Raw genomic sequence first — 117,816 nt, 5'->3', positions numbered from 1 at the left:
AATTTTTATAAAATATCCAGATATATCTTCCTTCCCTGTACAGGCTGCGGTGGCGCTTCAGTAAAGGCACATTGCTCCCTACTGGCCGCAGTATGGAACTAAAACTGGGTCTCAGCTTCGCTGCTTAATCATTCAAAGAGGGTTCAAATACATTTTGACCTATAAAATTTAATGACTTTTCATGACTTTGAGGCAAGTTTTCAAGACAATACTTTCAGTGTTTTTTATCAGTTCTTTTTAATTGCAGATTATAAAAAAAATGTGGGTTTTTTTCTTTAAAACTTTTTTAGTAGTTTTGACAGAAAGGCAATCTTGGTGATTTTTTGGGGCTTTTTGAAAAAAATAAAATATTTTTAGAGGAAAAAAGTGGCTTTTATTTTCTTTTTGGTGATTTTTTTTTTAATTGGATTTTTTTTCTAAAAACAATTTAGGTGGTTTTTAAAGACAACATTTTGGCCTGGGGCTTAAATACACGCTGAAAGAAAAAAATCTTAATTTTTTTTTTTTTTTTTTAAAAATTCAGCTCTTTTTCTCTTTAAAAAATGTCTGGCAATTTTTATAGAAAAAATCTTGTTTTTTTTTCTTTAAAAACTTGGCTCTTTACTTTAAAACTTTTTTGTCAAGTTATAAAGAAAAAAATCTTGATTTCTTTATTTTGTTTTTTTTTTTCTTTAAACATTTTGGTGGTATTTTTTAAAAACATTTTTAAGAAAACATGTTGAAGATTTTTTTTTACCTTTAAACATTTTGTGAATATTTAAAGAAAAAAGTAGACTTTCTATATTCTGTTATTTTGTGCTACTAAAAAAAATAAGTTGAAGACATGAAAATGTTACTATTGGATAAAGATAATTTTCAATATATGAAAGATTTCTCAAAAGCTGAGACTAATAACACCCCAAATGTTCTGCTACTTTTTGTTTATTCCATGAAAGCTTACACATACAGCGTACTCTATTAAAAAGTCTTTAACCTGTTTAACTTCTCTCTTTAATAGCAGCGTGTATTTCAGGATTTAGTTAATGGTTAAATTAACGTGTAGTTGTTAGTAATTTGTTCAAATAGCACCATTAGTGTTACAAAACAACTGACAGACAATTAATATAAATAATCAATTGCTCTAAAAATTGTTATATTTCATGTAACCTCAGCTGATTTGTCTCTCCGTGAATCAAAGCTGTTTGAAAAACAGTGATTTTGTTACATATTAGTGAACTTTGAGATGAATAAACATATTTTAGTGTTTTTTCTACTGTGTATGTGCTCAGTGATTATGCCAACAATTAAGATTTTTTTAAAGATTTTAAAGAGTTTTTCTCTCTCTGACTCCCACCATCAGCGGCTGATCTGATAAACCACATCGCCGACCTGCAGGGTCCCCGTCTTCTTCACCTTGTGCAGCTGTCCAAACAACGGGGACGACTTGTAGATGTGCTTCTCGGACGGTTTGCATTGACGATAACTGTAAAAAAAAACCCCAAAAAAACCCCAAAAAAACGAACAACATATATATGTATATATCAGAAAGAATTTAACGTCATTTAGGTATAAAATCCGGAAGAAAAAAAGCAATGATGAATTTCATGTAAATATGTCTCCATTCCTAAAATTCGACTTTGTTAAGAGAAATGATCCACTGGGGTCTACTTGACTGATAAAACTGATTCAGTAGACGGACTTCAAAAGTAAAACAGTTTGTTTTTCAGAGAGGAAAAAACCTCTATAACACACTCTAATAATACCACTTTAGATACATTAAAAAAGCACACACCTCGTCTATTTTTGATGGAGGACATTTCTAGGATTTTATGATGTTTTTAAGACTTTGGGACATTTCTAAGATTTTAGGACATTTCTAAAATCTTTGGAAATTTCTGGGATTTTTTGCAGGATTTTAGGATGTTTCTAAGATTTATGATGGGTCTAGGATTTTAGGGCATTTCTCTCTGACTTTAGGAGGTTTCTCAGATTTTAGAGGGTTGTTCAGTTTATTGGACATTTTGGGGTTTTAGGATGTTCCTAGGACTTTCGGACATTCCTAGAATATTGGGATGGAGCTGCAGCACATTGCACAAGCACTGTGTGTGAACTATATACTATGTAATTATGAGGATGACTGTATTTTAATAACTAAAACACAGCCACAAATCTTTGATCTATGTCATTAAAAACTGGACTTTTAACACTGAAAACTTTGTCTGTGGGCTACGGCACAATCAGGGGTCCCACAGCTTTGGACACACTGTATTCCCACTTTTTAAGATGTTTTAATGCCACGCAAGACCAAATTGTAAAAAACAAAACTGAAAGAAAAAACACATGAACGGACCTTTTGACTCAAAGCAGATGTTTGTGCCAAATTTGAAGAAATTCCCTCAAGGTATTCCTGAGAAACCGTGTTCACGAGAATGAGATGGATGCAAGATCAGAGTGACCTTTGACCACCAAAATCAAATTAGTTCATTGCTGAGTTCAAGTGGACGTTTGTGCCATATTTAAAAAAATACCCTCAATGAATTCTTGAGATATCATGTACAGGGGAATGAGGCATGAGAGTTCACAGTGACCTTGACCTTTGACCACCAAAATCTAATCAATGCATAACTGACTGACTACATGGATGTTTGTGCCAAATTTGAAGAAAATACCTCAAATCCTTCTTGAGATATAGCCTTCATAAGAATAAGAAGGACGCAAAGTCACAGTGTCCTTTGACCATCGAGATCTAACCAGTTTATCCTGGAATCCAAGGGGATGTTTGTGCCAAATTTGATGACAGTCACAAAGTAGCTCTGGTTTTAGTTCTGAGGTAGAGAGGGTTTTTGTCTGTCCATTATTTGTATGTATGATCCAATAACTGTTCATTTTTAGGCTGAAGTCGAGCTGCTGATGTTTAACACTCGTTAAATAAAACAGTGTAAACTTTACCTCTTCAGTGTGTCCAGAGGCTCTTTTCTGCTGATTATACCAGTTTCAGGGTCGACGGTGGTGAAAACACATCTGGAAACAACAAAAGTCACAGGTGAGTTTGCATCCATCCTGTTAACCCTAAAACTCTGCAGTTAGAAAGACGAAATCAAGCATTTTAACATTAAATACACACTTAAATTAACTTGTGAATTTTACTGTTGTCCCGGGATTCAAACCCAAACCACATCAGCGACTGCTCTGGATTTACTGCTGTTGAAAAAACGAAGTGATTCTGACTAAAATCTGTGTGAAGCATCAGCTGTTACCGTCCACATGACATTACACGCTGCAGTCTCACGCTGCCAATCTGGACCTCTTCCCACGAATCCTGAAAAAAATCAAAGCAGTTGGTTTTTGGAGTCGGAGATAAAATTAGTCCACGCTGCTCACAGGGAAAAGGGCGAGCGATTAGTCAGAAGTAAAGCACCAAATTATCATTTTTCCACAAAACAAAACCTCACGGGCTGTGGAGTAGAGACACACGGGATCTGTTATTTTGGTTTTTTTGTGGTTCTGATCTAATGTTTACATAAGTGCCTTGAGATGTTTTTCATTGTTTATGCAGCTAATAATCCCAATCCTGAAGCCAAACAGAGGAATCAGCAGGAGAAAAAAACAGAGCTACAACTGCAGATTTAAACAATCACACATACTTTTATCAAAGAAGTTCAATGACTTTTCCAAGACTCTGAGGCAAATTTTTAAGACAATACGTTCCCAAAACAACCATTGATGCTCCTCATCAGCTTTTTCATTGCAGATTTTGAAGCAAAAAAAAAATCAGCTTTTTTTTTTTCTTTAAAACATTTTTGGCAATTTTTAAAGAAATTTCTTGGTGATTTTTAGAGAAAAAATGTTGGCAGTTTTTCTTTTTTTTTTAATTTCTGTGATTTTTTGGGGGGGGGCATTTTTTCTTTAAAAAATGTTGGCTTTTTTCTTTGTTAAATTTTGGTAATTTTTAAAGAATTAAAAATAAAAGTTTGTTTTTTCTCTAAAGATCAGTCTGGGTTTTAACTACACACTGAACACAGTGAAAATGGTGAGTAATTAGTCAGAAGTTAAGCACCAAATTATTGTTTTTCCAAACAGACGGGAAAACAAAACCTCATGGCTGTGGAGTCGAGACACAAATGATGTATGATTATGGTTTTTGTGGTAATATTTTAATGTTCCCATGACTGCCTCGGCATGTTTTTCATTGTTTACGTGTTTCTGATGGTGCAGACAGACGCAGGAATCAGCAGAGAAAAGAAATGAACACACACCTCTTCAAAGGCCTCACAGTCACTTATGACAATGTTTGGGCGGAAACGCTCCACCGTGACGTCGTTTTCTAACTTGCTGCTGAGATCTTTGACCGAAGACTCGGACAGCAGCATCACAGGTGCCACATCTGAGTACGCCACCTGTCGGATGAACAGGTGAAGTCAAATGAAACGATCGTCAACACTCCTTATATGCTCCTTTTCTTCACTATATGAAAGGTTTTTTAAAAATAAATATTATAAAAAATAATCAGTTAAGACCATGATTGGAGCTGAATGTTTAAATATGAGTTAGGGACTGTGTCAAATATTTTTTAAGGGCTGGGGGGGCTTTGGTTTTTATTTAGGCGTAGGGGAGCGGCATGCAGCTTTAAATGGCTGTATTCTTTTTATTTTTACCAGCATTTTTTTAAAGAAAACAGGTGCTCCATGGCATTTTTTTTAAATTTGCTATGTTTGTTTATCTTTGAACAACATTTTTGGTGATTTTTTAACAAAATTTTCTTAATTTAAAGAAAATGTTGCAGATTTTTAATGTGACTTTGTTTTCTTTAAATGTTTTTGGAGAAATAAAGGCAATTTATTTTCCTTCATTTTTTTGACAATCTTTAAGGAATATATATATATATATATATATATATATATATATAAATATTTTTTTTTTTTTTTTTTTTGGTGATTTTAAAAGGAAACATGCCTTTTAAACCCGTGAGCTCAGAGGTTTAAAAGGCGGGATTTCTTTAGAAATTCCCCGAAATTCAACCATTTATCATGGTCAGAATCGTTGGATTTTCAAATTTCCAACAATCCCTGAACACATTATGTGTTATTATACTGACATTTATGACACAAAATTCCCTGATTTCTCTAAACTTAAAGGGTTTATTTAGATTTCCAAGCCTGGAAATTGCTAGTTGCAAATTCCATGACTTTTCCAGGTTTTTCATGACCGTACAGCCTTCAGGTAAAGCTGACATAAAAGTGAAGAATATTATCTTTGTCCCGCTGACCTTGAACTGCGGTAACATGGGCTCGCTCTCCGCAGGCCTCCTCCCCCTCATCTGAGGTTCAAAGTGCACCAAGCGAAAAGTGTCCTCTTCGCCCAGATAACGAGTCAGCCAGCGAGACGCTTCGTCCCCGCAGTCTCGTCCCTGAATGTCATCTCCGAAAACTCTGCAGCACAAAAACAAAACAAGAAGCATTTATACGCGTTTTCTGTTTTTAATACGACTGTAAACTGAATATTTGGGGTCGAACACAACAAGATGTCACCCTGAACTTTAAAATTAAAACATTTATGGATTTTAGACGAAGCATTAACCCTTTGAAACCTGAGTACATTGGCTTGATTAATATTTTTGGGATTTCAAAAACTTTGCAAAACCCAGTTTCATCTCTTACATGTTTTTTATGTGATGCATTTCAGAATTTTAATTATTCTGTAACTCTATTCAGTTTTATTTTTATGATGGTAAATTGACTAATTGTTTTTCTACTATACAATTTAAACCAATCTTGTTACTAAAGTCATCATTATTTGTATTAGTTTTGTTTATTTTTTAATATTTATTTGGATTCTTTATTTGTTTATTGTATGAAGTTACTTTTATTATCTGATGTTTATTTAACATTGACAATTTGTTATTCAACATATATTTCAGACCAATTTTTTTTCTAGACAAACTTTTATTTTTATGTATTTATTGTTTTTTTATTATGTTTATAGCATGTAGTTACTTTTATTTTTGTTTGTTTTTCTGTTATATTAAATTGACTTTTACACTTTTTTAAAATGCATAATACTGGGAAACTTTTTTTTTAATAAATTGATGCATTTTGTTAACATACTCTATAGTCTATAATGTATAATTTTTTGCAAAGGCATTTGTGTGACTGTTAAAGGGTTAAAACCTTTAGTTAACTCTTGAATAAACCTAAGAAAATAAAAAAATAGTATTTTTTTCTCCTCCTCGCTGTCGACTTTTGAATAAAGTAAAAAATAATGCAAAAGAATAAACGGAGTAAAACAAACTGATCCAAACAGAAACGCTGATGCGAGACCTGCAGCCGATGACGCCGTTGTCGGACTGTCTGACGGGGAACCGCAGCTCCTCCATGTTCGGGCCGTTCAGACACGCGTGACCTCCCTCACAGGTCAGAGACACCAACACCAGACGAGGCTGCTGTCTGCCCGTCACCATGTGACCGTCCTCCGTCACCACCAGCCAGTGGCTGCGAGCACAACAGAAAACACGTTTAAAATCTTGTGCAACAAATTAAATACTAATATTTTTCAGACTTCAATCATAATTACAATATTGTGCCATATACAAGTTGACCATAAATATTTTGTGTATTTAACCAAAATTAGTCCTAATAATAAAAATCAAAAATCTTTTCAGAATTTGAACCTTTTAAATGCCATTTTTTTAATGATGCTAATATGTTATTAGATTAAAAAACACACACACACACAAAAAATAACCGTTAACAATGTACAACATGCTTAGTGCTTTTTTCTTTATCAAAGTCCTGGATATGTCAATGATTAGCAGCAACACTGATTTTTATACTTTATTTGTGCAGTGTCAAATATTAACAACTCAAACCTGCTCTGCATACAAAATGCGCTTTTCAAAACTAGGCAAAAAAAAAAAAAAAAAGATTAATATGATTTTCTATTTTCACTTAGTTATTTCTTTAACCATCAGTCCTATCATAAACATAAAATCATAATTAATTTTCAGAATTTTAACCGATTAAATGCCAGGTTTTGTCATGATACTAATATGTTTTTAGATATTAAAAATACACAAAAAATGTTTATTTTTTTTTTATTTTATTTTTTGTGATGACAGTCTGGGATATGTCCATGATTAGCAGGAATATTGATTGTGACAGTGATACTCTTATTTTCGCCATATCCCAAATATGGTAAAAAATAATAATAATAATAATAATAATAATTAACAAAAAAACCCACAGCAATGATGGAAAATAGTTTTAAAAAATTAAGGCAAAAGCCCATAATGACACCCAAAAATAAAACAATGCATGTTTTTAAAAATGTCAGTTTGAGTGTGTTTCAGCGGAGCATTTTTTCACCTGAACAGTCTGAATGTAACTATTTAGTTTCCACAGTGTATTTTAGACTTATTGTAGGAGCTGAGCTGCAAATTCACTGATTACACTCAGATACACAATCTTTCCAAAATGTAAGCCATATGCACGAACGGAGCCAAAATGATCAGAAAATGAAGAATAAAAAGCGCATAAAATGCGCCGAGCAGTCGCTAAAGGGTTAAATGGTGTTTGCGGAGTTAAACTCTCACCGATCCTGCAGCTCTCCAAACTTCAGTCCGATGTTGTGGCATTCAGCCTCAGACACGGACACCGCTTTGCCAGACTTCAGGGGGTGAACGAGGAGCTGCGACACTACGCCCACGCGGACACTTTTTCGGTCCTCCGCAGGTATTTATATCCGAGCGCGAGTCCCACAGCAGCGACGCCAGCTCCGAGCACGAGAGCGGCGCCTTTATTGTGCGCCAGCGCGCTCACAGCCGCCTGCTTCAGCTGCTTCAGCTCCATTTTGGCGTTTTTTGGACATTGAACTTCGGTTAAAGTGACAGGAGGCTGAGGCGTGATGCGTTCACTGACGCTCCGACAACGGAAACTCAACTCCGAGCTTCCGCGTGACAAACTGCCACTAACGCCGTTTGATTCAGCTTTTTCCGCCGTAGCCGCAAATTAAAGAAATCATTTACAAATATGTAACAAAAATCATAAAAAGAGAAATTAACTAGGCAGGACTAAACTCGGATTGTGATAAAACCTGAACACACCAAAGTGTCCCCGCGCTTCTTCTTCTCTGAAAAACAGCATCAGAGTCACTTTACCGCCTCCGTCCGGATCAGCTGTGACCACAAACACCGAGTTTTAGGATTAATGGGAATATACTGGGACAGATGGACAAAGACAAATAATACAGTTTAGCAACAATGGCAGAAATTATGTCACAAACAAAAGAAAACAAAACAATGTTTTCACTGTTCAATGTGAAATCTTTTTTAAAACACAGGGGAGGGACTTCTATTTTTCTATTTTTCTTTCAAAGCAGAAATCATCACGATTTTTTAAATTTCTGATGGTCCTTTGACACATCACCTGCAACAAAAACTTTTGCCAAAAACTAATCAGGATGCACAAAAATAGTAAAAACCTCAGTTTTTTCCCCTAAACTTCAGTATTATGGAGATTAAATTGATGTGATTTTTTTTCCTTTCAAGTCCTAGGAGAAAAAAAGAAAAACAAAAACATTTTTTATTTAATTATTATTATTTTTTGGAATTTTCTTCTTCGAATCATTTTGGCAATTTTCTTTTACTCTAAAATATTGACTTTTTTTTTTTTTTTTTAAGAAAATAAGTTGGCAAAATTAACCATTTATCATAAGCACAAAATGTAAAAAATAAAAAGTTATCCCGGATTTTCGAAGTAAAAATTTGAAACAACAGAAAAAAAGTCACACCCCCAGCCATCCCCTCCCCTAATAAATACTGAACAGTCCCTGACCCTTAATTTCTAAATAGAAATTCAAACATTGTAACACCATATAGACACTTCAACTGACAGTTAAAGGTGAATTTAATTTCTATCCCGGAAATCGGACCCCAAAACTGCAGCAGTGATCGCTTCACTATTGTTAATAAACGAAGTGATTCTGATTAAAATCTGTGTGAAGCATCAGCTGTTACCGTCCACATGACATTACACGCTGCAGTCTCACGCTGCCAAACTGGACCTCTTCCCACCAATCCTGAAAAAACCCCAAAGCAGTTGGTTTTTGGACTCGGAGATAAAATTAGTCCACGCTGCTTGTGATTTGTGAACAACAGAGACTGAGGACAGGACAGGAGAGCGGACTTTAACATCAACCAAAGTCAGAGACGTAAAAAATGTCTTTATGTGCATTAATGTCCCGCTACAGTGAAGTAAAGCACCAAATTATTGTTTTTCCACACAGGAGGGAAAAGAAAACCTCACAGTGTATTAATCTCTTAATACATTTCCATGACTTTGACAGGAAAAGACATGCTCTGAAGTGATAAGCCACACTCCTTATTGGTTCTTGTTCATTGCAGATTTTTAAAGAAAAAACCACGCATTTTTTCCATTCAATTTTTTTAAGAAAAAAAATGTTGATTTTTTATAATGTATTTATTTTGGGGTTTTTTTTTCTTTCAATTCTTTTAATTTTCAAAGAAATCATTTTGGTGATTTTTAAATTTTTTTTATTTTTAGGAAAAACCCTTAACTTAACTACACACTGAATACACTGAAAAGGGTGATGAATTAGTGAGTCGTGAAGCACTTAAGTATCATTTTTCCACACAGGAGGGAAAACAAAACCTGATGGACTGTGGAGTAGAGACACAAATTATTATTATTTTTTTGTGGTAATATTTTAATGTTCCCATGACTGCCTCGTTATGTTTTTCATTGTTTATGTGCTCAGTATTTCTGATGGTGCAGACAAACAGAGGAATCAGCAGAGAAAAGAAAAGCACACCTCTTCAAATGCCTCACAGTCACTTCTGACAGTGTTTGGGGCGGAAACAGCTGAAACACAAATAAAACTTCTCCTCTGTGTCACAGATTCTGTGCTGTAACTCTTTGACTGTGATGAACAAAACAAAAACAGAATAATCTTTTCTTGTCAAACAAGTTTTACAAATATAGTAACACACTGTGGTAAAGCTGACGCACTTCATGCCGACGCCAACGTGGTAAAGGTGCGGACGCCCTGATTTACTGCCTACGCTGCAAAGCTACTACATAAATAAAAAAATGTGCAACAAATTAAAAACTAGTATTTTTGGGACTGTAATCTATAAATTATTATAAATAAAAATATTAAAAAATATATAAATGCCAAAAATGTTATGGAATAAAAAGTATAATGTATGCCTACAAAACTATGAATATGAAGTGACACAAAATTATAGCACATCAAAATTGTAGTGTAAATTAATCAATAAATATGGCCTTGCAGCAGTAAAAATACATTTTGGCATAAAAATGGCTTTGAAAAAAGGAAAAAAATAAACCACAGAATCACTAAAATAATTTTTAATTATTATTATTAAAAGAATGACATTGAAAAAACCCATAGTGATAACCATGATTTTTTTTTTTTTTTTTTTTTTTTTTTTTTTACTGCATTTTAAATTTAAAAGCAAATAATAATCAGTCAATCAACCTTTTCAGTGAATTATTTCACTGGCAAGTTTATTTTAATTTTATTTTTTTCCAGTGCCAAATTATATTTTCTGAGACAAACCTTCATATCTCTGCTCTAACTCCATAAATAAAGAGCGTTGTTGTTAAATAATGTCTGCAGACAGCGTCGGCCGGCTCGAGCGATTTTGGTGCCCCAAAGGCGAGATTGGGATTGGATAATGAGAGCGGAGCGGACATCAACGGAGACACCTGCAGAGACTGAGAGCGGAGTGCACACTGGCGGAGACACCTGCAGAGACTGAGAGCGGAGTGGGCAGCAGAGACACTGGTGGAGACACCAAGGGAGAATGAGAGCGGAGGACCAGCGGAGCACCGGCAGAAGACCGGCGGAGGACAAGCGGAGACACCGGCGGAGAATGAGAGCAAAGCGAAGTGGACATTCGGAGACACTGGCAGAGATACTTGTGGAGACATCGGCGGAGGATGACAGTGGAGCGGTCACTCGGAGACACCAGCGGAGAATGAGAGCAGACACCGGTGGAGAGGGAGAGCGGATGTAAATGTGGTTAAAAAAAAAAAAGGGCGGAAAAAACAGCCCATGACATGTTTTTCTGCTTTGATGGCTGTGGGATCAAAAATGTCAGTTTGAATGGGTTTCAGTGGAGCTTTTTTTTCCACTGTGTATTTTAAACTTGTTGTGCAGGAGCTGAGCTGGAAATTCACTGATTAAACAAAATAAAAAATCTTGCCAAAATAATGCTATATGCATAAACTGAGCCAAAATTATATATATATATATAAAAAAATGAAGAATGAAAAGTGCGTAAAATGCGCCAAACAGTCCCTAAAGTTTGCGGAGTTAAACTCTCACCGATCCTGCAGCTCTCCAAACTTCAGTCCGATGTTATGGCATTCAGCCACAGACACGGACACCTGCCAGACTTTAGGGGGTGAACGAGGAGCTGCGACACTACGCCCACGCGGACTACTTTTTCTGGCTTCCGCAGGTATTTTTATCTGAGCGCGAGTCCCACAGCAGCGACGCCAGCTCCGAGCACGAGAGCCAGACCCTCCAGACCCCCCAGACCCCCAAGACCCATCCTCGAGGACATTAAATTTTGGTGAACAGGAGCCACCGCGTGAAACTTTACTGATGCTCCAGTGTCTCTCACAGTGAACCCGAGGACACGATGGACCGACATGTTCGCGGTTAAATTAACTGGTTAGGTGTGTTATAGGAGCGGCACCTGAGCGCAGTTTAAACTTTGATAAGGGACTGTATGTTACTTTTGAAATTGGTGCCACATGACGAAGCGAAAACAGAGAAAAACACTTTTTCACTCAAAAGGTAAAAAAAACTACAAATACCAGAATGCACTGCGCCACAACGGACCCTTCTGGGACAGTAGCACATTTCTAGGAATTTTTTCAAGGATTTTATGATGTTTCCATGATTTTAAGATGTTTCCATGATTTTAAGATGTTTCTATGATTGTAGGGAATTTCTATGATTTAAGAATATTTCTAGAATTTATTTCTAGCACATTTTAGGATTTTAGGATGTTTCCAAGATCTTAGGACATTTCTAGTATTCTAGCACAATTCTTGGATTTTGGGACGTTTCTAAGATTTTTGCATATTTCAAAGATTTTGTGACATTTCTAGGATTTTATGACTTTTCTAGCACTTTAGGACATTAGGGTTTTAGCTTGGACCTCTGTCGGGGGTGTAGGGGATCCTCCACTTACAGTATTTTTTTGATAAACAAGTCTTTTGTTGATGCTGTTTTATGCACTCTTGCCCCTCATGTATACTAAAAGTACAAAAACAGTCCCCAGTGTATTTTTTAATTTCACAGTAAGTTAAAAAAAAAAAAAAAAAAACTGGCATGGATATGTGACAGACACCTGCTCCGAATTTTTCTAAAAACAGAAAATAAACGGAGTGACGTAATGCCGTCTTTGACCTTCTCAGTGAACTATTCTGGTCTTTGACATAGATACTCAGGTCTACGGCCAAAGTAGAAAACAGCAGATGCTTCGTCCACAGGGGGTCCATACAGGGATTTGTCGAATGGATCCTCCTTCTGTTGCTTTTCTGTGCACATGTACCGGCTGAAGGAGACTCAGCGGCACAGGGCCAGCTCTTACAGGCTGCTTTGATGTTTCAGTCCTGACGGCTCACTGACACGCTGATGTTGTCAGTCTGTTCACGGCGCGCACGACCAGATTTTAACAACAGTTTCTTGATCTTGGGCTCATCGCTGATGCATTCGTTTCATATGGAGTCACATCAAGCTTTTCCTACTTGGGGATCAGATCCTCCTCAACATTTTATACACAGAACAAAAATCTAAAAGCAGCGCTTTTGTTTCCACTCACATCTTCCACAGATTTAAGTTAAATTAATTTTTAGTCTAAAATTTGTTAAAATCCATGTTAAGGCCCAGAAACAACAACCCAACTTCAGAGAATTAGCGGTGAAAAAAGCCCCCTGCTGTGCTGCCTCACGTCGACTGTGTCTAGCCCAAAAAGCTGCACATAAACACGCCACAAAGACTTCGACCGACGGCCAAGCGGCGTGTACGTTTTGCGTCTGCGTGAGAGGAAATAACCTTATATATGTTGTGGCTGGCAGCAGTAATAAACGTCTGTGTGCAGAAATGCATAAAGAAAGATTGTTTTTTTTTAACGGTGTCAGTGGCGGCTCCCCCGAACATCAACAGCTGGCGCAGAAGGACACCCAGAGCGTGATATGCAGACGCACAAGTCCACTGACAAAGCGGCTGCATGTGACGACTTGGAATGAGAACGTGTTGAATCGGCGTAAAAACGCCGACTAGCAGCGACGAGCGTCGGTGGTTCGGGACAAACCGAGCTTGGGTCAGGCCGCCAGTCGTCAGTCAATAGCTCAGTTTCCATTACAGATTTGCGCAAAACTTAAACGATATTTTCGAAATCTCGATAAAACACAATTGTTTCCATTGAGTGATGTTACGCAAATGTCCTCTCGCGATAACATTCCAGTAACCATGGCGACGGATGTCCAAAACATCGGCAGGTTTATTCCTATTGCAGCCACCCAATAAAGCCGATCTAATATCGCCGTAACTTATCTGTCTCTTGTCAAAGCGAAGAAGATCTCGGCCTCTTCCTCCGTCCACACATCGTGTTTTGTAAAATGTCGTGTGACTTTGTTTTACTTTTTCTTCTTCTTTGGGTTTAATGGCGGTTGGCATCAATAAAGTCATATTAACGCCACCCGGTGTTACACATCATATGATCTATAAAACCCAAAAAAGTGTTTCCATTGCAGTGCGATAAACAGATTTTTTTTCTAAATTGATGCCATTGATTTCCATTATTTTGTATTCACAATTTCAATTTGCACAATTTGAGGGTTAACGGAAACCCTCCTAATGTTGGGCGGTGTGTGTCGCCGTGATCACCGCGGGGCGTCCTGCACCTTTAGTCCTCGTCTCTGAGGTCCGTTTTGTGTGTCTGAGCCTTTAGAGGAGCTGCAGTTTTCGGCTCACGCTTCTGTGTCGCACATAAAATGTAGCTTTACGTCTGGTGCTTTCATTGAAACTTGACACTTTCAAAAACTTTTTCTGTCTAAATGCGAAGCGTTTCCGTTATTTTGTCCAGCCCCTGCTCTCAGATGATGAGCTGGATGTAACAAACATACATGCTGCTGCAAACCCTGACAAAATGGTACGGCGCCATACTTTCCCACTCGTGACTAACCTGCTGTAGGTTGTCCGGAACTGGACTTCAGTCAGCATTCCCAGGGGGACACCATCTGGACCGAGGAGACATTTCTATACATTCAGCAGGCTTTTCTCACACCGCACATGTTGATAAACAGCAGGGAGATAAGAAGAAATCACACGACTGCATCTTATACAGAAACTCAGAGATCTACTCTGTGGATTATTAGTCATGTAAAGTGCTTCAGGACATCCAGAAAAACAACATTAAACTCAAAAACAACCCGCTTTTGGTTCAAATATTCACATTTTTTAATATTTTCTATGGATGTTCTTTTCTGAGCAAAATAGTACAATGTTATTTTGACAAATTCGTATTCTCAACTTTCGCTTGGCAAGTCAAGATTTAGAAAAAGGTTTTACAACTATTTCAAGTACTCTGTGTGTGTTCAAGTACTACAGTACTACTTTGCCCCCTGACATCTTAAAAAGTGTTTTCCAAGCAAAGACACAGAGAAACTGTTCATGTCTGCGCAACATGACTTTCAGACTAATACAGTACTTGCATATAATATACAGCAGGCTGCTGTTTTCTGGGTCACTTACTGTTGAAAGCACAAAGCGTCATTTGTCCATTATCATGTGCAAACAGTACGTATGAATTTCTTTAACAAGTTCATCACAACCGTTTCATTTAACCAAGTTTCTCAGTAACCACCAGACCTGGATCAAATAGTACTCGTTTTTTATGTCACATGGGTGCTTTTTCTCCAAACATGGCGAAATAATGAACGAGTGAATGAGTCAAAAGAGGAAAAAATCCACCTTCAGATATTCAAAATGTCAATCTGTTACGTTTCTGCAAACCATGACGACATTACGTTTGCACTTTTCACACTTCTCATGTCATTGTTTGTCAATTCTTGCTGTAACAATACAGTGATCTCGTAGAGGATCCCAAACCTGCGGCTTCACGTGTCCCCCCCAATTTTGATATGAAACTTGAGCTGACATTGTCATAAGGAGACGATGGACGGCGTGACACCGATGTGAAACATCTGCTTAGCTACAGACCAACGAACAACAAAACCAGTCGTGATTTCACTAGTAATCACTGCATTTCCAGCAGCTTTTTCAGCCCATTTTCATTCTGAAATCGGCAGATACCGCCGCTTTTGCAGCAATTTCAGTGTCAGAATCCAGACTCCAAAAGCCACCTTTCGCGGCTGTATGATACGCCGCCGGTTGGCGTCAGCTGAGAACATGGCCAGATAGAACGGTTGGCAGTGTAGTGACACACTACTGGATAGCACCTGTCACGGTAGCATGATACGTGAACGGGGTGAACTCGAACCCGTGCATGTCCGTTTGTTCATGTTCTGGCATCGCAGAGACGCAGAAGCAGGATACCTAGAGCGTAATATGTAGACTCAGAAGTCGACTGCGAAGTCACAACATGTGACGACTTTGCATGAGAACGTGTTGCAAAAAATAATTATAATAAATATATTAAGCATTGATATATTATTAAGATTATTTATGAAATAAATATATTAAGCATAATGCAGAGCTGAAGTGGGAAAAAGCAGTGTCTAATTCAGGCCTTTTTTCACATTCACAAAGTGCTACTCGTCTTTTCTGATTTGACACCAAAACTGGTTAAAAATCTCGTGAGCAGCTGCCAGAAATAAACTGAAAAACGTGATTTGACGTCACGTCGCCTACAGAACAAATACACCACTGAACACCAAAAATAGGCTCCAAAATCAGAGGAATAGTATCTGAGGGTGGATTTTTTCCCCTCTTCCATCACTCGCAGAGACCGAGTCTACTGTGGCGTAATTATCTCTGATTGACAACCAGCTAATTATTCATTGTCCAAACACAGAAAACCGCCTCCCATCTGCCGCCCCAAACTGCTCCTAAAAATAATCCACTGTTTGATCCAGATGTGATTTAAAGAGCTCGGCACGCTTCACGTCTGTTTGAGTCTGTGAGGCTTCATCGTGCTTCAGGTCAAAAGAGCAAAGTGGAGACAAATAAAGATTTAAATCACAAACATTTACCGAGTTTATCTGTCTCAGACTTTAATGTTCGGTGTTTCCTGAAATTGTTGATAGTTTTCTAAAGGGTTAGGGTTAGGGTTGGAGTTTGTGTGGAGAGAATTATCTTTTTTAACAGAGAGGGGAAAATTGTATTTTTGTAAAACATAGTTTGTGTGGAGAGATTTTTTTTAATGGGGAAGGGAAACCTTTTTTTTTTGTAAAATGAAGTTTGTGTTCAGAGTTTTTTATTTAAAATGAAGAGGAGAAACATCAGGTTTTTTTTAACCGAGAGGGGTAATATCTTTTTTTTTTTTTAAGTATCCATATACGTATAGACAGGGCCTCAGCTACATATTTAGCATGAAGACTAACCTTTTTATTAAATAAATCAAACTCCGTGTGTTTATGAGTTTTTATGTTTTAACTTTGGACAGAGACAAACTGTTCAAATTCATCACTTCCTAGCTGCAGCTCCATGTGCATATCTTCCAAAAATGTTGAATTATTCCTGTAATAGTATCTGCACCTCTCAAGTATCTGGATGATTGGTGTTAATCTGCCCTCACGTCACACTGGAAACACCATGAAACAGAGCAGCTCCTGCTCTGGGCCGACTTCCGGACCCAGCAGAGCCAAACGATGACTACCGTAAGCGTCAAATATTCTCCCGCAGGCCGATCCAGCTGACCGTGTTCGGCTGAGACTGTCAGACATACTGATGCAGCTCGACGGCTTTTTTAGTGTCGTTAAGAAAGAAAAAAAACAGTTGAATGTGTTTCAGTCAGAGCTGCTGAGTGTCTACTTGTGACCGCCCGTAGTTTTTCTGCGTTGGGGATCTGTCATCATGATTATTTGAACTTTTCCACTTGTGGCGTTACGTAACGCAGCAGGTGTGCGACTGATGCAGCAGCAGTTTGAGCAGAGAGCTCTGAAAATCACAATAACAGAGGCAGGCACACAGAACATGAGTCATTTTGAGTGATCAGCGTGTGTCAGCTGCAGTGCAGATCTGACAATCACGATCTGTTTGGAGTAAGTTTTCAGGGCAACACGAGGCAACTTATGTAAAAAGCAGAAAGCTGCTGTTTGAGTCGGTGCTGCGTCGGCCACAAACACTGAGCAGTTTCTGTGTTTCTCTACAGCAACTTCTGAGGTCTTTCTTTTTTTTTTTCTTTTTGGAGCCCAAATTTCCTTTCTCGGGAAAAGACATGACACACTAAGGGGCTGTTTACTGTTCTTGCATGAAATGTTAGATTTTTGTTGCGTTTTGGCCTTTTGTTCACATGACAACTGCATTTTAGGGGCCTGAAAATGCAAAGATTTGAAACTGGATTTTAGAGTGTAACGTTTTGGAAACGAACCCCTTTTGTCGCTGTGTGAACTGGCACCGTGTGGATCCTGTGAGAGCGGTGATGTCGCACATGCACATGGTCTTCTTCTATGATGTGTCATTACAAATGTAAACCGCCAAATACTGACCTGGCATGCATACTGCAGCGCTTTCGGTTTTTTTTTTTTGCAGATCCGTTTTCACCAGAATCGTTCTCAATGTTATCATATGAACGCAGATGTTTTTTAAAACACAAAGTAAAGAATTTTCTGTTTTTAGTAGGCCCGTTCTCGTCTAAACGTGGCGTAATTTGGCGCACCAGCAGCATCACTCACTCAGATTTAGTGTCATGTCATTTTATGTCATGTCAGAGACGAGTCCGAGTGCAGGGGCGGACTAAACCACTTTGTGTATAAAAGCGATGGGACGGCCTCAGAGAACTTCCGCTTTTTTTAAACAAACGGACAATTTAAATTAGTTATTGCACTAATTACGAAACCATCTATTTGTTCCAGGCTTTTCAAGGGCCCCTCGTTCCATTAGGGCCCCAGGTAATCCTTCCCAGACCAGCATCCAAGACACACAGTGCCAGAAAACCCCCAAATATAGCGAGGCCAAATGCCAAACCAGAGTGAATATGGCGTTAACTTTCAGTTCTGCTGGCGAGCGTGTTAACAAACAGAAACCAAACGATCCTGCACCTTTAAGAAATTACTCTATGTTGAATCAGCACCTCTGAGATTATGATCAAAAAGACTAGAGTATGAATAGATTTTTGTCTGAAGTATTTTATCTCGACATTTTTATCGTGCCTTTGCTCACTTGACTCGACCTGAGCGTCCGCGTGTGCAGCAGCTGCTCTGCCGCTCTGCAGCCGTGCACACCTCGTGCACTGCAGCGTGTTCACATGTAGTGACCTGCATGACTTTCAATAAAATTTGTCAAAGCACACAAGACGCCTCCGGCACTTGCATGCTGCGCTCTCTCAAACACACATTTGTGTTAGACTGTTTACAGTACTGCATGTGCTTCACTGGGATTATAGCACCACAAACGTGCAGTCACGTCTCTGCTGCGAGGACTGCCGACTGGCCGCTGTCCGCCTGGCAGTGTAGACGCACTGAGCTGCAGCAAAATCTGCAGAACTGAAAGGCTAGACGGAGCTGCGTCGCTTAAACACCCTGAACGGAGAGAGAATGTGTAGGCCCGTTGTGATGGAGCTGATGCTGGAGCACTGGCGTGGACTGCAGACGCAGCCGGTGGATCCGGGCTCCATGTAGTGCGGACAGTTACTGTTCTGCTGCAGGTACGGGTCCGAGAAGTCCTGCGGGATCATGGCTGGGATGGAGCCCTGCAGCTTCTCTTTGCTCCTGTACCACAAACAGGAGCAGATAGTTTGGAAGTGCAGCACCTCGGTGTAGACGCCTTTTAAATCTTTCGCCTTTGTGGCGTCGTCCACTACAGGCGTGGAGGCGGCGGAGGCTGTGATTGGTAGAAGATGAGCCACCTCTCCTCTGGGTTTACTGACGGACATCAGGGCCCTCTGCTTGGCGTCCCTGCGCTCGTCCTCCGTGTTCATGGTCAGAAAGCGAAGCACCACCAGGTTCAGGAACGCTCCGATCACCGTCAGCCCCATGAGGATGTAGACGAAGCAGAACGCCACGTAGCGGGGGTCGTTCTGCAGCGCGTCGTCCCTCTGCAGAGCCACGTAGTCCCCGAAACCGATGGTGGTGAGCGTGATGAAGCAGTAGTAGAAGGCGTGCAGGAAGCTCCATCCCTCGCAGTGGGAGAACGCCACGGCCCCCACACAGAGGGTGCTCATGCAGGAGAAGAAGCCCACCGTCACCATGTTCGCCATGGAGACCTCGGTGTGACGCATCCCCAGGCACTTCTTGGCTTGGTGCAGCAGGTACCGTACGAACGTGTTGATGCGCTCGCCAAGGCTCTGGAACATGACCAGGGTGAGCGGGATCCCCAGGAGGGCGTAGAACATGCAGAACACTTTCCCTGAGTCGGTGCTGGGCGCCGCATGGCCGTAACCTGAGGGAGAGGACGTCACAGGTTCAGACAGGGGCGTGGAGGCCTGGGTACCTGTGGCTGCAGCCCTGAACCTTTTAGAAATAAACCTGGATCGTTTGATCGATGTTTTAAAAATAATACGAATAATAAGAAATAATAAGAATCAAAATTCATAATAATTGTGGAAATAAAATAAAGGTTTAAAAGAATGCATTAGGTGTGAAAGTGCATTTTTTTAAATAAAAAAAAAATAAAAAAGACATCAAAATAGAACTTGTTAGTTAAAAAGTTAAAAAAATAGCATACAAGCATTTTGTAATCAAAGCACAAAAATAACAGTAGTAATAAAAAGTGGGAATAAAGGAAACGCTTCCTAAAGTGAGGAAATATCAGCAATGATAATAATAATAATAACAAATAAAATTATTTATTAATGACTATAAATAGTAGATAAAAATGTAAATGTCAGGGATAAATAAAAATGTTGAAAATGATAAAATTATATACCATCTGGTAACATGACGTTATATGTTTGTATGCAGTTTGACTTGAAGTTCCGATAATAAAATGACTATTTCAGAGTTGTTGTTTGACTTCAATCCACAGGAAACCGACACACACTCCCACTAATCCTCTTATTAATGGAAACTCAATCACACTCTTCAGCTCGGCCTTAATGTTGTGAATTAATGTATTTATAACTCAGCTGGGATGTTGTAAATGCTGGAAATGAATCACCTTCTTTAACTAAACCACCCTGAAGCGGTCTGCTCATAAAACAGACACAGAGCCTCGAGGTGTTTCTGTTTTACAACTACACACAACTTACACCTTTTCTTCAATAGTCACAGCATCATGTGACCCAACAAAAGCCCCCAAAAGTGTTTCTATTGCAGTTTTGTGAAATATGGCTTTTTCAAATCACATGAAATACCACCTCATGTGAGCGTAAATACTTCTTTTTTTCCATTAGGCGTATTTATAATACCAATTTTTTAATTTGCACAATTTAAAAGTTCATGGAAACCAGTCTATTGTTACAGCTGACTGAAGCAGAACAAGCAGGTAGGACCCAAAGCTGGACAGCAGGGAGGTGGATTAAAGAAGAAAAAGATGCCTTAACCCTGTTAAACCTGCTTCATCATCAGTTTTCTTTTGCTGCATTCAAACGTCTTTCACAAGCTTTTTAACCCTCAAAAACACATCCTAAAAGACAAAAAGCAACTTGGCAAGAAATGCTCCACAAATTTCAAGAAATTAGCAGGTAACTGAGAAAATGCAATAATGAAAGTAAGTTTTTAAAAGGGAGGTAGAAAATCTGCAAAAACTAGAAAAAATGTTCAGAAAACTGTATTCATAATTTTAAATATGTAATTAAATGATTAAGTTACAGAAAAAAATATACATGCACTTTTTAATTTTCTGCCCCTTATTTCAAATCGCTTATTTTCAGGTAGTTTTCTATCTTTTATGAATATGGAGCTATTTTTTCAGTCCAGGTGTTTTTGAGTTTTGACAGAAATCTCACTAACTGCCCTGGTTTTAAAGGGTTAACTGTGGAAAAAGCAGGCTGACAGGTGGATGAGATGAATGTGAGGCGAGCAGGTAAACAGGCGGGAAGAAAACAGCAGGAAAATACAGAGAGACCACAAAGGAACGTAAACAAACGATCCGTCAAAAAAACAAAAGAACTGGGCCAGTTAGAGCAGGACACATTTACTGGTTACGTGAGAACAGGTGAGCAGACTGCAGGACGGTTAGGGACAGGTGACACCCATCAGGGCGAGACAGGTAATCAAAGAGGCGGGAAAACACACAGGGACAGGAAGTCAAACCAGACATGACACATGAGGAGCGAACCTACAAAATAAAACAGACTAAACATGAAAGAGTACAAAAAACACCAAACCGCCCAAAAACAAAGGTAACAGTATAATAGACTACACACAGAAAACCCAAGTACCCTATTAAAGTACATTTACTTTAATAATGTATTTTTAAAGAAAAAAAGGGCAAAAAGATGCTTCTAATGAGTGATTTGTAAAAGTCTAAAATCTAAAAAAAAATTCATAAAACCGTCAAAATTAAGCACAACTATATCTATGAGGTTAAACATTTTCTGAAAAGGTTATTGAATAAATTATAAGAGAAATCTGAAATTGTTGATCACATATTGCAATAACAATTTGTTATTGAAAAATACTGAAAGACATTGAAAAAAAACTGAAAGATGTTGGAAAAATATTGAAAAAATGTTTTTTTTAAAAAGCTGCTGAAATGCATCCTCCTTTTGCATCAAACTAAACATGACAACACTCACTAAATAAAATTAAAATACTGCCAAAACCGGGCTAATTTTACTAGACGTTATGTTCCACTTTTCACCTCGCCAATGGACCAATTTTCTTTTTCCTTCATTCTTTTTTTTAATTTGACGTTGTTCATATTCGTGGAAAACAGATGCTCCTTTTTAATGAAGCAACATATGACTAGGAATACATGACTTAACAGTGCAAACAGTCAAAATGAGTCAGAATGATTTAAATGTGTAAATTTAAGGAAATAAATTAAATTAAATAACACTTTTAATACCAGCTAGCGATATTGACAATGTTTAATAGACTACTTGACTAAACACTCACATGTCTGGCAAAAAATTTGAGTTTAAGACAAACAGCATGAGACAGGTCAAAAGGGACATATGTACGACAAAATCGAAGAGAAAGGTGACTAAAAAATATTAAGGATTAGATTTCTTATATAACCACGAGAAAGAGTTCAGCTTAGAAACAGTTTAAATGGCACTTTGAAACAACCTAAAATCTTTTTAAACAACTTAGACCAACCTAAAATAAAATTTATATCTTTAAAAGAGGATTTAGAAAATTGTGTTAAGAGATAAAATTACCAGAAAATTCATTTGATGAAGTAATATTTTTATAACTTATTTTTCGCAAATCTTTTTCAGGTGCTCGTCAAACATTTCTTATTGGCGTCGAATCGCCTCACATGGAGGTTATGTCACTTCACTCTGTTTTTCTGAAAAATAAATGTCGAAATCTTTTACTGCTGTCGTGAAGATACATCTGAAACACTCAGAGTCTTTTAACCATCTGGAAGAGGAAACATTTTGTTTGCTGCAAGAAGAAAATGATTTTTTAACTGTTTCCTTTTTAGGAAGCCTGAAATTACATCTCTGACTGCGCCTCTGAGGCAAAACTAGGAAACTGATCGATGCATTTTTTGTGCGTTTTTTTTGTGTGCGTGTTTATAAAGACAGAACATAAATTTGAGGGAAAAAAGGTAAAATAAAGGTTCATGTTGCATAAACTGAGCAAGGAGATGTTATCTGAGGGCGCGATCTTTGTGTTGTGAATGAGCGTGATTGTATGTTTTTCAATACTTTTTTTAATAATAAAAGCTGCACAAAAATGTCCAGAGGAGAAAAATATTCTTTACCTTGTTTCTGTTTCTTCGTCAGGAAGCCTAAAATGACATCTCTCACTGTGCTTTTGAGGCAAAATTAGGGAATATATCCAAGCGTTTTTGTTGTTTTGTTTTTATAAAGATATAAAATAAAATTTGGGGGGAAAAGATAAATAAAGGTTCATGTTAGATGTTATCTCAGGACGCGATCTTGTGTTGGAAATGTTTGTGACTGTATGTGTTTGCAATACATTTTTTTAAATAATAAAAGCTGTCAAAAATGTCCAAATTATACAAAAGACGAAACAAACCAACAGAGGTGAGGAGCCAAGTCATGTGACTTGGACTTGAGTTAGACTCGATTCCCAAACTTAAGACTCAACTTGAGAAAGTCAAAAAAGACTCGCAACGTGACTTCAACCCTTTAACATCTAAATCATCATGTTTTCTTGTGCTGCGTTCACACGCCTTTTTCACAAGCGCCTCAACCTCTAAAACCTGAGAAATTTAGTTTGATTTATTTTGGGAAAAAAAGCAATTAGAAACTTTGCAAGAAAAGTCTCGCATCTTTAGAGAAAAAAGGTACAAGGTGATAAGAAGATCGTTTGAAAATCAGTGCGAGAGGATTATATAAAGCTATCAAAAAAATTTCATTTATGAATCTAATCAATAAATTTTAATAGTACATTTAGAGTTTCTTCACAGGGTGGTATTAGTACTTTTACTTAAGTAGAGGACCTGAATACTTCTTCCACCACTGAGTGAAAATGAAATTGTCAAGTACAAGTATCTCAAAATTGCACTTAAATACAGTAGTTGAGTAAATCTACTCGGTTACTTTCAAACAGTGCAAAGGAGGAGCACAAATTTGCGCATTTTGAGATTATTGGATGATTTTTTCCATTCCTTTAAAAAAAATATTTTAGGGGTATTTTGTCTACTTTTTAAATAATAATTTTAGGTTTGGGAGTGTTACTTAAATATGTTTTAGTTTTGTCATGTTTTTCTCTATCTTTTAAAATAATTTTGAGATTTTGGGGGCGTCTTTTAAAGATGTGTTTCCATTGGTTACTTTTACTCTTAATACTTAAAATACATTTTCTTGACCATACACACTTTTTTTACTCACTTACTTTACACCACTGCTCAAATATAATACAACAAAAGATGCACAAACTGGAACAAAGGGGGGCTGTAGTCTTTCTGAAAATCCTGCCTGCGGCCCTGCACTAACGCCAAGACCCTTTTAAATGAAATACACCCAAACTGCATGCTTTAAAGGTGAAAATAAAGAGATTCCAGCTCACCTATTGTTGTTATCACAGTGATGGCGAAGTAAAAAGACCCGGCAAATTTCCACTGCACTCCCGCCTTGTGAGGTTTGAGCTGCAGCACGACGTGCTCCAGCTCCTCGAAGTTCTCTTTGGTCAAGTTGTATTTGCGCATGAGTTCGTACTTTCTGGCGTCGAGCTTCCTCTTGTGGCTCTTCTCCTGTTTGGACTCCAGAGTCTCAAACACGGCCGCTCCGACCACCAGGTAGGTGAGGATGCTGATGATGAGCGCGAGAGTCCGGGCGTTTTGTCTCTTCATGATAGTGAAGCAGAAGCGAGCTGGGCGCGTCTCCTCTCTCCGTGTGCGTCCTTCTCCTGCCGGACTCCGGATCCGACAGAGTGTGGGGGGTGGGGGGGAGACTTTTGGAGCCGGAGCTGTTCTCTCAGCACCACCCCCACATCACAGTTGGGTTGCTACTGTATTTGGACTATTTGTCACCGACTTATATTTAGAATGCGCGGAGAAGAAGCGCCGGGTAATCCCGCAGGCTGCCGGATCCTGCGCTCACCTTTGCGCCACTTTTGTCTCCACTTGAGGCCAAAATAAAGGCGTCCTTGCAGAGCTGACACCAAACCTGCAGCTAAAGTCCTGAAATAACGACCAGGTGTATGACCCATGTGTTCTTTTACAGATAAAATATTTGCCCAGTGGCTATTCAAACAGACTGGCTCTACTGGCTTCACAAGTTGTCTAGCAACCTTATGATAACCATCGTTTTTCTTGAGCAAATATTTAACAAGCACATCCTTTTTCACGCTGCAGGACTCCTTAACTCACACGACTTTAAGTCACCTATGGAGAGAAAGTTAAAGAGTTATTATGTCACACCAAAACGACAATATTTGAGATATTAAACAGAAGGTTTGAGGCTTAGGGACTGATGGGAGCATTTTTACATACCTTCCATTCTTCATTTTCTGATCATTTTGGCTGTGTTCATGCATATGGCACAAATTTGGCTAAGATTGTGTATTTTTGTTGAATCTTGGAGTTTCCAGCTCAGCTCCTACAATAAGTCTAAAAATAGTTACATTTGGACTGTTAAGGTCAAAAAATGCTCCATTGAAAACCATTCAAAAAACATGACTCGTATTATTTCTCAATGTCATTCTGGGCTTTTGACTGGAATTTGTCAGTTTTACAATTTAATTTTTTGGGGGGGAAAAAGCCTTTTTTCCCCACTTAAAAGTTTGTGGCAGTTTATAAGGAAAATATTTTTAAAAAAAAATTCTTTACATATTTTTGGTGATTAAAAAAAAGTTGGCTAATTTTGGGAGAGACTTATGAGGCTCCCGCCATGGATATGTCTGGCAAGAAATTAGGAAAACAAAAAGACCTGAAAATTAGTTTTAAGAGAAAGAGAGAATAAGTAGAAGATAATAAAATGTCCAGAGAATTATGTTTATAATTATTGTTATAATTATTATTTTATCTACGTATTTATGTCTTCTTTCGATTTTTAGTTTTCCTTTTTATTATTATTATTTTATTACTTTTTTTGATGTAACATCTTCACTTGTTTTTGAATGAAATCTGAACACTTTGCTCAGATTTTTATTTATCAGCTTCTCACATGTTTGCCACGTGTCTCTTAATTATATTACAATAAATTAAATATATTTGAGTTTTGGACTGTTGGCTGGCCAAAACAAGCAACATAAAGACAATCATCTTTTAGCAGTTTCTTTAAATTTAATTTCCAAATTCATAAACAGCAGACAGGCTGATCGGCTTCACCTTCCTGTTTACAGAACGAGGCAGTTACTTCCTCCAATGTTGTGATGGACAAATATTGACCGCCAAAGTACTTTGTTGCCATTGGCTTTTTGTCAACTCAGCAGTTAGTTTATCAACTCTGTGTGCTTGTTATTTAGCTTTAGTTGTATTTTCTGAATTATGTTAGTTTGGTTCTTTTACTTTTCTTCCTTTTTTGTTTTTTGTTATTCTCCTTAAGTTAAGGGGAGGTCCATTTGTTTAAGTCTGTGGCTTTTTCCTTATAAATTTCTTCTCGTTTTTCTTTTTTTTTACTATCAGGATCTTAGGCAGTTTTACGTATGCAAAAAGACATCACGTAGTAAACGAAAAAATATAATCAATGCGTTAATCAACAAACCAAATCATTGCATGAGGCATCGTTAAATAAATCTTAATTTAAAAACTTTGGTTTGATGTAAAAACAAAACTGCAAAGCCAAATTTGACATTTTTGATTGTTTTGATCGATATCACAGTTAAATTGTTGACATGAGGAACACAGTAGCTTTCTGCTAAGTTTTAAAGTTTTAATCAGGCTAAACAGCACACTGGAGATGTTTGAGTGCTACAAAGAAAACAAAACAGAACAGTGCTTTTAGAGAAAAAGTTAAACTGGTAAAACAAACTCATGGAGGTACTTTTACACAGATCAGCGTCGTGTTTTTCTGGGTTTTTAAAATCAGGTGTGATTACATCACGCTTCAGTTAAAAACCTGGCTGATTGGGGCCTTCATGAGGAATGTGGGAGAGAGATCTGCAGGTCTCTGAGGTTTCCTACAAGGCCTCAAACTCATCGATCCTCTGCTTGGTGTTGCCCTGACGGATCTGACGCAGCGTCTTGTACTTGTCGCGGCCGGCGTCGACGTTCTCGATGTGCAGACGGTCGTTCTGGGTCCTCTTGCTGTCGTCCCGGGCTTCTGCCAACTCTGCCCTCAGGTCCTGAGGAGGACGGGATTTCATTAGGCACATTTCATACAACAGGACAACTCAAAGTGCTTTACAGCGCATAAAATATAAAAACATTAAGATACAGATTTACAATAAAAGAGTAAAGAAATAAGATATAAAAGTTAAAATTAATTATTAAATGATTTAAAAAAATGTTAAAAAAATCAATCACCATTAAAAATAGCAAAAGTTAAGACAAGAGGTGCAAAGATAAAAAGATTAAAATGAAAGTTGCAGTCATTAGCAGCAGTGTTCAGAGTTGGGGCTTGTCAAACATCATCTGGAGGGTGATTCCAGGTTATTCCAGGTTATTCCAGGTTTGTGCAGCATGATAACAAAACTTCTCCACTGTGTTTAGTTCTGACTCTTGGGCCCCTGATGCCCTGAGGGTCCCTGAAGGTTCATATGTCACAAGCATGTCAGAGATGTATTTTGGCGCTGAGCCACAGAGTGATTTACAGACAAATAGCGAGGATTTTAGAACCGGAGTCATGGGGTCATACTTCATAGTTTTTGTCAGGACTCTCACAGCAGCATTCTCAATAAGCTGAAGAAGTTGCAGAACAGCTTATTTTAAAAGGCCCAAAACAGACCGTTGCAGTAATCTAACCTGGAAATAAAGGCGTGCAGGGTACGCCTTTCAAGGTCGTGCTTTGACATTATTTCTCTGACTCTGAGATGTTTTTTTTAATGATAGCAGGCAGATGAAGTCACTGATTTGATGTGACTGTGGAAATTTAATTTTCTTTTTCTGAGTCCAGGATAACCCCGAGGTTTCTTGCTTGGCTCTTGGTTTTAAGAGAGAGGGATTCAATGTGAGAGCTGACAGCTTTCTTGGCCCAAAGACAATGATGTTGGTTTTATCTCTGTGAAGTTGGAGAATATTTTTGATGCATCCATTCATTGATTTGCTCAATACAGCAACACAGACGTTCTACAGACGACGAGGAAAGAGTTTTACACTGAATCCATTGCCAGATCATCTTACATCCGTACATTTCCTTCAGTCGAGATCTTGAATGCGTCACGTGAGTTGTTGTGTGCCGTCACTTCAGTACTTCTAATCTCCTCAAATGTCTCAGAATGAGACTGTCAGGATGACTTGCACAATTTTCGAGAAAGTAATCTTTCTTTCGTAACTTTATACTCAGCTGCAGGCAGACGTGAGGTTTACCAGTCGAAACACAACCTGTCTGCGGCTGCAACACTTCAGTCTCTTTGTATGAAAACAACTAAATACTATGAAGAAAAAAACCTGAGAACGTGAACGATGAAGCATGACAAAAATGTGTTTTGTTTCTTGTTACTTCACTTTGAGCATCGCTGCACAGAATTTGACACCAGAGGACTGTTTTCACATTCAACTGCTGCAGAAGGAAGATTTCTCTGTACTCACGTTAAATCTGAGTTTATTACACATCTGAGATGATTTTACGGCCTCAAAACACGTTATGAAGCAAATCCTGGTCATATACAACTTACACAAGTGAGATGTGGAAACTTAAACTTTGGATGCACAAGCATCCTAATATGTCTATAAGTGCACGAGCAGTTGTTGGACCGTTCACACCAGATGTGTATTTAATAGATCTATATTTTATATATCAGTGTTATAGATTATAACAGACATTTATTGTGTTTTCTTGCTAGATTCCCACACGACTTGTGAAAAATAAACCAGACGCTGAAACTCCTGCTGCAGATCGTGAGTTTGCCACAGAGCTGGTGGCTGCAGCAGGTCCAGTGCGAAAAGCCCAACTGGTGAACATGGATGCAGATATTTATTCATTTTATTTCATTTAACCTTTATTTAACCAGGAATAGTCCCATTGAGATTCAACATCTCATCCACATCCAAAGGGAGGAGGGGGTTCCCCAACAATTCAGTTGGATTTCTTAATTTATAAGTTACAAAGCCAACATGTTCATTCAGTTTTGAGGGCTACATTGGTCAAATATTTGTCAAATTGTGTGCAGAACTAAAAGAGTGTTACGGTTGTTAACTCTCAGTCTTATAGTCAGACCAACTTTATTTAGGGACCCCAGTATGCAGAAAAAATGTAAATACATCACTTTTAAAAATGGCACTTATCTCGTGTAATCTCGTGTAACTTTGAGTGTTATTGAGCCTCCATCCTGACACGATAGCATGAGATGGTCGGTGCTGGATCGTCTGTTTTCATGTGATACGTGTGTCGTCACTGTAGGATTTAAACTGAGCCTGTTGTAGTAGGTTTTATTTGATGACATTAATCTGTCAAACTCATCGCCTTCAGCTCCGCCTGTCGAACTTGGTGTTTGTTCACATTTATTTTAGCCAAACATTTGACTTTTTCCTCTCTGCTCCTTTTATTTATTGCATGAATACATATAAACTGTGTTAACAGTGATGTAAGACAGCAAATAAATTGTTGCACTTGATCCAATTTAAGGCTAAACCTTTGGCCTTTCCTTGACTTTAGGCCGGGGTCATCTGCACCCTTTGACCTCTCCTGATACTCGGCGCAATGAAAGTAAATCTTAACCGTTCATGATGCCATTTCCTAAAGTTTGCTTTCACTCTCTGCAGCAGCTGCGTTTCTCTTCCACTGATCTGATCAGCTCTGACTGGATCAATAATCCACTCTGCTACTCAAACTCCTCAAACTGCTGCTGAGGAAAAAAGTAGAGCTCCGTCTGCACTGCGTTCACTAACCAGCCAAAACATCCAAATTTAGAGAGGGGACAGAATGACAAACAAGGGACACGCACTCTAAGATTAAAAAACATAAAGTTTGCTCGCACCTTTCACTGGGGTCAACAGATTATCAGCCTTGCTGATTATTGGGGCTGATATCAGGCATTTTTCCGATTATCTGTATCTTTGTTTTATTTTAATAATTGCAGATATAATTAATTAATTAAAAAGTGCAAAACAAGTGTCAGCATGAGTGGACCCTTTACTTTGTAAAACCTCAAGGAAATTCCTTTTTTATTAAAATTTTCACTTGATTTTATAAAAAAAAGTTGCTGGGAACTTTATGATGTACATGATGTTGAAAAATTAAGTTTGATGAAACATTTGGTGAAGGCATTCAAACAAGATTTGTTCCAAACAGAAAGATTTTCTTTCTTTTTTTTGTAAACGCATATCGGTTTCAAATAACGCCTATCGGTCTCATTAACTTCTAATAATCTTTATTGGTATCAGCCCTGAAAAACCAATATCGTTTGACCGCTCCCTCCCACCCCTGAACTCACCATCAGCTGTTTCTGCAGGCGCTCGTTCTTCTCGGCCTCAGTGAGTCGCTCCTCCTCGTGGCGGTGGTCGTTGATGCCCTGCGACTGCAGCTCGGCGCTGTAGGTGCTGTTCTCTTCGCTGTGCTCGTGGTCGCTCTCGCTGTCTGAGGAGGAGGACGAGGAGGAAGGAGCCTTGGCAGGAGCTGAGTTAGTGGAGCTCATCACACTGTGCAGCTCCTCCCTGGTCTTCATCAGATTCTCCTCCACCTCCTTAGCCTGAGATGAAGAGGACGTTTAGTTTAGTTTAGACGGCAATAATAAACTGTACATGAATTTTCCTGTGTTGTCCCTGGTCAAATGGTTAAAAAACAAACATTTAAAAAATTTAAACCCTACACTGCTGTAGGGCACAAACCTCCAAAATTGCTATTTTTCAGAAATGAGAAAAAATGCTGTGTTTTTAAAAGGATCCAGTGGAGATGTTTAGTCACAAGTTTTTTTAAATACATTTCATTGGTTGAGAAATAGAAAAACCCACATCCCCATAAATCTTAGACACTGTTCCTACATACATGAATATATATGTATACATACTCCTATACACATGCCAGACATCTGGTGAAAAAAATATATAGTAACTTTCTTTTTGTACTAACAAAAGTAATAAAACACACTAGTAAAAAAATAAAATTGCAGATTACACAGGTGCCGTAAAAAAAGACGATTCTGATCACAAAAAATCACCTGGACATGTGACAAGAAGGAAATGGTTTGTTCTGACATTTCCAGGTAATCCCTGAGATTTCAAGAGGCTGATACGATGGCGTGGTGTTCACTCACCTTGCTGTGCCATGACTCAGCCTCTTCCTCCTTCTCTTTCTTGATCTCTTCCAGCACAGCGATCTTGGCGCTGTACTCAGCCAGCTCTGCGGCCTGAGGGAGGAAGCACAAACCGATCATTTCATTAACCCTTAGGGACTGTTTGGCGCATTTTACGCACTTTCATTCTTCATTTTTTTGATAATTTGGGCTTTCTTCATGCATATTGCGTACTTTTTTTTGTTTAATTTCAGAATTTTCAGTTCAATAAGTCTAAAAAAACGGTGTAAACAAAATAGTTACATTCAGACTGTTAAGTGTAAAAAAATGCTCCACAGAAACAGCAATTTGGCATCCCACAGCCATCAAAGCAGAAAAACACGACTTGTATTATTTCTGGGTGTCATTCTGGACTTTTGACTTGGAATTTGTCATTTTGACTATTTTCCTGATGTTGGTTAAAAAATTAACTCAATGAAAGTAGAAAATAATATTTATGTGTTATATTTTTTTAAAGCTTGATTTTAAAAAGCGCATTTTGTGCGCAGAGCACTCCAAGTGTGTGTAATATTAAAGCGGGCCCTAAAGGTTTAAAAGCACAATTACAGAAATCTAGTACCTCAGCAACATCAATTATCTAGACACATTGTCATTTTATGAATGGATGGAAAAAAGTGGTATTTGTAACTCCAGAAATATCATAAAAACATTAAAGTAACACATTTTAGCTCAGTTTAAAATGAGTAATTGATATTTTCTAAAGAGTCAAAAATGAAGAAAGATTGTTAGTGAATTTTCTCAGGCTGTACGACAAACACTGTAAGCCCAGGAGATTCCCCAAATAAAGGATGTATTGGTTCAAACAGCAATCAAAACAGTTATTATGTGTTTATCCTGAATGCAGGAGCTCTGTGTGTAATGACTGTTTTCCTGTCACGACTTTTTCTCACGTGAAGGATCTGAGTACTTCTTGCACCGTGTACTCACCAGCTGCTCCTGGCTCTTCATCTGGTCCTCGGCTTGCCTGGCCAGCTCCTCCTTGGCTATTATGGCCTCCATCCTCTCAGCCTCCAGCCGGGCCGCCTCCTGCTCCACCCTCCTCCTCTCCTCCTCCAGCCTCATGGCCCTGTCCAGCTGCTCCTGAAGCTCTGCGGGGAAAAAAAAGTCAGTAAAACACGAGAAAAATCTGTCATGGATCGTAAAATTCATTACAGTGATTGATCTGCCGCAGTTTTAAATCTGTAAAATAAGAACGTTTTCATTACCTAAAAAAAGACTTGTTATTGTAAGACTTGAACAGGAAAAGTTTAAAAAACTGTTGGGCATCTTGGACTGAACATATTCAGACTTCACTTGTTCGAATATTAATATTTTCTTTTGTTGTTGTTGTCCCGTGTGACATATTTCTTTGAGGCAGCGGCTGCTGTCTTTTGTAGTTTATGGATCTTTAAAATGAACAAGTGAGTACTTCAAAGCTGAAGACTTTTCTCTTTGTCGCTACCTTTTATTAAATTAAATATTTATTCATTTCTTACACTGCACTGTAACTTTTATTTAGTTACAGTTTTTTTGCTTGTATTTATAATATAATTCTCCTTTTCTTACATGTTTCTTTTGCTCTATGTCTTGATGCTTTTGATGTCTCATGGAGAGCACTTTGATTTGCCTTGTTTCTGAATATCCTATATAAATAAACTTGCCTTGTGAGCCTTCATGATAACAGTTTTTCAGAGTGAGCAGTGTGGGATTTTTTTCCCCTCTCAGCTTCTTAAATTTGAATGATTTTTTTAACAAGGTAAAATATGTGTTTTCATTAAACAAAAAGAAAAATAACAGTGAAAATTTAAGAAAAAAAATAAATTATTGCAATATTTTTTGATATCAGGACCCTTTTAGATTTTTAGGGACCTCGATTGGGATATCTAGGTTTGGAATAACTGATTTAAAGCTCGTGAGTAAAGGTGATTCCCAAATCAGACTATTTTGCAGTCTGTGACTGCTTTTTCTTTGCAGAGTGCATGTTGCCACCATTTTCTAATGCAGGAATATAGTTTATATCTTGCCCAGAAAAAAAAAGCCGCAATCATTCTTAAAAATGATGATTTGTTTAGAAGCCATTTGATGCAGATTTAGGGAACTTTCAAAGACTTGACAGCCCCTCAAATCTGTGACCTTAATGTAAAAAGTGAGCTGTATTTCAGGTAATTAACACAAGAGGGCAGTGCAGCTGTGCTATGTGTTTAAGTTTGAATCATAAATCAAATTGCTGATTTCCTTTTTTTTTCTGTGTCGTAATAAGACCAGTTTGGTCTGTAATGAGTCAGCGTGAAGCGTCTCTGTCTCACCTCTCTCTGCTCTCTTGGTTGTCTCTTCAAACTGGTAGAGCTTCATCATCAGCTCCTGCTTTTCTCTCTCCATCTGCTCCTTCTCTTTCTCGATGGCCTCACGCTTCTTCTTCTCACTCTCCAGCTGATCTCTGCACACACATGAACGAAAGGCTGAAGATCAGACATATTAATAACAGCCTCAAGTCCTAATGCTTCACAGACCATGACAGTGGCACTTTTTAATGATTAGATGTCCCTGTCTCTTACCTCTCCATCTTTTTCTGCAGCCTCTCCTCTTTGGCCTGAGCCTTCATCTGCTGGACCTCGATGGTGTCGGTCTTGCGGCGGCGCATGTACAGCTCGTGGTTGCCCATGCACAGCTGCAGGATGCACTTGTTGACTCGCAGCCGTGGAGCATAGAATATGAAATCCTTGAGAAAAAGAAAATGTCGAGGACAGTTTGGTTTTTAATATGTTTCCAAAACACATCGAGCTGCTCAGTTCATTTCTATAGTTGTGGTACATTTTTTTTTATCATCAAACAAACATTTTTTAAACTACAGTCCCAAAAGAAAAACTTTCTCAAGGTTTAGTTTAATAAAATTTAAATCAAGGGTATGATCATGAAAATGAAACACGTCCATTTCAGTTTGTAAAATTATTTAGTGCTGGTGTTCCGTTTGTTTTTGGATCCTCTGCACAGCTGTGCAGCCCATATGTTGCCCAGCATTTTGGAGTTGTGCATGCTGCTATATTTCAACAAGCTGTAGGAGTGAGAAACAAAATGTCGATGGTTTATAAAAACAGCGCAACAATTTATTTTGATTTTGATGTTTGCGATAAAGTCATTTTATATATCGTTTGTGGAACACGCTGCAATACCTCGAGTATATTCCACATATTGTCACCCCCTATGTTATTCTACTTTTTTTAAAGAGTTTGTTGTCTTTTGTTGTCTTTTCATAAATATCAGAAACTGCTCAACCTAAAAAAGGCACAAATGGGACGCCCAGGAACATCACCTGGTAGCGCTGGTGCACAATGTATAAAGGCTATGTCTGTACTGCAGAAGCTGCAGGTTCGATTCCAACCTTCTGCCCTTTGCTGCTTGTTACCCTCTCTCTCTCCCCCCTCTCTGAAGCTACCCGATGATAATAAAGTCAAAAAGCCAAACAAAAATGCACAAACAAATTCAACTAAAAATGCTGCATATTTGTGTGACTGGTACAACTTTAACCCTGTTGTTTTTCTGTAAACCTGCATCACATTTGTGCTGCCTCATGGTGCAAACCTGCATGTGCCTCATCTTTACACACTCACATACTCTTAAAGATGCCACTGAGGGTTTTAAGAAATACTTACAGGAGATCTCTTATCTATCGGCTTGATGACAAATTTCTTATCACTGAAGGAAATGTTTCTGATTTCGCTCCAGGGGAATCCGATCTTTGGAGTCAGCCTAGAGGACGGAGATAATCAAAAATCAGAAAACTCAACAAAAGATATAAAAAATGTTTTAGAATATTGCAGGCAGGAAACTCTTTGCACTGAACATGCTGTCACACGTGGTGTCAGCGAGAGCTTGTATGTTCATGTTGTAGTAGAGTAATGTGAATTAGGTCAATGGCCTTTTAAAAACAACAGCCATGCAGTCAAACATGGTATTTAAAACCTGACCGACTGAAAAAGGACGGCAGCAGAGGTCAGTGACTGCTCATGTGTTGCCCTCCCGTCTACAACTGTATGACATCAAATCAATACACGCTGCTCTCATGATGTTAGAAAAGACATAAAAGGTGAAAACTGTTCGGCATAAACTGTGAATTCAGTCACTGATTGACTGACTTACTTGTCATCCTTCTCATAGATATTCAGTCCCAGAGCGTCGACGCCCAGCCACAGGTCCGAGCCCTTCTTGTTCTTGATCTCAAAGTAGTTGACGCCGTACATTTCCAGGTCCTGAGCGATCTTCAGGTACTCGATCATGGACTCTTCCCTGTTTAACACGCATGGAAACACAGAAGAACACAGCCATCATTTGTCATTTGTCACTACCGCTTACAGTGCTTTTAGGTTTTTATGGTCTTTTCCAGTCTTTAAATGGCATGTATTGCTCTATTTTGTCTGATTGATTATTTTGTTTTGTTTTGTTTGGGTTTTTTATTTATTTAATTTATTTATTTTACAAAAGAGATTTAAGATTAAATCTAAATGTTAAATGTTATAACTAGATGTTAAATATTTACTCATTTAGATATAACATTTAACGTTCCGATTTAATTTGTTAATAAGTTTTATTTAACGGTGATATTACCTTGAACATATCTTTTCACGAAATAATAAATCTTTTTAACGATGTTTTAGAGCTAAATGTGGAGAAATGTTGCTGTCACAATTCCCATACTTGGCGCCATAATAAATGATTGTACTTTTCAAAGCATTAGATTTTGGCCAAAGTAACAAGATTTGACCACCACTTACTGTTCTGGTGAAATGACTGTGAAAGTTGCAAAGTTTTGTCACTTGAATATGTAAAAACTCAGGTTTTGTGGAATAAATGATATTACTGAGGAATGTTGCTGAGCTTCAGAAAAGCCTTTTCTCAACTGATCGCCATGAGAGCGACAGCACTTTGAAAAGAACAACACAGACCAACAGATCCCACGTGGCCCTTTAATAAACAATAAAAACATTTAAAATTTGAAGGAAAAATCTTGATTCTATAAAATGTTATCAACCCTCGATCCAATGTAAAAACTTGGTGGTGCTTTAGCCAGATGATTTAACTTTTTATTCCAACTTTGAGATTAAATCAAATATATGTTTATTCGGGATAACCTAAGCCAAAATGTAAAATTACCACAATTATAAAAGAGTCATAAAGTCAGCAAACTAACTCAATAATGTTTTACAATCATATCTGCCTAAATTTAACACATGAATAACTGGTGAGAGGCAAAACCACCGAGTGCACTGAACTGAGAAAGTGTGTTTTAATGCTCATGAATTCAGCTTTTAGGAACATTTGCCTGAAAGAGATTTACATTAGAGTATATTTGTCACTTACTTCAGCATCGATCGGTGCTCCTCGTGCCAGACCTGGATCCTGTCCTCCCACTGGTCCTTGGACAGCTTGTGTTGGTCCAGGACTCTGAGGGGAGAGACCAGGTATCAGAAACACAACGGTGAAACTGTAAATAGTGTGTGTATACCTACAGAGCTAATCAAACTATGTTGTTGCAGGTCTTGTTGGTGATTGTGTACGTAATAAAACACAGGTTCTTAATTGAGTTATTTTTGGTGCTATTCAGGGAGACAGTTTCCAGTTTTTTTTTCCAATTTATGTTCAGAAAATGTTCTTGGTTCACACAGTCTTCAGAGAGGTATATAAGTGGTTAAGTTATTCTTCTTTGTTGGATAGTTAATAAGTCAGTTTAAACAATATATTTATTATTCTTTGCCCTTAAAGAAATACAGAAATCAAACCAGAGGACCAGTGATGCACGATAATGATTATTTCCACTGATACCGATAATTTCCAGCTTGTTGTGGCCGATGAGATACAGATAACGGATAATTTCTTTTTGTTTTTCATTACCTGAGGGTATGAAAGGCTGAGATGTGGTGAGTACAGATCAATTTAATTTGTGCATTTTGATAAAAAAAACATTTCCGGTCAGGTCTCACGGTGCAGGCTGGTCAGCAGGTCAATGATGAGAAACAACAGGGGCGCTGAGTTTATGACTATTTCTCTCTTTATTTGTTCATTTGTTATTTTGAAGGCAGAACATGAAGAAAGGGCGCTAACGGCACAGAGAATTGTTATCGAGTTTTTTGTTGGTTTTTTTTTTAGTGCGACCAGCTTTACCCCTCTAGCGTGTGGCGCTCTCAGCAACCTCGTATTTCTCCTATAAGGGCCGACCTGGACAGTATATTTCCTTCTTGTTTACTGATGATCTAAATAAGTTGCTAAATGTTTCTCCTGTTGCAATTTTTTAAAACAACACCGCTGAGAGGGTCCGAAAAGCCACTAAATAGCAATAAAGTCGGCACGTTAGTAGTCCTCTCCTCCGTCACCCTGGGACCTTAGATCGTCTTGTTCGTTTGTTTTGGGACGTGGAAATGTTGTTTTATTGCATTACACCCGTAACAGTGTCCCCTACACTACAGCGAAAACACCGATGGACAGAAAATCTTGTCAATGGCGGGGAAAGAGTTATAAAAAAGACAAAGAAACAATGGGGGAAACCTTGCTGCTGACTGATGACATGTTTTGGACTGATTATCGGTCCCGATAATAATCGTGCATCCCTACAAAGGACACATTTAGTGCTTAAAAAACATAAAACAAGTTGTTTCTCAGGCATAAAATACATTGTGACTCCCGAGTAGATAATCTTTGACAACTAATTCCACAAAGTTATGGTTTGGTGGAGCTCATACAAAAATGCTCTGCACCAAGGAGCGTTTTTTCCTCTCCTTAATCATCATATATCACTAAAGCAATAAACATATCAACTACATCCTGTTTGCCTTTTAATCTAGAAGTAAAGTTTTATAATGGAAGGATTAACAACCTCTGCCTCACCCCGTGTTTTAACCTTGACCCCGTTCTAAAAAGTGCATTAAGTCTTTTGGTGTGCAGAAAATTATTTATTGTTCTTCTGGGCACAAGTTCAGTTCTTTATAATTTTTTATTTTTTTTATCAATCTTTTATTTATACCTTTGAACTTTTCTATTATCCCCTCTACTATCAATCTTATCACCTCTTCATGAGTCATTCTTTTTGCTTTTGAAAGGCTCATAATAATTTAAACACTTGTGACCAATTCCACACACAGTGTTTGTAGCTGTGAGATAACCAGAGTATTTTCTTTCTAATTTATTGTGCGTTGTCTGGCAATAACAGTGCAGTAAAGTAAAAATACCAGAGACTCTCACCTCTTGGGCAGCAGGCGCTCACTGGACAGGTAACCTGGATGATGTGCTGACTTGTTCTTCTCTCCGTACTTGGCCTGCACGGCGTACGAGGCCAGCAGCACAGCGGTCTCTGGAGGGCAGTAGATGTCCTCCCCCAAAATTTCCTCCTTCACCTGCAGGAAGAAAAGCCGGCGGGTGACGTCCTGGATCAGCTCCTCGGCCACATCCTCGGGGTAAAACTTGGCCCTCAGCTTGAACTGCAGGGGAGTCTCCCTCCTCACATCCTGGGCCATCACCTGAGCAGAGCAGAGCAGAAATCACAGCGTCTACAAGTTTCAGACACTTACGTTTTAGGCTTTATAAAAACATTTAAAAACATTTTTTTTTAAACCAAATTTAAAACACATTTTTTCTGCATTGTCAATAAATACTATGTGGTCCTGTTCAGAGGTAGGTTTTATGTGTGAGTTAGTAACATTTTGCTGACAGGTAAGTGTAAGTATGAAGTAAAAACAAAGTACTGGAATCAGTGGAAGGTTTAAAGATTTCATCATCACAAAAGTGGACTTTCACACAGAAGGGCTTGACTTCTTTTACCAAAAGTTGAATAAAAGAAATGAAAAACTAAAAAAAGAAAGAAATTTTAAAAAAGACAGTTAAATGAGTTTTAAGGCCTAATTATTACAGACCCTTATCTGGCATATGGAGAAAATACATGCTATTTCCACTACGTGACCTGTCACAATCAATGTGGCTGCTGATCACTGACATATCCCAGACTGTCAGCAGCAAAAAACCACCTTGGCAAGGAGTTCTATATAATAAATGTAATATACTGAAAATGATTTTTTTTTTTCATTTAAAAACATAGTGGCATCATGACAAAATCCTCACATTTACAGGATTAAAATTCTGAAAATTGATGAATATTTGATATTTATGATTACGACTGATGTTGGTTCAATACATAAACTCAATAAAAGTAGAAAATCATATTAATGTATAATATTTTTTTAGCCTAACCTTGAAAAGCACATTTTGCGTGCAGAGCAGTATGAGTGTTAGTATTTAACACTGCACAAACAATAATATAAAAAAAAAAAAAAAAATCAATGTTGCTGCTAATCACTGACATATCCCAGGCTGTAATGATAAAAAAAAATCCACTTAGCATGTAGTATGCTGAAAATAATTAATTTCTGTGTTTTTATTTCTATCTAAAAACATAGTGGTATCATGACAAAACCTCACATTTAAAGAGTTAAAATTCTGAAAATGAATGAATATTTGATATTTATGATTAGAACTGATGTTGGTTAAAAAAAATCAAACTCAATGAAAGTAGAAAATCATATTAATGTGCAATATTTTTAAAAGCTTCATTTTAAAAAACACATTTTATGTGATACGATTGTGCGTAATATAAAAGGGTGAAATTTAAGCCTTTTTGAGCACAAGAAAAAGTGTCATTCATCATCACTTTCCCTCAGTGGATTTACCTTCTTGTCAAAGTTCAGCCAGGTGAGGAAGCCTTTGGCGTCAACAAACTGCAGCCCAAAGTACCAAATCTCACGCAGTCCGATGGTCCTGGCAACCTTAGACACACAGAGACACAAACACAGACGTGAGAACCTAAAACAATACAACTGACAGGATCTTCACCCCTTCTCTTCATACACCAAACGTGTTATATTCAGACCTGGAAACATTCTGATTTAATTTACAGCACAAAGCAGCATTTAGCACAGACTGTACATCAGTGTACCGTCTGATAATGTGACTCTGAACAGCAGCTGAGGTGGAGAATCTACTAAAAACCCTCAGAGACCCATTTATCACAGAGCCTTCTTGTCAAATACAAAGGTTTAACTAATTACACAGTAAACTCAAGGAAGTGAGGGCATCATAAATGTTGGGTGGTGATGTCACCTTTCAGCACAAGTTACTGATAATTTAGATTTTTGGCAAGCATTTCAATAAGTAAACATTTCAGGAACTGCGAGGACAGACTCATTGTTTGTGCATTTTCTCAGTTTAGCAGTTTTCACTCTACAACAGAAATATATCAGATCAGGTTAGCAAACTCAGCATTGTCTTTTAAATCACTCCTAAAACTGTCTTTTACAGGATGTTTTTTGATTTTATCTTTTACAGTGAATGTTTTTTATTTAGTTTCAATCCCTCTTTTATTCAGTTGTTTATTTTTTTATTACATGCTCTGTTTTATTCTGATCTTTACATGTTAAATTGGTTTTTATTTGATTTTATTCATGTTATTACTGTTTTTATCTTGATGGTTCATACTGGTTTATCTTGTCCTGTAAAGAACTGTGTAGCTGTGATTTGAGGTACAATTCAAATACAGTTATTTCTTTTATGGTGCATCTCATACTGTCACATACAGACCTGGTCAAAGAGCTGCTTCCCGCTGGTGTTTGGATGGAAGGAAAACTCCAGCTCTGCGTCCATCGTAGTGACGCGAACGTTGACCTGCAGCAAAAAAAAACCCCAAAAAAACAAAAGGGGGTCATTTAGTCACGTGATATTTTCTGTTTGGATACACATTAACCCTCTTATTTCCATTCAGTCTGACCATTTAGCTGTTTTTATCTGATATAAACCAGAATCCCTCAATCCAGCATGGTTTGTTCTTATTCACTGCACCCCCATCCTTAACCCTTTGAAACTTAAATTGATTTGATTTCTTTCAAAAACATGAGTATAAGGCAGCTTAACAGAACATGGCCTAAATTTTTCAATAAATTGGTTAAAAAATTACAAAAAAATTACCTGAAAATAAGCACAAGAAAAAAAAACACAAAATGACCCAAGAAAAAGTGTTGATTTTTTATAAAATTACATATAATATTTTTTTTCTGTAACACAAATTTAATATAAAATTATAACAATTATAAATATAGTTTTTCTGGACATTCTTCTGCCTTTCTTTAAATAATTTTCAGGTCATTTGCTAATTTTTTGCAATTTGTGAGACATTTCTTCCCAAACTGATCATTGCCTTTTCCCCCATGTCTGTTCCTCAAAGAAATCAAATCATTTCGTTCAGGTTTAAAGGGTTAAATGGCTTGTGAAAGGCATCTGAGCACAGCACAGGAAAACTGATGTTAATCAGTGTTTCAAGGGGTTAAGTTTTGCGGAAATATTGCTTCTATTTTGGCCCATTTGCTTCTGGCGGTAACATTATGAAAAAAAACTTTTTTCCATGGTAAAAGACACAAATTATGAAGTGAGTTGTGTGAAGGATGCCTTTAATGTGGAGCTGTGAAGTGGATTGTTCATAAACCATAATTGCTCACTATCTCATTAGACTTTGGACTACCCTTGCAAGGTGCCACAAGGTTGCACATACGCAGATTAAAATATCAAAATACTCACTGCTTGCCAAATTGCCTTTAGACTTTACAATTTTTAGTAGGATCAACATCTTTTATAACAACAGAAATTAAACTGGCACATAAATATGACTTCAAGTGATTCTAGAAGGACTTTCTGTGCAGAAAAAAAGGTTTTTTCTTAATATATTCTAAAAAAAAAAGCACGACAAACACACGACAACTGCGTGACCCAGCCTGCAGGCCACACGGGGCTTGCAGCAGTTACACAATCATTTTATGGAGTTAAACTAGTGCACACCCCGAGTGTCATAAAGATAAACCCACTGAAACTTGGGCAACAAAAATTAGAACATCCATTTATGAAATCTCCACTGTGTTTCTTAACTGTTTCCATTTTCCATGATCACATGCGTAAGATAACTCCTTAACTCCCCCCTAATGAATTTCTACAACAGCCTGACCGTTTCTCAAACCACTGACTGCTGAAATCACCATTATGGAAGCAGCAATCCATAAAAAACAACCACCCTGCCGCTGCATTGAACTTTGTAGAAATCTTTTGACTTGAATTTTATCTTTAATATCTACAAAACTCCTTTCTCCTGTTAGAATTCAACTTATAAATCACATTTTCAGCATTTTACAGAACAACACAATCTAAACCTGCCATCATGACTCATTAATCTGTTTGATTTTAAGTTAAACGTCAGTCGAATGGACGTCAGCATGACCTCTTAAGAGAAGCTTTCTCCTTGGAGAGTCAATAAGCATAGAGCTGCAGTCATAATGCAGCGGCCAGACTTTCTTATCAGTTCTCCTGCACACTGATGCTGAACACTTAAGTAACTCCAACTGAGGGCATTTAAGACTTTCAGCAAATAAATGCATCAGATTTCCTTTTGTTTTTGATGGAAAATGAATTATGCTGACTATCTTACAAAATCAAAAGGAGAGAATAAAGCACTTCAATCATACACTCATGAGATTTTTGGGAAAGTTCCTCTTACAAATTACAGAACCACTCCAGTGTCACCAAAGGTATGATTATTATCAAGTATACTTGTCCGCACAGGGAAAGAACGACCCTGCACTTGGCATGAAATAGCATTTTAGTGGCATTGTTTCAACCAGGAATGTGTGCAGCATGGGTCAAACTCTACATTTGGTTAATGAGTAAATGCTAAGAAGGGAAGGTGCCTCTTGGAAATAACTCACAAGCTTCAACACAGAAAAAAAATGTCACTAAAACTATTAAGAATATCATGATTGACTCTGCAATTTGTTTTATGATCAATGTTAATTCTCCACAAGTAGTCCAATATAAATATTTCAGCAGATGAATCTCTAGACTCACAACCACCCTCTCAAACTTGGACCAGGAAGAGGCATTTCAGCAACGCATTTAAGAATCTTGTCAACAAAATCATGAGCGTCTTACCGTTTTGGGCATCTTGGCTCTGGTTGGTGAGCGAGCTCCAGGAGAAGGCAGTGATTCCCAGGCTGACCGAGGCTGCAGTGGCCGACTCCCAGCAGAATCTCCACCTGATAAAGAACACCGCTCGGCTCTCGCTGGCAGACTCAAGGGCAGGGCTTGTGTCCTTTGAACTCGGCTGTGGATCGCTCACAGTGACGTGGGAGGTTCAACTTGGTTACTATCACACAACCTGACAGACTCACCTCCAGTGTGAACACCCGGCAGGGCGAGACGCACAGCTCCACCTAAAGACAATCACCTGTCTCAGCACCGGAACTGATGACCTTTGATCGGAGCATGCGAGGCTATATAGCCCCGGACGTACTATTTATGTTGCCTGTTTGGAGGTGACATGAGTGATTCATGAGCCGTCATAAACGGAGCATATCGAGATAAAATCTGCACTGAAGCTTGTGGTAAAACTTAATTGAAAGAAACTGTTAAGAAGTTTCACGTTTACAGACTTTAATGATAATTGTACAAAAACAACACCCGGCAGAAAACAGATGGAGTGATTCTTATCATGTAAGCATTCACAGAGCGCAGATTCAGTGTTTTTATCCTTTTGAAACCTGGAGCAACATCACATCTGTGCTGCTTTAAACCGCCTTTCACAAACACTGAAACCTTTGAAGCTTGAGCAAAATTGGTGCAGTTTCTTTCAAAAACATGGGACAAAAAGGCAATAAGTAACTTGGAGAGAAATGTTCTATAAATTGCAAAAAAAATGTAGAGATTTAGAAAGTTGTTTTAAAAAAGCCAGAAGAAACTGTCTAAGGAAAAAAGGAAAAAGCTGGGGAAAACTATATCTATAACAATTATAATTACATATTTAAACTTCTGTTACATAATTATTATTATAACATTTTTAAGCACTTTTTCCAGGTCATTTCTTTGTCTGTTTTTTTCCAACTTTCCCTTACTTTAGTTTTTTTGTCTTTTATGAATTTCTTGCAAAACTTTTGTTCAGTTCTGCCTTCTTCTCGTGTTTTTGAAAGAAATCAAGCCAATTTGCTTGGGTTTCACAGGGGTTAATTACATAAATATTCTAACAATCAGTGCATTTAATGACAAGATTTAACTAAAATCTAAAGCAAATAATGAAAAAGTTAATTAATAGGAAATTAATCTGCAACAATCTTGATAATTTTTAGTCAATTATCTAGCAACAAGGCCAAATATTTTTTGGTTTTAGACAAAAACACAAAAGGCACTACCTACCATTACGTCTATTATACCGCAATGGGCATTCTTCACTATATTCTGAAATTATAATGACTAAACTATAAAGCAATGTATCACTATTAATGATGGTTAGTGACAGCCCTAATAAATCTGATGTTTACTTAGTTTACTGCATCTGGTCTGTCAGCTCACTCCACCTTTCTAAATACAAAGATTATGTTTATTTAGACATTTATGTGTCTTTCTTTTAAACAAATTAAATAATGTTTCTAAATGTTGATTTGCTCCTATACAAATGTACCTCTACCTTTAAGGACTATCACTGTCAATACATATATTAGTGCACTGCAGCTGCATGTCAGCTAAAGGAAAAAACAAAAACCAATCTCCATTCAAAAGTGTTTTACTTATTTTAGCTGAGTTGGATGTTTGAGTGTCACTGTGCTGAAAAACACATGTGCAGTTTGATACTAATGGGTGTTTTTACATTAATCTACTGAACTTAAAGTTTTTTTTCACTTTTTAAAAAATGTCTGAAAGGGATCTTTCAAAATCTGGATATTTAAATAACTAGCGCTTCTTGAACCATGTTTGTTTTTTCTGTTTTGCTATGTCTTCTTCCCCCAAAGCTAATATGTTTTATTTTTTTATCCATTAGGTGTACAATTTTGGTTACAAACTCCCTCTCCGCCACCCTACGTGTGTTTTTTGAGTATAATTCATTTGCTCAAAAAACAAAGCAAAAAAAAAAAAAAAAAATTAAGTTAAAGATGTATTTGATTGATAGCATCATTATTTTATTTTCCTGCAGATATAGCAGTAATATTGTTTGGCCACAATCTTGTAGTAAAAATCGTAAACATCTGATTTTGTGCCATCCCTAACTTTATCAAAATGTATTTTAAAAAAGGTACAATTAGTGTTAAAATGATTTCATACGAACTGTGTATTAAAGCTCTCAAAGCATCATGCAAATCTGTAGTTCAAGTAATTAACATGAATAGAAAGGTTTTCTGTGATATGTATTTTGTTCTTCTTTTGTACACGTATTGCCCCTGGCATATTTGGCTCTGATTCTAGTCGAGTAGTAAAGACAACTATTTTTAAGGTACCCTTCCCAGCACGGCATTTTCACTGCTAAATTGTACTTAGAGGTAAAATAAGGTTAAAACTCATCTTTGATTTGAAAATGAGGCTGGTCCTCTGGTTTGAAGGCTTCGTTGGGACTTCCATCCACGTTGAGGATGCGTGACGCTGTGTAACCTACAATGGGATACTTTGTTTTGTATGTTTCTTCAAATACACTTTCCAGAGACTCCAGCTGCTCTTTCGTGAGACCCGTCTGTGAATGGAAAACAAAAATTAGCATTTGTCATATGTTGCACAGATTGTGAAGCACTTTGAGGTGAATTTATCATTTGTGATTTTGGGCAGTTTCAACAAAACACACTTGAAAATGACATTTTTGGCATTACTATCATTATTATATTTACAGTTATTCAAAAAGGTACATTTTGGTACCAAAGAGCAAATGTAGAGAAAGAGGTGCTCTACATGCTGTAGTTAAAGAGGGAAGGTGCTCTCACTTGCAGTAGTGTAAATAAAGATTTATCTATAACCCATAAACAAAAATCAAAGCGCTAAAGTGCTCTGACAAACTATGTTTTTACACAAAATTATTTAAGAAGTCTCACTGAGATAAAGACTGCTTTTGCAGGAGATCAGAGGACAAATTATATATTTACAACACAACATATATTGACAATATATTCACAGGATAATACAATCACATAAAGGAGTATTTAAACATGCAAAAGTATTATTAAAATATCCGTAAGTGGAACTTTAAAGTCCCTCAGGGTTCTTGTAATATTGAAAATCCTCAATTTATCTAGCTATTTAAGGGCATCTTGGTGTGAAAGATTCAGATATGTAAGAAGTGTTATATATTTCTGATAAGATAAGACAGAACTTTATTTATCTCCAGGGGAATTGCTTTGCAGCAGTTGTGTTTTTAGTGTTTATGGCCTTCATTGTCTGATTAACCCTTAAGGACCGTTTGGCGCATTGTATGCCCTTTTCATTCTTCATTTTTCATACTTTTGGCTCATGCCAATGGCATATATTTAGTCAGGATTGGGTTTTTTGTGTGTTTAATCTGTGAATTTCCAGCTCAGCTGCTACAATAACTCTTTAACCATATTTGGTATACAGAGAAAATTCATTCTATTTCCACTAGGTGCACTGTCACAATCCATGTTTCTGCTAATCATTGACATATCCCATACTGTGATAATAAGAAAAATCTATTTTGCATGTAGAATATTGGAAAGAATACATTTTTGTGTTTTTTTTCCCATATAAAGAAGTGCAAAATGATTATAACCTGCAAGTACAGTGCATTCAGATGAAACTGTGAAGTTTAGAATTACACAGCTCATGAATGTAATGCTGTTTTGCAGGTGGGAAAGTACCGACATCTGACACCTGAGTACTCCTCCACCCATGGGAGCCCACTACATCAAATAAAACCTCAACCTTTGAGACTAAACTTACAGTATCTGATGTCAAGTCTGCTGGGTCCAGGGACATCTTGGCCACAGCCCGGGTGGAGTCCTTACCAACCAGGGCGTTGTATGGGGCATCTTTTCCATAAAATTCTGAAATGGGTTAAAAAAAAAATGCATTCAAACCAGTGCAATGAATGCAATATCAAAATCGGTTATTTCAGATTTGATAAAACTTGGAATATAAGTCTAGTCCCAATTAGACGCCCAGTCCCTATTACAGTGTGGAGACACATTTTGACAAATAAAATCCTGTTTTAATTAGAGTCTGCTTGCAATGCAGTTCATTTTTATAGAATTTCTTTTGATGTATGAAACTGGGTTCTTGGCTGTTTAGGTCAGGCATACAAATACAAAGTGAGTATGTGAGCAGCATGTCCATAATGACAAAATGTAAACAATGTTGGGTAAAATTCTCTACAAATCTATCATTCAGTTACTGAAACTGCTAGAAACAAAGAGGAAAAGTAATTCCAACATAGTAAACCAGAGAGAGATGGAAAAAAGAGATTTAAATAAACAATTTAACTGTACCTTTATCTTTGATGAGCAACAGTTTGTGTGAAAAGAATTAAAAGCCAGTCCCATATATACACCTGTTCTAAATATAAGCCTGTTGAGGTCAGTGATTTAAGCAAATAATAGCCTGGGCCATTGATTTGATTCAATTTGATTTAATTTAATTTACTTACATATTAAAAACAACTATGTTATACATTTCAAGAAAAGGATACATGCAGGGGAAACCCAGAAAACCCTCAAGGAGCTTGACAAGTGAGGTCCCCCACCAAACTATCAATCGGTGAATACAGTCTCTTAAACATTGATAAGAAAACAATTCAAATAAAAATGTTACACACACATATAGGCTATAATAAAAATTATTTATAAGACAGGACAGGCAGATGAGGGCAGAGGTAATCATGTAAAGAAAAAGAAGAAGAGAAGAAAATGTAAACATAAAAAAAACATCATTTTTGGCTATTCATTTATTAATTGAAATTTTAAATTATCTGGTCTGAGTTTTGTCTAGTCTAGTACTCTGGAAAGGGACCTCAAAGCCCCCTAGTATGTTTGTCAAGAAGATTTTAATTTGGGTTTTATTAACTACTTACATTATTAAATAATTACCTGACTGTCATTTATTGATTATATATTTTTTTCTATTTGGCACTTTACTACTCAGTTTTTCAAAGTCCTTTGATGTTTTGCACCATACAGAGAGTCGCTGTTGATAATTTTGTTGTATGTTACCACAGGATGACAGTAAAGTCTGATTCTGATTCTAGTAGGCATCAATGTAACAATTTTAATGTCATTTCACGGTTTTGTTTGAATAAATAAATCACATTTAAGATCCCTGACACTTGTTTTAAACCTTGTAAATCATTAATTTCAATGGATTAAGTAGTATTTACCTTTTCCCTTGGTGACATCAAATACGACTCCTTTTATTGCCATGTAAATTGGCTGTCCCTCCTGAAACAGGGAGGGGAAATAACAAAAGCAAAGACAGATAAATCTTTATCAGTACACATGTATAGATGCACAGGCAAACGGTCACAAAAACTCGCCCAGACCAAGGGTTACAAACAAAGTTTACCTCGCTGCCGTCGTATCTCTTCAGCTCCTCCTCAGTGAATAATCGGACAGGTTTGGTGGACGGTTTGTATTTTAATTTAATGTCTTCTGCTAAAGTGGCAGAGAGGACAATGAGCAGGACAAAAACTCGCGCTGTTGACATGGTAGGATCGTTGTTTGGACGAGTTTGACGCGGAAACGTTGTCATGTACTTCCCTGACGCTGCTCTTTGGAGTTGGTGCTGCATTTAATGCCGTCGGAAATGTTACAGATCGGTAATGACATGTTTCTCAGGCAAATATCATCAGTCCGTGTCTATTACAATCACTCGTCCGAGGAAAATAGAGTAAAAAAGCACTAATGATGCACAACATCATTGTAATTATTGATAACCAGTAAATGAATTTGAACTGAATTTCCGATATAACTAGAAATTAATGATGCCAGATAAATATTGCAAACAATCAAATACTGTACAGACGGTAAAGGTGGTGCTGACTTGTATTATATTACATATTTCTGGGTGGCTAAATGTACAAGAATACATTGTAATTTAACGTTATATTTCGTATTAATTGATTATCTGAATTTACAATATAACTAGAAACTGATGTTATCAAATACATACTGCAAATAATCATATAATATCCTGCCGACAGTAAAGGTGGTGTTTTTTTTAATTGTAGTATATACTGCTAAGTAGCTAATGTATGAGAATACATCATGATTTAACTTTATATTTCGTATTAATTACCTGAAGTTGCAATATAACTATAAACTCCTGTTATCAAATAAATATTGCAAATAATCAAATAAAATATTGTAGACGGTAAAGGTGATGTAAATTTGTATTATATTATATACCAGTGGGTAGCCAAATGTATACAAAAACATCGTAATTTAACGTTATTTTTTGTATTGATTATTATCTGAATTTGCAATGTAACTGGAAACTCATGTTATCAAATAATATATTGCAAATAATACATTGCAAAGGGTAGAGGTGGTGCTTATTTTTATATTGTACTGCTGCATAGCAAAATGCATAATAATACATCATGATTAAATGTTACATTTCGTATTAATCAATATTCTAAATTTGTAATATAACTACAAACTCATGTTGTCAAATAAATATAATTTAATTGAAATAAAACGTCTGATTATGGCTTTCAAAATGTGAATTAGTTAATTAGTAAAACACTGATGTAAAATAACATTACCTCATAATTGTTTTAATTACAGTAAATTATGTGAGAGCTGAAGCTAACTAACTAAGTAGCTAACTTGGGTAACCAAATAGCTAATGTTATTTTCCATTTCACCACTGAACTAACTGACCAAACCTAGAGTTGGGATTCTTTTGTCAAACCAATATAAACGTAACAAATTTTCGGCATCTTGAATAAACGTTTTTGCTTCACTTTTGGGTGCATAGTTTAACATTTTGGGAAAGTGCGCTAGCTAACGTTAGCGTGTTTTAGCTAGCGGCTAACGTTAATGTTAAATGAGAACAATTATACCAACTTGGTAAATTCGTTAGCTAAACTATATTTATCATAAAAACGTGTAGTTAACGTGAGTGAGTTACAGAAAAATGCACCTACCGGCACCTGAAAACTCACTTTAAACGCATTTAGCGGTGCTCTGTTGTTTTGCAGATTACATAAATTGAGGCAAATAATGATGAATCGCCATTTTGAGCAGCTACCCGTGGAGACTTTCGGGAAGTTACTATGGTAACTGCCGCCAAAAAGTATGACGTCATCCTCATGACCCAAAGTAAAATGGCGATTTTAAACTGCAAATGGTTTTGCGTGTTTTGTTGGGTAAGAGAGTGTGTAAATCTAAATCACAAATATGACAAATTTAGCCTGCTTGTAGGCTAGAACAAATATGATATTAAAAATCAGTGTTCCTGCTTATTATCAACATATCCAAGGCTGTGATAATCATAATAATGATCACAATAATCAATAATCTAGGCCTACTTAGCATGTAGTATATTAAAAATAATTCATTTTATTTCAATAATATATTTATTGAAACATTATTTTACGAACGTATTTATTCAAGAGTTTTGGGCAAACACTGCTCATCTAATCTTTTCTTGTACTAACAATCTAATTCCTATATTAAAGATATGGGTTTGTTTCTAAATTGTAATTCTGGATCAAAGTCTGTTGATGATATGATTTAATTCATAGCTATGTCTTACTGGAAAATACCTCTATGAAATGAATGAAATAAATAAATGAAATTTCTTCAAACCAAAACAAATATTAACTTATTTTGTGTTGAGCTGCGATATCTCTTTGACTCTGTCTCAAAGATCACATTGAACAAGAAAGACATAAAAACCTCTCAAATACTTGGAAAGATAATTAAAAATTATAATTAATGTATATGAATTTTATGATTCAATATTTATTTTAAAGAAAGACCTTGTGCGTACCCACCAAACGCGATTAAAAATGATCGCGCCTCAAGATTACATACAAAGTCAATGCAAAGACGCGATTTGACGCCTCATTTTGCCGGGCGACGCGATGGACGCGATTGCGCGGCGCGTTGGACGCGTTGGACGCGAAATTCGCGTCGCGTCCAACGCTCGAGTTGAAATAATTGAACTTTTGCGGCGGCGTCGCGTGAAGACGCGCCGCGACAGCCTATCAGCGTTGAGATCGTCATCGACGTGCTGACGTATGGACGTCCTGGCGTTCCCTCGCAAAATCTAATCAAACCGCCAGAAACAATGGAGGAGCAGCTTGTCGTCGCCGTCACCGCTCACCCAGAGCTGTACGACAGTTCCTGTCCCTTGTTGCAGGAGACGGTGGAACTCGCCGAGCTCACGCCGCCTCCGTAGGGTAGCATGCACCCAGAACCGACGTCGGCGCCTAGCCCGCAGACGACGCTGGGAACTTCTCCAGAGCAGGTGCGGTGCAGCGGCGATCGTGGTTATCTCAGGCATGGTCAACGAGAGAATGAAATGGCGGAAGAAATGTTGTTGTTTGGGCGGGCTCGACGCGCGGCGCGATTTCGTCGCGCGTCGAGTCCCATTTTGGGGTTTTTGTACGAGCGTCAAAACTGGAGCGTCCGGCGCGACGCGATTTCATTTGAGGCGCGATGAAATAATTTTTATCGCGTTTGGTGGGTACGCAATTTTATATCGCCCTTGTACACTCTGAAATCGTTTTTACATTGTTTTTTTTTCTGTCCTCTTAATTTAATTTATTGTAATTTTATTTATTATGAATTTCTTTTTTCTGATTTTGGTTATTTATTATTTACATTCGTTAATAGTTTTTGTCTACGAGTATGCATATTTCATTTTATATTTCATGTTGTCATACGATGTTGTTTCACGTGTATTTGTTAAATGGTCACTGTTCACATGGACTTTTTAAAAAAGAGTTGAAAAAAAATAAGGGAAGGAAGAAGGAAACAAGGAAGCATCGAGGACGCGCGTTTCCTGTTGGGACGCGGCCGGAGGTGTCTCGTTATTATCATGGGATGGGCCTGTAACGTCAAAGCCCGCTGGGTGTTTGTGCTGTGCGTCTCCCTGAAGAGCGACAAGCCACCAGCGCGGGGAAACTGCTAACTATCCTTTAAAATGAACCTGTTATTGATTAAAAGTGGTTTTCAGCGTTTGGACAAATAGCCGGCGGTTCGTTTGAAGAGCAGAGACAGGTTTCTGTAACGGAAGTGCAGAGGAATGCTCGGGAAAGACAGATCCCGGTCTTACCAAGAGGTAGGACAACTTTCTGTTCAGGGTCTCTGGTGTTTGTCTGAGAAAACCCAAAAGACGACAGGTTTGTAACTTTGAGTCCACACACTGTCAGTGGACATCATGTGACTGCATACAGCTGACGGCCGTTTTCAAAGCTGCTTCCTTTAACATGAGAACAGCTGAGTCAGCTTTCTGTCTGACTGCTCATTAACTGAAGGTCCAGAGCTTTCAGCGACTGACAGGGACATGCAGCCTGTGTGAAGAGGACATTTGTGATGTTGTAGTTTTGAAGGATATTGTTATAATATATAGATAAGTCAGGCCAATGTATTTTAAAACACTGTAATTGACACTTTGTAAGGGACTGTTCGTTATTTATGGGGGGGTGCAAAAAGGTGGAGGCGTGTTAAACATTTTTGAAGTACTGGGGACACAACTTATGTTGTTTTTTTATTTTGGCCAATCAATCATGTATGTTTTTCTTTTTTTTTTTTAAAGAATAAATAAATAAATAAAATTCAAAAAGTCTTTTTTAGGATTTCTTTGTAAAAACAACAACAACAACAACAACAACAACAGTTTTTTAAATAAAACAGTTGCTTAAAGAAAAAACAGGTTGTCTGATCTATAATATGTATGAAGAAGAGTGAAAAACTAAGGCTTTTATCAACTGGAGGATTTCTCCTTCAACTTTTAATTTTAAAGTCTTTAAAATCTAATGACTAATTTTGGGTGGAGGGGGGGTCTCGCATTTTAACCAAGTCATTACAGGAGGCTCAAGAACAAATATTTGTAGCTTCAGGGAGGGTAAAAAAAATTTAATTTAATTTAATTTAAAAAACAACAACAACAACCACCCTCCACTGCTGCAGCCCTGTTGCCGTATGCTAGATCAAATTTGGGAAAATAGTGTTCAGGTTGAAACCGAACTTACCCTTTAATGTGCCTTTCTTCCCCTCACAGTTCAATGATGAGGAGGAGGATGATGATGATGAAGGTAACGCTCAGTCTCCAGGCTTCTTCGACGATGCCACTGATGAGCTGGAGCGCGAGGAGCCGAACTGCAGCGTCTCACAAGGTGACGACGGCTGTGTGATACAACACACACACTCAGATAAAACAGCTCATGCTTTAACTCTTTAACAGCTGGATCACATCAGTTTTCTAGGGCCGCATTCAGACACTTTTAACAAGCATTTAAACCTCTGAAACCTGAAAAAATGGTTTGATTTCTTTTGACGACATGGGAAAAATCATAATGAGCAACTTGGCAAAAAATGTGCCAGAAATTGCAAAAAAAATCAGTAAGAGATGACAAGGACATGACCTGAAAATAAACTCTGGGTTATTATTAGATGTTACCAGAAAAATAGGGAAACATTTCCTGAAAACTGTATTTTTAGCTCTTATAATTTAATAATTATATTACAGAAAAAAATATATAAGCACATTAAGTAGTCTTCCTTTTTTGTTATTTTTCTCGTAATTTTTTACTAATTTTCTTGCTGTTTTTTAGGGCTTTTTTTTGCAAAGTTGCTCATCACATTGTTCCCATGTTTTTGAAAGAAAATCAAGCCAGTTTGCTCACATCTCAAAGGGTAACTGAGCTGCAGAATATTACTAGTGTGTGTTTTAGTCTCCCATAAAGGTCCAAATGCTGAACACAATTTAACATTTCTGCTCATTCGTTATTTCATTTTAACCCTTTGAAACCTGGATCGACATCACGTTTCTTGTGCTGCGTTCATATTCACACCTTTGAACGCTGATCAAATCAATTTGATTTTTTTTTGAAAACGTGATAAACAGCAATGAGCAGCTTGGCAAGTAATGCTTCACAAATTGTAGTATTTTGTAGATTTGGAAAAGAAAAATTTAGCTTTGGAAAAAATGCCCTGAAAACCATATTTAAAATCATCACAACTGTATATAAAAAACTATGTTACAGTATTATTATTTTCAAGCACTTTTTTTCCAGGCCATTTCCTTCCTTTAATGTATTTTTCTTTCTTTTTTATTTATTTACTTTTTACTAATTTTCAGGACTTTTTTTGCTAGTTTTTAATGCAAATTTTTCTCAAGTTGCCCATCGCCTTCTTCCCATAATTTTGAAAGAAATCAAGCCAATTGGCTCATGTTTCTGAGGGTTAATAAAGTAACTTGACCCAGTAAAAGCAACCTTGAGCCTTGACAGTGACTTTGACCTCCCTGCACACTTTGACTGCAGAGGATGACAGCAGGTCCAGCGGGGCCCCGAGGAGGTTCAGTAAAAGCTGCCTGAAGAATTTCTTCACGGTGGTGCTCATCTTCATCTACCTCCTGCTGACCGGGGTGGCGGTGTTCCTCGCCTACCAGACCATCTCGGACTTTCTGGAGAAACTAAACCACCCTGTGATGTCCGTCACCTACAAAGAGGTCGACTCGTTTTCACCCCCAGGTTCGCATAAATAATGCAATAAAATATTCTGATGTTTTGTTTAAGGAGGTACAAAAAAGTGCAGGATTAGGTGTCAAAAGTAAAAGTTTATTTTATTCAGAAAGATCCCTTTTAGAGTGTGTAAAATATTGTTGCATTAGTTCTGATGCCTTCACACGTGGGTAGCGTTTAATGTTGCAGGTGGTCAAGGTGGTGCAGATATTTACTCCTTTTTATCCTGTTAGGTTGTTTAATCAAGATTATTCCATCAGATTTTATTTTCTAGTCATTTAATTTATATTTAAAATCTTTTCATGTAAAGTGAGTAGCTATAGCTGTCAGAAAAATGAAGTGGGTAAATATATATATATATATATATAAATGTAAATATTTGCCTCTCAAATATTGTGGATTAGATGTTATGAGCTCACAGAAAATGGAAATGCTCAAATCCATTAAATTGCACTTAAAAAAGTATATGCTGAAAAGATGATATTTTCTTAAAACTAGCTAACATGATTCATTATTGTTTTTATTTTTTTAAATCCTTGTGCAGGCATCGCTCTGTACCCCGGCAAAGCTCGGCTGCTGAGCTGCAGACATCACTTCCACGACTACATCCCGCCGTTAGTGGACCCGGGAAAGCCTCAAGAAGGAGACTGCGTGATTAAAGACGTGACGTACTTCGGACCGTTTTCCAATTTAACCGAGGTCAGCCGTGCGAACATTCAGCTGGTGATTTCACACACATGCATCACAGAAGTACAAAAAATCATTTATGTAGAAAGCAAATGTTTTAAGGCAAAATATGATCTTTTCCGAAACCATAAACGTAACCAAACAACGTCAAGTTTCAGTGTATCTGCCACATAATAACGTGCAAACGGAATGATTTGTGGTTTGCAGAGACGTACAACGTAATTTTTTTGTGGTGGTTGTCTGTTAGACAGGCCATGCAACACAGAGTTGCAAGACACGACGTGCATTCTGTGAAAGTGACACACTTAGATTAATATTTCTGTTATTTTAAGGACAGATTTTGTTAACTCTTAACTTTGTTCTCACAGAGGAGAGCTGTGGTGGTCCGCGGCCCGTCTGACGTCAGAAGAAAGGAGCTGATCTTCATGCAGTTCAGTCATAATGAAACTGAGGAGGACTTCAGCGCCATCACGTACATGCTTTTTGCCAAGTTTAGTGACCTGACTGAGAGGTAACTGCAAACAAACAAGTTTAGACCCTGTGATCTCTGACTGGGTTTGTTTTCATCTTAACACACGTAACGCACCGACAGCTCGGGGAAGTTTTTATCTCATTGAAACGTCAAGTAAACTGTTGCATGACCGAAAACTTATCAGCTACCTCATGTCTTATGAAACAAAGAGTGATTTGACTCAGACTGATAGCAGTGTGTGTTTCCTGACTCTCTAGTGCAAATAAATCTGACTTCATGAGGGACTGTGAGAGGAATTACTCCACGTGGACTTTCTCTGGAGGATTCAGAACCTGGGTCAAGATGTCTCTAGTGAGGACGTCCGGCAAAAACGATGACTCTGTCGAGTTTCGGCAAGAGGTATTTATGTCCGAACAGTGTCGCCTTACATGCGTGATGATTTTGAAAGTCAGTTTCAATAGATTTTTATTGATTTTTAAACTTAACAGCACATTGCTTTCAAAGTCATAGCAGATTAAAAACTGATAGACAACTAAAAAATTCTTGTTCTTCTTATTTTTAATAATAATAATAATAATAATAATAATAATTATTATTATTATTATTATTATTATTATTATTATTATTAAATAAATGGACAATATATTATATTATTATTAAATATTATTATGGACAATATATTTAAAATAAAGACAAAATAAAAGGGAAAAAACACCATCTACAACGAAAAAGGCAGATACATTAAGAAAAGTGACCAATTTCTTTCAAATAGACCATCATCCCCTTAAATTCCTGTGCAATATTGCTGCAGAATTTTGAAATCTTCGGGCATTCCCAAAATTGGGAATGTATGTCCCAATATTTCTCCTACATAAAATACAAAGTGGAGAGATGTGGTTGTTCATTTTATGAAGAATAAAATGTGGGATCTGTGGATTTTTCTATATTGAGCGTCTCATAGAGTTAAAGATATGAGTGCTTTTGGCAGAGGATAAATATCGTTGTTCATGTTGGATCTTTCAGTCCGCTGTGGTGAAATTCAACGACAAAAGATCCGAGGAGGAGCAAACCAATCAGCTGTTCTTCGCCGTCTTTGAATGGCGGGATCCTTTTATACAAGAGATCCGACTGGTGAGTTCTCCTGCACATTATATCCCAACTAAAACCGGTCTGTCCGCGGCAGTCTGTGACGCAGCTCTGCTCGCTCCCCCAACAGATCGTGACTGCAAATCCCTGGAACTCCATCGCCATCCTCTGCGGCGTCTTCATGGCTCTCTTCAAGGCCGCCAACTTTGCCAAACTCACGATTCAGTGGATAATCAAGATGCGTAAGAGGCATCTGAGGAATAAAGCTCGGGAACTGAACCAAATAAACTGAACTGCTCTGCAGAGAAGCACCGATGACACAATCTGTGAAGACCCAAATTTTCCAAGTCAGTTTTATTTTTACACAATCGTGTTTTTTCAGTCACTGCTAATTTTGGTTTTATCAACACTGTGGAACATTTATCCATAACATTGTACAGATAATAAAATAACACCTTTGCACACTAATTACTAATAATTAATAATGAATCATTTCCAAAAACCAGTTTGACAAGAATTCAGTGAACTTTTAGCTGTTGCATTTCAAAATAAGAGATATTTTATAAATGTTTTATTCTCATGTAAAAGACATTGTAGCTGAAAGCTGTTAGTGATGGTTTGAGGGTTTTAAAAAGGATGTTTAAAGGTGTTAAAGTGAGAAAATGTGAACTTTGGTCCAAATGTTGCTGGATTTTATCATCTTATTCTAAAGGGAATATTGTATTTTATGTTTGCGTCCTCCTTTTTACAAATGATTATAATCATATCGATAACTCTAAATGGATTATTGTGAACTACTTTTCCTCCGTTGGGTTGATCTACTGTTTTATTTTCTATGGCTGAACTTTGTTTTTGTCTATTGTTGTGATTTAAACATAGATACATAATGTGTGTTTATTGTTCAGATTTACTTGAATTAATGTCGTAATGTCTGGTTCAATATTGTGTTTTAATCGCTATGTTTTGGCAAAATAAAAATATATTTTTCTGCCTAAATTTGACAGTTTGAGGTGAAGAATATATAATTTACTCACATCGTTCTTGAAGTTGCCCAGTTTGACAAAGCACTGATAAATAATTAGGACTCAACTTTGTTAGCTCTACAAGAGAGACATAAAAAAAACGTGTTTTTATCATCAGTTCGCCCACTGAGCAGAGAACAATTTACATGCAGCCAGAGAAACACACATAAGAGGTAAATGTTTGCAGCAGTGGACGGTTACTAAGTGCATGTACTCCGACAGAAATGGATGGTGATTCTGAGCGAAAATAAATAGGGGAAATACAGTTTAAATGGAAAAATAGTGTTCTGATTGGATTTTCTAATGATACAATCAGCTGCAATGCATTTTACTAATTATATTCACAACATATTAATCTCAAGAGGTTTTCAAAAATACTTTTGGAGGAGATAGTTAACCCTCTAAAACCTGCCCTGATTTCTTTCAAAAACATAGAAAGAAGGCAATGAGCAACTGAACTGAAAATACCAAAATTAGCAAGAAGTCAATTTTAAGGATTATTTTCTAAAAATGCAAAAAATGTCCAAAAAATATATACGTAACTTTCCCAGCTATTTAGGCGGTTTTTTTTTTCTTGTTTATTTTACCTTTATTTTATTTTTGGACCGTGTGTTGTTAAGGTGCTTGTTGCCTGCTCCCTGTGTATTTTTAAAGAAACCAAAGTAATTTACTCAAAGTTTCAAAGGGTTAAACGCCATAATTATATAAACACAAGCAGCAACAGAAGAGTTAAGCTATTATACAATTAAAATATGACACATATAACACAGACGCATTATAAAAGGTAATTATTATTTGTCTGTTTTTATTTTTTTTTCTCATTACACAGTGCACATTGGAAAAAAATAAAAAATAATCAATAAGTACAGCGGTGTAAAACGTTGCAAAACAGTAAGAAAAAGTATGAAAAAACATAAAGTGAAAAAAAAATAGTAAAGGAATAAAAGCGAGTATAAGTATCATAAAAAAAGCTTTAAAATTCTCTTCTGTCTCGTGTTGTTTGTGTTACAAATACAAAAAACCCTCACAGTTTAGGATTGTTTTTGTCCTGAACGTCGCTGCTCTTGAACGCCTCCCGGTTGTTGGGAGCCGGATGTTGTTGTTAGCTTCAGCGGTGGATGGAAACATGCAGTAGCCCTGCACACAACTGGATGTTTTAAAGGTAGAAAACAACTCTTTTTAAGTTATAAAATGTATGAAAACATGGTGTGTTAGCTGCTCTCCTTCACGCTTTCACAATTCATGAATAATTTACTGCATTAGAGCTGCAACGGTGGTGTCGCTGGCTAACATTAGCACGATGTTGCTAGCTGGCTAACCTACGAGCTAACTGTAAGTAATTCTTAACAGTTCTTCTTAATTCTGTTGGAAGTCTTAGTTTGCGCATCTGCTGTTCCTGCTTTTCGACCCAGTTTTTACGGAAATATCTGCATTTTAACAGAATTGAGCAGCTAACATTAGTTGCACATATGCTAACAACAAACATTCATGCAACCCTCTGCTAGCCCCCCAAGTTTGTCCTAATTTTAATTTAACGTGATAAAACTGTCAGATAAGAGTTAGTGTTGCAGCTGACTAACTTTGCTTTCCTTGTAACGCCAGATAAAGTCGTTATTGATCATTCAGATGTGAAAAGTTGTGATGATGAACTCCTGCAGCAGGCAGCTAACGGTTAGCATGCTATCTCCTCACTCAGTGTCGTTAACCCTTTAAAATATGAGCAAAATAGATCGATTTCTTACAAATACATGGGTAGAAGGCAATGAGAAACTTACCAAAAAACTGCCCAAAAATTTGCAGGACAGTTCCCTGAAAATCAGTAAAAAAAACATTAAATTAAATTAAATTTTAAAAAGAAGTATAAAAGAAACATGACAATTACCCCAAAAAAGCACAGAAAAAGATATATATTTTGTAATATATTTATAAGTTGTTTTAACACAATTTTAAATATAAAATTATTGTAAATATAAAGATAGATTTTAAAAAGATATTTCCTCTCTTTTTTACAAGTATTTTTCCAACCTCCCTCCCCTTTTTCAACTATTTTTAGGATAATTTTCTTGTCACTTTCTTCTGATTTCTTGAAATTCGTGAAACATGTTTGCCAAGTTGGTCATTGCCCTTTCCCTGTGTTTAAAAAAATCAAACCAGTTTGATCTGGCTTTATAGGTAAAATAGACTGTGATGTTGATCCAGGATTCAGAGGGTTAAAGTGCTTCAGGCGCTGACTTTTGTTCTCTTTGTCTGCTAAAGAGCTCAGAGCCTTAGGTTATATTTTGGGTTTCTCTTAACTGTCTGATAAACTTTAAAGATAACTTCCCAATTTCAGTGTTTGCATGAGATTTGCAGAAAAAAGCTGTGGTGATCAAACTCTTTCTAAATTAATCTCACATCAAACATTGTATGTCCCTTGTCTGTTGTTAAACTTTTTAAATCGACTGGTAGTTAACCCTCCTGAGACTTCGGAGAATTTTGAACGTCTTTCAAAAACATATGAGGAAGGCAATGAGCAACTTCACAAGAAATGACGCAAAATTAGCAAGATAATATTACAAAAAAAAACAACTGAAAATTACCTGAATATTAGCACACAAAATCAGAAAAAGGGGAAAAAATGTAGAATGTAAATGTAATTCATGGTATATATGGGATTATATTTAATTAAGTATTTTTCTCATAATTATTTTCTAATATTTTTCTCTCTCTGTCATTCTCTTCTTTCCTTTTTCTTTTATTTTCAAATAATTTTAAATTCATTTTATTGTCAGCTTTTCCTAATTGTAATTGATAATGTGTAATCTGCAAAAATCAAACATTTATCACAAACACATAAAAAGTCAACGCAGAACTATTTTGCAAAAATAGATCTGTAAACTCACATATTTCACAAATAAAAAATATCTATGAATACATTAATTTATATATATAAAAAATAATAAAAATAAAAACATTGGAATATCCTTCTAGCATGTCTAACCTGCAAACAGATATTTTTGAATCTATTTTTGTATTTTTATTTGTGAATCTCAATGTACACTTGCAGATTTGCATCTTTCTCTCTGTCTGTGTTGTTATTTTTTAATATTTGGAACTTGTGTGTGTATTTGCAGATCTGTCATATATTTCCAAAGTATTTTTGTGAGTTTACAGATCTGTTTTTGTATTTCTGGAAGTTGTTTCACATTTACAGATTACACATTTACACACAGACTGTTGAAAGCCTTGCTAAAATAATATTGACACAGATCGAGCTCCATATTTGTGTATTTGCAGATTTGTTTTATATTTGCGAAAAATACTTTTGTGACTTTATAACCCTTTTTTGGATTTCTGGAAGTTGTTTTATATTTACAGATTACAAATTCACACACAGTTTGTGTAAGAACTTAATCCTGCCACAAATAATAATGAGACAAATCTATCTCCATATTCACTGCCCCGCCTGCTGCCCTCTAGAGACTCAGCGGCTGAGAGGAAATATGAGCCTCGGATCAGACGGATAGTATAAATAGCTGCTCCTCTGGTGCTTTGGGAGTGTAGAGAAATGGTGATAGAGGTATTGTGAGGCATGTCATAATGTCAAAAACAGAATATGGGCTTAACTAATGATGCTGATGGGATCTCTAGACATTATCCTGGTCTTTAATAGACTTATTCTACATTAAACTCTGCTGTTCTGATGATAAATCACCCGATATGGTCAAAGAGGTAAAATAGTTTAATTATAAGACAAAGGCCCTTGGAAGAAAAATATTTTTTTCTGAAGCATTATGTTTTCATCAGATCAAAGAGACACAAAACCCTTGATTAATCTTCTTGCATCATTTTGTACAATAATCCTCAGCTTTTATTTTTTTTATTTTCACTCGATGTAGGCCAACCTTGCAGAAATATCAGTCTAGTAATAACTGATCATTCTCCAGCAGGCCAAAAGTTGCACCTCCTTTCTTGTTTGTATCCGATCAATATCCCCCTGAGAGTGGGATGTCGGCTGTAGGAAAGTTTGAGTGCCAGATTTTCTGTGTTGTTGTTGCATTTGTTTTTTATACCAGACAGATCTGGTGAGAAAAAGCACAATTAAATTGCATAATGTTCTCCAACTGCCAATGAGATTGCTGCTTAAAGAGGGTCTGCGAGTCATAAACACGGTGTACTGGTGTTATCATGATACTGGAATTTCCAACTTTAACAGTAATAAGAATACAAGTTAAATAATACAATAAATAAAGAAATCATAATAAAAATCAATACTGTTTCTAACAATACAAACAAAACAAATATTTATATTTGATAGGGATGCATGATTTTACATAACAACTCATTTGGCCAATAACCAATATCGATATATCCACTTTTTTCCTAATTGTAGTAATCATAAAGTCCTTTCTGTAGTAGACTCAGCATCATATTATGTACATACTTTATCATGATGGACCACCAGCAGATGGAGACATTAAATGCAGTGTTTTTTAAAGTATGTAATATTCATTCACTCTGCAAAATGAGAAAATACTTCGACTTAAGGTTGTTTTTTGTACATATTCATTTTATAAATAATTTTTAAAAATTAAAAATTGTGATATTGGCAGAAATCATCAAGTTGGCAAATTCCAATTTTTAATTTTAAAACTAATATCTGCTGATACCGATGATGTGCCTTATTGTGCATCCCTAATATTTGATACCATTTTCGATACTGTGACATTGAAGGCAATATTTTTTTATTATTAAACGATAGCTATAACAAGGCTATAATATGACAATTATAATTTTTTTTTGTCTTTTTTTTGTTGGTAGCAGAGAACAGCAGGATAATTGTGGAAAAAAGACAACAAGTGAGAGTGTAAAAGTGAAGCTTGAACTGGTGTATCAGTTCTGCAAAGAAATAGTATTGAAACAGTTTCAAATATTCAGGATTTATTCAGTATGTATCGATAAATTGATATTTTTGAAAACACTATACCAGATAAATAAGTCAATAACCTGAGCTACTTTGAGTGTGGAGCTATCTCTCCTCTTTGTTAGTTTATTTTTTATTTCCTATTGAACCAAAACTCTGCATGTACACGCTGATATCTTCATTTTCTGACTTTACAACTTCAAAAATAGAGACTAGAGGGATGTTTCCTTTTGGTTTGTTTTGTTTTTGTTGTTATGGTTTTATTATAGACGGTATAAATGCTGTCACGAAAGACGTTCTTTTATGTTTTTATTCTTTACTGTTATTCTCCCCAAAAATGTATAAACTTGTAAAATTTTGGAACAGAACAAGGTCAGTGAACAAACTTAAGAAGGTCATGTCAGTGTGTCTCCAGCAGCTTTGGCTTGTGGCTGGCGGTCGTTTCCCAGCCTGTTTGTGAGCGTTCAACAAGTCCAGACATAGTCTCTGATGCTGCCGATGGCTCTGCTGCCTCCTGGCAGCAGAGTTGCTCCATCAGCAGCACACTGGAATTAGACCAGAGTCCAGGTTAAACCCTGCTCTGACATTTGGGCTGTGTGGCACCGAGGCATGCTGCTGAATAGTTAGGTGTGGTTGTTGAGGGAAAATGAGCCCTCGGCTTCCTGCGCTGTGTTGGTTTGACGAGTCTGAGATGTTGCTGAGAGCTTGCAGAATTATTCCAGATTGTCACAATAATACCATCTATAATCCTATTTTACCAATAATACTCACCACACCACTTTTATTATAATAATAATAATTCAGGATGATGTTGCAGAACTTTGTTATGTTTTACTCTTTGTGAAGTGTGATTGTGGAGCTCTTTCTAACTGAATAAATTCCCTGTTATTGACAGTAATGGATTGATTTCCACGTTTGTTCAAGATGGCGAAAGAAAGAAGGTGCATCCTGTGCGAAACCGTCCACAACTCCAAGCAGGTAACTCGCCCTCAAACATGATTTACATGATAAATTAAAAAATTAAAAATAAAATAAAATAAATAAATAAAACACAATTTCATTTTGTATCCTAACACTGGAGTTGCACAAGTTGTTTGACAAAATGAATATTAACAGTTTGGCAGGTAATCTATTCCACTAAACTGTATATACACTCAGAGTGTAAATCACAAGTTTCATCATAACACATTATATGGATTATTTAGACAACAATACGTTATTTGCTGATATCACAAAGTCTGCCACAATATGATTTAGATTCAGTTAAATTAAATATTAAATTTTAGGGGCCTGTGATCAATATGAGACGATATAAGCAAATACTCTGTCTTCTTCTTGGCTGCTTACCATCGTGTCCCTGCTGCTCTGCTGCTAGAAAGGAGCTTCGCTTGGACAGAAATGGTGGTACAGATGTGCCATTTGAATTTTAAATAATTATCTTAAATAGGGGTCGACAGATTATCGGCCTGGCTGATTATTGGAGCCCATATTTGGCATTTTGCCAAATATCTATGTCAGCATTTTATTTTAATGATCGTCGATAAAATTAATTTATTAAAAAGTGCAAAGAAAGTGTTAGCATGGGAGGAAGTTTTACTTTATCAAACCTCAGGGAGCTATTTTTATTAATTCATTTTTTATTTAAATTTTCACTTGACTATAAAAAAAAAGTCCTGTTTTGATTAAACAGGTGTTAAAGGCATTTAAACAAAGTTTTGTGTTGGAGTTTGTTTTATTCCAAATTGTAAATATTGGCAGAAAGATTTCCATTTTTATTGTAAATGCATATCGCTTTCAAATATCAGTTATCGGTCTCATTATGTACTAATAATCAGTATTGGTATTGGCCCTGAAAAACCAATATCGGTTGTCCCCTAACCTAAAGATGATGATACTATGTATATATTGATGTTTTCAGTTTTTAGTCAGTATAATTATATCACTGATCAATGAATCAATAAATCGATCCAGACTGATATATTGTTTCCCCTAATATACATTTCTCCATAGCTGCAGGGATTTCTTTTATGTAGGTTAGTTATACTGAATCTATTTTTAATTACCTTTGACATTTCCTGCTGTCCAAAAAAACGATTTAGTCTCATAAATAAAAACAGCCTTGTTTTCATCTTTTTAAGAATTCATTTTTTATTATTCAGTGGGGTTTTTTGATGTTGTGTTTATCTTGAGAAGAAAGAGAATTTCCCCTAAAGCAGAATCTCATTGGTTTATGTTAAAAATTAAAAAACAGCAAATCCAGTGATGGTATGTGTAAATTCCTCCTCTTAGAGATCAATAAAGAAACAAGAAAACAAGGAAACGTGCAGAAAAATAACAATGGATGCTGAAAAAAAAGCTATATTTTTCCGTGTGTTTCTGCAGGAGATGGATGAGCACATGAGGAGTATGCTGCACCACCGAGAGCTGGAGAAGCTCAAAGGCCGGTGAGTTATTTCTCCACAAATAAACAACATGCACAAATATAATGTAATTATGAATCATGACTTAAAATGTTCTGTCGAGTTTTGCAGAAAATAGTTACTTATTTATCTCCCAAAAATCATGGCTAGCATGATATCTACCAACATTTTTGGTGTCATAATCTGGACTTTGACTGCCTCTTATTTCATGCATTATTATTAAATATATTGGTAATGTGAAAGCAAAGGTTTGTTTCAAGAGTTTTGTCCAAATGTATTTGGGTCATGAGGCACGTGTGCACATGGGCACGTGCTCATCGCCGTTATTGGGCAAGTGGATATGTGGGCAGCTGTCTCAACTGTGGCAAAATATATTTAGACACAATCTCTCCGGAACAACAGGCGTGACCGATAGAAGGCAACTGGCTATCCTGTGACTCTCGCGTAGATTAGTAAAAGTATGCAGCCTGTCGGTGAGAGGGAGGAATCTGAAGGGGAGTGAATACCGATCAAGGGCCGGAGTCGTTGCTGAGTTACTGGGATCTCATGTAAACATTGTGAGGCAGAGATGGCATCTTTTTAAAGGACCAGTGTGTGAGATTTAGGGGGATTCAGGCGGTTCTAGCGGTGAGGACTGCAGGTTTCAACCAGCTGAAACTTCTCCAAGTTAGAGTTCCTTCAGTGTTCTTTGTCCAGGAGGTTTTTACTGGGAGCTGAATTATCCACAGATGTCTCTTTCCGTCTAAAACAAACAGTCAAGCTGATTTAAGCTGGTAAAAACACCGAGAAAGCAAACAAACAAACAAAAAAACATTTTCACATTACAAATCTGTGTTTTACTCACACTGGTCATCATGGAGGGGCTGCTAACAGTGGTGGACAACACAAAAATGCAAAAAAAAGGTGAATGTCCCTAATTTGGGCTACTATATAAAAATGGCTGGGAATAGTTTTTGTAGTTTTAGTATACATAAGGTGTCCGAGTGCATAAAACAAAAAAAAGTGCCAGTGGAGGATCCCCTAATGTCCCAAAATCCTAGAAACATCCCAAAAGCCTAGAAATGGCCTGAAATCCTATAAACTTCCTAAAATCCTAGAAGCGTCCTGAAATCCTACAAATGTCCTAAAACCCAAGAAATTTCCTAGAATCCTTTAAAATCCTTGAAATGTTCTAAAATCCGAGAAACATCCCAAATTGGAGAAATGTCCTAAAATCCTAGAAATGTTGAAAAATACGTGAAATGTCCTTAAATCCTAGAAATGTCTGAAAATCCTAGAAAGTTTTAAAGTCCTGTAAATGTCCTAAAATCCCTAAACCAGCCTAAAATCTTAGAGATGTCCTGAAATCGTAGAGACGTATATGGGGTTTCAGGTTGAGTGTACCCGCTCTGAGGTAATTAGATCTATTTTAGTTAATTAGACACTTAAGAAAACATACTTAGTGTATTATATTATATTATATTTCTGCCAATATATCCCCCAGAATCCCAGACACTGAAACTTTACACATGAAAGTTGAGTAAAAAAAGAAGATACAAACAGTTTGCAGAAAGGAACTATGAAATAAGAGTTATAGTTTCACAAGAGTGCATGTTGATCTAGAAACTGTGTGCAGGAACGAGAAGGCTGAAGCTTAACTTTAACTCCAACCTCATGCAGCTACATTCATGTTGCATTTCTTTCCACCTCTGCAGCTGAGAAATAACGTGTCAAATCAATGAGAGTAACCCTATCTAACTGATAAAGCGTTTGCCAGCTGCACGAGAGGTCAGAAAATGGCAGCATGCCATGACACAGATATGAGAAAGAAATTGAGAAGGAGCCAGCAAAGTCACAGAGCCGCAGGATGACATACCCGGGAGAGGTTTTGAAGTGAGCAGCTGCACACAGCTCCAGTTACTTTGCTGGGATTGGTCGGCAGGATGCTCGGGCCGGTCTAATAACACATGCTGGGCCGGAGGGGGGCCGGCTCATGGCTCTCTGAGAGGACTGTGGGGTCAAATACACTCATTTCCTTGTGTAGAGACTCAGAGCGCAGCAGACACCATCATGACAGGGCACTAGGCTGAGGGCACTGTGCCTCTCTCCCCTCCAGTGCTGCACGGCTGGACGTTAACAGCGATCACTAACATGCTGCCGGGGTCCAGCCTGGCTGCTCCTCCTGCTCTCGCTCTGCCACCTATGGCCTGCTGAAGATTAGAAACAAACAAGATCAGGATGATAAAGATTTTACCTTTTTAACAAGAGAAAATTACAAGTTAGCTACCTCCTGATCTGTCACAGATAGACAATTTGGATAAGTTTTAAGGATTGTTGAGTATTCTCCTCTCCTGATTTTATTTTGACTTTGAAGTAACAGAAAGTAGAGCCAGACTACGTCGTTTTAAAGGCTCTGCAGGCACAAAAAAACCAGACTAGATCAGAACTATGCCGGAAGGAACGATTGACCGCCCGCTCTCGCCTTCCCTCCCCAGGGACTGCGGGCATGAGTGCAGAGTGTGCAAGGTGACGGTGGTGAGCCTGACCGACTACGCCAGCCACATTTCCAGTCCCACGCACAAGCAGAACGTGGAGGTCGCGGAACAAAAGCATGCTGGGAATGACCGGGACGAGGACTACTTCGACCAGGCTTTTGTGGACCTGATCGAGAAGAGAAAAGAGCAGATCAGGTAAGAAAGTCATGCTGTTGAACACGTCTTTAAAAAAAATGTTGTGAGCTTTTTTAAAACCTGGAACGACATCAGTTTTTTGTGCTGCTTTCAGACACCTTTCACGTACATTTAAACCTGAATTGGTTTAAAAAGAGATGTCCCACAAATTGCAAGAAATTAGGAAAAGGTGACAAGAAAATAACCAGAAGAAAAGGGAAAAAAGTTTAGAAATGTTTTATTATTATTATTTTTTGTCACCTTTAAAAAAAAATCAGGCAATTTGTTTGTAACTTCTCATGTTTTTGATAAAAAATCAAGCCAAATTGCTTTAAACTGGGGGAATAATAGTCAGAAGTGTTGCTTTAAAATAATAGAAAAAAAGTTGGATTTGGGGAAAGTTAGACTTTTAAATGCTTATTCATTGGTGAAAACATATTTTGTTATATTTCCTTTGCAGTGCTTAGAATAAACTTTTTAAGTTGTTTGCATTGCAAATACAAGAAAATCCAATTTTTGGGGTTTTTTTTTTTTTTTAGTCAGTCAAAACATGTTTTATATTTGTCAGCATGTCATGTGATCACTAGACGAGGCCTCATTAAAATATGCAGTTTTAAAACTCTAAAACTTTATAAACTTCCACTGCAAAATTTCTTGGATTAAAGATTAAACACTCCTCCATGTTTAGAATGTTTTTATGATTCAATCACAAATATAAATGTGAGCGATCGCTCTCCAGTTTGTCGTTTGTGGTACTTACGCCTTGTATAGTCACATTTAAGCTCGGTGGCACTCACAGGCCTGTTTTAGCTGCGGCTGGAGTCGCATGTCAGGTCTGCAGCCTAAAATAAAAACATGACTGCACACGCAAACTTCAAGATTACCGACCTCCTGCAAACGCTTAAACACAACCAAAAGCCTCCAGTCTGACCCAAACATGCTCTGAAATGTGGAATAAATTCCACAGAATTACCTTTTACATTTATTACGGGGTTTTAAGATTGTAAAAGCACAGATCATCCTTAAATAATCAGCTTTAAAAATGTCTTTTGTGTCAGTTTGGCTCAACACGCAATGTTGGCCTCACTGTCCTGTTGAAAACTTGAGAAAAATGTCAAACTGCAGAAGTTTTGGGATTTGTGTAAAGACAGTTGAAGGCAAACATGCAGCTCTCAGCTCGTCACGTGTCAGATCTTCTGCCCCTGCAGGTCGCTGCTGTAGGTCACACTGTGAACTGATCCCTGACATCTGACAGCAGACGGCTGGGACGCTTTTAAAATCTTATTAAAATGACTTAGTCACTTTAAAAAGCAGTTTCTCATTGCAGAAACAGAGTCCTAATTCTGATTTATAGTTGTGACCTTTAGCCTTTGTGAGCATCTGTTGTGTGTCTGCGTCAGCTTGATGAAGCAAATTCACACTTGGTCAGTGCTAATCACATCAGGGAGCAGCTTCCTCCTGGTCTGACCCTTAATCTTGTCAAATGTGTGTCCTTCCTGCTTCCTGCTCCCCTCCCTACTTTGCTAATTTGATCATTTTGCTTCTGATTACTGTGTGTGTGTGTGTGTGTGTGTGTGTGTGTGTGTGTTGTGTGTGTGTGTGTGTGTGTATGCTAATGCCCCCCCCCCCCCTTGTTTCCATTTGTAAGTGCATTGTCTGATCACTGTATTCCCGTATCTTTGATTAACTCTACATTAATTATGGACTGTTTGATGCATCTTACATGCTTTTCATTCGTCTTTGTTTGGATACTTTTGGCTGTGTTCGTACATATGGCATACATTTTTGGCAAGATTGTGTTTGATGTGTCTGTTTTTGTTTGTAGAAAAGAGAAAGAGGCCGCTGCTGCGAAGCTGGCAAAAGAAGAAGAGGAACGAAGGAGAAAGGAGGAGTTTCAGCAGAGGTTAAAGGAGCATTACCGGCTGGATTGCACCTTAAAGCAGCAGTCGCAGGGGTTCGGTAGACCCACTCACCACAGAACTTGGTACAGGAACGACCAGTATAACCCTAACGCAGGCGAGGCACAACCCTGGCAGCACGGCAAACAGGGAAGGAGCGCCACGTGGCACGCTCAGGAGCCTCCCAACCTGCAGAAATGGGCGTCTGCAGAGTTCGCTGGTGGAAACTTTCATTGCCAAGACGGTTTCGGCAACAGACATTGGGATCAGGGCGCATTTTACGGCAATCAGCGGAGTCGACTGCCTTGGCTCAGCAACGGAGGCAGCAGTAACGGGGTCTACGGTCGAAATAATATCGCACAGAACCCACAAAGGGGCCGTCCCCTAAACCATATGGGGTCTTTGTATCCTCCTCCACCCAGTTTTTTCACACAGGCTCTTAACCAGTTTCAGAGTGATCAGGGGGGTCAGCATGGCAACAGGCTCCATAATGGGGACGGACAAACAGGAGAACCAGACCACAGCAGTAAGACCTCAAAGCCCTTTGGTAGCAATCCAAAGCTGGACAAAGCCTGCCGCTGGTCTCCCTATCCGGTCGCAAAGGGTTTAGAATCTGTCCCCCATAAAGAAACCAACACAAACTCAACGGACAAGTACCCCAAAGTGCCCCAGAAGCAAGACAAGGCGAAGGAGACCAGCGCTCCTAACAGGCAGTCTCGCCCTGAACAGAAACAGCTGACGTCAAGTGGACAAAGCGCGGATGAGAAAGGAAGTCATCAAACAAACCCTCAAACCAGACCCAGAGATGGGAGCAGCAGCAGCAGCGGGAGAAGCAGCAGTGCTCAGAGAGAAACTCACCAAAACGCCACGTCTGGACCTTCCAGTCAGAAGACAAATATGCTACAGAAAGACCGGAAGACAGTTTCAGGTGTCAGCAGTGGATCTCAGCTCAGCAGGGCCTCCGGTCAATCCAAATCAACCCCAAAGCTGACTGGACTCAGTTCCCTGATTTCAGCAAACGGGCCTCTTCAGTCGAGGCAAGAACGGCAGCTCCAAGAAGTGTTCAGGAAAGCCAGGCAGGCTGTGCTAGAGAAGAGGGGCTCTTTGGACAGTTTAAGAAAAAGCAGGATGGAGCCGACGCTGCACATCGCGGAGGAGCAGCGGAGTCAGATCGGAGTCAACAAAGAGAACAGGCAGAGTGCAGCAAAACCAAATCTACCTGATCTAGTTAGGACAGAAAAGCAATCTTCAGACAGCAGCCAGTTTCTCCAATCGCTGCAGGTGAGCACCTCGACCGTGGAGAGCTCAGAGCCTGCAGCGGCGCGCCGGGAGAGAGCGGAGAAGGAAGCGTGCCCCGTGGCGCCGGATGAAGCCGCACAGGCTGTGGAAGCCGCGCAGAGCTCAGAGAGCGACACCTCCAGAAGTGGTGAAGCTCAGGCGGTCTCAAACACGTCGAGTCTGTCCAAACTTGACCTGCCTCCCGTCCTGAAACGCGACCTGACCAAACACATCAGCTCCAAGAGCAAAGCAGGCGGCCACGAGCCCAACCTCAACATCGCCAGACGGGTGCGAAACCTGAGCGAGTCGCGGAGGAGTGACACCGAGAAGGACTCGGGGCTCAAACCGACCGTGCGTCAGCTGATCAGCTCCTCTGGGTCTCGACGCAATGTGAACTGGGAGCAGGTGTATCAGGAGGTCAGGAAGAAGCAGGACAAAGGGAAAGGCATGCCCAGGTGAGTTTGATCTTACATTTAGAGCAGGGACACTCAACTTGGTTTGATTGGGGGACACTTTTGCAAAATGACAGGAAGCCAGGGACCTGTCACAGCAACCCCATACATGTTTATAGGATTTTAGGACATTTCTTGGATTTAAGGGCATTTCTCAGTTGTCAGGGCATTCTTGGATTTTAGGATGTTTCTATGAACTTAGGACATTTTTAAGATTTAAGGACATGTCTAGGATTTTAGGACATTTTTAGGATTTTAGGATGTTTCTCAAATTTGAAGACATTTCTAGGATATTAGGACGTTTCTTAGATTTTTAGGATTTCAGGACATTCCTCGGACTTAAGAACGTGTCTAAGATTTTAGGACATTTCTACATTTCTGAAGGGGATCCTCCACTGGCACTTTTTTTTTATTAACAAGCTCTATTTTGATGCTCTTTTATGCACTCTGGCACCTCATGGATACTAAAAGTACAAAAATAATTCCCAGTGTGAATCACTTTAATTAGAGAATTTGATGTATTCTTTCAACATATTTTCAGATCTTTCATTACTTAAAGCTCATGTTGTGTGCTCCAGGTTTGGGATAGAGATGGTGCCGATGGACCAGGAGGACCAGAGCCAGGAGGAGGAAGACATTCCCCTGTTAGAGGGTTTCCAGTGGGAGTCGTTGACGGACGTCTCCACCTCCCGAAAACGCTCCTTATCGGAGAGCAGCGTTGCTCCTGCACCCTCTCACTCCCTGTTCACATCCCTCATGTCAAAGGAGACGGCTCAGAGGGAAGCCCTCGGCTCGGAGCAGCAGAGATCCTCCACATCTCCTGACCCCATGTTTGCTCAAGGGAACAAAGACAATCAGCGTCAGCAGGAGGTGGAGCAGATGCTCAGTCAGTTTGAGATTAAAACAGAGAAGCAGCCAGAGAAGCTAACTTCAGAGACAGTGAAGGCCCTGCAGCGGTCTGATTCTGTGCTGGGAGACAGCAGCTCGGGGACGGAGATGTGCGATGGCCAGGGGACAGGGAAAAGGCGAAGAGCAGCCGGCGTGAGTATAGGAAGCATTTTTCTTCACCGATTTTACACAGTTGACCTGCAAGAAAGGTGATTTTAGATTAAATTAAATTATTAAATTTACATTCGGACTTAGTTCTGGGTGAAAAAAGAACCTGCAGAATAGAGAATGGGTGTTTTATGATAAATATATTAAAATAAAATCAAAATAATAATGGTTCAGTAGTCCTGTGACTGCTGTCTTTGAGTCAGAGATAGAGTTTCCTAACAAGGCGAGCTACCAAACAGATCCATAAGAGTCGGCTCTATCTTTGGCACCACTTGGAATATGAGAGCAGCTTATGTGTGCGTTACAAACAGATAAGTATTCATTTAAATTGTATTTCCTGAATAACCGATGCTTTGAAATATAATATAATGTTTCACATACATAAAATACCCCAAAATGGCCACTTTAACATCCTGATCAACAGAGATATGTGAGAAGCAGATGGTTATTAAAGGATTAGTGTTTTAGGTGTGTATGTACAGTACTCTGGTATTTGCATGTCGAGGTGCTGGTTCAGGAGGGGGTCTTAAAAGTCCGTTAATCTCCTACTGAACTGTCAGCAGTTGCATTGTATTGTGGGTAATGTAGGCTTCAGGCTTTGACAAGGAAAAAGAAGAATGCATGCAATAAAAAAGACCATATCTCTGTTCCTGCTGCACCAATTTTTAGTTTCTTTTTTAAAACACTGTCAGTCTAAGTATGACAGTGTTATAGTAGTGCAATGCTAAATCAGCAGAGTACTCCTTTAAAAAAAGGCTGTGTGACCAACCACTTTTATTTGTGTCTGCTATAATAGAAACAAGCAGAATGTCACTCCTTTCTGTCTCGCCTGCAGGACGTCCCCAGTGCAGAGACGTCTTGTTTGGAACACAACAGCAAAAGGAGGAAAGTCAAATCCAAAAAAGGTTAGTCTACAAGTTATGTTGCATTGTATACATAAATACTTTTAATTTAATGGCCTGATGTTATTTGTTCTTTATGAAGCGCATTCCTCTTGGCAAATTGTTAACAACGACCATAGAGCAACAACAAAAAAAAGGACAACAACAAACTCTGACTTGTGCTACAGCTGGTTCATGAGTGTGTTTTTTTTCCTCCTGTGTGCAGAGCGTTTACAGATCGACCAGCTGCTGGCGGTGTCTCTGCGGGAGGAGGAGCTGAGTCGCTCCCTGCAGACGGTGGACAGCAGTCTGATCCAGGCGCGTGCTGCGCTGGAGGCTGCATACTTAGAGGTGCAGCGTCTCATGGTGGTTAAACAGCAGGTAAAAAAAAAAAGTGTGAAACTTTACTTCTCATTTTGATTGCAATTATCTTTTATGATTGCGAGTGTTAGAGTTTCCTCTCTGAGTGGTTTATTCTCCCCTGGAGAGTTGCCCAGTTTTGGGGGTCGGTGCAGTTAAAGCAGATGTTCAGTTTGCTGATCTTTTCGAGTATTTATTGATTTTACGGCCACCCCATTATTTCTGCCGCCAACGTAGGAAAGGATATTTTAATGTGTGTGTAACATGTGTAAAGGCTGGATGATAGTAAAAGTTAAGATACATTTATAGACAAGTATAGATACATTTATTCATATTTATTCAGAGCTTTTAGGTCCCTTATTGTTCTTGCTTTAAGTACAAGTCTCATGTTATGATCCTAAGTCATTGATCGCTATTTTATTTTATTTCATTTCATTTCATTTCATTTTATTTTATTTTATAACCAATCACAAGCAGAAATATTCATTTTCTGATGGCTCTTGTATGATTTTTTTCCTTCTTTGTTTCAGATGACTGGAGAGATGAGCACACTGAGAAACAAACGCATCGAGTTACTAAAGGGGATGCAAGGTGAGGACATGTCTTCAGTCCCAGTCACACTAAGACAACATCAAAGAACTAATGATGTCAAAGGCTACTGTTTTGTCTTCTCATGTCAACTGTATCTTGCCAAAAAGTTGCACTTGAAAACAAATCAGAAAACGAAGCTTCCCTCAATGCTGAGCTCTGCGACCGACTCAACGTGCTAAATTGGCCAAAAGGCTGCTGTGAAGAGCTGTTTAGTGCAAACGTTGCAGGACGCAAAAACTTGAGCAAGAGACACTCACCGATGGCCGGGCATTGACTGCTGACTGACAGCTGGCCTGGTGTGTCAGGGCTCTTTGTATAAAATACATGAAATAATGTTTTATTGACTACATTTGATGCCAGAGCTATGACATCTATATTAGAAGTATTTTGACTAATATTATTTGTTAATGAAACAGTAAATTGTATTTTAGAAGTTTTAAATACTGAAATAAATGGTGAAATGAAGTTTTTATTGTATATCTTTCTACAGGAAGTATGGATGAGGCACCTCTGCTCAAACTGAAGGAAGAAAAAATGGATTCAGTAGAAGCTGAGCCATGCATGCCCTCCTCAAATCTGCTCTCCTCTGTCACCGACACCGCTCCTGCTCCTGCTCCTGCTCCTGCTCCTGCTCCTGCTCCTGCTCCTGCTCCTGCTGCTCCGAGTCCAAGTCCTCCTGCTGAGCGCGCCTCCCCTCCGTCCCCTCCCTCCTCCAGCCTTCCCTTCGTGCCTTTAGTAATCAAGCAGGAGCCTCAGTCTCCTGTCTATGTGAGCTCAGAGATGGACCCTGCGGACAGTATAACTCACTGTGCTCACAGCACCACTCCAGAGCTGCCGGACGCTCCTGCTGCGTCTCCACCAGGTAACAATCGCTCAGTAGACTTTTAAAAATGTCCTCTAAATTTCTGTTTGTGCCACTTACATTCGATCTATGTGCATATGAAACTTTTGCAGATCCTGCCCTTAATTTCCAGCCATCTCCTGACAGAAAGTCTGAGCTGTATCAGACTAACTGGGAGAACTTTGATGAGCCGGCAGACTCCAAAGACGGCCTGTCAGGACTGGTTGAGACAACAGAAAAGGCCATACAGGCATCCAGGAACTGTCTCGCCTCTTCACTCGACTGCAAATCCTCCATAAAGCTCCTGTCGCCCAGCAGGAGAGGCTCAGAGGTGGGGAGCGTCGGTGACTGTGCGGCCACGCAGTCCTTCGAGCCGCCGTCTGTCCTTAACCTGCCTGCTTCTCCGTCTGAACGCGCGAAGCGTGTGAGGAAGCTGAAGAAGAGGAAGGTGTTGAAGAAGGCCCAGGGGACAGAGCAGCCTGAGAGCAGCGACACAGAGATAGACGGAGAGGCCATGAGGCCGAGGTGGCTCCGACCGCGCAGGAGACCCAGCGGGAGCTCTCAGGTCAGCACCTCTACGCCGCCGTCAGAGGACAGAGAGGGCGACGTGAACATGGAGGGTGTTGAGGAGGCTTCCAGGCAGCTGTTTCCAAATGTCAAACTGGAAAAAGAAGACCCCAAGTCCCCCAGACACATGGTGGAGCTCCCCCAGGTGCCCCACGCGGAGCTCACAGTGAACCTGGACTCAGAGGAGAGCATGGAGATCACCGCAGCCTGTCAGCAGCCGCACACCGACTCCCTGGCTGCGGCTTCACCTCCACCTCAGCTCCCAGACTCCTCCAGACCTGAACCACAGAGCCTGGCCTGCAACGAGGTCACCTCCACCAGTGACATGGAGTTATGTCGATCATCAGAAAGGTGAGACTCACCGTGGCTCACAATGTCGACTCTAAGTCCTCTTATTCACTTATTCTAGAGCAGGTATCACCAACTGGCGGACCACGGTCTGGATCCGGACCAAAACTTCGTCCTATCCAGCAGTCCGCTCCAGCACTCGGAAATATCCGACAGTCCGCTCCAGCGCGTGGACATGTCCAACAGTCGGCTCCAGATTCAGACTAATTCCTGAGTAAAATGATTAATAATAACACAGACGTTTGACAGAAGCTGAAGTCAGAGTCCTGCAGTCAGGAGAGGTTGGCCTATTATCAGCACAATGTGCTTAAATTTACCTGAAGTTTGTTGAAAATTTAGCTTTTTTATATAATGCTGGAAAGTTCAATAAATGATAATAAGTCATATGTTTATTACAGTCTAACACTGCATGGTCTAATGAAACTGTGTCAGTAAACTGTGAGGGCAAAAAACAAACCACAAAAAAAGCAAAATTATTAATCGTAATCGAGGTAAAAATAATAGGTATGAGGTCTGGACCTTTGCTGGGAGGAAACGACCCCTTTGAATTTTAGGTGAATACCCCATTCAAGAAGCTTTAACTGTATCACCCTGCAGTTTTCCATAATCTTAGGGAGTCTGAACATCTGCAGGTCCCAGGCTACCGTGAAAACTCCACCTCCTGATGAGGACTGTGTGATTCGCTCAAAACCTCCAGAATACGCAAAAAAGTAGACTTTGAGTTGATCATTTTTTTGTCAGTGTTTTGTCTGTTTTGCATTTGAAATAATATTGAAGTGAGATTGAAAGTGTCAGTAGAAGCTGATAAATTTAAAGATAAACTGCGCTTTGAAAGTTGGAGATTTGAATCATCAGTCAGAGACCCTCAGTTTACTGAGATTGCTTTGAGTTGAGCAGTTTTTTTTTTCCATGCAGTGGGCTCCTGGGAAAAACATTTTGGTCCCCAGACTTTGCTGCGGAGTGAGTGCTCTTGACTTTCATGCTACTTTTTGAAACAGAGCTGTGGACATGCCGGCAGCGGCACAGAGGAGGCAAAAAATGTTTGACATTAGTACCGTTAGCTGGTTTACTATACAGCGTGAATGTCGCTGTCATACTGAACGTCCTGCTGAGCCCCTTTCAAACTTTAAAACTTTATGTGGAAAACAAAAGAAATCTCAATATTCGTTGGAAACAGCTAAATCTGACTCGACTGGTCAGGTTCAGCCCTCAAGATAACCTTGTTATGCTGTAAAGTTAATTATACTCATTCACTATCTCTGCTCTTAAAGCTACAGTCGGTAGCTTTTATGAAAATAACTTTGTATCATATCTGCCGAAACTGTCATGAAATCACAATCAGCAGGATAGACAGGCAAGAAATATGAAAAATCAAAAATCAAAAATGAAAGCCAAGTCCCTCATCATTTCCTCCTTTATCCCACAGTGACATGCCGTTTTCCATGACGTCGCCCATGACGATGAAGACCTCGTCAGGTGAGTTATTCATGTTATGAAGTGTTGGGTTATGCTCCAGCAGAACCAGCTGCATGATGTGGTGTTCGTCCACACAGGAAATCAGTGAATTATGTGGTTAACGGTGTGCATTCTTAGACAGTCTCTCATAGGAGATATTTATTTTCAATTGATTTTTCACATTAAAGGTGAAAAAAATAAATAGATCTGTCAAAAATTAAAAAAGAGAGCTGGAGAGAAAAGTTAAAACCCAACTTTCTGTCACTGAGTAGGTGTTAATGTTGGATTTTCTATTTTTGAAAATTACAGAAATTATCTGATAATCCAGTTTTCAGTCATGAGGAAGTGGGGGTGCGATTAAATACATTTTTACTTCTTTTCACTCCTTTTTAAAAGTCATTGTGTATTTGGCCATGCTTTATGTTTTTCATTTTCTGTAATTATTCCTTTGTTTTTGGTCTGTCTGTCTGTTTTTATAATAAGTAATGATATTTTTGAGTGATACATTTTTTGTATTCTTTTATTTATTTATTTATTTTTGCGGTAAAGGGGAATTTCGGTGTTGGTAGCTCGCCGTCACTTTGCTGTTAGCCGTGATGTTTGAATACATAACCAAATGTAAAATCACACGACCTTCTGAGAGACCAGAACTAGAAATGTCGTCCTCCTGGACCACCAGGTTAAAATAGACGCTCTGACTGCCCAAATTGCTTTTTATGGGCACGATATTCATAGAGCTGTTAGCAGACTTTCAGTGAGGCCGTATGAGCCGGATGAGTGCAGCGACAAACACACACAACTTTCTAAGAAAGTGTATATTTAACCTGAAGCAAACTGATTACTGCGCAGAAAAGCATTTTAAAAAATCCACATTTAGAAAATGATCGGTATGACCTTTATTAGATGGCATTTGTTAAATCGGGTCCTTTGATTACAAAAATAACTTATATAAATCCTAAGATCTTGTATATTTGAGTTGTTTTTTGTGTTTTCTACCAAGAAAGTTAAGGAAAAGTAAATTTCTTTATATGTTTAACACAATCTGGAGAGAGTTCAGAGAACAAGAGATCTCTGCAGCTGTTTATTTGTAGTGGCTAATGACGATGTTTTAGTCTTCATAGCTATGAAGAAAATAATAATAATTTTTAACCCTTGCGGCCTGTTTTAATATCACACACATTCATGTAGCTCTGTGCACCAAATACGCTTTGAAAATTATTATATATAAATATTACTGATTTCATGAACATCAGTCCTAATCATGAATATCATTAATTTTCTGAATTTTAACCCTTTTTTGTTTTTGGATGTAAAAGAAAAGATTTATTTTCAATATGCAACATGCAAAGTACATTTTTTTTTTTAATCATCCCAGTCTGGGATACGTCAGTGATTAGCAGCAACATTAATTGTGACAGTGCACCTAGTGGAAATAGCATGTGTTTTCTACATAAATATGGTAAAAAATGACATCTTCAAGTGGAAAATTGTAAAAATTACAACAGACACCCAGAAATAATACAATGCATGTTTTCAGCTTTGATGGCTGTGGGATCAAAAATGTCAGTTTGAATGGGTTTCAGTGGCACATTTCTTTGCACTTAACAGTCTGAATGTAACTATTTAGTTTCCACAGTGTATTTTAGATTTATTGTAGGAGCTGAGCTGGAAACTCGCTGGTTAAACAAAAATACACAACTTTGCCAAAATTGATGCCATCTGCATGAACACAGCCAAAAAGATCAGAAAAAATGAAGAATGAAAAGTGCTTTAAAATGCGACAAACAGTCCCTACGGTTTAAAAGGAATTCATGGCATTTTAAATAAATTGCTTTTATACAAACACTCTTCATCTCTGTGTTTCACAGATGCGTCCTCTGACCACGGTGAGGACGACTTGCCCACTGACGGCGTGTTTGAGGGCCACCAGGAGGCGGTGAACGCCATGCAGATCTACAACGGGCTGCTGTACACGTGCTCAGGAGACCGCACCGTCAGAGCCTTCGACCTGGTGGTGAGTGACGTCAAAATGTCTTTTTTTTTGTGATTTCTGATTTTCAGAGAACGTAATAATCGATCAAACGTGTATTTTCTTGTTGCTGCAGAGTCACAAGTGTGTGGGCGTGTTTGAGGGTCACAGCTCCAAAGTGAGCTGCCTGCTGGTGTCCTCAGCGCCCAGTCTGCATCATCGCCTCTATTCTGGTTCCAGTGACCAGACCATCTGCTGCTACAGCCTCAAGGTAAACACACACTCATCTTCTTTTACTCATTAATCACATCAGAACTCATTGTTTTTGCAGTGCTCAATGAATCAGTCATTCTCTGTTTGATTTGGTCAGATTACGGGATTTATTGAGCGAAGTATTGATTAATAAGGATGGAAAAAGAAAGATCCTTTTCATTATTTTGAGCAAGTTTCTTGTTAAAATACACCAGCACAAAAAGGCTTTTTGTTACTCATTATATCTTTTTTATTTCGATTGTTTGCTGATTTTGAGTCTTTTATTATCCATAAATTGCGCAGCCATGTTTGTGAATCATATTTTATTAATGTTTATGTTGTGGGAAATAGAACTAGTGTGCCATGAGAATCTTATACTTCAATCTCAAAATGTATAATTAGGACATTTTTATACAGTATTCACCTCAAGGTGTATCCTCTTCTATGACTGTTTCATCTCAGTGCCTCAAAACATAAATTAAGTCAATTAATTTCTGGAATCTGACGCTCAGTCGATGTTTCTTCTCCTCAGACACGTGAACTGGAGCAGCAGTTCTCTCTGTCAGACCGAGTCCTCTGCCTCCACAGTCGGTGGAAAATGTTATACGCTGGCCTTGCAAACGGCACCGTGGTGACCTTTAACCTCAAGGTGAGAGAATTAAGTCCCCAGAGAGTTCCACGGTCACACTGTTTGTGCTGTCACTTTAAGGCAGGGATAGGGCCCAGACACGTGCCACATTTTTTGGACCGCCACACCCTTTTTTTTCAATGTAAACTTGCAAAACGTGCACTAAAAAGCGTGAGCGACACAGCTGCAGCAGGCAAGTGTCCCCAAGTGCCTGTTTTAAGGGCACAACAGCAGCTCCAATCAGTTAATTGAACAGTAATTTTCAAGTGCAAATTTAAAACATTTACAGCTTCCTAAATGTGAAGATTTGCTTTTTATCTTATGTGGCTGTATACTAATTATTTTGGGGTTTCGGCCCGTTTTATGATGCCACAGCAGGTATTTTTTCACTATCTCGTGACATTTTTATGACCAATTAATTGATTCATTTATAAAATAATCTGCAAATTAATTGATAATAAAAAGAAGCATTAGTTGCACAACTAATATGATCCATCACAGACCAGTTGTCTAATTAGCGCGCTGGAACAGGTTGCTGCAGTATGAGCATGTTATTGAGATCATAAGCTGTCTTTAAGGTCATATGTTTACAAAGTTACTTTGCAACAAGTTTAAACAAAGATTTTAAATGCATCATATCAGGAAATGCATTCAGCTCCTCCGGATACCTTTAGGGGAGAAAATGTGTAAATGTGCGACGGTCTCTATCAGGAAGAATCAATTTGTAATCTGTAATCATTTGTTTAGACAAACAAGCAGATGGATGTGTTTGAGTGCCACGGGCCGCGAGCCGTGAGCTGTCTGGCCTCGTCGCAGGAGGGGGCCCGCAGGATCCTGCTGGTCGGCTCCTACGACAGCACCATCAGTGTGAGGGACGCCAAGAGCGGCCTGCTGCTGCGCACGCTGGAGGGACACACCAAGACCGTCCTCTGCTTGAAGGTGAGCTGAGCGTCAACACTCAGACTTTCTTACTGCCGGGGTTAATTTAAAAAAAAAAACATACATTTTGCATGACATATTTGATGCTTTTTAGTGATGCAAAAATGGATTTTGGATAAATATATCAAAAAAAAGATTTCAGAGAACTGTGCTAAGATTGTGTCAATAAAATGTTTTATCTGTGATAATATTTTAATATCTGTTCCTTTATCAAGTTTAGACTTTTTTGTTTTACATTTTGAGTGCTGAGAATCATTATTTTAGTGTGCGTTTAACCCCTCGTTGTTCCTCTCAGGTGGTCAACGACCTGGTGTTCAGCGGCTCCAGTGATCAGTGTGTCTGCGCGCACAACATCCACGTGAGTCGTCCTTTTCGTCTCTTTCTACGCAATTAGATTTGATGTTACAATTTTACGTACTAATAGTTCTTTGTTGAAAATGAAAGCCTTTTTCACGGTGCAGCTGAATCCTGAATTATAACCTTTGAGAAACTTTAATGACACTTTATTATTTGTGCCTCTGCAGAGCGGAGAGCTGATGCGGGTCTATAAAGGTCACAGTCACGCTGTAACTGTCGTGTCCGTCCTGGGGAAGGTGATGGTGACCGCCTGTTTGGACAAACTGGTCCGCGTCTACGATCTACAGGTCTGCATCCTCAATCCGCCTCTGTCTGTGAATAATATCAGTCTGTTAGCAGCTCGGTCCATTGAGCATTTTCTCATGTACATTTCAATGAAAACGCCATTTCAGCATATTTTTGTTAAGCTCAGAAACGTAATTCTAAATAAAGTTTATTGCAAGAAAAAGGACAGTGTGCAGGAATTGTGTCTACGAGCCTCAACAGTCAAGATTTGGGCAAATTTTCATTCAGATCTGAATAATTTTAACCGTTTTTTTCTGTCCACAGTCTCACGAGCAGCTGCAGGTCTACGGGGGACACAAGGACATGGTGATGTGCATGGCTGTCCACAAGAACATGGTGAGAGTCCTGCTTCTCACAGAGCTATATGATTAAAAAACTGTGAAATTAAACAAGGAAATACATTAGAAACATTGATCATAGACATCATAAAGCAAACTGTACCCAGCTGAAGAATAAATGTATTTGATTGGGCCTCAAACATGGTGACAGTGCTGATCATTATGTTTTGTGTTACTTGATTTTTCACATTTGAATTAAATTATAACCTGCTAATAAGTTTATCTTTAACATAAAATCTGCAAATTGGGTTTTTGGAAAACATGAGCCAAAAAGTTTGGATCTTTACTTGTTTATTTGTGTTTATTTTGTGTTTCAGATCTACACCGGTTGTTATGACGGCAGCGTGCAGGCCGTCAAACTGAACCTGATGCAGAACTTCCGCTGCTGGGTAAGATTAGGGATGGGGGGCGGAGCCGAGAGGGTCAGGGATCATTTATTTTTTCATAGTCCTGATGGCACTGTGAAGCAATTTAAAAAGAGACAGGGTTTTTTTTCTGTAGCTAGTGTGATAAACCCTGAAAGCCTCACCAAAGGTAACAGGTACAACAAAGGTTATTATCGGCTGTCGCTGTTAAAACAGGCTTTCTTTAGACTTTGTGCCAATCCCATAACTGAAGCTGTTTAGTGTCATTTGACTACCACACAACATCACTTACTGCCCACTTCCACATTTGAAGTGACAGTTGCTCTGATGCCAGCAGAGAGAATTATATATAATCACACACACACACACACACACACACACATATAAAATAGGGAAAATAAGCACCAGCTCCAGTATATAAGAATATGAAATATAAAATAGAAACACAGTAAGAGTAAGCAGTTGGCACTGTATGTAAATATTATTATTTTTTGAAGTATGTAAATATGCTCAGTATGTAAGTGTGTAAACATAAATGTAAAATACTCAGATTTAAAATTTCAATTTGAAATTTAAATTCCAAAATCTAGATTTAGGTGTGTAAAATATAAAACTATAAAACTGTGCTTAATGCTACAGTGTAATGTATCAAACAGTATGTAAGTTAAAATAAAAGAACATAAATATGTGTGCAAAAAGCTACAACAATATATACATAATAATATGAATATTTGCAAAACATACGATGTACAACAATGTGTTAAATGTGGCCTCGTTCAAGAGTTAAAGAATATTGCAGTATTTGCATAGAGGAAAGCTGCGGTTTAAATAGAATATTGCCTGAAATATTGCAGTGAAAACAGTGATGTAAAGAAATACTGCACCTTAAAAACCTTATTGCACATTGACATAATAATAAATAATTGTGAAATGTAGCTGAAGGCGTCAGTCTGTTGTTTCAGGGTGTCAGACGCTGATATTATTTCCTGTTATTCAGCTCACATGACGCACAAAGATTCGTGTGTGACGGTGATTACAGCGAGCGCTGTCGCTGGTTAACGGTGTTTTTTTCGTGTTGACAGTGGCACGGCTGCTCGCTGGTTTTCGGGATGATGGATCACCTGCAGCAGCACCTGATCAACGACCACGCCAGCGTCAACTCCCAGACGCTGAAATGCCGCTGGAAGAACTGTGAAGAGTTTTTCTGTGCACGCAACAGGTCCAAGCAGGTATTAAAAAATCATACTTTTAACGCACTTTTAGCAGCGTGGTGTAATGGAACAAAGTAATAATACTAAATAACAAATGTCAAAACATGATAAGAAACTCTGTTTTTAACGTGAAAGAACAGTACAGGTTCTGTGTGAATAATAATAAATACGAACAGTAACCGACACTTTGTACATATCAGATAACATTTGCAGTCGGGGAAGACAGATGTTGTTTTTTCAGGGCAAATACTGATACTGAATATTAGTACTTAATGATACTTTCTGCTGATATTTGATATGCATTTACATGAACAATGAAAATATTTCTGTCAAAATGTATAATTTGGAATATAACAAACTCCAAAACAAAACTTTATTTAAATCCTTTTAAAATGTTTTATAAAAACTGAAACTTTCAGCATCATATACAGCAAGTTTCCAGCAGCTTTTTTAATAAAGTTCAGTGAAATAAGGATGAATAAATAAAATTATCTCCCTGAGGTTTTATGAAGTAAAAGTTCTCACATGCCGACACTTTCTTCGCATGTGTCACAGACTGCCTAAAAGCAGAAATAAGCACACTTTTTCTTTAATTAACTTTATCGGTGATCATTAAAATAAAACGCAGATACAGATAATTTTCTCCGGTATTCGGCCAGCGCAGTGATCTGTCAACCCTTAATTTCTAGTGTCAGATGTTTAAAAAATGACTAATAAATCTGCCCTGTAACTTTTGTTCCTCATAGACTGAAAAATATAAACCTAAGAGGAAAACACATCCATCAGCAGACGGCCAAAACACTTTCGTAATTACAGTAAAAAGTAAAAATACGGTGAATACGATATTTCTGAGGAGCACGTGGAGGCAGCTTTAGGTTTCAGAGATTTAGGATGTTTTTTGTGTATTTCAGGGGATGCTGGTGCACATGCAGAAACACGCTGCAGAGGAGGCTGAACTGGAGCCTTAAGGGGCTGCTGGCCCCTCCCTCTCCTGCCCCGCCCCCCCCCCCCCCCCGCTGTTAACCTCCCATATTGGGGGGGACGATCTTTGGGACCCACTTATCCTCGCAGCGCTCCTGTTCGAGCCCGACGAGTGGCGTCCGCCGGTTCCATCCTTTATGTTCGGTGTTGGAATCCAACCAGAATACAATCATGACAGGAGGGCCGTGCTGTTGTTTTTTTTTTACGTTAACAGAAACACGCCTTCCTCTCTTCGCCTCTTTCTCTGTCCGACCACTTCCTCTTTTCGCTGACCAAAGTAAGACAAAGACGTTGTTTGTTGAAGAAGCTTCAGCGCTGCCGGGATCAAAAGGGGTTTGTTCCGCTTTTCTGTCGCAGAAACCGTCTTCCGGGATCGGTTCGCTCCAGTATGGCATGGGCTCAGAGATGTTGTTGTTGTTGTTGTGCAGTTGTGACGTGTCATTTTGAGCAACTTGTTTCTTTTCTTTTATTAATTAGTCGTTCAAATTTTTCGTTATTTTTTTTGACATATAGGAGAGATTTAAAGTCTCCCGGGCCGGTGTGATTATCTGTTTTGACAGCATTGAAGTGAAACAAATTTATTTATTTTCAGTTTGAGTTTTTTTTGTTTTTTCGGAAAACAATTTCTTTTTTTTTTTGGTTTTGTAGCAGTTTAGGATTTTTTTTAATTTTTAAATTTAATTTTTTTGTCGTAGTTGCTCAGTGATATTAAGGTGTTGAGGGACTTTGGTGCAGTGTTGTGTGACTCGGCCTGAAGTTGCCATTTAAGAAGTTAAATTTGCAGTGATAACAGATCCAAGACGTGTGTGTGTGTGTGTGTGTGTGTGTGTGTGTGTGTGTGTGTGTGTGTGTGTGTTACTACATGTGTGTGTGATGTAGCTGGGCGTGGTGGGGGGTGTGTGTGTGTGTGTGGGTGTGTGTGTGTGTGTGTGTGTGTGGGTGTGTTTGTGTGTGTGTGTGTGTGTGTGTGTGTGTGTGTGTGTGTGTGTGTGTGTGATGTACGGTTTTTAGGACAGTTTCCTCCTTGGAGATGTTGTTTTTTTGTGGAATTTATTTTAGATTTGGAGCACCGAGCAGAAGGCAGCGGTATTTTCCACGGTGAAGATAGTTTTCTAATGAAGTGTGGAGGTGAAGGAAGATTTGAGGAGGTGTTGGATGGAGCCGTTTAAAGGGAAGAATTAGGATTCATCTCCCATGCCATAACTTCAGGATTGTGCCTTTTTTAAAAAGTTTTCCTCAGCAGTGTGAAAGCCCAGCCGACGCTCTCTTTGGCAAACTTTGTTGTGGTTCCAGTTGAGGTTCTCACAGCCGCCATCCTCCAAAACTCGCCTCATCCGCTCGATGTTTATTTCTGAGAAAAGCGTGCAGCTCACCTCTTACCTGGCATTCCTGAGTTTCTTCAAGTTTTTCAGTTGTTGTCCAAGTTATGAAAAGATCTTTTATAAGAAAGTGCAATTTAAAACATTGTTAATAATAATAAAAAAAATGGTGCAACATCATAAAACAGTTTTCTGTGTTTTCTTTGCAGTGATTTTGGTTTTAAAGGTCCAGTGTGTTGGATTTAAAGGGATACATTGGCATTTCCTTTAGTGTATAATCAGCTGTCCTCAGTCCCTACTGTAATCAGTAGTCCTCGTCTACTGAGATCGCCACGTCAGAAAGACGTTAAATTTTAGTTGTAATGAAAGTTGGAATGACAATATTTAAAATGTCTAAAACCATTAAAATTTCACGTCATGTGAACTTTACCATTATAATTGTTTTTGGTTTTGTTGTGTATACGATTATTACTCTACATCCATATGACACTGGAATGAGACGTTTGGAAAATGTTGGATTTTGGTTACTTGACAACTAAACTTAAAATATTAATGTCATCTGTCGTCAGTAAACTACGTCAAATGGACGTTGGCCGAGCGTCCTGACATCAACAACATAAATACAACCAAAGATCGACTGACGATGTTGGCGGACAGCCGGACAAACGCTGACAGATCGGGACATTCACGTTTTCACATCAGTAGGAGTTAGAAGGTAGTTAGTTAGTAGGTAGTTAGTAGGTAGTTAGTTAGTAGGTAGTTAGTAGGTAGGTAGTTAGTAGGTAGTTAGTAGGTAGTTAGTAGGTAGTAGTTAGCAGCCGCTCTGCAACGAGTCTTTTTTTTTTTACCATTTGAATCTGTCTCGGTCTGTTTGTTTTGGAAAGAACAGAAGAAAAAGAGATAATAATAATAATAATATAGAAAATATAAAATTGTGATTATGATGATGATGATTATTGTTATTATTGACATCAGCTCCTGGTAAAATCCTCCTGAACATCTGGATCTTAATAAAAATTTGCACACATTAGCTCAGCATGATGTGTTGGGAAAACACTTTTTTTTGTTAAGACGAAACTTCTTCATTCAGTGTTTTGAACCATTTAAATCATCAGATCTGTCTGTTTGGAAAAAAAGAAAAAGATAATAATAACAATAATATAAAAAATATAAAATTATTATTATTATTAATAATCAGTTCTTCCTGAACGTCTGGGTCACAAAAATGTTTTTTGTGCACACATTAGCTGCCGCTGGGCCACCGGCCGTCTCCAAAAGGCCAAACCGTGGTGGCCAGCGAGTCTTCGAGGACCACTTGTCCTGCATGTTTTAGGTCTCTCTGCTCAAACACAGCTGATTGAAATCACTCGTTCGAGCTCCTGAAGCTGCTTGATGACAGACTGATCGTTTAATCCAGCTGTGTCGGAGCAGGAGATTTAAAACATGCTGGTCGAGTGTGAGGAGAGGTTTGAGAGGGTTTTTACTGCTTTAAATCACATGGTCTGGGTTTCTTTGGGGTTTTTTTGGATGGAAGACACCTCTGTGGATAAGTCAGCTCCTTGTACAAACCTCCTGAAAAAAGGTAAGCAACAGTGTTGGGAAAACACTGATTTGTGAAGTGAAACTTGTGAATTCAGTGTTTTTACTGGTTTAAATCAGCTGCTCTGTGTGTTTCGGACAGAAAGAGATCTCTGTGGCCACTAAATCCTTCACTCTGAACCTTTAAATGAACTTCACGAGGACAATTTACATTTCAAAGCTTCAAAAATTTTCACATCGAGTCTACTGGTAACAAACCAATAACTACACATTTATTTATTTATTTGGTTAAAATTGTTAAAAATGCAGTACACTCATTTGACCAAAAGCCTTAATAGGAAAAAAATCACAAAAAAGCTGCAGTCCAACCCATTAGCCATATTCTTTCAAATCCTTTATCTTTTTAACCTCGAACGTCGGCGTTAAAGTAAAAACTCGTCGGCTCCGCAGTTCTGAATCTCATCCATCCACATGAAGAGCTGAAAGACGGGACAGTGGTCAGGGGGGGGGGGGAGGGGGGGGTGGGGGGGTGAGAGGCCTGAGTTTGTCCACCAGGGAGCCCGAGACGGCTCGTACCCAGCACAGACACCAGTGAGGGTGAAACTGGCTCTGAGGTCCACAAAAAGTCCAGCAGGAGAGTTTTCTTGACAAAAATAAAGATTAAAAACGGGGTGTGTTTGGGGGAAGCAGAGCAGAGTGATGTCTGTTCAGGAGGCCTGGAAAGAAACTGTGGTGTGATGAGAAATGTGACAGGTGTGAGGGAGCGATGGGACGAGTACAGCTGCTCAGTTTGGTAACAGAAGAAGACAGAAGGAGGGGGATGTAACTGGAGAACTGTGAGGTATTGTGACAGAAAAAAAGAGGTTGTGTGTGTTTGATGCCTGAGAAAAAAGTACGGGACAAGTGACTTTAAAATAAAAAAAAAAGGCTAATGGCTGAAAGGAGAGACTGATAACTGAAGGACAAGAAATGCAGAAGGCCTGAGACCCAGAGAGAAGAAGAAAGAGAGAAATGGAAGAAGCATGTTGAACATTTTAGAGGAGAAGGAGCAGCGCTGAGAGGAGAGGAGGAGGAGGAGGAGGAGGAGGAGGAGGAGGAGGAGGGCTGGAGGTGAAGTGGATGAGAGCTAACGACGATCGGCCACACTGAGTATTGAGGTAAAGGCTGGCAGGTCTGGTCCTCGTGTGGAGTGGAGCTCACCTGGAGGAAGATGGGCCTTTTTTTAGGCGTACATGGTCAACTGGAGCCACTGAGGAGGGAGACGAGGAGAAAAACCGTTACAAGAAATAAATAAAACATTCAATTTTCATTTGGGATAAGGAATTTAGTTTGCAAATTTTTTGCACTATGATGCTCAAATGTACAATTATCAAGTAATGAATTAACCCTTTGCTTTGCTGCACCTTTCACTTTTCACAGGTATTTAAACCTTTGAGCAATTTGGTTTGATTTCTTTTGAAAACATGAATTAAAAAAGCAATGAGCCACATAGAGAGCACTGCCCCACGAATGGTGTCTGGTGTCATATTAAACGCACCAGCCAACTCGTCCAGTTACAGAGCGAGTTTAACCCTCTAAAACCTGGATCCACGTCAGTTTTCTTTTTGCTGTGGTCAGACACCTTTACAGCTCTATGAAATGACTGAGTGAGGTGGTTTGATTTCTTTCAGAGACGTGGGAAAAGGCAATGGCCAACTCAGCAAGAAAAGTCCCAACAATTCCAAGAAATTTTATCGTAAAATGTTGAAAATAATGCAAAAAATAGAGAAAAATGTCCAGAAAATCTATTTTTGAAATAAATATAAATTAATAATTTTGTATTTAAAATCACTTTTTCAGAAAAAAATATGATATAATTACAAACATATATAAAAAATATTTCCAGCACTTTTTCAAGGTCATTTTTGGATTTTTTTTCTGGTAATTTTCTTGTGACCATTTTTTTTAAACTAATTTTTTTTGCTAGTTTTTGGGCCAAGTAGCTATATACATATATGTGTGTGTGTGTGTGTGTGTGTGTGTGTGTGTGTGTGTGTGTGTGTGTTTTTAAAGTAATCAAAACAATTTGCTCAGGTTTCAAAGGGTTAAAATATATTTTTTAAAAGTTGCTGCAGGTTGAAGCTTCATTTGGATGCAGTAATTAGCAGAACAGCACAATCAGCTGCCCAAAAAAACCCCATTAACTGTGTGACCGAGTGCAGTTTATGGCGTGTCACATGCCGATGTGGATCTCACCTCCAGGACACTGAGTCTGATGGTCCCGTCTCCGTCCTGATCGAAGGCCTGGAACGCCCCTGGAGAGAAAAAAGCATCAACATACGTGTGAGCACTTAAAGGACACCAAACTACCACCAGCTGATGCTTCATGATGTCAGGTGAGCTCGTTTCCCTCTCTCATGCACCGCTGATAGTGGCTGCATTATAAGTATAATCTTCCAAAAATAGAAAATAAAGGCTCTTTCTCAACTTTTTCCAAACTTTTTTCATGTTTACAAATATTTTACACATTTTCTTATAATATTTTGACATTTTTATTGTCAAATTTTCTATTCTTTTATTGATGTTTTTTGAGTTTTGCAGTACGTGCTTTTTTTTGTTATTTCTCCATATGAAATATATTGCTATCCCCCAAAACACAGGTGTGTACTTTCTGACTGTGATGTGTGTGACAGCAGCGATATGCTGCCTTCATGTGCTCCTCAGAAATATTGTATTTGCAAGTTACGAATAGATGAACGGCCCTCCAAAGTCGTAATTACGAGTGGGAAATTGTGAAATTTTGATGTTGCGGAGTTGTGATGTTTCAGTGGAGCAGAAATGGTGGAAACATGGAAACAGTGTCAACAATAAACTGTAAAAAATGAAACATTTAATTATTTTGTTCCTAGTAACTCTCATTTACTTTTAGTAGTTGCACATTTTAGTTCATGCATCTATTAGCTGCAGAAATCAAGCAAACTTTGAACTAAAGCATTGCAGGCGAGTATATTAACACTGATAAAAACGTTATTTTATAACACAAGTCGCCGTCTTGACGTCATAAATGCATAAACATGGCGGCAAAAGTCAATGTTTGGTTAATGGTGAGAAACTGCTTTTCATAATTCACATATAAAATATGATTTTGTGATCACATGTAAAGTGTAATATGGTATTAATGTTAACTGCTGTCCATGCAGAGAGACCTGGATTAAATATATATTATAATTTGATATGTTTTTATAAGATATTTAAAAAATAAAATAATATATATATATTTAAAAAAAAAACGGGAAATACAGCCATCAGCCTGTTGTTTAAACACTCGTAACATTAAAATGCCGCCCATCTCTTCCAACTTAAACTTAGATCGACTTTATTGTCATTCAAGCTAAAGACAACAGCGCACATTAGAACGAAAATATGTTGCAACTGGCTCAGAAACAGTAAAACTGTGTTAAAAAAACACTGTCTAAGAATTTAGTGATAAATATAGAAAAAGATTTTTAAAAATTTCACATAAGGGTATAAAAACTGCACATATGCACGAGTATGTTGCAGAGCTGTGGTGAAACTCACAGAGGTGAACAGTGAGTCAGAGTGTGCAGCTCAGCAGAAACAGGCGGTGATGGTGTCTGATTGTGACTTACTGAACATGGCTTCGAGCCGGACCAGACAGCTGATGAAGCTGTCGAAGTCGATGTTCATGTTCTCGTTGGCGTAGCGCATGGTGATGATGTCGTACAGCTGGTTGTTGAGACGGAAGCCTGAGCGGGACACAAGACACATGACTGTACAGCGAAGAGAACATTTAGAGGGTGAGAGCAAGCCGTAAGTTCATCTGCAGCACACACTTTATATTTATTAATTCATCCACAAACATGCATGTTTATGTCATAAAATATGATTCAGTGTCATCAGTCTAAAATGTAGAAAACATCAAACAAATGACATTTCAGAGGTCGTACAGACTCATAAGTCCAAAACTGATAAACATCGTCTGCGTTCAGAGACCGTTTTTATATTTCAGGGTCAGACTGAGAAGCTTGCAAAGTTTGCAAAAAGATAAACAGTTCAAAGTAAAATAGAGCATTAAAGAAATACTTCACACCCAAAATGATCATTTGTGTTTTATGCTGAATTTGTATAATTTTGTGTTTCTCTCACACTCCTCCACAGTGAAGAGAAAATACAAAAATGGAGAAAATTGGTGATGAATTGGAGCGACAGAATCCACTTTTAACAACAGCAAAACTAAATGCTGTTTCACACAACTCATGCAGCATTTTTAACCCTGTTGTGCCTGTGCACTTTACTGTTTGCCCTGTCCTGTCTGATATCTGTCAACGCATGGGATAGTGAGAAACGTAATTTCGATTCCTTTGTATGTCAAGTACATGTGAAGAAATTGACAAATAAATCTGACTTTGACTTTGACTTGACTTTGATAATCGAAAGTCATATTTATCCAGACGTTTGCTCAGTACTTCAAGAGGCTGGTTTTCATTACAGATTTGTGCAAAACTATAGCGATATTTTCAAAAATGTCGATTAAACATAATGGTGAGCCGACTGTGTTTCCACTGAGTGATGTTCTGTGACTTCTCCTCTGGTGATAACATCCCAGTAACCATGGCGATGGATGTTCAAAACATCAGCAGCTTTATTTCTATTGCAGCCACCGAACTAGCCGTCATTATTTCCAATCTAAGGCCACGTAGGCGTGTTATGGAGCCGTGATGGAAAGGCGAGCCCCTTATACGTGGGAGTGGCCACATATGAGGGATTTCTGGGAGCTGATAGTCCACGATTTCACAGAGGAATTGTGGGTTAAAAACTTTCTCTCAGAGTTATATGATGCATATGTTGTTATGTAGCTCCTGCTGCATCATGAGGGAGCCAGTTCCTACTGACGAGCACATAGCCATAGCATCATGTGATCATGTGAAGATTAAAAAGGGTTTTCATTGCAGTTTTGCAAAATATGGCTTTTTCAAATCACCTGAAATACCACCTCATGTGAGTTTGAAACTTTTTGCAATAAATGGGGCATATTTTATACTCGCAGTTTCAATTTGTGCATTTTGAGGGTTAATGGAAACATACCTACAAACACACACTTTTCAGACTAGGAGCTGAACTTACAGAGGAACTTTTGTTTGTCTCTTTAAAGCCAAAAAGTTATTTTACCTTGTTGAAGAGAGGAGCTGCTGGTTTACCACTGCCTCGATCAGTTAGCTTGTTTTTGTTTGATGTTGGATTTTAAAGGGTTAACTCCAGATTCATAAAAGTCAAACAATAATAAAAACACACAAACTGATCGAGGCGGTAGAGCAGCAGCTGCTGTGTTCATTGAGGTAAAATGAAATTATTTTCAGTCTGGCTTTGAGGAGAGCTGCTGTTTATGGAGTCTGATGTTACGGCTCTGTGTCGTTTGCTGTTGTCACTTTTCTCTCCGTCGATCTGCACACGTGTGCTGCGTTACCTAATGAGGCACATTGCTGGTCTTGCTTGCCTCGTCTAAACATGGCCTTAGATTATCCTGCACGAATTGTGTGTGAGTTTGTAAACAGATGTCTTTATATAGTTTTGCTTTTGTTAAACGTCGACCCCAATGAATCAATTCATCAAGAATTTTCTTTGTTTTTGGATTCTTCGTTCACTGTTGGGACGTGCAAGAAAAACTTTTCTTCACAGATGGAGTGAGTAATAGATATATAAGTGGTCATTTGGGGGGTGAAGTATTCCTTTAAAATAATTTTCAGCAGCAAAAAGTCTGTTTACCAAAATTACAAAAATCCCTGGCACTATCTGACTGTTCAGATATCTTTTTTTTTATTTAGTGATGTTTTGAGATATCTAGAGAAATTTTACAAGTATCTCAAAACCAGTGCAAGACAAAAAATATGACCATTGTTTATTTTTTAACCCCTTGAAACCTGAATAAAATTGACTTGATTTATTTCAAAAACATGGGAAGAGGGCGATAAGCAACCGCATAAGGAATGACCTAAAAATTACCAAGAAACTGATAAAAAGCACATGAAAATTGCCTGAAAATTAGGTTTTAGAAATGGGATTTAAAAAAAAAAAAAATTATAAATCTTTAAAATAATTTAATTAAAAGAATTACAAATATATATTTTCCTACCCCACCCCCCCAAGACATTTTTCCCTAGCTTTTAATTTTTTTTTAAAAATCTGCTTATTTGCAGATTGCAATTTGTGAAACATCTATTTCTAAGTTACTTACAGCCTTATTCCTATGTTTTTTGAAAGAAATTGCACCAATTTGCAAAAGGTTTAAATATGCGTGAAAGGCATTTGAAGCAGCACAAGAAAAACGGCATCGCTCCAAGTTTCAAGGGGTTAATAGGGTTAAAAAAACTATGTTTTTTGTAAAACACAGAGAATGTAATTAGAAGAGTTATTACCTGCATCGTTGACAGCATTCCTCATCTCGTAGCTGTTGATGCTGCCGGACTGATCGGCGTTATAGTGCTTAAAGATTCCCTGAAAAAGAGCCAGTGTGAACTCGATGTGCATCACTCTGCTGCAGGTAAATCAAACTTTACAACTGTGTGCCAAAGATTAAAATATAAAACTACAAAATGAGAGCGAGACGTGCATCCCCACCTGCCACTGTTTGATCTTATTCCACAGATGTCTGAACTCCTGCAGATTGAGTCTCCCTGTCCCGTCCATCTGAACACCAGCAGTTAAAACCAAAAACCACATTCAGTCACTCAGAAAACAGCCGGCTTCATATCGTCGATCTGAGAGCCTGAATCTGAGATTTCAGTCAAAAACATCCAAATTTTACTTAACAATTAATACTTTTACAACTCTTGGTGCATTTTTTGATACATACTTTTACTTCAGTAAGGTCTTGAATGCAGGACTTTTACTCTTAATGAAGTATTTTAACTGTGTGGTATTAGCAGTTTTACTTAACCCTCTGAAACCTGAGCAAATTGCTCTGATTTCTTTCAAAAACAAAGAGGGAAGGCAAGAAGCTACATAACAAAAAAGGCCCAAAAACTAGCAAAAAATTAGTAAAAAAACAAACAAACACAAAAATTACCTGAAAAAAAATATTTATATGTGTGTGTGTAATTTTTTTCAGTAGCATTATTTTAAATATAAAAATATTATCATTTTTAAAAAAGGTTTTCTGGACATTTTCCCTTGTTTTTTAAAGTCTTTTTTTCTCTAACGTAATTTTAAATATAAAATTATTATTATTCATAAAAATTTGATTTTCTGGACATTTTCAATATTAAAAAAAAATCTAATATTCTTCCCCTCTTTTAAAAAACATTTAATTTCTAGGTAAAATTTCTTGTAATTGTTGTTGGGACATTTCTTTCCAAATTGGTTGCTGCCTTTTTTTCGTTTCTGAAAGAAATCAAACCGCTTTGCTCAATTTTCAGCAGGTCATAAGGATTGAAAAAGTTGTCTGAACACAGGACAAGAAAACTGATGTGGATCCAGGTTTCAGCGGGTTAATGATCTGAAAACCTTTCCCATAACTGGTGTGTGTGATAAGTGAGTGTGTTCTCGTGAGGTTTAAAGCATGTTGGATGATAACGAATGTGAAAAAGTGAATTATTATTGAATGTGAGTGAGGTGAGGTGAGGCCGAGGCCCAGTGGGCGTCCATCACAGACCCTGCCATGGGTCTCGGCAGGTTGTGCCTCCTACAGACAACACAGCCAGCCCGATGCACTCGATACAAAGGATACGTCCATCAGAGCAATCATGCTCCTGCAGCTCTCCAGGCTGAAGCCCTCTGTGTTCAGGTCCTTATCTGGAGGAAGCAGCAGCAGAGCAACATTTAGAGGACAGCAGACGAAGACAGCAACATCATATTATATCTGTTTAGAGCTGACTGGACACTTTAAAAACTAACATCCTAAAGTTGCTATAACGACAGCAGCGCATGTAGATGCAGCAGCTAGTGCTCCTTAAATTCTTGCTCCTTTTTTGCTGTATTTTTCTATTTTTTCGACTCCATGGCCAATCCTGCTGAAGCATGACTTATCAGCATCAGGAAAAGTTGTGTGGGGTTTTGGACTGAATGCAGAAGGCCGCGAGAGGATCCCCACCAACGGCATATGCTGAGCGGCCAGTCAGACCAGAGGGGAGAAACGAAACCGAAAGACGAGGAGAGGGGAGAGAGCTGGCATCAGGGCGAGGCTGACCCGACTTGGACTGAGAACTGTTCCTCTACCGAGCCTTCGTCTGTCTAATGTCCACTCACAGGAGAATAAAGTGGATGAGAAGTGAGTGAGACTCAGTCAGAAACGAATCAGAGACTGCTCTGCACACATCTTCACAGACATGATTAACCCCTAAAATCCCGGATCAAGCTGTTGCACTGGAGGGGCGGACCTTGTTCAGAGCCGACAGGACACAACACTCTGATACAAATTCACAAAATGCTCTGCAGGAACTGAATGATGCCACCAGCAGCAACATCACCAAGCAACCTCATGCAGTTTTTATAGTAGCTGCTGATTTTAATCAACTCAACCTTCAATTTCAAAGATGTAGCAGGATCAAGGAAAAATGAAATTTCATTTTTTAAAACTTTGTTATTGTTGTAAGTGTGGAGGCATGATCTGTGCAGCACTGAGTCCAAGACAAATTTCCCCTATGGAGACAATAAAGTATGTCGTATCGCATCACATCGCATCGTACCCCTCGGCTCAACCTATGCTCACATTATTTCAAGAAACTTGAATATCTCTGTCTAGAGCCAGTGTTTATTTTGTCCATTCTGGGCTTCTGTAGAAACATGCTGTTCTCCATAAATAATAACCCGCTCCCTATATTAGATATTATTGTAGATATTATTATATTATATTCCATTTTGGACAATATATCCCTTAAATCTTACACTCAGGACCTTAAAATATTGAATCACCGTATAGCCATTTGTTTTGGCGGGTTTTTTTCAGTCTAGAGATTTACATTCAGTTTCAGTCTTCATGTAACTGTGCGTTGTGTTGTGATATAAATGTGGGATTTAAGTGCTCCACTCTGGTTTCTGGTACAAGTTTTCTTCCTCCAGCTTTACTGCAGCTCTCAGTCTTTTAAAATAAACGGATAGCAGCTTAAACTGAGCGTTAATGTGACAGTGATGCTGTGATTAAATAAAGCTCCGCTAAACTAAGCCGACTCACGTTTGGTGATCACTCTGTTGAGAACGTTTTTCAGTTCGTTGGCTGTGATTTCCATGTCCTGCGAGAGAGACCAGAGTGGAGGAGACAGTAGACAGAAGGGAAGAGACCACCATTAAAATTTGACTCAAAAATATTAACTCAAAAAACAGCAAGTTAATATATTCAGCTCGTAACAATGATACTGCTGCTAGTAAAACTACTAATAATTATATCAACTTTTTTTATCTGACTCTTCTCAAACAAGTTACAAAGTGCTTTACAAAGATAAAAAATAAATTAAAGAAGCAACTGATTTACAACTTAAATGGGAACCTGGACGCTAACACAGAATTATGGGAATTATGGGTTTGATTGGCAGAGTGGGGTTGTGTGTGGGAGAAAGTAGTTTTCACCAGAACTAGACTACTCAGTTTGCAAATTCTCTTACACTTATTATTTTTTCTACTGTTTTTATTACAGCGTATATTAACATACTTTTTCATCCTTCCTTGTGGTAATTTGATTTTGTTTTGTGTTTCGTGGAGTTGTGCATTTTGATATTGTCTTTTTTTTCTTTTAATATATTTCTACATGATTATGTTTGTAGGTGTCTTCTTCGACATGTACTGTCTATTGTTTGGTTTGTGATAATGTATTTAGGTTTTCTTCTTCTTTTGACCAACAGTGATCTGCGTATGTAAAAGTTTTAATACTGCTGTTTCTGGTGTTTGGAGAAAACAATTTAAAAAAAGATCATACGTGGTTTTTAAGTCAGTGATATTATTAGAGGCACCACAAACATGTTTTAAACGTAATCACTCTTTTGTTTCTGCTCACATTTTTCTCAGGTTTAAGTTGAAGATCTCAGACTTTTTTGTGCACTCAGTAGATATAGTCCTCAAAATTTTTGGTCACAAGTGTTAAAATCCGTGTTAATGAGCATCTCTCCTCTCTCAGGATGATGAATCCACCTGACAGGTGGCTCATTAAGACGCATCATTGCCACACAGGTGTGTCTGGGGATGTCCTGCTATAAAAGGAAGCTCCAAAATGTGCCGTTTGATCACACAACACGACACACAGAGGGAGCACAACTTTGGCTGCACACTGTAGAAATATTTAACAAAGCTGTTTTTATCGTGAACTAAACGTTTATTTCGGGACGAAAGACGTCTCCGATGTCGTTCACTTTATTTATTTAACCAGAAAAACCTCTTTAGATTAAAAATCTCTCTTTCAAGAGTGTGCTGGCCGAGACAGCAACAACAGTTACAGACAACGTGGAACAAAAACACAATATCAAAATGCACAACTCCACGAAACACAAAACAAAATCAAATTACCACAAGGAAGGATGAAAAAGTATGTTAATATACGCTGTAAATAAACAGTGACATAGTTGGCAGTGCATCTACTGAGAGCATCAAATAGTCTGAGATATTTAAGTAAAACCTGTGCAGCAAAAAAAGTGTTGCTTTTGAATTCTTAAATGAGGTTGTACTGAATGAGGCAGAAAAACAGTCTAAACGGACGAAATGAAAGGGTGACTGTTTCTAGTAGAGTCTTAGTAAATAAAAAGGTTTTTAAGAATTAATTTCTGACATAATGCGGTTGCAGAAAGCACGATGCACTGATGTAAGAGGATAGAGGAGAGAGGAGAGAAGTGCTTGCTGGGACTGGATCTATGATGGTGGTTTCTGATTTATCAAAGTCGCACTGAAGTAAGTTTTGAGGAAGGCAGTTTTTGATGTCTCTATTTACATATCGGGGCTGCAGACAGTGAAAATACGTGCAAAAATGCATTAAGTGCAAACATTTTAGTTCATGTTGGACTTTCCTCTGCAGAATGAGGCATGCATGATGAGTCCTGTCTGTGGGTCCCCGCAGGTGCAGCTCATCAGTCATCAGACGGTTTTTAACCCTTAGAGACTGTTGGGCACATTTTATGTGCTTTGCATTCTTCGTTTTTTGATAGTTTTTGCAAGATTGTGTATTTTTGTTTAATCAGTGAATTTCCAGCTCAGCTCCTACAATAAGTCTAAAATACACTGTGGAAACTAAATAGTTACATTCAGACTGTTAAGTGCAGAAAATGCTCCATTGAAACCCATTCAAACTGACATTTTTGATCCCACAGCCATCAGAGCAGAAAAACATGACTTGTATTATTTCTGGGTGTCATTTTTTTCTATTTTCCGCCTGATGATGATGAACTTTTTGAAGAAAACAAAATGTTTATTTTTTATACAGTAAGTTTTATGTCTTCTTGTACTTCTTGTACTCACATCGCCGGCTATCTCCTGAAAAATAGTCCTGAACTGCTGGTCCTCCTCGCTCTCTTCCCCCGCTGAGGCCGGCGCCGGCTGAGGCGTCATCGAGCCACAAAGTAGAAAAAGATAAAGACAAAAGAGGGAGAGGATGTGAAAGGAAAACATGTTTGTGAAAAACTGTTTATGCAGCACAGAAACGCCTTAATGTCTTGGGAATTATTTGTATATTATTTAGCATTATGATCAAATCAGAGGAAGAGCTTTAATAAATGTTTTGGTAAAATGTGACTTGTTTATCTTGGTCACAGAACAGTTCTGCTCTCCAGGCTGTGGCTTTTTCTGCAAGAACAGCTTTCAAATGTTTGGATGCAAACGTGGAAGAGAAAACTAAAGCTGAAGAAAAGAAGCTTTGTCAGTTTTCTATGAAAGGTGGAAGTAACAAAAAAAGGAAGTGATGAAAATGCTTTCAAATTGAAAAAGGATAAGTAAAGTTGACTTGAAATAAAAGAAACAGAGTGATATATTTGACTTCGAATTTTTACTGTTTTTCACCTGATGACACCTTTTTTTTTGTACCATATTTGGTATATGGAGAAAATACATGCTGTTTCCACTGGGTGAACTGTCACAATATTCAATGTTGCTGCTTATCATTGACACTGAAATAATAATAAAAAAAAATCTACTCTGCATGTAGTATATTAAATAATTTTAAAAACCCTTTTTCATCTAAAAACATATTGGCATTGTGACAAAAACCTGGTATTTAAAGGGTTAAAATTCTGAAAATTAATACATATTTGATAATTAGGATTAAAACTGATTTTGGTTAAAAGAAATAAACTCAATGAAAGTAGAAAACAATAATGTGTATTTTTTTTAAAGCTTGATTTTGAAAAGTGTATTTTGCGTGCAGAGCGATATGACTGTGTGTGATATTAAAGCGGGCCCTAAAGGGTTAATGATGATCACTTTGCGTTTGCACGATGGCCGGACCATCGTGCAGTTTGTAGACACACAATACATAGAAACTAACTGCAGACATTTGAACGGTTGAATATTTTTCCAGTGAGAGAAGAAACAGCTGTTTGTCTCATTTGCACTTCTCATTAGAGAAAGTTTTCCACTTTTCAGTCATCAAACTCCATTTTTATCACTTAATTTTGTTACCTCCACCTCTCATGCGTCTCAGTCATTTCAAATAAAAACCGAAAAGTCGGCCTGTGGGAGAGAGCTCGGACCTCTTAATCCTGCAAAGTCACGGGAGGAAATGAAGGACACTTACCACTGGATGATCGGCCTCGATCCTGTTCTCTATCTCCCTGGGTGAAGACCAACAAACAGCAGTCACCATGGTGACAACAACATCTCATCTGGACCACAAGCCCCGCACTCATCTGTTTATCGTGTTAATGTCTCTTTAAAGGCTCATAGTCCCATACTCACAGCGGACTAAAAACACAAAACCATTCACAAACACTTCATGAAGCTGCGGATAAAAACGTGTTAGTTCGGTACCACCTGCTGCTTCCTCCAGACAAGAGAGTTTTCTCTTGATTTGGGGCATTCTTGGTTGCAGAAAGAGTCCTCTTCTTGATTTTGGATAAGATGCGGTTTAAGTAAACTGCCACTAACTATGACTAATGATATTTACATAGTATTACTTGAAAATATTAAATCTATGTTTGCTGTGTACATCCATCCCACAGCCGGATCCACAGCCGGGTCCCGGTCCGTCAGGGTGCAGGCCGGTCCTCCGGGGGCAGTGGGTCGGGGTGGAGGTTGGAGGTGGGGGGTGGATGTGTGCTGAACATGCAGTATTGAACACTTTGAAAGTTTACCGGAGCGTGCCCAAATCTGAGGTGGCTTGTCCTAAAAAAGATTCCATAACAGCTTCGAACTGGGGCCGATTTCTTCCAGTTCTACAAATCAAATCGCCGTTAAAATTGTTTGTTCTTGGTGGTTTGTGTCCCACCCACCAAGCACCCCCGCCAACACCCCACCCTCATCAACAAACACACAAACCCGCACTGTAAAATGCACATGGAGGGTGGATACATCAACTTTTCACGGCTAAATCACAATAAATATCATCGGGTAGGGCCGGGCACTGGCCGACATTTAGCTATATTTTTAGTTTTTGTTGTGATAATCGGGATATTCCCAGTGCTAAACAAAACGTAGATTATATTATCTACATATATAACATCTGAGACTTTTTCAGTGTGTAAAACACACACAGACATTTTTTTTCACATGAAAAAAACTCCAGTTGTGATTTCTTACAAAGATGCACAACACTGTTTAACTCTTATTTTCTAATTTCTGCGTTATCATGTGAGGAGGAGTAATTCTGGAGTCTGGATTGACTCCTCAGACAAGCATCGATCTCCGAGGCTAAAAAATGATGCCAATGTGTAAGCGCCAAAAACTGCAGTTCCTCTTATGTCCTCTAGAGGCTGGCTCCATAGACCACCATGTTAAAACGTCCAGTTTTACCGCAGGAATAAACATGTTTACAGACTGGTGCAAAAATATTTCGGTCTCTATAGCTAATTTCAACATTCATGACGACTGAATTTTTACAACTGACCTGTTATATTTTTATTAAGGCTCACAGTTACGCATATTTAAGCGTGGGGCCGTTTTTGAGGGACAGGAAACAGGATGTGTCCTCGGTTTCAGCCCTCGCTCCTCCACAGCTCCACACTATCAGCCTCTATGGTCACTTCTGGCTCCAAAAAAACAAGATGTGACGGCTAAAATGCCAAACGTGAAGCTTCAAAACGGGAGTCCACAAACTAGCTGGTGATATCAAGGTGGCTTCGTTCAGTTTTATACAGTTACAGAGTAATTAAATACTTTTTTATTTAAACTGGGATCAGAACTGGCCCAGCTAACTAATTTAGTTGAATTCTTCTATTTCTGTCAATTTGGGCTTTTAACGTCTTCTTGCACGTACAATTACAGCTGCAACGATGAATCGATTAGTTGTCAAAGTAAATTCATTGTCAGATAATGTCTAATTTGTTTTGAGTAAAGTTTTAAGAAAAAAAAACTTAACTTTCTGATTCCAATTTTCTTCTTTCTTAAATGTGAACTTGTGGACGTCAACTCGAGCTTTGGGAAGCTCCGAGATTTTTGCTGATGATTATAAAACAAACAACTTATTGATTGATTGAGATAATTAATCCAGAGATTAATTGCATTGAAAATAGTTGTTGGTTTCAGCCCTACATGTTGTACTAAGAGCAAGAATTTAACAGATTTAAAACTCAAATGTTTTTTTTTTAGTTTGTTAATCCACAATAAATTAACGGGCAAGTGTTGGTCAGACAAAATGAAATATTTGATTTATCTGAAAAAAAGATTTAAAAAATAATTAACAGATGAATCATTAATTGATTGTTGTTGCAACTCTTTGTGGTGGAAATCACAACTCGTTTTTTAATCATGTTCCTGAAGAAAAATCCATGAAAACTCAAAATAACCTTTTGATGTTTTTTTTGAAGCCGACATTTATCAATCTTTTTTTTTTTTTTTTTTTTTTAACTTTTCAGTATCCTCTAAAAACAGCCAAATGGTTGTGATACATGTTGTATTAAAGTACCCAGCCCTGCTAACAAACATCCACATCAGTGCATCTAACAAACATATTAAAGCGTGTTATTCTAACAGGAAAACGGTGGCGTCCCCCTCCCCGCCTCTTACCCAGCTCGCCCCCTGCAGGCCGCCCTAACGCCCTCACCCACTCACTCTGAGGTGTTCTTCTTTTCGGAGAAGACTCGCAGGATGAACTCTCCCTCCTGGTGAGGCTCGTACGTGGAGGGGATGATGACGTACTCCCCGGGGCTCAGGCGGAAACGCTGGGTCACCTCGCGCAGGTTGATGTAGGACTTGCAGCGCGCTTTGGAGGAGTTGAACAGGAAGAAGTCCTTCTGCATGTGCTGCTTGTTCCCGTGCATCTGGAGTGTCACAACACAAAGTTCGAGAAATCATGTTAAAAAATAAGATAATGTATGAAAACTACAACAGATGATTAGGGCCATGTTAAATAAAAACATTTTAGATTTAGATTTCAAGAATAAAGTCATAGTATTACAAAATTTTACAAGAATAAAGTCGGAATTTCGAGAATAAAGTTCTCTCGTAATATTACAAAAATGAAGTTGAAGTTTTACGAGAAAAAAAGTGATTTTAGGATAATAAATGCGTAATATTATGAGAATAAAGTCGTAATTTCACAAGAATAAAATCGAAATTTTGAGAATAGTCATAATAATATGAGAAAAAAAGTTGTAATATTTCAAGAATTAAGTTTTACGACAAAAAAAGTTGTGATTTTATGAGAATAAATTCATCATTTTAAAAGAATAAAGTCACATTTTAAGAGAAAGGGAATATTATATTACGAAAACAAACATATTTCCAGCAAACTTTAAAACAGGTGCGAGCTCCGGTCAGCAGGCGACCTGCCGACTGTGTGGTGACACAGTATTTTTCTCATAAAAATACTACTTTATTCTCGTAAAATAACAATTTTTCATGAGTTTATTCTCATAAAATTACAACTTATTTTTCTTGTAAACTTATTCTTGTAATATTCCGACTTTTTTCTCATAATATTACAACTTCTCAAAGTCTCCAAAAAAAATTAAATAAAAACTTGCAAACTGCTGCTGCTGTGAGGGTTTTCTTCACAGCCTTCTTACCTCCTTTGGCACCTGCAGAGAGAAAGAGGAAACATCAGTTTTTGTGTCATTCAAGGATAAATAAATTCAAAAATAGTTTAATTTAAGTTATTGAAAGGAAGGTTTGGTATTTTTCATCCTTGACTCTTTTTGTTTTGTTTCGAAGTGACTGATGAAAACAACAGTTTTTGAAAAAAGAGGAAACCTCATAAATGGCGAATCCGATAGTGAAGAGGTTGGCTCCCATCTTTCGCTCTTTCCGCCTGTTCTTCTGCATCAGAGCCACCACGAAGGTGCAGCCCACCTCGTTGTCCTCGGGGTCATCGTCCTCCTCCAGCAGACGGAGGCGGTACTGAGGGTTGGTCCAGAAAGTGTCTGCGGGAAGTTTTTTACAGGTGTCAAGTGCTTTTTAAAATCCATTTGTCCTTTTTAGGATTTTATTACACATTTGCCTTTCTTTTTAAAAATCCATTTGACATTTTTTAATCCATTTTTTATTTAAGGATTTCATTTCCAGTTTGGATTTTTTCTTTTATCCATCTGACATTTTTTAATCAATGTTTTTACTGAAGGATTTCATTTCACAGGTGGCTTTTTTTTTCATCCATTTGACATTTCTAATCTTTTTTTAAGGACAAATGGATTTTAAAAAGCACTTGACACCTGTAAAAAACTTCCCCCAGACACTTTCTGGGCCACCCCTCAGTAACCCCTCCGTCTGCTGGGAGAGGGCGAGCACATTTAAAAGTAAAAAAAATGCTACTACTATTATTGTCTTTTAATGCACACCCCCCAATTTTTAACCATTTATTCGTGTATTTTATATGCTCCAATTTTTAGGTATTTATTTACATGTTCCTTCTCCTTGTTTTTGTTGTCTTTTAGAGGAAAGGTGCCGCCTGAGGTACCTGGGTAGTTCCTGCAGCCCCCGGCAGAGCAGCCTCTCACCCAGCGACCTTCGTTCACAGAAACCGTCCACTTGTGGATCTTGTCGTCCTCCAGGGCGTCGGGGGTGAGGTTACAGATCTCGATCTTAGTGTAGTTCTTCTTGAAGTCCTCGAATGACATCCTGAAGAGATCAGGACACGACGTGTATCTGATTCATATCTGACGTCACAGTTCACCACAGTGCAGTTCCCGAATTCCTCAAAATATCATTAAAACTTAAAAAATTAAGCATAGCATTTAACCCTTTTCACAATTCGATCAACACTAACATTTTTTTGTGAGGCATTCAGATGCTTTTCACAAGTATTTAAAACATAACGAGCAACATGACAAGAAATATCCAGCAAAATGCAAAAATAGCAAAAAATGACCTGAAAATTAGCTGGGAGGGGATTATTTGATATTATCCAACAAAAGGGGGAAATATTTTCAGATTTCTATTTTAAAATATGTTACAGAAAAAAATCTGTGTGTGTATCCATGTATCTATCTATCAATCAGTTCATGAAAAATAGACCTATACAAGAAAATGACCTGAAAATTAGCAACTAAAAGGGAAAAAAAAGGAAATTATAATAATAATAATGTCTTTTTTTACAATTTTTTGACGCTTATTTTCGGGTGATTTTCATACGATTTTCTTATTATTTTCTTACTGATTTTTTGATAATTTCTTGTCAATTTGCTCGCCACCTTCTTCCCATGTTTTTAAAAGAAATTAATCCAGTTTGCTCAGGTTTCAAGGGGTTAAGCAAAACTCAAAGCTGAGTCCATATAGCTGCCTTTTTGTAAGTTTTCCTTCTGTTCATGTTGAACCCTAAAGACCAAATAAAATTCAGATATTTTTTGGCAGATAAACATGAAATCCTTCTAAAATTTCACAGCTGCATCAAACTGTAAAAATGTGCCTCTCACCAGAACTCTCCGTCCTCGGCGCTCTGATGCTGCAGCTTCTCTTTTTCAGTCTTGGAGAGGGTGACCCACTCCTTCGAGCTGTTGGAGAAATTACCAAAAGATACGACAGATTTCACAAAAGACCTGAGCCATTATGCGTTCATCAAGCTCCTCTGCAGCACAAAAGTGAGACTGGTAATCAAATTTAGAGCGAAGGTGGTTTACTTGTCACTCCAGGGGCCGTTCCACTCCACTTGGCCCCACGGGTTCCTGAGACGCACCAGACGAACTTTAGACTCCTTGTGCTGAGACGGTCTGCACTGTAGCAAAACACAAAATCGGCTTTACGTCTCCAACATTCACCCCTTCTTTGTTTTTTAGTTAGAAATGTCAGGATTTAATCCAGTGATATTATGTGGCGGCATTTGCTGAACTTTCTTCACACACAGTGAATGAAATATGCTTTCACTTTTTCTCCACGTAACGGTGGTTTATCTGGTTTTAAATAATACAATGCTGATATTCCCGGCCATTCGGCTTTGTTCTAAGCATATTTCATTCACCTTTTATTATCGGATATGCATACTGTTTTCCATTGATTTGGTCTGGTTTTACTCTGAGTGATTGGCTACAGAAACTTCGAACTGACTGACTATGCAAAACAGGAGAAAGGGCAAATTAGAATGAAGAAAAACACTGTTTTTAACAGATTTTTTTACAGCGTTAAAAGCGGCGTTTTGTTGTACGGCGCTGTAAAAGTGGTATTCTAGACGCAAGGATGTCGCTCTTTTATAACATAAAAAAGGCTGTTTTGTGTGAAGATGTTTCATTTGTACGAGCTATCTCAGTTAAAATCAAGCAAAGCTACATAATGACGTTAGATAATGATGCTGTGATAGCTGCTAAGCACTGATGAATGTTTATGAATCATCTGAATGTAAAATCAGCGTTTATATAGTTCATTGCTGCTGCTTAGTGCTGCTCTTTCTACCCAGTAATGTACTGAAATTAGCTGACCAATACGGACAGATAATTACTGGTATTGTTGGGCATATGTTACTGTTTAATTGCGGTGCATCCTCTTTTATTTTATTAATGAACAATCACAACTAAGAAATAATTGAAGCACTGCAGCAGGTGTTTGTCCTACACTGTCTGCTGCAGGTTCATGTCTTTACTTGTCCAGTAATCGGCTAATGTCCTCTATAACTGTCCAGATGCACTCTGGAAACTTTTGCAGAAGCTCCCAGCAGCTGCTGGAGAAGAGCTTCTAATCTGCCATCTACACATCTCTCTGAAGCTGTAAATTTAGACTGCTGTGGTCTCTGAGAAGCTGCTGTTTGGGGGGCTGATAGGGCACCAAAATGGCTCGAGCCGGCCCTGCTGGGCTCCTCTGGAGGCGGGACATAAGCCCAGACAGATTGTTTCAGACAGAGGTGCTGCAGCAGAGGGCAGTATGAGACACACGGTGCGTTTTTTTTGGACATTAAAGCATGTAAAACTTTTGTGGTAGACCCCCAAAACACAAATATGATCCAGAATATGAGCATAAGAGAGACACTTTAAATTGTTCATTGATCATTAGATTCAAATGTTTTCTTTAAAACATTATTGCAGTTTATGAGGAGCCAACATTGTGGGACGTTCCCTGCCAGCTGGACTCATCCTGTCCAGTCACGTTGCGTGTGTGTGTGTGTGCGTGCTCTGTGTTTCAGGTGCAGCTCAGGACTGATTAGTGATTGAAAGCAGGCTGTGGGCTGAGCTTATATCAGCGGCTCCACGCTCTGCATACACTCTTTGACTCTCTGCAGCAACACCCAGCTGCTGCTGCTGCTGCTGCTGCTGCTGCTGCTGCTGCTTCTGTTGTTGTTGTCTTTTTGTGTAGATAAATGTGATTCTTTTACTCCTCATGTTCACTACAGGCACATTTAATTCAACTCAGATTTACTGCCTCTGTTCCTGTGCGTGTGTGAGTGAGCAGTTTTACCTCCTCCACGGCCGTCACAGAGTAGGCGTGACCCTTCACGAGTCCCGTCACAGTGCGAGTCTCAAAGCGAGCAGGAACCAGGGACTGCAGACACACAAAACACACATGTTCTCTCCATTTATAGACAAAATATTGTAAACACAATCAGCATTTGATTCAACATGCAACTCTTAAAAAATATATCAGATCTGTGGCTCATAGAATCAGTGACACTGTAAAAATAACTTCTAAAACTTTTTTTATAAATGCAAGCACACCAATTTATTGTGTTTCATTATCATCATTGTTAGTTATTTTGTTTTACTTTTGCATGAGTTTAATTGTGTATTTTTTGTCTTTGGCCCATTTCAGTCCTGAAGTGTTTTAATTCTGTTCAACATGGCACAGCACTTTGTTTTGAAACATGCTGCACAATTTCTTATTTTTAAAATCAACGTGATGAGATGGTAATGAGAAATTTCACAAGACATGGCCTAAAAATGAGCCAGAAAAAAAAGACCCCAAGGTTGTCTCAATTTGTTGGACAATTCTTTGCAAGTTGGTCAATTTGGTTTGAACTCTTTCAAAAACATGAGAAGAAGGAAAAAAATAACTAATAAGAAAATTAGCATAAAAAATAAAAAATATAGTAAAATAATAAAAACAACATAACAAACAAGGCAAACACGTCCTGGAAAAGGCTTAAAAATAATAATAATTTTGCCACATAATCTTAAATACATATTTAAGATAATTATTTTTTCCCTAACTTTTTTCTTTTTCCCAGGACATTTTTCCCTCACTTTTTAAAATTAGTTTTCTAAATCTATTAATTTCTTGCACTTTGTGAAACATTTCTGACCAAGTTGCTCGCTGCGTTTTTTCCTGTGTTTTTTTTTAAAGAAAAAATCGCACCAGTTTGCTCAAAGTTTAAAGGTTTAAATTCAAGTGAAAATCATCTGAAAGCAGCACAAGAAAAAGGATGTTAATGCAGGTTTCAAAGGGTTAAATGTGGACCTATATGACTTCAACTAATCAAGATTTTTCTCTATGTTTGGATTCTTTGCTCACCGTGGAGGCATATGAGAAAATAAAGTCTTCACCATAAATTCACCCTAACACGGGTGATGACTGATGTAGAAATGATCATTCTGCAGGTGAAGTTTTCCTTTGACCTGCGGCTCACAGTCCTCATCGTCTACGTCACAGTTACATGTAAAACGTGTGACTCACGTCGATGGAGCAGCCCATGAGGGAGCCTCTCTCCAGAGCTTTCTTCATGATCTTGTAGAGCTCTTTGGGAGCTTCCTTCATCTCGTAGAACTCAGTGACTCCGCCGGTGAAATCCTCCATGGCCTCGGTGGTGTTTCCACCCTTCAGGGCCTCGTAGGAGCCGTGCAGCCTGACAGCGGAGGAGCACACAAGACACATGATCTGTGTTGTTATATGTGCTGCTATATGTGCACCCTCCAATTATTGAGCCTGAATAGCATGTTTGTGTGTCCAAACAGGACATTTTATAAGAGACAAACACTGATTGCAGCCCACAAATTCAGCTTGTAACAGAAGAAATGTTAAGAGAAATTGTAAAAACTGCTATAATCTGCATGTAGCTACGCAAATCACAAATCTGCAGCCTAATAAACAAAAAAAGTTGCTTTCTATTTGTAGTGTCTAACTGTGTTTCCGTGTAAAGACTCAGAATACAGTGACTGCAAACAGCCACGATGAAAAAGTTCCACTGCAGACTAAAATACTTGAGCACTCACTTGGCGTAGGCCTTCTCCAGCAGGGCGCTCCAGAACTCGTTCCTCTCAGCAGACTTGGTGAAGACCAGCTGGTTGTTAAAAGTCGGGATGCGGTCGTCAATGACGACATCGACCCAGTCGCCATAACGCCAGAACTGACGGACAGAAGGAGGAGAAACAACACTGAGGATCACGGATGAGAAGATTTGGACATTTCCTTCAAATACTTGAATTACTGAATTCGTGCAGAAAACCTGACAAAAGTAAAGGGACACTTTGCTGATTTTCAACCAGCTTTGTATCAAGTCAGTGTAGGTCGTATGTGTCAATGAACTGTGTTAAACTTCCTCCATAAAACCAGAGATATTAATCCTCCCCACAGTGAAACTCTGCTGGATGACTCGAAACATGTCAGTCATGTTCAGTGAGTTTCGTTGGTTCAATTCAAATCTGTATTAGTCTCAAAAGTCCCAAATCGGTCGGGCTCTTTAAAGACACAGATAAAGAGACACACCCGACCCTCTCTTTCTCTCTCTTTCTTTCAAAAACTTCGACCAAACTGCCATCAAATGGCAAAACTTGTCAAATATAAAGTAGGATCATGTTACAGCGCTGCCTGTTTCTCCCCTAAAATGTTTTCAGAAACATGGTTTAGTTTGCTGTTAAACTGGAATATGAGATCATTTGTTACAGCAGGCCGCCATTGTGTCCAAGGACAAATTCGCATTATGTCACATCAAGACCGTTTGTCGGTCCAGTGCAGCGCATTGCATTCTGGTAGTTGTAGGTTTTCTACCTTTTGAGCTAAAGTGAAAGCCACAGTCCTTTTTTCTCTGTTTCCTCTGGTCATGTTGCACCAGTTTCAAAAGTATTTATGTCTTTCTACTGCAGAAAGCACCTTTCCAGCAGTGAAATACTTCTTTTAGTAAACACAACAACAAAACTTTATCAAAACAAAACATATATATCATACAACTCAGTACAGCTCTGTGCTACCTATTACTGCCTGAGGTTTTTTTAATTGTATGGTTTTAGTGATAATGCATATTTTACTGAGCATCCGACTGGATAAACGAGACTCGAATGATCCTGAAACAGTTGTCAGAGAATTTTATGTATTGATATAATGTTTATGTTTTTGATATAATATTTGCTGTTGTTAAACACGGACGCTATGACTTCAGTTCATCAAGAATTCTCTGGTTTTGGATTCTTCATTCACCGTGAGCAAAAAATATACAAATGATCGTGTTTTGGGTGAAGTTTTCCTTTAAAGGAGGACGAGCTGCTAAATGGAGGACTGTGATTGGATGGTGGTTTCTGACCTGGAAGTGGAAGATGCCTCCATATCCCTCCGAGAAGCTTTGCTCCTGAGGAACGACACGATACAGCAGCTTCTCATTCAAGGTGAGGCAGGCGATGGCAGCCAGCAGCCAGCAGTCACCTGAACACAGGAGATCACTTCAGTCACATGATCACAACTTTAACAGAGATTATCACAGCAGTTCAACTCTCATGCAGCGTTTTAGGACTGATGAAAAACAGCAGAGTGCACAACTCATAAATCCTCAAAGATCAATGTTTACAGGAGCGGAGCAGCAGCACTCAGACATTTTCACTTCACTTTCACTTTGTGATCAAACAAGCGTCAGTTACTTACTCTGAATCTAAACTGATGGAAAAAACAATCCCAAAGACGCTGATGATAACCAACAATGACAGGGCCAAAATACGGGCTTGCTACACAAATAAGACATTTTTTAAAAAAATTAGATATAATTTTCAACAGTACAAAAGCAACTGTGCAACTTCCTGCTTGTTTTATCTTAAACGTGTCAGTCTCTGTTCCTTTTCGCCCATATTTAATGCTTTTAAAGCTGCAGCAACATCACTTCCTTTGCTGCAACAAACAAAACAAAACCATGGGAAACAGGCAATGACCAACTTAGTACCAAATGTTTCACAAATTGCAAGACATTTGTAGTTTCATTTAAAAAAAAAAAAAAAAGCCAGGGATTTTTTTAAAAACAATATATTTGATCATAATTACATATTCAAAATTATTTTACAGTTTTTCCACTTTTTTCAGGTCTAATTTTATTGCAGTTTTCTTGACTTTTTTATGAATTTCTTGCTTATTTTTGTGTCATCTCTTCTTTTGAGCCTACTGCCTTCTTCACATGTGTTTATTTTTTTAAAGAAATCGAGCCAGGTTTCAAAGGGTTCAGAGGTCACATTTTCTCAGTGCTGCTGCTCTGCTTGTTTTAGTGACATTTGGGGTGAATTTTCCCAGTTTCCCTCTGTGTGGATTTAGTTGAAAATATGTCGTCTTTTCCTTCATTCATGAAGAACGTAGCTGTTAAAGAGCGTGCACCTTAACGATTTCACTCGCACCAAAAGCAAAGACTCTCTGCTTGACATTTTTTTGTTTTGCTGGAGGAAACAGCGGCCGCTGAGTGCTGACCTCGGTGTTTTCTGATTGTCCAGGTGTGTGACAGCGTGTTACTGAAAACAATGTAAGTTTTTCAACAGGGAGCTGTTAACAGAGTCTGCCAGGACCTTTGTCCCTCTGGTCCCCCTTTATTTGCAGCCTGAACTGAACAACAATGAGAAGTGCTGCTGGTTGGATTCCCTTCCAAAAGAGTAAGCACAATATGGGGAGGCCGCCGCAGGCCGAGAGGCCGCGTGCGGGGGATCCACGGGATATTTGCTCCGCTGTTAGCGCTCAGAGCTGACACAGAGCGATGAACACACACAGTGTGTACAGTCGCGTCACTCTGTCTGTGTGTGTGTTTGCTTCAGTCACTGAGTTTCGAATTATTAAGAATTATTTCTAATTATTAGAAATTAATGATAATTAAAAATCACAGGAAAAAATGTTCAGAAATGATATCAATAATAATTAGAATAATGATTATTAATTAATTAATAAATAATAATTATTATTATAGTCATTAACTATTTTATTTATTTTTTTATTTCGGTTGTGTGTTATACCTTTTTTTTGTAATTTTAAGGTAATTTTCCTGTAACTTCATCCGATGTTTTGAAAGAAAGAAATTTGCTTGGGTTTCAAAGGGTTAATACACCACCAAACAATGGCAGGTGTTTTGTGGCAGATTTCTTCCGTTTGATATCCCACACACGTGTTTTTCTTATGATTTTAGCTCATCAGCCTGAAACTGAGGTCGATTTCAGTCAGTCATCATTAAAACTTTCCTTCTTTTGTCGTTTTGTGCAGAAAAAAATCTCAATTAAATCCACTTCAGCTTCACAAAATGACACTTTTAATGTAATTTTTTTAAAAAAGCATAATTTACCAAGATCTCCCTGGCAGATGTCTGTCCTACTGGCTCCTCCAACAATGAACTGAGGGTTTTCACAGATTTCCTGCAGACAACAAATACAGTTAACCAGCATCAACCAGATTTCTGTGAGTCTTAGACTGAGAGATTTGGGAAAATAGGGAGGGGACTAAATTAGTTGTCCCTGAAGGTAGAGAGCCAAAATGAGAAATAAAACATCCGTTAGAGAGAGAAAAAAATAGGAAACATCTGCATTATGACACTTGTTGACTTCCAATCCATCCGTGCAGGACCGTCAGGCGTCTCCGAGGTAAAATCCCACCGCAGCAGGTAGATTTCCAGCAGGTTTGAAGTATGAAAAAATAACCTCTCGTGTGCTCCATCCCTCTTTATCTAACCTCAGCGAGCCCCCGCTCTAACCCCACTCCTACCTTGGGCCTCTTCCAGACGATGTTCTTGACCTTGTTGGACTTGTGTCCGAGCTCCTTGAAGCCCAAAGACTCCACGGTGGCCGGGAAAGAGTCATCCTCGAACAGGCACTTCCTCTGGAGACATTCCTGTCTCAGCGCGACGAAGTCCTGGCCGTTGAAGCGGAGGGGCTTGTTCAGAGACCCTTCCCCGTCTCTCCTCTCTCGTTCCCGGATCAGCCGGTCACAGAAAAAGCCAGACGGTGTATAGGGCATCTCGTCTCAGCCGGCTTTTTTTTTTTTTTTTTTTAAACTGGCTTTTGCCACTTGTACTAAAGTCTTACAAGCCTAAAAACCCTGGCATAAATCCAAACAGCTAATGTCTGATTGGCTCCTTCTTTGTGTGACGTCCCCCTCCCCTTCGTCACAGAGCAGATGCAAAAGCTGGCTGTGAAAGACTCCACACGCATTCACCTTTGCATTACCATGCACATACACACACACACGCACAGAAACTCACACATGACATAAACGTCTGTTTGTTGGCCTCCCATTGGCCGAGCCGGACAATGCTCCGTCCCCGGCTGTGGAGCTCGGCTGCCATCATTGTTGGGTGACACAAAGGCCAGCGGGCCGCGCCAGAGGGCATGTAAAGAGTGGTCGGTAGATGCCCTGCCTCAGCAGAAGGCATTCAACCCCTTTAAACCTCTTCTCAATGGAGCTCAGCATTGAGCAGTCTCAGCATAACCACAGCAGGCTGATGCCACCAAGAGGAGCAGCAGACATTTTTAGCAAAGTTCAGATTCAGTCCCACGTTTTAGGGATTGTTAAACAGCTGAGATCGACCGGTCAGGTGTGCTGCGTGCGTGCACAGCAGATGACCTCATCTTAGAGAGCGCTTTACAAAAAACAGACCGATAACGTGGAGCGGAGGATACAGATGGCCGGGCCGTTTCCGTCAGGGCCCCCGATCTCCCGCGACATCTCCGAGGAGATCAGACTGACGAATTTTATTTATAGCACCTTAATTATAAATGAGTTAACTGAGGCAAAAAATTGATTGATTTCTAAATATAATTTTAAAAAAAAATAGTGAAAAATGTCCAAAAAACTCTAGTTATAATTGTAATAATTTTAAATGTAAAATTATGAAACAAAAAAAAGTGAAATATATATAAAATACACATTTTTAAAAGTTTTCTGCATTTTTTGTAATTATTTTCAGGTAATTTTCTTGTAACTTTTTGAGGATTTTTTTTGCAGATTATTGGTCCATGTCTTATTAAACTGCTCACCGCATTCACTGTCCTGTAATAACCTCCACGAGGAGCTCAGACTGACGAGCTGCGTTTCCTCATTAGATCCCTCTTAAAAACACACCTTTATGATAATAGCTTTTATAATAATAATTTCATCTTTATAGCACCTTTATTATAAATTAGATATTAGAGGCAATAAAGTTACCTAAAAATGTGTTTTTTGAAAAAAATAAGGGAGGATTACTGAAAAAATAATAAAAATAAAAAAATCGGGGAAAATGTCCAGAAAACTATGGTTAGAATTGTAATAATTTTGTATTTAAAATTATAATACACAAAAAATAGTAAAATATATATGACAAATACACATTTAAAAAAAAAATCTGCATTTTTTTTTCCCATTGTGTACTTATTTCAGCTAATTTTTTTGTAACTTTTTAAGGATTTTTTTTTAAGTATTGGGCCATGTCTTATTAATGCTCATTGTCTCCTCTTGTTTCCGGACCTTTTCCATCAGGGCCCCGAAATCTCTGGAAAACCTCCCTGATGAAATCAGACTGACCAGCTGCTTTTCCTCTTTTAAATCTCTTAAAAACGCATTTTTAGAAGTGTGCTTTCACGATGCTGAACTCACTTTTATCTCTAAATCAATTCTTAAAACTAATTTACACACAACGGCATTATTTCACATTTCCTTACATGTTGCTCCTTTCACTCAGTGTTGTACGACTTTTTTTATAGTAATTGTAATTTTTCCTATTTTTTGTATTGCTTTAAAACACTTAGGAACTTTGTTTTGAAAAGGGCAATATAAATAAAGTTGAATATTTCTTATTTATTTATTTTGCTTAACTTTTAGCTACAGCACCTCGTCGTCTGATGTGATTTGACATTTCGGGCTTCTTGTTATTCCATCATTTGTTATTGTGGATTTTGTGTGTGTGTGTGACTCTGAATATTTGGGTGAGGAGGAGGTCAGGTTACACAACACAACACTGAGCAAAATGGTCTCTTTGTCACCAGGTGTTAGTTTAACATCATGTTAGGAATTTTTAAAAAAAAAGTCTGTTACAACAAGAATCTGCACGTTGGTGCATCTTTTATTCAGTACTTTTACTACACAACTTTTAAACCACGTATAATTTTTCATGTATTAATATTAATAATCAATCTTGGATCTACGACTGATTTTAAGGACCATTGTAGGTTAAAAAAAAAATAATACCAAATAGGTGGGGAAAGGAGGGTAATATTCAGAAAAAAAAATACTCTGAATCTCCGAAATTAAAGATGTAAATTTACAAGAAAAACAAAGATATTGCAGCTGAATAATTGGTAAATCTACAAAAAGAACCCCTCAGAAATGAAACTCTGAGAATATCTTGAGTTTTTTTCTCAAAAAATTACCACTTTAATCTCAGAGAGTATAATTGCCTGTATTATTAAAGTAAGGTAGTATTATTCTCGTAAATTTACCAGTTTAATTTCAGAGGATATATTTGAGGGTTTTTTTTCTCTTCAATTTACAAATTTAAACTCAATATTGAAGATTTTTCTCTTTCTTGTAATATAATTAACCACTTAAATCTCTGAGAACTTTTCTTTTTTTCTTTAAAATTCTCCATTTAATTTGATCGACTATTACAGTTTTTACTTGTGAATTGTGACAGAAATTCTGAGTTCTTGCTCCAAATATTTCCCCCTCCCCCAGCTGTGTATTTATTTAGTATTTATTTTAATTTTAATTTTTTATATTTTTATTTATTTAACGCTTTTTTATTGCTAAAAAAAATATTCTCACAGCTTCACACGAAAAAGAAACCCAGAGAAAAATCAGCGTCACACGACAGTTAACCTGTAAACTTTATGTCCCAGTCTGTCGCCACTCTGAGCTTCAGGCCGCCGACCGTCAGCGAGCTGCAGGTCTCCGAGTACTCAAACGCAGCGGAGGTGTCCTCACCTGCTGAGACATAAAAACGTGTGCTAGGGTTTGTCTTGACTTTCACTTTGTCTTTGACTCTTTTTTTAACTAATAAAAGCAAAAAAAAACTAAATTTCCAGGATTTATGTGATATTCTCTCAAGTTTTTGTTCATAAAACTTAACTATTCTTTAGTTTTATTTTGAAATAAGATCTCATTGTGTTTCGTGCTTCTTTTACTTCCTGAGTTTGATCACTTTGTGTGTTTCACCTGTTTGACTCACCTGTGTGGAGTCAGTAATCAGCTCTTACGTTTTTAAAGCCCAAAGTTTTCCTTCAGTTGCCAGATTAAAGTGTTGATGCTCTGCAGCCTTTTTCTCCTGTTTGATTCCCCAAATTTTACACTTTGTTTCTTGTGTGATTTTTCTGAACAGATTTTTCTGCCTTCGCTGACATGTTTGCCTACACATGTATGACCTCCGATCACCGAGGGTAAAAATCTGGATTTTATAAACTGTTCTTGGTTATTTCTGTAGCAGAGTCCCAGTTTTGTTATAAATTGTTACAGATTTAAAAAAGTCATTTTGCTTTTTTTGATTTTGATTTACCACCAGACTTTGAGGCTGGCTGTGGGAATCCTGAACTCGTCCTTTGACTCCAAAAGATGTAGCAGGATTTAAGGACAAATTTAAAAATAAATGACTTATAAATCTACCATGTACCTTGCACCTCACTGATATTATGATTTTCTTTGTCCTTTAATTTTCAATACTTTTTTTTTTTGCTTCACTGTATTTGTCAATATATTGTGCATACATTATGCCCAAACACACAATAAGCATTTGATCACTTTTTTTCAAATTTAAAAGAGAAAATTATTCCGACATATGACCTCACAAGTTCAAACAAAATAAATAATGAATGACAATAATAAAAAAAATATTTCAAAACTGCTTAAAATTGACTAAAAATCTACCTTGCTATTGAATTAAGTGAATAAAACACAATTATAAAATATGATACAAATAAATATAATATTAAAATAAATGTATGCATAAAAAATTATATTTATTTTGATTTTATTTATAATTAAGAAAAAAATACAATGAAGGGGTGTTTGCAAAAAGTGTCAGTAACAGATGGACTAAACAATGGGGCATTATCAGAGGTTATTATTATCACAAACCTCAGTCTCACCTGGTTAAACACCCAAAAATGCTAATGTGGCTTTGCTTGTTCTGGGATTTGAGTTGGTGCATTTGAGATGTCATTTCCACTCTCAAACTGTGAATATATATGATATATAAAAGTTAATGCAGATCTCCTCACCTGACACGTGCACGAGCACCGTGGACGGTTTGCTCTTCAGCCCGAGGACGGTGACCGACTGCACGACAGTTTCACAGTCAAACGCTGCTCCTTCACTGGCAGCAGGACTGTGAGACGACAGACGTCAAAGGTTTTCACTTC

The 117,816-nt window shown here is 38.1% G+C and overlaps 8 protein-coding genes across 12 annotated transcripts in view; 2 read left to right on the top strand and 6 right to left on the bottom strand.

The window, feature by feature from the left end:
* Window positions 1–905: 905 nt before the first annotated feature.
* On the bottom strand, window positions 906–8,088 carry marc1 (mitochondrial amidoxime reducing component 1). The gene is given in 8 exon segments (XM_042500818.1): window positions 906–1,462; window positions 2,929–3,000; window positions 3,237–3,298; window positions 4,236–4,376; window positions 5,246–5,408; window positions 6,297–6,467; window positions 7,568–7,685; window positions 7,688–8,088. Coding segments are annotated over 8 exon segments (990 nt in total). The 5' UTR covers window positions 7,824–8,088; the 3' UTR covers window positions 906–1,335.
* Window positions 8,089–16,474: 8,386 nt separating this feature from the next.
* On the bottom strand, window positions 16,475–24,924 carry kcnk3b (potassium channel, subfamily K, member 3b). Its single transcript, XM_042501352.1, has 2 exons — window positions 24,312–24,924; window positions 16,475–19,599 (listed from the first exon to the last, which is right to left on the bottom strand). Exons 1-2 carry the CDS (start codon window positions 24,592–24,594, stop codon window positions 18,713–18,715), a joined length of 1,170 nt encoding a protein of 389 aa, XP_042357286.1. The 5' UTR covers window positions 24,595–24,924; the 3' UTR covers window positions 16,475–18,712.
* A 1,084-nt stretch (window positions 24,925–26,008) lies between these two features.
* On the bottom strand, window positions 26,009–43,933 carry ezra (ezrin a). The gene is made up of 13 exons (XM_042501351.1): window positions 43,119–43,933; window positions 40,731–40,814; window positions 39,824–39,919; window positions 38,346–38,620; window positions 36,471–36,554; window positions 35,253–35,399; window positions 34,766–34,862; window positions 33,671–33,834; window positions 33,422–33,552; window positions 32,064–32,224; window positions 31,098–31,190; window positions 30,279–30,533; window positions 26,009–27,029 (listed from the first exon to the last, which is right to left on the bottom strand). The coding sequence occupies exons 1-13, from the start codon at window positions 43,128–43,130 to the stop codon at window positions 26,865–26,867; spliced, it is 1,764 nt and encodes a 587-aa protein (XP_042357285.1). The 5' UTR covers window positions 43,131–43,933; the 3' UTR covers window positions 26,009–26,864.
* Window positions 43,934–45,487: 1,554 nt separating this feature from the next.
* On the bottom strand, window positions 45,488–53,231 carry nenf (neudesin neurotrophic factor). 4 transcript variants are annotated; one of them, XM_042501358.1, is made up of 5 exons: window positions 50,113–50,157; window positions 48,510–48,598; window positions 48,325–48,385; window positions 46,896–46,999; window positions 45,488–45,681 (listed from the first exon to the last, which is right to left on the bottom strand). In XM_042501358.1, the coding sequence occupies exons 3-5, from the start codon at window positions 48,365–48,367 to the stop codon at window positions 45,505–45,507; spliced, it is 324 nt and encodes a 107-aa protein (XP_042357292.1). In that variant the 5' UTR covers window positions 48,368–48,385; window positions 48,510–48,598; window positions 50,113–50,157; the 3' UTR covers window positions 45,488–45,504. The 4 variants fall into 4 exon arrangements, with proteins under 4 accessions (XP_042357292.1, XP_042357293.1, XP_042357294.1 ...); XM_042501359.1 differs by having other exon boundaries at window positions 50,095–50,113; XM_042501360.1 differs by lacking the exons at window positions 48,510–48,598; window positions 50,113–50,157 and adding an exon at window positions 53,152–53,231.
* pacc1 (proton activated chloride channel 1) lies at window positions 52,014–57,886 on the top strand. Of its 2 annotated transcripts, none has more exons than XM_042501354.1 (8): window positions 52,014–52,238; window positions 53,181–53,295; window positions 54,445–54,654; window positions 55,190–55,344; window positions 55,701–55,843; window positions 56,062–56,203; window positions 56,828–56,935; window positions 57,021–57,886. In XM_042501354.1, the coding sequence occupies exons 1-8, from the start codon at window positions 52,203–52,205 to the stop codon at window positions 57,180–57,182; spliced, it is 1,071 nt and encodes a 356-aa protein (XP_042357288.1). In that variant the 5' UTR covers window positions 52,014–52,202; the 3' UTR covers window positions 57,183–57,886. The 2 variants fall into 2 exon arrangements, with proteins under 2 accessions (XP_042357288.1, XP_042357287.1); XM_042501353.1 differs by having other exon boundaries at window positions 55,190–55,368.
* Window positions 57,887–59,012: 1,126 nt separating this feature from the next.
* Window positions 59,013–85,716, top strand: znf106a (zinc finger protein 106a). The gene is made up of 22 exons (XM_042500940.1): window positions 59,013–59,074; window positions 63,711–63,793; window positions 65,198–65,259; window positions 67,710–67,904; window positions 69,709–71,514; window positions 72,090–72,552; window positions 73,403–73,472; window positions 73,675–73,829; window positions 74,339–74,399; window positions 74,890–75,261; window positions 75,354–76,158; window positions 77,582–77,631; window positions 79,479–79,624; window positions 79,716–79,850; window positions 80,364–80,480; window positions 81,207–81,398; window positions 81,694–81,756; window positions 81,923–82,042; window positions 82,305–82,376; window positions 82,696–82,767; window positions 83,826–83,972; window positions 84,866–85,716. The coding sequence occupies exons 2-22, from the start codon at window positions 63,740–63,742 to the stop codon at window positions 84,920–84,922; spliced, it is 5,214 nt and encodes a 1,737-aa protein (XP_042356874.1). The 5' UTR covers window positions 59,013–59,074; window positions 63,711–63,739; the 3' UTR covers window positions 84,923–85,716.
* Window positions 85,717–88,904: 3,188 nt separating this feature from the next.
* On the bottom strand, window positions 88,905–113,443 carry capn3a (calpain 3a, (p94)). Its single transcript, XM_042500941.1, has 21 exons — window positions 113,192–113,443; window positions 112,776–112,845; window positions 110,781–110,899; window positions 109,477–109,610; window positions 108,941–109,109; window positions 107,729–107,812; window positions 105,967–106,061; window positions 105,763–105,840; window positions 104,808–104,968; window positions 104,105–104,274; window positions 103,921–103,932; window positions 102,965–103,173; window positions 100,494–100,530; window positions 99,224–99,301; window positions 96,960–97,017; window positions 95,517–95,581; window positions 94,409–94,477; window positions 94,207–94,285; window positions 91,423–91,539; window positions 90,029–90,087; window positions 88,905–89,042 (listed from the first exon to the last, which is right to left on the bottom strand). Exons 1-21 carry the CDS (start codon window positions 113,441–113,443, stop codon window positions 89,016–89,018), a joined length of 2,142 nt encoding a protein of 713 aa, XP_042356875.1. The 3' UTR covers window positions 88,905–89,015.
* Window positions 113,444–116,170: 2,727 nt separating this feature from the next.
* Window positions 116,171–117,816, bottom strand: part of ganc (glucosidase, alpha; neutral C) — a 15,977-nt gene continuing 14,331 nt past the window's right edge. Inside the window, 2 exon segments of the mRNA XM_042500942.1 lie at window positions 116,171–116,386; window positions 117,676–117,782. Coding sequence (XP_042356876.1) covers window positions 116,277–116,386; window positions 117,676–117,782 — 217 coding nt within the window. The 3' untranslated portion in view covers window positions 116,171–116,276.

Source organism: Plectropomus leopardus, chromosome 14, assembly GCF_008729295.1.
Source record: "Plectropomus leopardus isolate mb chromosome 14, YSFRI_Pleo_2.0, whole genome shotgun sequence".
NCBI classification, from domain to species: Eukaryota; Metazoa; Chordata; class Actinopteri; order Perciformes; family Serranidae; genus Plectropomus; species Plectropomus leopardus.
This window is presented reverse-complemented; position numbering and strand designations above follow the sequence as displayed.

Excerpts from the sequence above, each read along its gene's own strand:
- pacc1 (XM_042501353.1), top strand. The coding sequence starts at position 52,203 with ATGCTCGGGAAAGACAGATCCCGGTCTTACCAAGAG. Across the intron at positions 52,239-53,180 it reads GATCCCGGTCTTACCAAGAG|TTCAATGATGAGGAGGAGGA; the intron begins GTAGGACAACTT and ends TTCCCCTCACAG. Across the intron at positions 56,204-56,827 it reads CTGTCGAGTTTCGGCAAGAG|TCCGCTGTGGTGAAATTCAA; the intron begins GTATTTATGTCC and ends TGGATCTTTCAG.
- znf106a (XM_042500940.1), top strand. The coding sequence starts at position 63,740 with ATGGCGAAAGAAAGAAGGTGCATCCTGTGCGAAACCGTCCACAACTCC. Across the intron at positions 76,159-77,581 it reads TTATGTCGATCATCAGAAAG|TGACATGCCGTTTTCCATGA; the intron begins GTGAGACTCACC and ends TTTATCCCACAG. Across the intron at positions 82,768-83,825 it reads TGCAGAACTTCCGCTGCTGG|TGGCACGGCTGCTCGCTGGT; the intron begins GTAAGATTAGGG and ends TCGTGTTGACAG.
- capn3a (XM_042500941.1), bottom strand. The coding sequence starts at position 113,443 with ATGCCCTATACACCGTCTGGCTTTTTCTGTGACCGGCTGATCCGGGAA. Across the intron at positions 109,611-110,780 it reads GAGGCATCTTCCACTTCCAG|TTCTGGCGTTATGGCGACTG; the intron begins GTCAGAAACCAC and ends TCTGTCCGTCAG. Across the intron at positions 109,110-109,476 it reads CTGGAGAAGGCCTACGCCAA|GCTGCACGGCTCCTACGAGG; the intron begins GTGAGTGCTCAA and ends CTCCGCTGTCAG.
- kcnk3b (XM_042501352.1), bottom strand. The coding sequence starts at position 24,594 with ATGAAGAGACAAAACGCCCGGACTCTCGCGCTCATCATCAGCATCCTC. Across the intron at positions 19,600-24,311 it reads CACTGTGATAACAACAATAG|GTTACGGCCATGCGGCGCCC; the intron begins GTGAGCTGGAAT and ends CCTCTCCCTCAG.
- nenf (XM_042501357.1), bottom strand. The coding sequence starts at position 48,695 with ATGACAACGTTTCCGCGTCAAACTCGTCCAAACAACGATCCTACCATG. Across the intron at positions 47,000-48,324 it reads TGATGTCACCAAGGGAAAAG|AATTTTATGGAAAAGATGCC; the intron begins GTAAATACTACT and ends AACCCATTTCAG. Across the intron at positions 45,682-46,895 it reads CAGACTTGACATCAGATACT|ACGGGTCTCACGAAAGAGCA; the intron begins GTAAGTTTAGTC and ends TTCCATTCACAG.
- ezra (XM_042501351.1), bottom strand. Across the intron at positions 36,555-38,345 it reads GAGCGCCTGCTGCCCAAGAG|AGTCCTGGACCAACACAAGC; the intron begins GTGAGAGTCTCT and ends CTCTCCCCTCAG. Across the intron at positions 35,400-36,470 it reads GAGCACCGATCGATGCTGAA|GGAAGAGTCCATGATCGAGT; the intron begins GTAAGTGACAAA and ends CGTGTTAAACAG.